General features: G+C 41.3%; 7 protein-coding genes and 1 long non-coding RNA gene across 13 annotated transcripts in view; 3 read left to right on the top strand and 5 right to left on the bottom strand.

Moving 5' to 3' along the window:
• LOC115169719 (cysteine-rich secretory protein LCCL domain-containing 1) overlaps positions 1-3,907 on the bottom strand; it is a 10,672-nt gene extending 6,765 nt beyond the window's left edge. For 2 of the 3 annotated variants that reach the window (XM_029725621.1, XM_029725623.1), the window contains exons 1-7: positions 3,636-3,862; positions 2,845-3,154; positions 1,217-1,335; positions 677-809; positions 462-577; positions 192-292; positions 1-86 (exon numbers count right to left, since the gene is read on the bottom strand). The exon at positions 1-86 is cut by the window's left edge and continues 73 nt beyond it. In XM_029725621.1, the coding sequence (XP_029581481.1) occupies positions 1-86; positions 192-292; positions 462-577; positions 677-809; positions 1,217-1,335; positions 2,845-3,102 (813 nt within the window). In that variant the 5' untranslated portion in view covers positions 3,103-3,154; positions 3,636-3,862. Of the gene's footprint in view, positions 87-191; positions 293-461; positions 578-676; positions 810-1,216; positions 1,336-2,844; positions 3,155-3,635 lie in introns of all 3 variants that reach the window. The other variant, XM_029725622.1, reaches the window with a different exon arrangement.
• An 11,365-nt stretch (positions 3,908-15,272) lies between these two features.
• LOC115169721 (junctophilin-1) lies at positions 15,273-31,853 on the top strand. 2 transcript variants are annotated; one of them, XM_029725625.1, is made up of 6 exons: positions 15,273-15,913; positions 22,017-22,779; positions 26,341-26,459; positions 30,372-31,066; positions 31,253-31,349; positions 31,533-31,853. In XM_029725625.1, exons 1-5 carry the CDS (start codon positions 15,535-15,537, stop codon positions 31,331-31,333), a joined length of 2,037 nt encoding a protein of 678 aa, XP_029581485.1. In that variant the 5' UTR covers positions 15,273-15,534; the 3' UTR covers positions 31,334-31,349; positions 31,533-31,853. The 2 variants fall into 2 exon arrangements, with proteins under 2 accessions (XP_029581485.1, XP_029581484.1); XM_029725624.1 differs by lacking the exon at positions 31,533-31,853 and having other exon boundaries at positions 30,372-31,160; positions 31,253-31,335.
• Positions 31,854-44,419: 12,566 nt separating this feature from the next.
• tmem70 (transmembrane protein 70) lies at positions 44,420-46,619 on the bottom strand. The gene is made up of 3 exons (XM_029725627.1): positions 46,298-46,619; positions 45,763-45,874; positions 44,420-45,648 (listed from the first exon to the last, which is right to left on the bottom strand). Exons 1-3 carry the CDS (start codon positions 46,478-46,480, stop codon positions 45,203-45,205), a joined length of 741 nt encoding a protein of 246 aa, XP_029581487.1. The 5' UTR covers positions 46,481-46,619; the 3' UTR covers positions 44,420-45,202.
• A 301-nt stretch (positions 46,620-46,920) lies between these two features.
• LOC115169723 (uncharacterized) lies at positions 46,921-48,013 on the top strand. The gene is made up of 2 exons (XR_003870909.1): positions 46,921-47,393; positions 47,433-48,013. It is a non-coding gene; the product is annotated as an uncharacterized LOC115169723 (long non-coding RNA).
• Positions 48,014-49,868: 1,855 nt separating this feature from the next.
• LOC115169724 (retinol dehydrogenase 10-B) lies at positions 49,869-52,528 on the bottom strand. Its single transcript, XM_029725628.1, has 6 exons — positions 52,080-52,528; positions 51,167-51,405; positions 50,863-50,961; positions 50,601-50,746; positions 50,339-50,470; positions 49,869-50,135 (listed from the first exon to the last, which is right to left on the bottom strand). The coding sequence occupies exons 1-6, from the start codon at positions 52,357-52,359 to the stop codon at positions 49,970-49,972; spliced, it is 1,062 nt and encodes a 353-aa protein (XP_029581488.1). The 5' UTR covers positions 52,360-52,528; the 3' UTR covers positions 49,869-49,969.
• A 3,600-nt stretch (positions 52,529-56,128) lies between these two features.
• On the bottom strand, positions 56,129-80,896 carry LOC115169725 (potassium voltage-gated channel subfamily B member 2-like). The gene is made up of 3 exons (XM_029725629.1): positions 80,455-80,896; positions 78,467-79,165; positions 56,129-59,296 (listed from the first exon to the last, which is right to left on the bottom strand). The coding sequence occupies exons 2-3, from the start codon at positions 79,043-79,045 to the stop codon at positions 57,440-57,442; spliced, it is 2,436 nt and encodes an 811-aa protein (XP_029581489.1). The 5' UTR covers positions 79,046-79,165; positions 80,455-80,896; the 3' UTR covers positions 56,129-57,439.
• A 12,159-nt stretch (positions 80,897-93,055) lies between these two features.
• Positions 93,056-102,750, top strand: LOC115169188 (transient receptor potential cation channel subfamily A member 1). The gene is made up of 27 exons (XM_029724674.1): positions 93,056-93,077; positions 93,319-93,473; positions 93,727-93,877; positions 94,109-94,284; positions 94,670-94,777; positions 94,945-95,053; positions 95,176-95,321; positions 95,872-96,008; positions 96,113-96,161; positions 96,257-96,356; positions 96,454-96,554; positions 96,940-97,109; positions 97,581-97,745; positions 97,930-98,044; positions 98,279-98,445; positions 98,612-98,702; positions 98,813-98,872; positions 99,008-99,106; positions 99,348-99,418; positions 99,626-99,797; positions 99,899-99,988; positions 100,265-100,434; positions 100,582-100,711; positions 100,858-101,049; positions 101,140-101,208; positions 101,779-101,883; positions 102,516-102,750. Exons 2-27 carry the CDS (start codon positions 93,402-93,404, stop codon positions 102,723-102,725), a joined length of 3,225 nt encoding a protein of 1,074 aa, XP_029580534.1. The 5' UTR covers positions 93,056-93,077; positions 93,319-93,401; the 3' UTR covers positions 102,726-102,750.
• LOC115169726 (dnaJ homolog subfamily B member 6) lies at positions 102,341-119,846 on the bottom strand. Of its 3 annotated transcripts, XM_029725630.1 has the most exons (11): positions 119,676-119,845; positions 117,150-117,245; positions 114,693-114,802; positions 111,993-112,058; positions 111,737-111,847; positions 107,331-107,474; positions 107,166-107,204; positions 106,181-106,436; positions 105,910-105,980; positions 103,727-103,912; positions 102,341-103,395 (listed from the first exon to the last, which is right to left on the bottom strand). In XM_029725630.1, the coding sequence occupies exons 2-11, from the start codon at positions 117,212-117,214 to the stop codon at positions 103,325-103,327; spliced, it is 1,119 nt and encodes a 372-aa protein (XP_029581490.1). In that variant the 5' UTR covers positions 117,215-117,245; positions 119,676-119,845; the 3' UTR covers positions 102,341-103,324. The 3 variants fall into 3 exon arrangements, with proteins under 3 accessions (XP_029581490.1, XP_029581491.1, XP_029581492.1); XM_029725631.1 differs by lacking the exon at positions 107,166-107,204 and having other exon boundaries at positions 119,676-119,844; XM_029725632.1 differs by lacking the exons at positions 102,341-103,395; positions 103,727-103,912 and having other exon boundaries at positions 105,158-105,980; positions 119,676-119,846.
• Between the last annotated feature and the right edge of the window lie 24,333 nt (positions 119,847-144,179).

Consider the following 144,179-nt stretch of genomic DNA (forward strand, 5'->3'; position numbering starts at 1 on the left):
CGACCTTGGCTCTTGGGCCCTCGGCTCTGGCTCGATGTAGTTTGTCTCCTCTAGTTCAGGGGCAGGACGTCGGTCTACTCCGTTCTCTGAAGAAGAACAAGTGTCACATCACATGTAATATACTCTGCAAAACAAAATGCATAAAAGCAACCAATTTGTTATGGCACAACTTTCTTCTGAAAGCAGCCGACCTGTATAGCAGAGATTGTCCCTACAGCCTCCACCGTAGCTGGGCGGACAGGCAGAGCACGGGCTGCCATGTTGGTATGGGGCATGCCCCCACCAGTTTCCCCTGCACACAAATGACATCATAAAACACACTGAACCTTTTAACCCAATCCTTCCCAGTTCCCATACACTACATAACGTACAGCAGTTGAAAGTAAGAATCTGAACTTAATGATTTTTTTTTTTGGGGGGGGGGGGGACATAAGAACAATTAAAAAACCTTTCAAACTTACGGCGGTGAGTAGTTGCAAACCAAGTACACAGCTTTAGTCCAAATCATGCCCCAAACGTTCATGTTGTAGCACACATTAATAGCACATCCAATATGGCTGCTTGTTGCCCAAACCATCTGCAAAGACAAACAAAGTAGCTACCTTCAGTTAGTAGTCCTCTCAGACTTCTCTGACCTTAAATAAGGTTTTATGATATTGTTATAGGAAACTCTTACCTGTGTGTAGTGAGTGCAGACAGGACCAGAGCATCTGAAGGGGCAGTGTGGGTTACACTCCTGTGGATAGGGATAGCTGTAGTCTCTCACTTCATCATACCAGGCCTGGACGTGAAATGTTGGTGGTCGGTCTCTGAGGAAAGTAGAAACGAAACAATTTAACTAACTAGGGTTTCCCAAACTTGGTCCTGGGGCCTCCCAGGGTTGCATGTTTAGTTTTTTGCCCTAGTACTACATAGCTGATTCAAATAATCAAAGCTTGATGATGAGTTGATTATTTTAATCAGCTGTGTAGTGCTAGGGCAAAAACCAAAATATGCACCCATGGGGGGCCCCGGGACTGAGTTTGGGAAACCCTAAACTAGACACAACCCACAGCAATATACAGTATCAGTACTCCCTGTACAGTCTAATCACACATTGGTTGCCTCATGAGTTTATAGGACCCCGCAACATGTTAGGAAATGGGCATACAGTATAACTGTATAATGACATAATGCATATAATCAAACTGGTCATCTCTCCAGATACTATACAGACCTTCCCCAGTGGGCACCCAGGTTTTGTCCAATCTGAGTTAGCATATGTTGTGGTCCATGCTCCCACCGGCAGGTGTGTGCCCAGTGCTCAGCACTCCTCTCCAGATCTGTATCCCAAACCTTTGAAATGCCAAAGTCAGAGTTGTTCTGATAAGATAAAGACATATCTGCAGGCACATCAGATTGGTGCTATTGATACACTTAATACTGCTAGTATTAGTATTACTCTTGAAAGACAAAACTCTTGATAAACAAAAATTGTAAATACAAATTCTAACATTCTTCACAGAAAGTCTTGGGGGGCCCTGATGGCATTTTTAGTATTACTGGTCTCTTTGCATCAACTCTCCACTGGGCACAGACGTCAATTCAACGTCTATTCCACGTTGGTTCCACGTCATTTCATTGAAATGATGTGGAAACAACATTGATTCAACCAGTGTGTGCCCAGTGGGTCTGCACTAAAGTGCAACAACCTACATGATCGAGATCTTATAACGGGTCAAGTGAAGTTAAAAACTATCATCTATTTGTGCACCACTTGTTTCTTACAAAGAACTACGTAGATATGACTTGAGGAATTCTAACGTTTCAGCCAAGTTGTAGTACAATTGTCCATTAGGTGTAGTGTTCTGCTGTTTAACTGCACTAACACCCATCAAGGTTAATTGAAAACTGTGCCAGCCGGCTGGCTGCCCTGTACAGTCCTAATGTCTTCCATGTGTAGAACATTACATTAGTGATATCTGCATTCTGCACTGCTTAGGGTGATTGCAATGGGCTTGAGGCCAATGGACATACCATAGGCCTGCAATACTATATATGCCATTTAGCAGACACTTTTATCTAAAGCGACTGACAGTCATGCGCGCATATATACACATGGGTGGTCCTGGGAATCGAACTGACCACCCTGGCAGCGCAAGCGCCATGCTCTAACAACTGAGCCACACAGGACCACAGTGTATCCACACAGGATACACATCTCCATTTATGCATGGGAAGTCATCCAAATGAACCACCATACTTCAAAGGATGATGCTCAACTGTTACACGTTTGAATCAACACAGATCCAGCTTTGTTGCCAAATGAAATGCAAAGATAAAGACTAATATTTGAAGATGTGAGTTGAAATGGTTGAGGCAGAGTGCACGATCCCAGGGGAGGTGAGAGCTGGCCGGTTACCAAGGCAGGGGGCAGAGCTTGAGGTTTGGCAGGGCCAGTAACACACTGGCTTTATTGCTTGGCTGTCGGTCAGGCTTGTTTTTAGGTTTTGATCTATTTGAGCACTCTGTGCTCTAAGAACTTGGTGTGAAACCTCTGAGTTGGCCCTGACTTTGCAGATGTGCTCTGCTGAACCCCATGGATGGTTGAATTGGTTTGAAAATGTTCCAGATTCTCAAGCCTAGATGTCTTGAGTCGTTGAGCAAGTATCATTAGCTAAGATGAAGAAGTATCAGTGCAAAATAACTAACTAACACTTGCTTCAATCTGTAGTACTGTACAATCTCCTTCTACATTCTCCAGTATGGGCAAGTCATATTCCAATTGCCTACAGTTCATCTTAGGATGACCTAAATATAACAGAAATGTGTGATGCAGACACAACAGGTCCTGGTTCAGCTTACCATATACTCCATATTTGAAGCTTGAGGATAAACTTGACCTCTCAGGTTGTTGTGCAAATCGAGTATGAGGTGCATATCACCCTCAGTGATGGCTCTCTTCCCTCGCTGTTTGGACACCCACCACTCATCATCTTTGTTCATATACTTCTCCAGTAACATCTCCAGGTGAGTAGAGTTAGGGATCACCATAGAAAGTACTGTTTGCACAAAGAATAGCAGCCCAAACCCTCGTAGCCAGTCCTGAGTTCCACACTTCATAATGACTGATCAGCCTCTCAAGCCTCCAATACAAAAATCTGTATTCTGTTGGCTAAACAAGAGACAAAATAAAATACAAGCATTCAGAGATCTGTAATCCATTGTATACTACTTGTTATTGATTAATACATTCACTTGAATGTGAGTACTGATGAATTATCACATCTTTGGCACATGGATATCATACATTAGAACTAGAACTGGTACTGTACATATATATATTTGGTGTATTTTAAGTGCATGATAGTAGGTCAATTGAACTATTCACACAATTTCTCACAAGGAAAACATGTAAGTTTTTGCCAAGCACATGCAATATTTCATGACCATGCATATTGCATGTGAAATTCTCTCACAGCCTGACAAGGCAAGTCACGTCTGATCCTGTTATAGTCTAGTAAACCCGACCCACCTTAGTAGCGTTGATACATTGTTGGAGGCAACATGTCTACCTAGACAGGCTATTCCTGTTATAATACAAAACAGTATTTTCGTGATCTCAATGACGAATATAACATTTACAAATGATTTACCTTTCACCGAACACTTGTTCAATCTGGTCAACTATCCTCAGGAAACAATGTCCAACTCCAAAAGTTTTATTGCAGCTGAATGAAAGCTACTCTTCATACATCCTAATATTTATGACATCTCTCATAACAGGAGCCAAAACTTTCGTAATAAGAAAGTTCGCCCGGGTAAAGTATCGTACATCCACCAAAAAGTCGAGAGAGTTACCTGTATAATATCTCAAAAACGAGCGCTCCCTGCATTTATATGCCAAATTTGGATTTAGCGATAGGTTACGCAGCAGACCACGCCTCCTCCACAGCGTTCGCAGGTTGAACTATTTAAAGTCCAGCCATCCCACTCAAAGTGACTGCAAGGTAAACTTTGGGCAATGACAGCCCACTCATATCTAAATTCAGTATTTCTTTAGAATAGTATTTCTGTATTTTATGTTTTTTTTTAAGATGTGATTTTTTTCAATTATCACATTTACTGTGAGTTTAATTCAGTATTTTTGGCTGAATGATCTATTACTGTATGTTCAAGTAGATTTCCAACCCGCCCCAAAATCACTGTCTATGTTCTTACAAGCCTCAATAGCTTTGTGCCTGCATCCATGACACTAAGAAAAGTTTTGCACTGTCCTTGCTCTCTTCCTGTAGGCCTACTCCCTGCCATTTTATGCAGCATGACCCCACTGAGCTCTGCAGATCAAATCAACTGTGTTCAAAACTGATAAGGCTTTTTACACTTCAGTCAGCATCAACCCAAGTTCCAGACACAAGTTATTTTCCTCAGGTGGGTATAATGAGCATTTTCACAGGAGAAAGCTGGCATCCTCTAGGTAGAGGGCAAGCTTTGCTCCCTGCTTTATGAGTGCATTCCTGGGGATCAGATTCTCAGCACCTTAGGTCATGCTGACTTCAATCCTGCATTCCTACTAAGACTTCTAGAGGAATCAACCCACATCACCAAGAAATGTCAACTCAGCTGGAAATGAAGCCAGTGCCCATCTAAGAGGTAACAAGTTGCTGTACAGTGCCATGGTTGCTTCCAAAGTTGCCTACTAGGGGAAATGAAATCGCATTGATAGTCCTGTTCAGTGATTTATAGTAGAAAGGCAGACACACCCATGCTGGGGGTCAATTAGGTTCCAGCACTGCAAGACTCAAAGTCAGTGTGGAACCGAACAGGTCCAAGAGATAATTTGCTTATGGCTGGGCCTATACAAATAATCTGTGATGAGGTTGACCAGGGACAAACTTTTTCATCATATTTAGCAGTGTACCAAACATTTCAGCAGGTAGTCGACATTGTGTCAAAGTAACTTTATCCTATGTTGTTTCCCCTATTATTCCTTTCATTCCTTGTCTTTATAGGACTTATTTATTTGCAAAATGTATATAATAACGAGTCTTCAAATAGGGACATAGTTGAATATTCACAAAGTAATATTCCAGTGCAGGCTGAGTTTACTTTGTCAGGCTCGCCCTCTGGTGGTTTTTTTCCTCACTACAACTGCTGCTAAAATCTCTGCTCATGCATTTGGACTTCACAAACACTTTCTCTAGCAAGACATCAAGTTCATGATTCTTATACACTCAGTTACAGTATATACCAGTTTTTATTCTGTAACATTTGTAAAAGGCAATTATTTGGACACAAAACTAAATGGAATTCAATGGTGTAAAAATATGTTGCATCCTGTAGGTAAAGTACATGTTATCAATGTTCTGGACAACCTTTCAGGCATACATTACCATTTAAAAGTTTGGGGTCACTTAGAAATGTCCTTGTTTTTGAAAGAAGAAAAAAAAGCACAATTCTCCATTAAAATAACATAAAATTGATCAGAAATACAGTGTAGACATTGCTAATGTTGTAAATGACTATTGTAGCTGGAAATGGCAGATTTTTTATGGAATATCTACATAGGCATACAGAGGCCCAATATCAGCAACCACCACTCATGTGTTCCAATGGCACGTTGTGCTAGCTAATCCAAGTTTATCATTTTAAAAGGTTAATTGATCATTAGAAAACCCTTTTGCAATTATGTTAGCACAACTGAAAACTGTTGTCCTGATTAAAGAAGCAATAAAACTGGCCTTCTTTAGAATAGTTGAGTATCTGGAGCATCAGCATTTGTGGGTTCGAGTACAGGCTCAAAAAGGCCAGAAACTAACTTTCGTCTGAAACTTGTCAGTCTATTCTTGTTCTGAGAAATTAAGGCTATTCCATGAGAGAAATTGCCAAGAAACTGAAGACCTCGTACAACGCTGTGTACTACTCCCTTCACAGAACAGCGCAAACTGGCTCTAACCAGAATAGAAAGAGGAGTGGGAGGCCACGGTGCACAACTGAGCAAGAGGACAAGTACATTAGAGTGTCTAGTTTGAGAAACAGATGCCTCACAAGTCCTCAACTGGCAGCTTCATTAAATAGTACCCGCAAAACACCAGTCTCAACGTCAACAGTGAAGAGGCGACTCTGGGATGCTGGCCTTCTAGGCAATAACGAGGACAGGTGAAACTGATCAGGGTGTGGCATTGTAAGAATATTGTAAGAGATTTCATTGTCTGCTTACGGTGCATTCGGAAAGTATTCAGACCCCTTTACTTTTTCCAAATTTTATTACGTTACAGTCTTATTCTAAAATTGATTAAATAAAAAAAATCCTCATCAATCTAAACACAATACCCCATAATTACAAAGCGAAAACAGGTTTTTAGAAAATTTTACAAATGTATGACAAATAAAACAGAAACACCTTATTTGGGCTCCCAAGTGGCGCAGCGGTCTAAGGCACGGCATCTCAGTGCTAGAGGCATCACTACAGACACCCTGGTTCGAATCCAGGCTGTATCACAACCGGCCGTGATTGGGAGTCCCATAGGGCGGCGCACAATTGGCCCAGGTTTGGCCAGTATAGGCCGTCATTGTAAATAAGAATTTGTTCTTAACTGACTTGTCTAGTTAAATAAAGGTTAAATATATATATTTTAAATGTACTTAAGTGTTCAGACCCTTTGCTATGAGACTCGAAATTGAGCTCAGGTACATCCTGTTTCCATTGATCATCATTGAGAGGTTTCTACAACTTCATTGGAGTCCACCTGTGGTAAATTCAATTGATTGGACATGATTTGTCTATATAAGGTCCCACAGTTGACAGTGCATGTCAGAGCAAAAATGAAGCCATGAGATCGAAGGAATTGTCCGTAGAGCTCCTAGACAAGATTGTGTCGAGACAGAAGGGTACCAAAAATATCTGCAGCATTGAATGTCCCCAAGAACACAGTGGCATCCATCATTCTGAAATGGAAGAGGTTTGGAACCACCAAGACTCTTCCTAGAGCTGGCCGCCCGGCCAAACTGACCAATCGGGGGAGAAGAGCCTTGGTCAGGGAGCTGACCAAGAACTCGATGGTCACTCTGACAGAGCTCCAGAGTTCCTCTGAAGAGATGGGAGAACCTTCCAGAAGGATGACCATATCTGCAGCACTCCACCAATCAGGCCTTTATGGTAGAGTGGCCAGACAGAAGCCACTCCTAAGTAAAAGGCACATGACAAGCCTCTTGGAGATTGCCAAAAGGCCTCTTAAGACTCTCAGACCAAGAGAAACAGGTCTGATGAAACGAAGATTGAACTCTTTGGCCTGAATGCCAAACGTCACGTATGGAGGAAACCTGGCACCATCCATACGGTGAAGCATGGTGGTAGCAGAATCATGCTGTGGGGATGTTTTCAGCGGCAGAGACTGGGAGACTAGTCAGGATCAAGGGAAAAATGAACGGTGCAAAGTAAAGAGAGATCATTGATGAAACCCTGCTCCAGAGCGCTCAGGACCTCAGACTGGAGCGAAGGTTCACCTTCCAACAGGACAACGACCCTAAGCACACAGCCAAGAAAACACAGGAGTGGTTGGGGACAAGTCTCTGGATGTCCTTGAGTGGCCCAGCCAGAGCCCGGACTTGAACCCGATCAAACATCTCTGGAGAGACATGAAAATAGCTGTGCAGCGATGCTCCCCATCCAACTTGACAGAGCTTGAGAGGATCTGCAGAGAAGAATAGGAGAAACTTCCGAAATACAGGTGTGCCAAGCTTGTAGTGTCATATTAAAGAAGACTCAAGGCTGTAATCGCTGCCAATGATGCTTCAACAAAGTACTGAGTAAAGGGTCTGAATACTAAATGGGATACTTCAGCTTTTGTTTTTTATAAATTAGCAAACATTTCTAAAACCTGTTTTTGCTTTGTCATTATGGGGTATTGTGTGTAGATTGATGAGGGAAAAAAATGATTTATCAATTTTAGAATAACGTAACGTAATAAGAGTAACGTAACAAAATTAGGAAAAAGTCAAGGCATCTGAATCCTTTCCGAATGCACTGTTTATCCCCTTTATTTATCCTATGATTCTGACTTGGTGTTGTCATGGAAATTCAGTACTGAGAGAGATTTGGTAATTTCTTCAAACAATCATCTTATTTAATATCGATTAACTATTGCAATAATGAGGCTGGACGACCCCCCACCCTTGAGTGTTGGACCGAGTAACCTAACTTTAACACAAATGCAGAGTACTATATATAGCTGACACTAACAATACTCAGTCATGGTTGGTTAACCCCCCTCATACAGACCAAGGAGCATCATAAGCCACTCTGGGTTCATCCTGTCTTATCTGCACATGGGTTGTTGTCTTAACCCCACCCTGGCTTAGTTCCCCAGATGCAAGGATGATTTTGAGACAATGAGGGATTGTTCTACTCCTAAGCTATCTCTAGTAAAACACATTCTTGTCTCTGTAATGCAGTCTTTAACTCATTTGTCAGCTCAAGCCATCTCTGGTGACCATATGCCCAGATTAGCTGCAGGGAACTAGAGTGGAGACCATAAAAACACAGACACTAACAGGACAGAAATATCCTCCTATTTGTTAAGTATTAATTGCTAACTGTTAATATCAAACAAATCAGGTAAATATGTAATTTTTCTATCACAGTGTACTGGGAGAATACTGTAAGAACGTCTCATGTTCGGAATTCTGTCGCTGTACATTTCAAAAGTGCTGAACTAATAGTTATATTGACTACATCCGTCTTAGCTCTCATTTTTAATCAAAATTACGGATTGCCTCTCATTCGCTCATCATTCCCTTATGCCATAGTTTGTACATTTGAATTGTCAGTAGAAACCAAATTTATTTAAGCAGGTCAGCTATGTTTTTTTTAAAAAGTCAGTAAATGAGGCTCAATGAACTGTTCTGCTGCCAGACAAGGCTCCGCTGATAGCCAGGTGTAGCACTCCATGGTGCTGAAAAGAAAGCTCTGCTGTTGGGACAGCTTCATATAGGCCCTAACAGTTTGTGGGCACCGTTTGTCACCGTTATAGTGCAATTCACGTATTGTTTAGTGTTGTATTGTGCAGTGGCTTTGCAGGCATGCATCTCAAAAACTATTTTTGAGTTTGTCCCACCAAGATTTACATGCTAAAATCGCCACTGTCCATGAGTCAAAGGGCCGGATTCGAGCATATGCCGACTCTGGAATATGTGTGCTGAGGTCAGTGGCTGTAAGCACTGGACCACACAGGCACTGAGTAAACCAATAACTTATAGTGCCTATTTCTTGTCTTCAACATAATAAAGCAATTCAACAAAAAAAAACTGATTTTCCCTAACAAAAAAATACATCTACTCCCATGGATGACTGTCTATTTTTGACGCATTAATTCCACGTGGTTAAAAGAGAAACAACTCAAAGGTGAACATTTTAGGCATTAATTCGATTAGTGCAATGGTTTAGGGAAGGCTTAAAACAAAATAATTAAAAAACGACGGGCATATGTATCATCAGTATTCATAGTATTCTTAGTGCTTGCGATAATATTGGAAACTGCCTTAGAGCAGTGGGAGAAGCAGCACGCTCTGGCTCCGAGCCTCCTGAGTTCGCAGCCTGAGCTTACATCAGCCATGAAAGTTAATTGCATTTCTTTTAAATCTCTATTCATTTCTTTGGCCGTAGTTTTAAATACAGTACAGTGGGGGATTTTGGAGAGACAGATATCCATATCGACAACTTGGGAGTGTTGAAGAGTTTGACAAATGTTTTGCTCTTGTTCTCATGGTTTAGTGATACAGTAATTACAGTCAAAGTAATGAAAGTTTAAGCACTGCACTACATCCTCTGCACACTCATAAGAATAGATTTATTGCTTGTTTTATCTCACCATAGTTACTTTGGTTTGGCCTGAAGCTGGACTTAGAATGCAGTGCTGTCCCAGCATAACCTCTGCATTGCTTTGTCAGTAAGGATTGTTGGCCGAGGAAGTACTCATACACTTTCTATTAAGTAGGCAGTTAGAAGACCATACAGCTAGAGTAGAAATTGCATTGCAATATGGGAGTAAAAAAATATATTTGTTGGTAGCTAACTTCACTCTAACGTTATTCCATGCATGTCATTCCTGAAGTTTTACTGAATCTAATTATGGATAAATACTATCTTTTCCATTTGGGCGACCAAATAGAGGCATGAGAATCTGGCATCCCTTTGCTCTCCAAAATCAAGCTTCCTGCCATCCAGGACCAGAGGAAGGCCCCAAAAATTGTCAAAGACTCCAGTCACACATAGACTGTTCTCTCTGCTACCATACGGCAAGTGGTACCGGAGCGCCAAGTCTAGGACCAAAAGGCTCCTTAACTGCTTCTATCCCTAAGCCATAAGACTGCTGAACAATTAATCAAATGGCCAACCGGACTATTTACATTGACCCCCCTCCCCCCTTTGTTTTCACATGGCTGCTACTCACTGTTTATTATCTATGTATAGTCACTTTACCCCTACCTACATGTACAAATTACCTCGACTAACCTGTACTTTAGTTTATTTAGTAAATAATTACTTAACTCTATTTCTTGAACTGCATTGTTGGTTAAGGGCTTGTAAGTAAGGATTTCATACTAAGGTCTACACCTGTTGTATTCGGCGCATTTGAACAAACACAATTTGATTTGATTTGAATTTGAAAAAGCGTTGGAGTCAACATGGGCCATAATCCCTATGGAACGCTTTCGACACTGTCATAAGCTTCGTCTTCTGATGAGGAGAAATCATCGGATCAATACGCAGCGTGGTAAGTGTCCATACTTATACTTTTATACGTGAACACTAAACAAAACAAGAACCCAAACGACAGTCCTGTGACGCTACAAAGCTATACAAAATAACAACCACCCACAAACACAAGAGAAAATAAACCCACTTAAATATGGCCTCCAATTAGAAGCAACGACAACCAGCTGCTTCTAATTGAAGGTCGTTCCCAAAACGAACATAGAAATAGACAAACTAGAAAACCCACATAGAAATAGAAAACATAGAACATAAACCCCGAAACACACAAAACAAACACACCCCTGCCACATCCTGACCAACTACAATAACAAAATGACCCCTTTACTGGTCAGGATGTGACAGACACCTTGTAGAGTCCATGCCCCAATGAATTGAGGCTGTTCTGAGGGCAGAAGGGGGTGCAATGGAATATTAGGAAGGTGTTCCTAATGTTTTGTACAATCAGTGTATAGGCTTATAAAGTTATGTGTCATAATAATCTGAAAAATTAGAGAGCTACAGCATAGAGACTCAGTACCTGCTCAGTCCAATTTTACATTAAATCACACAAAAACCTGTAACTATGTAGTAATAATAACAGTGTGAAATGTTGACCTGGTATCAGCTGATACTAATATGATGAGTGTCATATCTACTGCTATACATATCATTCTAAGTATATATTTTTTGTGTATATACGCCTAGATTGCATTTGGATTAGTGATACAGTGTGATTTGGGTTGTTAACTAGATAGTTTTTGATTACGGTGTGTACTTGTTTGACATTTTTGTTTAAAATCTGCTAAACATTCTGACACTCTACACCTGCTTTGTCCGTCCAGTGCTCGAGTAGCCTACGCCGCTCCAGTATGGCACCCAGGTCCCCACAGCCCACCAACACAACCAACTTGAGAAGATCCAACAACATGCAGCCAAAATCATCATGCGCCCCCCTACACCCCCTACGACTCTGCATGCAATGACTTGGGCTTGCAGTCCTTGGAGTCCCGTCGCACCCACCTCTGCAGATCCTTTGCCCAGAAGCTTGCAAAGTTCCAGGATTACAACAAATGGCTGCCTCAGACGAGAGTCCATGTCAGTGGCAGATCTGCCCGATCCAGTCACAAACTGAACCTTCCCCCTACTCTGACTGATAGGTACTACAACAGCCCTATGCCATAGTTTGTGAGACTGCTTAATGCTGCTTAACTGTAATATTGTATACCACAGCTCATATTTTTTATTTACTTACGTTGGGCTTATGTACGCTGCAATTCAGCTTTTAGCTGCAAATGTGAACAATTCCAAATAAACCTTAAATATATTTATTTAACTAGGAAAGTCAGTTAAGAACAAATTCTTATTTACAATGACAGCCAAACCTGGACGACACTGGGCCAATTGTGCGCCACCCTATGAGACTCCCAATCACAGCCAGATGTGATGCAGCCTGGATTTGAACGAGGGACTGCAGTGACACCACTTGTGCTGAGATGCAGTGCCTTAGACCGCTGCGCCGCACAGGAGTCCCAAATATAAATTGTGTATGCAACCAATACACTTTGATTTGAATTGTCAAACAACCTATACTATACACTCTTTATGCTGATGTAAGGAGTTCATTTCTATAGGTTCTTGGACCATTAATCCAACCATAAAGATAATAATAATAACATGGTTCTACCAAGCTCATATCAGTTACACAAAGTTTGTCATTTTCTCATAATCGCTCAGCTGGTGTTATTTTTGGCCAGCATGTCTTCACCTCCTGATGTAGAGAGCTGCACTCTGTACTACGGTCAGTAGGGGTCTGTAGACCCTACAAAGTAGTCTGGATTCAATTCTAGTGATGTAACTAAAGCCAAAACACCACTGAAGAAAGTGAAAATGCTTTGTTTTGCTAAATGTTTTGTAAATGTTTTGATAATTCAATAAATGTATATGTAATTGACTAGAATATTCTTTGTGATATTTTACACAGAATAATATTATATCAAATATTATTGTTGTAATATACAATACTGATTGGATCTGTAAAGCTTGTGTCTCATGCCATTTCACGTTACAGTTGAAGTCTGCATACACCTTAGCCAAATACATTTAAACTCAGTTTTTCACAATTCCTGACATTTGATCCTAGTAAAAATTCCCTGTCTTAGGTCAATTAGGATCACCACTTTATTTTAAGAATGTGAAATGTCAGAATAATAGTAGAGAGAATGATTTATTTCAGCTTTTATTTCTTTCATCACATTCCCAGTGGGTCAGAAGTTTACATACACTCAATTAGTATTTGGTAGCATTGCCTTTAAATGGTTTAACTTGGGTCAAATATTTTGGGTAGCCTTCCACAAGCTTCCCACAATAAGTTGTGTGAATTTTGGCCCATTCCTCCTGACAGAGCTGGTGTGACTGAGTCAGGTTTGTAGGCCTCCTTACTCACACACGCTTTTTCAATTCTGCCCACACATTTTCTATAGGATTGAGGTCAGGGCTTTGTGATGGCCACTCCAACACCTTGACTTTGCTGTCCTTAAGCCATCTTGCTGCAACTTTGGAAATATGCTTGGGGTCATTGTCTGTTTAGAAGACCCATTTGCGATAACTTCCTGACTGATGTCTTGAGATGTTGCTTCAATATAGCCACATCATTTTCCATCCTCATGATGCCATCTATTTTGTGAAGTGCACCAGTCCCTCCTGCAGCAAAGCACCCCCACAACATGATGCTGCCACCCCTGTGCTTCTATTTTTGTTTCATCAGACCAGAGGACATTTCTCCAAAAAGTACGATCTTTGTCCCCATGTGCAGTTGCAAACCGTAGTCTGGCTTTTTTTTATGGTGGTTTTGAAGAGGTGGCTTCTTCCTTGCTGAGCGGCCTTTCAGGTTATGTCGATATAGGACTCGTTTTACAGTAGTTCTAGATAGTTTTGTATCTGTTTCCTCCAGCATCTTCACAAGGTCCTTTGCTGTTGTTCTCGGATTGATTTGCACTTTTCGCACCAAAGTACGTTCATCTCTAGGAGACAGAACGCGTCTCCTTCTTGAGTGGTATGACAGCTGCGTGGTCCCATGGTGTTTATACTTGCATACTATTGTTTGTACAGATGAACGTGGTACCTTCAGGCATTTTGAAATTGCTCCCAAGGATAAACCAGACTTGTGGAGTTCTACAATTTTCTTTCTGAGGTCTTGGCTGATTTCTTTTGATTTCCCCATGATGTCAAGAGAAGAGGCACTGAGTTTGAAGGTAGGCCTTGAAATTCATTCACAGGTACACCTCCAATTGACTCAAATGGTGTCAATTAGCCTATCAGAGGCTTCTAAAGCCATGACATCATTTTCTGGAATTTTTCAAGCTGTTTAAAGGCACAGTCAACTTAGCGTTTGTAAACTTCTGACCCACTGGAATTGTGATACAGTGAATTATAGGTGAAATAATCTGTCTGTAAACAATTGTTGGAAAAATGACTTGTGTCATGCACAAAGTAGATGTCCTAACCGACTTGCCAAAACTATAGTTTGTTAACAAGAACTTTGTGGAGTGGTTGTAAAACGAGTTTTAATGACTCCAACCTAAGTGTATGTAAACTTCCGACTACAACTGTATATATTGTAGACTGTGGCATGGGAAAAAAGGGGATATGGTTGACATGCAAAGGGAAATGTAAGGGTTTGGTTAAGGTTAGGGTTAACCTGTCAATGGGATGCTGGTAAGAAAAGTCCCCTTAATCTCTACCCAGTGGCATATGTATGGTCCCATTTTTATTTTCTATTGAAAATCTACTGTTTTTGCAATGCAGATGAACGATGTACACACTGACACCCAGTGGTAAGACCTAGCGGCTGCCTGTTGCCATGTCCTATAGTTTCTAGGCTACAATCTCCTTCAAAAACTATAGCAGGTATTGTAACCTATTAATAGTGTATTTGAGATTTGTTTTAAATAATGACTTAGTCTATGTCTTCTTCTGACCCAGAAAGGTTAGTCCAACACCCATCAATGTCCTGATTCATGTATAATGCTGCAGGATATTAGCAGTGCTCAGTAGATGTCCCTGTTCTCTTGAAATCAGTCAGTACATGAGTTTCATCTCTGTGCTGATAAAAGTCCTAGCTATTCATTTATGTTTGCCACCACCACAACTGGCCAGTTCAACATCATTATCTGACTGTTGAGATTCATATAATCATATTGTCATATATTAATAGTCAATGAACACTGATTCCACACCCTAAACTGAATTATTATGAGTGATTCTATTGCTATGGGTTTAACACTGATAGAGTTTACACACAGAAAACCTTATGTTATTTTTGATTAGCCTACCTAAAGATACCAATACCATAAGCAATACGGACATATCAAGCAGGGTTATAATTATCATCAATTTAACTTTGAAACCAATATAAGAGCAGATATAATTTATATTTTTGAATTACATAATGTCATGGCATTTTCGTCATTACCCCCCCCCCCCAACCATTCTATCTATCTCTCTATCTCTCTGCTGTGAGAGAGGGAGGAGAGGAGATCATCATAAAATAAACCAGGAGCGATTCTGGCAGCGGTAGTGGCGCTCTCTCTCTTCTTCCCACGTACCTCTTTAGCCGACCACCACAAATACACACAGGGACAATAATTAATCTCTGCTTGCAACCACAACACCACACCACACTATCTACCGGACTCTCGCTTCAGTGCTGCTACTTTTCGTTCAAATCCGCTCTGGATTAGCGAGGGACAGCACAATATCCGGGGGCTACCACGACTCGTTCTTCTCCCCTCATAATCTGAATGACGGGCGGACGGTTCGATTTTGACGATGGTGGCACATATTGCGGTGGCTGGGAGGATGGAAAAGCCCATGGGCATGGCGTCTGTACCGGGCCCAAGGGCCAAGGCGAATACTCCGGGTCCTGGAACAATGGCTTTGAGGTAGTGGGGGTGTACACCTGGCCCAGTGGAAACGTGTATCAGGGTTACTGGGCACAGGGGAAACGACACGGATTCGGTGTGGAATCGAAGGGAAGATGGATTTATCGTGGTGAATGGACTCATGGATTTAAAGGTCGATACGGGGTTCGGCAAAGTCTCCACACGCCTGCCAGATACGATGGGACATGGAGTAACGGTCTGCAAGATGGATATGGAGTTGAAACGTATGGTGATGGAGGTAAGCGTGCTAGTAACCGTTTGTGGTTAGTAGGCTACATGTAAGGCAGTCTCACTTGTTACAGTGTAGCAGGGGGCACATGTTTCCACAAGTGTTTCGTTGTATATTTATAGTACAGTTGTAGTATAAGAGTATACTATTTCCATTAATTGCAAAAGATTAGAGTAGAGAAGCCTGCCTGAACTATAGCCAGTGCCACACCACTGAACTCTATTGATATAGAACTGTACTGTTCAGTCAGCGCTGAGCTCTTCCATAACCTAACGTTGAAGGCATACTCCCATAGAGGTCATGGCTAAAAATAGAAATATCACTCAGACACACTTGACTTTACCCAGGACAGATCTATAGACAACTATTGATCTTTGTTCATTTGTTGCACTATGGAATTTAGTGTACAGTAGTTTCTATAGAAAGTCGTTTTAGAGTTGGTTGTTGTTGTTTTCAAAGATTGTGTTGGAGGCGCAGGTGGTCATGAAGTTGTAATGTCAGGCAACCTGGTCTCAGAGCATTTCATATTATTCTGTACTTAAATCCGAGACACCCCATTTCGTATGATATGTTACGAATTACAATTTGTATTATATGTTTTGATTTGCCAAACATACAATATGTTACAAATTTGCAAAATTCATTATTATGTTATAAATTTGCTAAATGTATACGTCATGAATTCAAGCTCGGTGGCTAACGTTAGCAAGCTGGCTAACTCTAGCTAGGCTAGGGGTTAGGGGTTAGGGTTAAGGTAAAGTTTAGGATTTAAGTTAAAGGGTTAGGGTAGGATTAGCTAAAAGGGTTAAGGTTATGGGAAGGATTAGCTACATGCTAAGTAGTTGCAAAGTAGCTAAAAAGTAGTAAGTTGCTAATTAGCAAAAATTGTCCGTGATAAGATTTTAACTTGTTCACATTATACGGCCACCCATCCACCCCAAACAACCAATCACCTTACTAAGTAACCATACCAAACGTACATTATCATACTAATTTGATTGTGTTCTGGATTTACATTTACTATGTTAAGTCTAGTCTTTGAGACCAGGCTGTGCCAGGGCACACAAGCATAGACATACACACACACACTTGCATAAGTTATATCTATTCCAGAGAGAAAAATCTACTTTTTGCTGAGTCATAGCATCGATTGATAGGGTTTTATATATTGATTACAGGTGAGAGCAATAATGGATTGTAGGAAAGTCAATAGACATTAGTAGATAATTAAACACACCACAATATCTTACTTCATGCAGTGTGATAGTCAATAGATAAGATGCCATAATACACAAATAACAACATAATAATTAGATTTGCAGAAGATAATGTGGACATTGACTGCAGTCTGAGGGCTGGAATTGCAGAAGATAAAGTGAGCATTGCCTGAGGGCCAGATCCAACAAAATCTGAGCAAACGGTATTAGCCGGTTCCCCCTGAGCAAGCATGGCTTCGAGTGCTTTCTTTTGTGCTTGGGGTCGTCTAGCACTCTCATATCACTCACTGGTTCAATTTATAAAGCAAAAAAACACAGTTTGTGAATCTGACAATCTGAAGCAGTGAAAGGTTTGCCTGACGACTCAAACTGAATTATTTAGCTGCTCTATCCTTTGCTACATGCTGTACTTCATTGCGGAGAAAACTAACAGTTGTGGGCGTGGCGTAGCGTTTGGCAGGAGCAAGGAGTTAAGGTAGGCAGGCAAGTAAAAGGTACCCGAGTCATAATAGGATCAGTCAGTTTAGGAATCAGTGGGACAGTGTCACTCAACAAAATATAAATACTCGTCACTGACATGAAGCCTTTCAAAAGTGCCCAAATCTATCCTCCTAATGTGTTAAGATTGATTTTGTTCAGTAACTTAATTGTGTTTAGGCTGGTTTATTTCACATAGTAAGACAGATGGAGTTATGTTTGGCTTGACCGACAAACTTCCCAATGTCTCATGTTACATACCTCTTTAAAATAGCACATTCTTCTCTTTGGAAGCAATAATGATGGACAGAGTGGCATATCGCATTGAGTGCACACCAGAATGCAGTATGTATTTAGAAATGTAGACCCCTGTAGCTGCTGAAATGGTGGGAAGGCTTGTGATGTGTGGTTTCTTGGCATTTTGCGCTTCCCCCTTCAAACACATATCTGAATGACAAAAACACAGTTGGAGTGTCAACTGAAGTTGTGATGATGTAAGGTCAGTCAGTGTTACTGTGGGGTTCAACATTACTGTTAGAGTGTGGCAGGATTGTTTTCTTTTAGAATTAACTTCCACCTTTTCGTTGTTTGAAATGAGTGACTTTTGCCAAACAGCAGGCTTTCCAATGGATCTTGTGTGCAGGAAGCATAAGGAAAGGCAAATTAATCCCTATGCCCTATGCACTTGTGGAGATCTGAGAGAATTTGAAAGGTGTAAGCATTATGATAATAGCTCTAACTTGCCCTCTGATAGGCTAGGTGGAAGTTTCACTATATTGCTTATACCAATCAAAGTGTATCAGATCTCCACAAGTGCATAGGGTATAGGGTCTAGTGGTTAATTTGGGATTGGGCCGTAGAATGCGTGGCCATAGCCTACAGTTCCCAGGCCCTCCTTCCTGCCACAGCCTGTTTCAGGACAGGTTGTTACTGGGTGGGAGCTCATCTTTGAAAAGTAGGCAAACAGATTTGGACCACTGCACTTGTTGTAACCTCACTAGGCCCTATCTAATCATAGATAAGGATACTCCATAGTAATGCCTTCATCCTTGCCAGGGCCGGTTTCAGGTATAAGCGACATAAGCGGTCGCTTAGGGCCTCCGGCCGCTAGGGGGCCCACGACCACAAAAATTAAATGTCCCCCTTCATTTTGTTAGTCATTCTCACTCAATTATCATTTTAACATACCATAACCCACTGGCAAAAACTGTTTGAATCAATATTATTTCCACATCATTTCAACCCCGAAAAATCTATGTGATGACGTTGAATCAATGTGGAAAACTGTTTGTATTTGCAAAAAGTCATCAACATAAGGGCATTTCATATTTTTTTCACCCAACTTTTACCCTAAATCTAATGACATGGTGACATTTGTTGTTGATTACACATTGAATTCACATTAGTTGACAACTCAACAAATGTAAATAAAAACTAGACGTTGAACTGATTGTCACGTCCTGGCCAGTATAAGGGTTAATTAGTATTGTAGTTGGGTCAGGACGTGGCAGAGGGTATTTGTTTTATGTGGTTCAGGGTGGTGTGTTGGTTAAAAGGGTGTTTGAATAAGTATTCCGGGGTTTTTGGGCACTGTTTGGTTTTCATGTATTTCTATGTTTAGTCTAGTGTGTGTGGTTCTATGTTGAGTTAATTGGGGTTGGACTTCCAATTGAAGGCAGCTGTTTGGTGTTGCCTTTGATTGGAAGTCCTATATTAGTTGGGTGTGTTTGTCTTGTATTTTGGTGGGAGATTGTTCTGTGTTTAGCCTTGTGCCTTACCAGACTGTTTTTGGTGATCGTTCGTTCTTTGTTATTTTGGTGTTCATTTTGTATTTATTAAAAATCAAGATGAGCCTGCACATACCTGCTGCGTTTTGGTCCTCCTTCACCGACGACAACCGTGACAGAATCTCCCACCACCAAAGGACCAAGCAGCAGAGGAAGGAGCAGAGGGAATTTGGATTGGATACATGGAGGAAATGGAGCAAAGACCGGGAATGCTACCGAGGAACACGACTGGCGATTAAACCCGAGAGGCAACCCCAAGAAATTTTTTTGGGGGGGCATATGGGTAGTTTGGCGGGGCAAGTTTGGAGCCCCAGGCCAAATCCCCGGACTGTTTCTCGGAGGCCAGTTAATGGACAGGTCTTATGCTTCGGGGTAATGGGTGTTATGGCGAGGCCAAGTGTTTTTAGGCCAGTACGCGCTATACCAGCGCCCCGCAGTTACCATGGGGTAGTAGGCATTCAGCCAGAAAGGGCGATGCCAGGTTTAAGCTCGAGACCGCCAGTAAGCCTCCATGGTCCTATATATCCTGTTCCCGCTCCACGCACTAGCCTAGAGGTGCGTGTTCCCAAGCTGGCATATCTGGTACCAGCACCACGCACCAGGATTATAGTGCGTCAGCCCGCCAGTCAACAGTCACCAGAGCTGCCCGCCAGTCAACAGTCACCAGATCTGCCCGCCAGTCAACAGTCATCAGTGCTGCCCGCCAGTCAACAGTCACCAGATCTGCCCGCCAGTCAACAGTCGTCAGTGCTGCCCGCCAGTCAACAGTCGTCAGAGCTGCCCGCCAGTCAACAGTCGTCGGAGCTGCCCGCCAGTCAACAGTCGTCGGAGCTGCCCGCCAGTCAACAGTCGTCGGAGCTGCCCGCCAGTCAACAGTCGTCAGAGCTGCCCGCCAGTCAACAGTCGCCGGAGTGGCCAGATTGCGCTGAACTGCCGGAGTGGCCAGACTGCGCTGAACTGCCGGAGTGGCCAGACTGCGCTGAACTGCCGGAGTGGCCAGACTGCGCTGAACTGCCGGAGTGGCCAGACTGCGCTGAACTGCCGGAGTGGCCAGACTGCCCCGAGCTGCCGGACTGCCCAGACTGCCCCGAGCTGCCGGACTGCCCAGACTGTCCCGAGCTGCCGGACTGCCCAGACTGTCCCGAGCTGCCGGACTGCCCAGACTGTCCCGATCTGCCGGACTGCCCAGACTGCCCCGAGCTGCCAGACTGCCCCGAGCTGCCAGACTGGCCAGACTGCCCCGAGCTGCCAGACTGGCCAGACTGCCCCGAGCTGCCAGAGTGGCCCGACTGCCCGGAACGGCCAGAACCGGAGCCACCTCCTGATATAGGTGGGTTGGGGAGGGGGGGTGTAGCACAGTGCCGTTGTTGACGGCAGCCTCCCTCCCTTTTAGTAGAGGGGACATTTGTTTTGTTGTTTGGGGTTGTTGTTTTTTTGTTTTGTTTTTAAGGTGCTTCCGGTGTTAGCACCTTTAAGGGGGGGGGGTACTGTCACGTCCTGGCCAGTATAAGGGTTAATTAGTATTGTAGTTGGGTCAGGACGTGGCAGAGGGTATTTGTTTTATGTGGTTCAGGGTGGTGTGTTGGTTAAAAGGGTGTTTGAATAAGTATTCCGGGGTTTTTGGGCACTGTTTGGTTTTTATGTATTTCTATGTTTAGTCTAGTGTGTGTGGTTCTATGTTGAGTTAATTGGGGTTGGACTTCCAATTGAAGGCAGCTGTTTGGTGTTGCCTTTGATTGGAAGTCCTATATTAGTTGGGTGTGTTTGTCTTGTATTTTGGTGGGAGATTGTTCTGTGTTTAGCCTTGTGCCTTACCAGACTGTTTTTGTTGATCGTTCGTTCTTTGTTATTTTGGTGTTCATTTTGTATTTATTAAAAATCAAGATGAGCCTGCACATACCTGCTGCGTTTTGGTCCTCCTTCACCGACGACAACCGTGACACTGATGTCTATGCCCAGTGGGAAGTCATGTCAAATGTGTAAAATTGCATGAAATTTGCTTTAAAATGGCAAAATCGTAATTCCCAACCAAACCTCACTTAGGGCCCCCAAAAGGCTAGGGCCGGCCCTGATCCTTGCCAACTTTCCAAAACCTAAACAAACATTGGAGCACATGTCTTTACAATGAGAAGAGAAGGCCACTAACTTTAATTATGTACCAGTGGTAGCCTATGCTTTTCTAGTATGTCTACTGCCATAAAGACTGTCTGGTTTGGCATAACGCCAAGAGTATATGAATAGCAAATGATGAAGTGATAGTAAATCACGATATAAACAAATACTGAAATATGAATCTCGTCATGGACGTGGTATCTTGAATGTGGTTTGAAATACATACAGGTCTGTCTGACTGACAGCAGAATCACAGTACATGGGTGAGATTAGGTATTGTATATGATTCCAATCCATTCAATGAAAAGTTTCCAATATAATAAGGATATTAAGTACTTTTAAAGATGTTTCCACTTCAATTGCTTGAATTGACATTGGGCTAGTGTAAAGAGATTCCAATCAACTGTAATATTCAAATGTTGTACCCCAAATGGTTATTTTGTGATCATGACAAAAATGTGCGTTCAGGATTTTCTTAACCTTTGTATTAATTTTTGCAATTTGTTGTTGTCCTAACAGGTACGTACCAGGGGCAGTGGACAGGAGGAATGCGACACGGATATGGTGTGCGGCAAAGTGTACCTTACGGGATGGCTACGGTTATTCGCTCGCCTCTTCGGACCTCGCTGGCCTCGCTCCGCAGCGAACAGAGCAACGGCACCGTCCTCCATGCCAACCTCGACCTGTCAGACAGCCTTTCCGGCACCAGAGGAGGCTTTGTTCTCAACTTCCACAGCGAAGGCGAAGGTGAGAAGAAAAAGGGCCTGTTCCGAAGAGGGTCCCTGTTCGGCAGCCTCAGAAACCTCAGAAAGTCTGACTCCAGGTCGTCCATATCGAGCAAACGCAGCTCTGCCCGCAGCGATGCCGCCAGCTCCATCAGCCGAATCAGCTCCAGCGATGCCAATTCCACCATCAGCTTTGGAGATGGAGTTGATGAGTACATGCCCCTGGAGGACCATGTAGACGCCACCACCACAGAGTCCTACATGGGGGAGTGGAAGAACGACAAGCGGAACGGCTTTGGTGTCAGCGAGCGCACCAATGGGATGAAGTATGAGGGAGAGTGGATGAACAACAAACGCCATGGCTACGGATGCACAATGTTCCCAGACGGCACCAAAGAAGAGGGGAAATATAAAAACAATGTGTTGGCGCGAGGCATCAAGAAACAGCTCATTCCTCTCAAAAACACCAAAACTAAACAGAAAGTGGATCGGGCTGTGGAAGGAGCCATACGGGCAGCAGCTATTGCCAAAACAAAAGTAGAAATAGCCACTTCAAGGTAATCATTTTCTCAATGTGCATGCTTGCGTCTGAAATGACACCCTATTTCCTATGCAGTGGACTACTTTTGACCAGAGCTTTATTAAGGGCCCTGTTCAAAAGTAGTGCACTATTTTCGGAATAGGGTGCCGTTTGGGACGCAAGCCATGTTGTGGTGTTGGTGTTGGTGGTGATGATTCCTACTGCTGCGTGGGCTTCCAGGTCAGCTCTGCTGATTGGGTTAGGTTGAATGGCTGACAGGTTGGGATTCTCAACTAGGGTCAGGTTTTTATTGGTGTCACCTTATCCTACCTCTCTCCAACATTTTCCAACTTTCTCCAACACTCTCCATCTTTCACTTTCTCGCTTTCTCTCTCTCTCTCACACACACACACACACACACACACAGTAAAACATGTTTTGCACATACATGTGACACACGTAACACGTTACAGATTTAAAGTTCAGATGATGAACTTCAGCACATGGTAAATTCAGACAGTGGCCCAATGACACAATGGAACAATTTGATACACACTGTAGTGATCCAAATAGTGAGGATCAAATCAAGACAAATCATAGTACAACCATATTGTTCACATCATTGTGAGGGTGTGACCCTGCGACACATGCAATTGTGAATATTGGCAGGTGAGAGACTGTCAACAATTGCAAGAGTTCTATAAAGAATGAGGTTATTAATCAGTGTTCATAGTTGATTGAGGCACATGCTCTCGTTTAAACATATTCAAGACATAAATCTCAGAGATAGCTCAGTCTTAAAAAAGATCTCACAGACCAGAATACTCAGTGTGTATTATAAGCATGGAAATCTGGCTCGTCTGAAATACATTTGATTGCGATCAGGTGGAACACCAAAACCATACACAGCTGCTTGTTGGACGAAGTCGAGCTCTTTGCTGGAAAACTACATAGAAAATATTTTTCTCCTCGTCTTAGGCCCACATTCTGTGCCTACTGCCTTTTCAAAAGCAAGGGGTGACAATGAGTCATTTGCCAGGGCATGGAATAGCAAGGAGAAAGCTGTTGAACTTTTGAAGTGGTAGTTCTCTTAGACACCCACATCAACTTGAGCCAGCCAAGTAATATCTCTGGTTCATGTTAGAACATGTGAGATAGCTAATATGAAGTACAAAGCCATGGTCTATGAAGTCCTTATGACATGGGTTGGACTTGGAATTATTCCAAATAAAGTTCAAGTTGAATCAGAAACAAAGACTCAGAGAGAAAGAAATTCCAACCATATTGTTAGTAGCCTATCACTTCTTTCAACGCTTCATTAAACAATAATATTCATTAAACTGCACTATTGTCCTTCGAATGCAATGCACGGAGATATACTACCATGTGAAACACCCACCCCCTATCTGTTTACAGTATGAAAATAGTGCCTTCATTGCCGTATCATGCCCACCCATCCCCCTTTCCTTGTAATCTTCTTGGATGAGAATCCATCATTAGCATGTTCTTTATCCAGATTTTCTGGCATCTGTATACATTTTAATGAGGGCTCTCATATCTAGGCTCACCATCACAGGAACTCCTCCTGTCATGAAATAGAAATATGTCCCTGCAGCGGCAGAATGTCTAAAATGAATGTCTCTGCCTTTGAAGACTGTTATGCGGCTGAGTTGATAAGTGTGGTAAGAGCTTTGGAACGTGCGGACCGGGTTCGGCTTGCATCACTTTTCCCGTCATCTGGGTGGAAGCCCAGGGGAGCGAATGAGAGAGGGAGGGGGAGAGAGAGAAAGAGGGAGGGAGAGACTAAAGGAGGGCAAGCGGTTCCCAGACCAGACCGGACGGCGTGTGCTAGCTCTGCTCTCCTCACATTTAAAGCCAGCAGTCTCTAGTGTGTCAGTCAGCACTGAGCTCTGACTAAATAAGGTAAGGCAGGACTTGGCTTATCAACACCTGACAGGAATACAGCGTAGCAGCAGCAGCTGAGCTGATACTGTAGCCCTTCTCTGTCCCACCATCCACTATCATCTGGTGGATTACTCAGTCAGTCTATCTGGCTGGGAATAGGTGTTGGGTAGGTGGTTTATTGCTCATCTTCCCTCCGAGCTCTCCTAGACTTGCTAACGAGCTCCCAGTAAAGCTTCTTAAACTTGGTTCAAGTCGCCTTTTTCTAATGTGCCCTCGCTCGCTCTCTTTTCTCCCCGAGCCATGTGATTTGGTGTAGCCTATGGCCCCAGGTTTGAATGCTTTATGGAAGCCTATTTGAATATAAGTACAACTTGTTGTACTCCTCATTGTACGGTACTGTAGCTATGTAAGCCCATGGGCGGGTTAGTGCACGATGACTCAATCAAATATTTGTCAAATTCTCTCTATAACAGGTTAATGGCATGATTCATTCAACAGCACATCTGCACTATATGCATATGGAGTTCACATGGTTCACAGTGATTCACTGACTGCGAAACTGTCAGATGTCTACATGAGGCAAAGCTAATTGCACATAATAAAGACTTTCCTCAATACACAATGTAAGCTTCTGTAGTCATGTGCCCTCTAAAGTTGTTAAAATGCAACTGCATAGTCAGTAGTTGTGAAAAAAGAGAACGTCCACACTTCAAATTAAGGTTGACAAAGCATACGTTTTATTCAATTGTAGACAAGGACCACATTTTTTGCCCTTGTCAGCTTAATTGGTTTCAAACACTCATTTTTATCCACCTTCATTTGAAAAGTTAAGACTTTCTCAAAGTTGTTGAAAGGATACATTCAGTTCAAGAGACACCATGTAAATCTTCCTGTACTCCTCTGTATTCAGAGGCCCTGAATGACACTCATACAGACAGTTGTAAAACCAACTACCTCTTATTGAACTGTTTATAAAGAAACACTATTGAATTAATCTTGTACCATTGAAATATTGTACATCTTGATAAGTATAAAGAAGTATATCATGGTATTCTGTATGTTAATGCATGTAAATTGTTTGTTTTGAAAACAATTTTACTTGAGCGAAAGGAAGTAAATGCAACACAAATATCTAACTTGAAAAAAAGTTTAATCAGAAATTACAAAAATGATGGTTGTGATGAATGACACAATGCCTTCTATTGAATATCACACAGTGGATATGCATTTTACTGCTAAGAGCATGAGACTGCACGATAACCATACTATTTTATTATTTAATTCTCTACTTCTAATATTATTTAATGTTGGAAAAACCTTTGGCTCCAACGGTATTTATTGGGAACACTGTAGCACCACTGAGCTCTCCAGTCTCAACCCTATAAGACACTAAAGACAGTGTAGTGTCTATCTGGAAGGCCCAGAGCCATGTAGTGCTTCTTCGCCCTCCTAGGCCTGGCTTCAAGTAGTATTTGAAATATTTTGTATAATTTAACTGTGTCTGATTGGGCTTGTCTGGAGAAATAAAACCAATGGAACAGTCTCAAAAGTGCAAACTCTGTCGCTCTTGGACTCTCAAACAACATGCTCAAACATATGCTAAAAGTATTTAAAAGTAAACAAATTGTATTTGAACCCAGGTATGTACCCTTCCAAGTCTAACCAGCTCTAATTCTGCTTTGCCTTCATCCAGAACGGCTCACGCCAGGACTAAAGGTGATGCTGCTGACCAGGCCGGTCAGTCAGCCAGTCAGGACTCAGACATGGCCAGGGCAGTGGCCAGGGAACTGTCTCCCAACTTCCATCAGCCAGGTAAACCAACGTACCCAACCTGCCCAACCAGACCCCAGCATCTATTTATCTCACATCCCCTTGTTATCGCCTTTGTCCAATGCCTTTTGTGTCTGGGTTGTGTGTTTTTCTTTATTTTCCGTCTGGGGCAGATGTATATGCAAATGTTCCAAATGTAAATGAAAATCTGTTTAGGGAGGAATATAATTAGCATAATTTACATTGGGGTCTTTTTCATCCTCAGAAAAATACAAGGTCAGTGTTTTTTGGGATAACAAGTGTCACATATTTATGAGTACAATATTTTATATTACAGTGAATGTGTTTCTGCGGCATCGATGTACAGTCAGGTCCATAATTATTGTCACCCTTGAGCAAAAAAGACTGTAAAAAAGACTGTATTAAATAAATAATACAAATACTGAACTATGATGTACTGTATAAGAAAAAGGGAAACTTTATTATTTTATACTCATACAATTACTCAGAGAAAGAGATTGTGTTTCTAAAGTCATTTTTTAAAATCTACAAAAGATAGGGTTAACAATGTCTGTTTTCAATACTCCAGCACCCTCCCCCTGCGAGGATAACAACACTGAGCCTTTCTCTAAAATGTTTTATCAGATTGGAGAACACATTGGGAGGGATCTTAGACCATTTCTCCATACATAATCTTTCCAGATCCTTGATATCCACAAATCCACCACTGGTGTGTGTATGTCATCTGACCATAGCACCGCCTGGAGTTAAACTGCACGGCACTTGTATTGGAACTGGTGCAATGCTCAGATGACATTAAAATATAGCTCTTTGGCCACACTTACCAGTGGTGTGTTTGGTATTGAAAAACAGAAGCATATGCAGTAAAGTACCTTATACCTACGGTAAAATATGGTGCGAGATCTTTGATGTTATTGGGCTATTTTGCTGCCTCTGGTGTCGGGGCCCATGTTAAGGTCAACGGGGTCATGAACTCTACTAAGTACCAAGAAATTTTAACCAAAAACCTGGTTGCCTCTGCCAGGAGGCTGAAACTTGGCCACAAGTGGTACTTCCAGCAAGACAATAACCCCAAGCACAAATCAAAATTGTTAACTGACCACAAAATCAACATTTTGCATCTGTCTCCGGACTTGAACCCCATTGAAACCCTGTGGTTTGAAATGAAGAGGGCAGTCCATAAGAGCAGATGAAGAATGTCAAGGATCTGGAAAGATTCTGTATGGAGGAATGGTCTAAGATCCCTTCCAATGTGTTCTCCAATCTCATAAAATATTTTAGAAAAAGGCTCAGTGTAGTTATCCTCACAAGGGGAGGGTATTGAAAACAGGGATGCCAATCATTTTGACCCCTATCTTTTAAAGATTTTTTAAATGACTTGTTAAACAAAATCTATTTCTCTGAGCAATTGTAAAATAAAATAAAATAATATAATTTCTAAATGTTCATATTCATCAAGGGTGCCAATCATTTTGGATCTGGCTGAATGTCTACGTTGTACGGCACAGCATATTCTTGTACAAATAAAAATTATTTTTTCAGCTTTTTTCAGCCTGCTTAGTTTTGTAGGAGGGTGGTTCTTCAGTGTGATCAGAGACTGTAGTGTTCGTGTTACTGTCTCATGCACGTTTAACTCCTGTATGCATGTAGGTCTGTGGTCTTATGTCATCGTTGGGCATTCCTCTTTTTACCCCATGGTCTTGCTCAGGTCTGGACCATATAGGCTCTTTAAACCTTATATACTTGACCTGACACCAGGATAGTGTATATCACCGACTATTAATAATCATGTTCCATAACCAGCCAACATGTTCCATAGCCAGCCAGCTTGCAAGCTCACAGTTTACTATAGCATACTACAGTACTTACTATAGAATTCTGTAGTAAACTGTACTATACTGTTGAATACTATACTACACACTGTAGTATCCCTCGATCATGTGTAATATTTAGTATATAATTTTGTAGTATACTGTAGAATACTATAGTAAATACTACAGTATTATCCCCCTCAGAAAAAACTGTAGTAAATACTAAAGAAATATCAGCAAAAGCACTACACTGTTTTTTTACTGTAGTAAATAGTACAGTATTTCCTTTGCATATACCCTGCCCTTTCCCCTCCCCCATATCCCAATTTGTGCCACCCATAAGTGAGAAACTTACATGCCAAGTATACACCACATGGTGTGTTCTCTATGGTTATAGAAAACTCTCCGTTCAGACTCTAGTCCTACCCACCTACAAAATTTGCTCCTTTAGTATTTCTCCAGTAGGTTTCCTTCTATGTCAAAGATGATCAAACAAAAACACTTTAGTAAATACAGTAATGTCCCCCAAAACACTACAGTAAATACTAAAGTATACTACAGTCCACAAGAACACTACAGTAAATACTACAGTCCACAAAAACACAACAGTAAAAACTTTAGTATATTACAGTCAGCAAAAACACTACAGAAATTACAATATTATACACTGCTATTTTTTTACTACAGTATTTATACTATAGAATTCTGTCAAAACATTACAGTCACTACTACAGTAAAGCCAGCAAAAAACACTACAGTGAATACTATAGCATTCCTACTATAGTATTTTTTCATGTGCGCTGTTCTCTTTTATTTAAATCATTTCTGATTACTGTTTGTTAATGCCATATAAATGTCTTATTAACAATGATTTATCTTTGTGATTTGATTGGCTTTTCACGAACAACTGCTGAGGTTGTAGAGATTTAGTAAGGGATCATAGCACTTTGATGCTATTAATAGTATAATAAATATTATGAACCATGATTCCATTTGATAACACTGCTTGCATCAGAAAGGTATCAACTTTGTTGGCTTGCAAACTCCACTTGTGTCAGCTGTGTGACAGTGTTGGCCTCATCAGTGGTCAGGAGAATGTCGAGAATCCTTCCGACCTTTAATAATAAACCAACTGGGGCAGCTTTGAAACGTCATTAACCTCTGCGGGATCGGTGTCCCCCTCGTGGGACGGTTGAGCTAACATAGGCTAATGTGATTAGCACGAGGTTGTAAGTAACAAAAACATTTCCTAGGACATAGACATATCTGATATGGGCAGAAAGCTTAAATTGTTGTTAATGTAACTGCACTGTCCAATTTACTGTAGCTATTACAGTGAAAGAATACCATGCTATTGTTTGAGGAGAGTGCACAATCATGAACTTGACAATGTATTAATAAACTAATTAGGCACATTTGGACAGTCTTGATGCAACATTTTGAACAGATATGCAATGGTTCAATGGATCTGTACTTTGCACATACACTGCTGCCATCTAGTGGCCAAAATCTAAATTGCGCCTGGGCTGGAATAATACATTATGGCCTTTCCCTTGCATTTCAAAGATGATGATACAAAAAAAAAAAACACAAGAAAACGCATGTTTTTTTCTTTGTATTAGCTTTTACCAGATCTAATTTGTTATATTCTCCTACATTAATTTCACATTTCCACAAACTCCAAAGTGTATCCTTTCAAATGGTATCAAGAATATACATATCCTTGCTTCAGGTCCTGAGCTACAGACAGTTAGATTTGGGTATGTCATTCTAGGTGGAAATTGAATAAAAGGGTCAGATCCTTATTAAGGAACAAATACTCCATATGTTAAATCATGGACGCAGAAAAGGCATCCTCACCATGATATAACTCACAATTAATAAATGTGAATTTATGATTTACCAAAAGCAACACAAAATAATATTTAGGTGTATGTTTATATCCGTATCTGAAATTGGGATTCAGCCCTAAGTGCTTGTTGAGGGGGAAAAAAACGAATTTGTGTTGATTGTGATATAAACACATGGCATTAATTCAAACATTGTGATTTATTAGATCACTGTTTACATGGACTTAGTATAGCTAAAGACTGTATGATAATAATGTCCTTCCATTTTCTAGGCCCTGATTATATAAAGCAGAGGTTCAATGAACCTATTGAACCTATTGTCCAAGAGGAGAAGAAAGAGAAGTCCCCCTCAAGTAGCCCTCATTTCTACCGTAAAGGCACAACCCCAGACCACTCTCCCACTGCGACTCCACAGCCCTCTCCCCCACCAACACCCCCACCAGCGCCAGCCCCAGAGCCCAAGAAGAGCTTCTTCAGCAAGATCACCCCCAAGCCAGGGAAAGAGAACAAAACCCCTTCAGCAGAGAGCCAGGCCCCGGTCATCACAAAGGCAGTGTCTAAGACATCGTTGAAACAGGAAGTAAGACAAGAAGTGCCTCCTCAACCGAAAACTTTCAAGATGGCGGAGTCGGTCCCCGTCAGCCCTGGCAATGGACAGCTGCACACTGACACTGAGTACCACGGCTACTACATGAAGGCAGACGTGAAGATCCCCCCAGATGAACCTGAGGGAGTAGAGGAGGAGCATGTTACCCCGTCCACCTTCGCCCAGATGCCACAGCCCGCAAAACCTATGGCGCAATACAGGACACCCACCCCAAAACCTGGAGCGCCAAAGTCAGCAGCCAAAGAAAGCAAACCTGAGCTAACACTTAAGAAACAAGATTCGTATAAGCCAAAAAGCCTAGCAGAAACTAGGAAACAAGCCAGCTTGGAGATCACCACGGATTTCGTAGAGGAAGAGTCAGTAAGTAACTCATACTGTATGATGATGAAAATGGGAAAACTGAAGCAAAGAGAAAGAAAGGTGTCATTTCAGAACAACGTATGAAACATCAAAGGTAGTCTCATATTTTCTGTGATAATGCCTAGCTAACTTTCAAATGCTGTTATTGAAATGTTCTCCTGAAGCTTTGTCTTTCCTACTTCACAGGGTCCTAACTCAATACTGGTTGCCCTTGTAATGCTGTTGAATATTGGTCTAGCAATAATTTTTGTCCATTTTTTAACCTGACGGAATCTGGACTGAGGTAAGAGTCAGCTTAATAACATCTATTCAGATGTTATGAATTGTAGAGCATTGTGATACAGTAGTTTTTTCCCATTACATTTTAAAGTGCAAATTGCAAGTTTTACATGACATATTATGATACAGATAAGCCTGAATGTGATTCAACATAACTATTAACCCTCTAACTGTTTTGACCCTTCAGTGAACTCATCAAAACTAGTGGCATAGGTCCCTAACTCTCTGCATTTGCATCAACGGCCTTTACAAATGGCGCCGGTCAAGCACAGACACAGGCAAAGGAGGACTGTAAATAGAGTAAAACATTGGAGAAAGATGAGACCAGGACCATTCGGCCCAGACGCTGCCCAGTTTCGCTGGCGATGATTTGTGACTCGCTTTGGTTCTGTGAAAGCTGAAGCAAGCAGTCGTTGAGAAAGCAACCAAAAAACATTCTGCTGATCCAAGCTGTTACCAATCAAGTGCGTTGCCACTTCATACTCCCTGACAGGGGGGATGTGGAGGGGGGTGGGTGGGGGGGATTTGTTCAGAGATGCACTTTTAGTTGACAGAAGCTAACAGCTGCCTTACTATTTTACCATCTGACGTTTTAGTGGGGAGATGCAGTGCACAAGGCTGCCAGAGGAATGTGTTTCGGCAGACTTTGCTGCATTGGGAGTGCATCTTGGTGTGTCTCAGTGTTCACTATACTATTCACTTGGTCAATAAGAAATCATACATGTTTCGAAGTGGCACTCACCAGTCTTATTCCATTCCCCACTGCTAAAGCCTTGTCTAACTTCTCATGTTAGGACATGCTTGTGCATGGGGCTGTTTCAAGTGCATTTGTTTTATGTATTAGTTAGTAACTGTTAGGTTTTCATCATTTTTTTCCCTTTGTCTGTTTATCCTTAGTTATTACAAATTATTAAGATAAGATAGTATTTATTTAAGTCTAGTCCATGTATTTCTCAAACTTTTTGAAGATCCTTCAAATTAAAAGGAATTTCCATAAAGCCTATGTTACACAAAGCAGTTCAGTTGAAAGAAATTGCAACATTTAATTCCAGTTATTGTGAGGACATATTTCAAAATAGTCAAATTTGAGAGTAATTTATATGCAATTGAAGTATCTTAGCAGTATACAGGCACAGATGTTTTTGACTAACCAGCTATGGGGCGGCAGCGTAGCCTAGTGGTTAGAGCATTGGGCTAGTAACTGAAAGATTGCAAGTTTGAATCCTTGAGCTGACAAGGTACAAATCTGTCATTCTGCCCCTAAACAAGGCAGTTAACCCACTGTTCCTAGGCCGTCATTGAAAATAAGAATTTGTTCTTAACTGACTTGCCTGGTTAAATAAATAAAAATATTGGCTAGAGGCTGGCTACATATAACACAAACTTATGAGATGACATAGTTAACCAACACTGTGATAAAAAAAAATAATTTAGAGCTAAATTTGGGATATTGAATCACTTTCTGACTGATTCAATAAAACACATTTTTATTTCTATCTATCTATCTATCTATTTATCTATCTATCTATCTATCTATCTATCTATCTATCTATCTATCTATCTATCTATCTATCTATCTATCTATCTATCTATCTATCTATACAGCCAGTGATAAAGTTTGTTAACATGGCTAGTCATTCACACAGTGTACTTTATGCACACTGACCCTACAGTATATTGCACCAAATTGGTTGCTTGTAATTTGATTGATTTTAAGGCAAAGGACTGTAGTTTTGGGAGTGATTTGCACTTGCAGATAGATTTTTGCCAGTTTTTCTTGTGTAATCAAGGATCAATGTGCAAACATTTTTTAGTCTAAAGTGTTTTGTGAAATAAAGGCATAATGGTTAATTTTCAAATGGAAGCATATATGACTTTCCAATTTCTTCTTTTTTTCCCTATTTTGTAGGAAATATGGCGTCCAACATTGATTTATTGCCACTTGAATATAACATATACAGTTGACTGGCACATGAAGAGAATACATAAGAATAAAGTGATTTGTTTGGTTTGATTTTAATTAGAAAATATGCAGTTGCATCTTGTAGAATAATGTTGAGGAATTGTTCGATTTTTAAAAACTGTGTGCACGGGTTGGTTGGTTGATGCATGTCAAATTGTTTCCTTAATAGTTTGGCGTCTTTAATTTGGCCAAGCCAACACCACAGCTAGCCTACCAACACTGGACCTCATACTTACTAACTCGCATGGTTGTGAAAGCAGCCCAATGCTCCACAATAACACCTTGTTATGTGTGTTGAATGCATTCAGGTAGAGTAAATGGTTGGCTAAATGTCATAACATTACCATGACGTTCCAGTTTACTTTGGATAAGACAGTAGAGAGAGGGGTCATTGTCTTAAATATGTGAAAGTCTAATTACTGTATTCAATGTCATCAATATATTATTTTATTTTTGTTGTGACTAGTTAGCTAAGCATGCATATTCGGTTTTATTTTTTGAATAATAGATATGTTCTGTTTGCTCAGTTAAAATAGAATGAAATGTATTATATTTATAAAACTGTACATTTTGGTAAACTGTTTGATAGGTGTAGGAGATGCATTTTCACTGGTTATGGTAACATTTCCATTGCAACAATGCTGAGAGTATGGTATGAGGAGGATGTGAAGGATGCATCAGTTGGATTTCAGGGCAGTAACATTGAGATGTTTTACAGAGGTTTGGTCAGACAGACTGCCACAGAGAGTATGTGAGATTGGAAGAAGAAAGCATCAGAAGGGGAAATGGCTCCAGATATGTTTATTACTACTTTTCTGAATGTAAAGTAATAAAGAACATTTAGAGCACAGAGTTAAAGGGCAATTCCGCCACTTTTCCACCTCATATTCATGATCTCTTGCACCATACCACCCACTGGGCACAGATGTCAAGTCAACGTCTTTTCCACTTTGGTTCAACGTAATTTCATTGAAATGACATGGAAACAACATTGATTCAACCACTGTGTGCCCAGTGGGCAGTGTCTACATATATGAAAACGGTGTGTTTCTATGATCCGTGGTTAAAAAGAGGAAATACCTAAAAAGAAAATGCTTCTCTGTGACATCACAGGGTAGGACTAAAAGTAAGAAATACTGTGATTTTCAAAACTTGCAACAAGTTTGTAGCCAGAGGGAGGGTATTTTCTTGCTCCCAACGTCAACACAAATCTCATAGCGTTTGAAAATCACTGTTTTTAAAATGTCTTAACTTTTGATGTCATCAGGTGGAACTTTTTACTTCATATTTTTTTCTACAAAATATAGAAATGTGCCGTTTTCACATCTGTAGACACTGGTATTGTGCTGGAGATAATGAAAATGAGCTTGAAAAGTGGGTGGAGTTCCCCTTTAATGAGCACAGGCAAAGTTCAAAGTTGAAAGAACCACGATGAATGATCAATCATTTATTTTTCTGGTCTAAACTGTATTTGCACACAGCTATGTATAAGGCTATTTTCTACTAATTGTACCTGATGCTACATACATTTTTTTGCCCAAAATTCTGAGCTGTTATTACTGTTTAAAGGCAAAGTAACAGTCTATTTATGTATGATTGTATTTTTCTAAAATGTTCTAAACTATATTTTGGAAAACTAGCCTGTAAACTTTTGGAAAATGTAACTTACAATTTGATAGATATTTTTAATTAGTGATTTATAATATCAATTCAATATTTATGAACTGCTGCCAGGCTTACAAAGAATATAACTGAATACAAAATAAACAATATTAAGCTATATTGGACAACTTGTTTTGATATTTATGATCTTCTGACCACAATGACTTTAATGGATTTTGGGGCAGTTGTCTCTGTCCAATTTTGTGTGTGATCTTGTGTGAGTGGGGGCCAGGTTTTTTCTGTCCTTTATCAGAAGTCGGATCAGTGAAGGTAAGGAGGTTAACTGAAAAGAGACACATCAGATTTGACCATAGATCTACAGGTGTTAATATTCAAACGACAATGATATTCCAGTCAGTTGTTGACATTGTATGTTTTATATTTCTCACTCCAACACCCTGACATAACACTTTGAATTGTCTCTTGTTTTCACTCAAGCATACTGATGTAATACTTCAAATGATTAAACTTGTTATTAACACTGGTGGTCAGAGGAAATGGGTAATTCCCCTTTGCTTAAATTGATTTGCCATAGCAGCAGGCATACTATTTAAATTAAGAGCAGTCTAACCTCCCTGAGTGTGAAAATTGGCCCTTGTCTGAGGGATTTCTGCAGTTATCCTGAGACTAAAATAGTGTACAACAGCTGCTGCTGGTAGAGTGTCACATTTGAAAGCCCTAGAAGAGGTTGTGGATTTCTTTCTGTATGTACTCTGCTCACATCGCAGTGTGTATGAGTGAATGGAAGGAACGTCACTGACAAACTGTTTTTGTTCCATTCTATTTGTGTTTCCAGACAACCTCTGTAAGGGACAGTGGTTCAGAGGAAATGGCCCCAAATAATGAATGTATTGCAGCCACGGAAACTCATACTGTTCCTCTAGGGGAGAGAGCCTACCGAGAGTCCATAAGCTTTGAAACACTACAACGTTTCCCACTTAAGAATAGTATTCTATTTTCACATTTATTTCAATTATGTCTCCAATTTTCTCAACAGTTATTACGCCATTACTCCAAGCATAAGCCTGGACTGGTAGACCATACTGATATCACAACAGGAGTATTATTAAAAATACATTTGTGCATACACTAACCACAAGGAACACGTTAGAATGTGGAAACTGGAAAAAACAAGTAGGATTCTAGCTGATTCTGGCATTGCATCAATTAACTTGTGCCAGAAACAGAATTGCATATTGCACTTACACTTTGTTGGAAGGAGACCGTTTCAGACAATAAATCCTATGCAGGTGTTGTATTTTTCCCAAATGCACTTCCAACCAACAATCTCTTAATGAATCTACTCTATAGTACTGCGCTCATCGGACATTTGGTCTCGAATGGGGTCTCGTAATGTATAGTCGTAAACGTATAGTCCGTGCGCAATTTCAGATATATTTTTGTGGGAATAGACAAGGATAAACAGCGTTGGTTACAGGTGTATTGCTGGCATGTGAATGGGAGACAGTGTCAAATCCCAATCATCTCCAACTATACACACACTCATCTTTCAAGTTAATATATACCTTAAAATCATATTAAAAGTAAATAAATGAATATCAACACACACATTTCACATGTATTCATTAGTTGAAGGTGCTCGGAAAAAGTTGCATCTACTATGCCCTGATCAAAAGGGCAGCCGTTACACCTGTAATATATGTATTACAGGTGTAATAGAGCTAAATTGAAGGGGTCAGCGCTCTGAGGTCGTCCCGTCCGCCCAGTGGCACCTGCTCTTCCCCGTCAGCAGCGCAACATTGCACCCACCCAACGGCTGCCTGCGGGCTGTTTGCTGCCACTTCAAACCCAGCTAGACTGTCAAGTTCCTCACAGCCAAGGCCCACATATATAGACCACCTTGTTGGATTGCCACAACCAAGTATGTCATTCAGTTACATATGGTTTCACCTGGCAGGCAAGGTCTCTAGCATTGCAATTAAGACAACACAGGCTGAATATCATTATCATTGTTCCTAACAAGAGGAAGGAGCTGCAGCTACTGCTTAATTCAAATCATGTCATACGACAAGAGCAGAGATATGTTACATCAAAAAGGTCACAGACAATAGTGTGTCCTGGAGTTTTTTATATCTGAATATTGTTCCATCCTTTCATGTTTGGTTAGAGCAGCGCATACAGAAATCAGATCTGTATCAGGTCAGTTCCTCAATGAATGACAACACTCAGCAGCTGATAATGTCCATCCCCATGAGTCACAGCGGAGGACCAAAATGGTCGGCTGGCGGGCTTGGGTGGGGAGTTTGGGAGGAGGTAGTGTCTCAGGGCTTTCCTTTCTGGCTGATCCTCACAGGCTGAAAATACAGTGCCTTCAGAAAGTATTCACATCCCTTGACTTTTTCCACATGTTTTTTTAATGGCTACCTCATCTCTGTACCCCACACATACAATTATCTGTAAGGTCCCTCAGTCGAGCAGTGAATTTCAAACACAGATTCAACCACAAAGACCAGGGAGGTTTTCCAAAGAAGGGCACCTATTGGTAGATGGGTGAAAATAAAAAAAAAGCAGACATAGAGTATTACTTTAAGCATGGTGAAGTTATAAATTACACTTTGGATGGTGAATCAATACACCCAGCACTACAAAGATACAGGTGTCCTTCCTAACTCAGTTTTCGGAGAGGAAGGAAACCGCTCAGGGATTTCAACATGAGGCCAATGGTGACTTTCAAACAGTTACAGAGTTGAATGGCTGTGATAGGAGAAAACTGAGTATGAATCAACAACCTAGTAGTTACTCCACAATACTAACCTAATTGACAGAGTGAAAAGAAGGACACCTGTACAGAATACAAATATTCCAAAACATGCATCCTGTTTACAACAAGGCAGTAAAGTAATACTGCAAAAAATGTGGCAAAGCAATTCACTTTTTATAAAGTGTTATGTTTGGGGCAAATCTAATACAACACATTACTGGACACCACACTCCATATGTTCAAGCATAGTGGTGGCTGCATCATGTTATGGGTATGCTTTTAATCTTTAAGGACTGGGGAGTTTTTCAGGATAAAAAATAAATGGAATGGAGCAAAGCACAGGCAGAATCCTAGAGGGAAACCTGGTTCAGTCTGCTTTCCACCAGACACTGGGAGATTAATTCACATTTCAGCATGACAATAACCTAAAACACAAGGCCAACTATATACTGGAGTTGCTTACTAAGACAACATTGAATGTTCCTGAGTGGCTTAGTTACAATTCTGACTTAAATCGGTTTGAAAATCTCTGGCAAGACTTGAAAATGTCTGTTTAGCAAATCAACAGCCAACTTGACAGAGCTCGAAGAATAAAAAAATAAAAAATGTGCAAATGTCGTACAATTCAGGTGTGCAAAGCTTAGAGACTTACCCAAAAAGACTCACAGCCGTAATCGCTGCCAAAGGTGATTCTAAAATGTATTGACTCAGGGTCGAGAATACTTATGTAAATTAGACATTTCTGTATTTCATTTTCAATAAATTTGCTAAAATTTCTAAAAACATGTTTTCACTTTGTCATTATGGGGTATTGTGTGTAGATGGGTGAGAAAAAAAGGTGTGTGAATACTTTCTGAAGGCACTGTATGTCCACGATTTGTCCAAACAGTAAAAGGCCATTTTTTTATTAACAAGATGACATTTCCTGAATGACTAATTCCATAGCTACATAGTCCCATAAGATTATTTATTATTTGTTTCATGACTATGGGATACCACGCTGGCTTGTTTCTCTTTTCACTCCTTTTACTGGACTTACAGTGCACCCTAGTGGATTTAGTCATCTCAAACATTAGTGACTCAATATCCTGACACAAGTATATGACGTTTGTTGGCATGTTTGGTTAGATTTGCCAAATTAGAAACTTTGAAAACTTGAGTTACTTTGTCTTAGTTATGTCTGATCAGGAATAGCATACATTGTAATGAAGTAGTATTTAAAAAGCTTAGCTGGATGCAAACTTAACTATACCTATTTTACACTACTCTAACAAAATGATGAGAATGTCCACTAACATGCCCCCCCCCCCTTCACTTCAGCTGTGATGTTTGTGATGTCACAGATTGGGTGTTGTCTAAATTCCACAGATTGAAGAAGACCTCATAATTCCCCTGTAATGAGGCATGATAATGGGACAACACATTAACTCAGATTCTTATTAATAACATGTCTCAAAACCCTTCACAGGGAGGTGTACCGTGGGAGGGAGACTAACCATAGAGGCAAAGCTATTTATGTCTGAGAAAATATGTACAATCAGGTCAAAAATGATTGGCACCCTTGACAAAGATGAGAAAAAAAATACTGTATAAAATAAATAACACAAATACTGAGCTATATTGTATGCACATTTTTATTTAATTATGATATTTTATGGGGTTATTTTCTGCATATGCATCTATGTTTTGAGACAAAACCCACCACTGGTATGCATGGCCAAAGAGCTCTATTTTCATGTCATCCAACAAATGTAAACACCTGTAGTGTGCTAAATTGCATTCGCACTTGGATTAAAACCAGTGCTATCATCAGATGACTTGAAACACAGTTGTGGGTTTTGCGTCGAAAGAAAGATGCATATGCAGAAAATAACCCAATACCTACTGTAAAATATGGTGATGGGTCTTTAATGTTATGGGGCTATTTTGCTTCCACTGGTCCTGGGACCCTTGTTAAAGGTCAACGGTAGGGATGCACGATATATCGGTGAATATATCGGAATCGGACAATATTAGCTAAAAATGGCAACATCGACATCGACCCTATGTCTAGTTTAACGGTGATGTGCAAAACCGTAACTTATTTTGTAAATAATGTTTCTGCCACCATATCTTACGGCAAAAAATAGCTTCTGGATATCGCGACAGCGATCACTCACCTTGGATTAGACTAAGATTTTTTTCTTCAACAAGCAGGAAGCACAGGATTGACTACGAACACCCGACAAGGCCGACATCCCTGTTATTGGCAAGAGAAAGAGACAGGTACAGAGGACACAGAGCGGGGTGCCAACGAATATCCTACCAACGGGACATCAAAAACTGTAACATCTTATGTTTCAGGGAATCGTGGCTGAATGATGACATAGATATTCAGCTAGCAGGGTATATGCTGCACCGGCTAGATAGAAGAGCACACTCCGGTAAGACGAGGGGGGGCGGTCAGTGCATATTTGTAAACAACAGCAGGTGCACGAAATCTAAGGAAGTCTCTAGATTTTGCTTGCCTGATAAACTGTAGACCCCACTATTTGCCAAGAGAGTTTTCATCTATACTTTCGTGGCTGTTTATTTACCACCACAGACGGATGCTGGCACTAAGACCGCGCTCAGCTGTATAAGGAAATAAGCAAACAGGAAACCGCTCACCCAGAGGTGGCGCTCCTAGTGGCCGGGGACTTCAAAGTAGGGAAACTTAAATCAGTTTTACCTAATTTCTATCAGCATGTTAAATGTGCAACCAGAGGGAAAAAAATCTGGATCACCTGTACTCAACACAGAGAGGCGTACAAAGCTCTCCCTCACCCTCCATTTGGTAAATCTGACCACAATTCTATCCTCCTGATTCCTGCTTACAAGCAAAAATTAAATCAGGAAGCACCAGTGACTCTGTCTATAAAAAGTGGTCAGATGAAGCAGATGCTAAACTACAGGACTGTTTTGCTGTCACAAACTGGAACATGCTCCAGGATTCTTTCGATGGCATTGAGGAGTACACCACATCAGTCACTGGCTTTATCAATAAGTGCATCGAGGACGTCCCCACAGTGACTGTACGTACATACGCCAACCAGAAGCCATGGATTACAGGCAACATTCGCACTGAGCTAAAGGGTAGAGCTGCCGCTTTCAAGGTGCGGGACTCTAACCCAGAAGCTTATAAGAAATCCTGCTATGCCCTCCGACAAACCATCAAACAGGCAAAGCGCCAATACAGGGCTAAGACTGAATCATACTACACCGGCTCCGACGCTCGTCTTATGTGGCAGGGCTTGCAAACTATTACAGACTACAAAGGGAAGCACAGCCGCAAGCTGCCCAGTGACACAAGCCTACCAGACGAGCTAAATCCCTTCTATGCTCGCTTCGAGGCAAGCAACACTGAGGCATGCATGAGAGCATCAGCTGTTCCGGACGACTGTGTGATCACGCTCTCCGTAGCAGACGTGAGTAAGGCCTTTAAACAGGTCAACATTCACAAAGCCGCAGGGCCAGACGGATTACCAGGACGTGTGCTCCGGGCATGTGCTGACCAACTGGCAGGTATCTTCACTGACATTTTCAACATGTTTCAAGCAGACCACCATAGTCCCTGTGACCAAGAACACTAAGGCAACTTGCCTAAATGACTACAGACCCGTAGCACTCACAGCTGTAGCCAGGAATTGTTTTGAAAGGCTGGTAACGGCTCACATCAACACCATTATCCCAGAAACCCTAGACCCACCCCAATTTGTAAACCACCCAAACAGATCGACAGATGATGCAATCTCTATTGCACTCCACACAGCCCTTTCCCACCTGGACAAAAGGAACACCTACGTGAGAATGCTATTCATTGACTAAAGCTCAGCGTTCAACACCATAGTGCCCTCAAAGCTCAATACTAAGCTAAGGATCCTGGGACTTAACACCTCCCTCTGCAACTGGATCCTGGACTTCCTGATGGGCCGCCCCCAGGTGGTGAGGTTAGGTAGCAACACATCCGCCACGCTGATCCTCAATTCTGGAGCCCCTTAGGGGTGCGTTCTCAGTCCCCTCCTGTACTCCCTGTTCACCCACGACTGCGTGGCCAACACCATCATTAAGTTTGCAGACGACACAACAGTGGTAGGCCTGATCACCGACAACGACGAGACAGCCTATAGGGAGGAGGTCAGAGACCTGGCCGGGTGGTGCCAGAATAACAACCTATCCGTCAACGTAACCAAGACTAAGGAGATGATTGTGGACTACAGGAAAAGGAGGACCGAGCACGCTCCCATTCTCATCGTCGGGGCTGTAGTGGAGCAGGTTGAGAGCTTCATGTTCCTTGGTGTCCACATTACCAACTAACTAGAATGGTCCAAACACACCAAGACAATCGTAAAGAGGGCACGACAAAGCCTATTCCCCCTCAGGAAACTAAAAAGATTTGGCATGGGTCCTCAGATCCTCAGGTTCTACAGCTGCAACATCGAGAGCATCCTGACTGGTTGCATCACTGCCTTGTACAGCAACTGCTCAGCCTCCGAACGCAAGGCACTACAGAGGGTAGTGCGTACGGCCCAGTACATCACTGGGGCTAAGCTGCCTGCCATCCAGGACCTCTACACCAGACAGTGTCAGAGGAAAGCCCTAAACATTGTAAAAGACCCCACCCACCCCAGTCATAGACTGTTCTCTCTACTACCGCATGGCAAGCGGTACCGGAGCAAAAGACTTCTCAACAGCTTTTACCCCCAAGCCATAAGACTCCTGAACAAGTAATCAAATGACTACCCGGACTATTTGCATTGTGTCCCCCCCAACCCCTCTTTACCCTGCTGCTACTTTCTGTTTACCATATATGCATAGTCACTTTAACCATACCTACATGTACATACTACCTCAATTAGCCCGACTAACCGATGCCTGTATATAGCCTCGCTACTGTTATTATTCACTGTCTTTTTACTGTTGTTTTATATTTCCTTACTTATCTATTGTTCACCTAATACCTATTTTTTACTTAAAAATTGCTCTATTGGTTAAAGCCTGTAAGTAAGCATTTACTTAAATCTGTCTACACCTGTTGTATTCAGCGCACGTGTCAAATAAACTTTGATTTGACTGGAATTGATATCAAAGCTGACGTGCATACCTAATGACGCCGCGTAAAATTTTGCACTACACGTGTAACACAGCATTCCTAGCCTAGCCCACAATGTCTGCTATGTGGATCAAGCAGTCAACAAGTCAAGCAGTCATTTGAAAGAGTAAGAACATTTCAGCGAGACAACTCAAAGGTGAAATCCATTAAAGCCAAGATAATGGAATTCATTGCCCTTGACAATCAACCGTTCTCTGTCGTGGGTGATGTTGGCTTTCACGACTGATCGAGCACTGGTACACACTACCAAGTGCGCTATTTTTCAGATGTTGCCCTACCGGAGTTACACAGTAATAGCGTCACTGCTATTAGCTTCACGACTGACATTTGGACCAGCGATATCAGCCCCATGAGCATGCTGAGTCTGACAGCAGTGGGTCGTCGAGGATTTCGTACTGAGGAAAGTCGTATTGTATGTTCATGAATATGTTGGTTGTCATACCGCTGCTGCCATTTCAATGGCATTTGAGAACATGTTTGAAACTTGAACACACTAGCTAGCTCCATTCGAACAACTGACTGGAGAAATAAGCTCATCAACTGCTCCTGCAGCAGACGTGATACCCCTCTGTCATGGCATTGAAACGCCTGCTCCACAAAACTGCCGACACAGGCTGTGAACAAGCAAGTCGGTGGCATTCTCTCTTTACTGGGTCACCACCATGCTCGATGCCATGTACAAGGACCGCTACTTCGATGCAGACAAGAAACAGGGTTTACATGAAATGTTACATACACAGCTGGACAAGATGGAAACAGACACAGTGACAGTGCGCACCGAGGAAGAGAGGCCACGGACAGACAGAGCTGAAACTTCACTGCTTTACATGTATGATGAAATCCTGGTTGAGAATGAAACGACTGAACAACGAAACAGAACAGCAAGTGAAAGAAATAGGTTTTGATTATGCTTTACTGGTAATGGGGACATACGGAAATGACAAAATAACTTTTTGGTCAGTGTGGCATGTGTGTGTGTAACCTTTATTTAACTAGGCAACTCAGTTAAGAACAAATTCTTATTTACAATGGCGGCCTACTCTGTCCAAACCCGGATGTCGCTGGGCCAATTGTGCGCCTCCCTATGAGACTCCCAATCACAGCCGGATGTGATACATCCTGGATTCGATTCAGGGGCTGTAGTGATGCCTCTTGCACTGAGATGCAGTGCCTTAGACAGCTGCGTCCATCTGTGTGTGTGTTAACTATTTAACTGTACTAGAATGTTTAAGAGGCCGCTAACATTTTAAATATTGGTATTGTTTTTTTAGGGATTCTGCAAAGAGGTATAGAGTGTCCGTCACTCACACACAACCACCAGAAGTTAAACTAAACAGCATACCATTTCTAAAAGCTGGACTAGATGATCGATATTAATCTTAGTTTTCTGATACATACCTCCTTTGAGAATGTTACATATTTTCAGATTCCGGCAAAAGTAATCTGTCTCGGAAAATTCAACGTACTCCCAATTCTTATACCAGACACATACCCGGAAACCAACCAGCTCAACTGGAAGTTTAAATAAAGGATAGTGTGTTAGCTATGGGTTAGGTCCAAGGCTGTTTGAACTGTCAAGAATGCAACAAGACTAGAAAGTGTTTACAATGTTTATTGAAAAATAAATCAACTTAAATTCTCACATGAAATCACTGAGTAGGTAACTGCAAATACTGTCATTCCATTGTTGCAGGGTGACATTGTCAGAAAATGTATACATTGCCCCTGGTAAAAGTGTGTCAGATTAAATATAGCAAACAATTTCCAGACACCTAGTAGTTCTGGTATTACCTTACTAGATTTATCTAAATGTTATAAAAAGTTGTACCGGTACATTCTTCTCTATTTGGTCACACTAGACAAGTACATGGAAAGTGCTGTCCTACCATGCCAATGATACCAGGCTTTGATACTTTCTGAAAAGCAAAGCAATCTCTGTCCATAAGCAGCCAAATCACTTGGTAATCATGGTAATTATTGCAACTGAAATCGAAAGATACTCAATGGTTTGACTGACTGCCGGTCTCCTGTTTTCATGCAATATACAAACTGCTAGACAGTGCCCAAAACATAAGTAGGAACTTGTCATTTTTCCAACAGAATACTGGCAGTGTTTTTCTGAAGAGGCATTGTTTGAAGCAGAAAAAAAACCCCCAAAAAACTCAAACCAGTCATGTCAGGTGAAATGTACTTCTCCAGCAATGACACAATCCATTAGCTTCGTTCCAAACTTTTTTTTACCATAATACTCCTCTACATGACCTTTTCCTAGACACCAACATTTCAATGGTTCTCTTTAATATGCTATTGTGACTACACTTTCAGTTAGTCGTACACACACCAGTTTAGACTGCCATTGGCATTATCTGTAGAAATCGCTTAACTTTTATTTGGATCATCCAAGTCTTCCGTATCAAAAGAAAAGGGCTTATCGTAACCCATGAGGTGGTTATAGTCATGAGGAAGTGGGAACAGTATCGGGTTCACAAGCATCGACTTCTTGTCGGCATAGAACGTGGTGAACATTTTGCTGACACCCGGTATCTTGACCTCACTCTGACGGAACACAGTCTTTTTCTCCATCAGGAGGACGTTGTAGGTGACAGCTGTGTACGTGTCAGTGTCCTGGTTGTGGTACAGGCGAACCACATAGCCTTTGGTGATGATGTGGAGGAGGATGGGAGTCAGGAATGTAAAGAAACCGATGACACCGCAGAAGGCACCTTTCAGCACCAGACTCTGAACACCGATGCCCGTCTTCAGAAGGATGTATGGCATCACGCATAGGCTGGCCCCGCTACTGGTGTAGGAGAACATCTTCACACCTGCAACAAACAGACAGAAAATACAGCATTATTAACAAAGGTGCAATTTTTGTTTAGTTATGCAGTGATATCACCGATGTTGATGATGGTAATAATGAGATGATAAAGTAATACCTCGAACAGCGTTGCCGAGGGTCCCTGAATAGATCAGCTTCCCCTCTTCAGAGTGGCAGGTAGAGGATGTAGACAAGTTGCGGACCATCCTCTGTATAGAGGCTAACTGTACCTGGGCAGAGATGGACACAAATGTGAAACTATTTATTTCCATTCAATGTCTGCTACAATTTATAACAAATAATGTATCCATTTAAAATAACCTCCATTCAAGAATGACCTTTTAGAATGACGTCTTGAAGAAATGATTATAATATTGCATCATTCAATCATGCATAGGAGTTGTAGATATTAATTGAATACCTAATGCATTTTAAAAAGTTAACACACTGGCCTGTACAACCAGGCTAACCTGCAGAGCACGAAGTCAGACATAATGTTGTAATTGATAAATTATCGAACGCAGAGCCAATAACCAGCTAGTTAGCTAGCGAACATGACATAATTTCACATGGAAAAATTGGCTAATAGGACATATATTCATTGAATGGAAGTAGCTGATACATTTGAAAGAGAAAGGAATAGAGGCAAATACCTTGTTAGACGCATCATTGAGAAACGACCTTTTGACAGTGTGATACAATTGCTCTTGGGTCTTCAATGGCAGCCTTCTGCACGCGTGAGAAGCAGGCCTCCCATATCGGAGGGCAGAAAATTGGATACGAAACGTTTGCGAAATACCAGTACGTAATTCACGTGCAAAGTGAAGCTGAAACATTCTAAAATAATAAAGTTAAGCCGCCTTGGCTAGCTTTTTGCTAACTGAAACTAGCATACACAACAGCAGCCTACTAACCCAACCCACTTTCTTATTCTGTGGGAAAGGCTTTCCGGACACGGGACCATAGAGACCCCTAGTGGCCAGAAGGCAGCACCATTTTAATATAGTCAACTGGGTGGGACTTCCAACTTCATTGGCTAATCCCTCCTGGTGACCCTCATGTCCAACCGGGTCATGAGAAGAGATCAGGCGATCGTGAGAATAGGAAAATTGACTACTTTAAAATGGAGATGCAATAACATGCAAATTAATTACTTACAAATCATACAATGTGATTTTCTGGATTTTTGTTTTAGATTCCATCTCTCACAGTTGAAGTGTACCTATGATAAAAAATTACAGACCTCTACATGCTTTGTAAGTAGGAAAACCTGCAAAATCGGCAGTGTATCAAATACTTGTTCTCCCCACTGTATATGTACAAGTTCACAAATGTTAAAAATAAAATTTGATAATTGATCCTCAATCTTCAGCATCAACTATGCAGGCTATTTATAAGTTGCAATATTTGATTTACTATATTGTTTAATATTGAAAAGGTATCTGATTCAATAGCACAGCTCACTTATAAAATTGGTTCCCAGTTACTTAATCTCCCTACTGCTAATCAGAGCTGCGAAATGTCCTTAAGCTTTTTCTGATGAATACAACCTCAGTCAAAGTTGTTTTTGTTGACTAATTAGGACAATCAAATGAGCATGTGAGAAAACTGCAGTGGTTCATCTCACTGGAGTTCCAAGTACAGAAGCAGTTACACATGATACTTTGCATGTACAGTTAGGACATAATACAATAACAAATACAGGGACTTATCTCCAGTTCTGAAAAAATAAAAAGACTTGAAAAATAGGTGAATGACTGCCACGGTAGATTAGTCTCTGTAAAATAGGTGAATGACTGCCACGGTAGATTAGTCTCTGTAAAATAGGTGAATGACTGCCACGGTAGATTAGTCTTTGTCTATAGTTTTATGTCAAGGACTGATGAAGTCTTGAAAAGGTAATAATAGAAATAGTTATTCTGTTTAGGTTAGCGACAGTGTGGTCACATACTGCACCTGTCTGCAGATGAGTATCTCACTGTTAATTGCTTCTCTTTCGTGTCCCAAACAGATAAATTGCTTTCAGCTATGTCATAGCCTGGAAGGATCCCCAGAAATGAACACACAAGTTATGCACACAGAGGCAGCATTCTAGGAAGTGTCAACATTCAAAAACATGTGGCACTTCCGAGTGAAAGGACTCTTTCCGAAAGATTTGGTTTCTAAATTAAGACATTCTACACAAAACTCATTTATACAATGCAAAATACAAAAAAACGATTTAATGACTCAAAGGCAACCAGAATAAGGCACTGCATGAGGAATGATCAAGCCAGCCACCATGGAACAAAGCGCGGGATAGGGATACACAGTGAGTGTCTACAAAACAATGACATTTACACATTTACTGTCAATGAGTATGTTTAAAACAAATACAAAAACTGGTCTCAAGAAACCAAAAGAACCAATGTGAACCCTCAATAAAGTACACAGCATATGTAGTTTGTTCCAGAGGAACAATGTGGTAAACCTCTCCATCTGATACAGTGAGGGAAAAAAGTATTTGATCCCCTGCTGATTTTGTACATTTGCCCACTGATAAAGAAAGGATCAGTCTATCATTTTAATGGTAGGTTTATTTGAACAGTGAGAGACAGAATAACAACAAAAATATCGAGAAAAACACATGTCAAAAATGTTATAAATTGATTTGCATTTTAATGTGGGAAATAAGTATTTGACCTCCTCTCAAGCAGAAAGATTTCTGGCTCCCAGATGTCTTTTATACAGGTAACAAGCTGAGATTAGGAGCACACTCTTAAAGGGAGTGCTCCTAACCGTAGCTTGTTACCTGTAAAAAAGACACCTGTCCACAGAAGCAATCAATCAATCAGATTCCAAACTCTCCACCATGGCCAAGACCAAAGAGCTCTCCAAGGATGTCAGGGACAAGATTGTAGACCTACACAAGGCTGGAATGTGCTACAAGACCATCGCCAAGCAGCTTGGTGAGAAGGTGACAACAGTTGGTGCGATTATTCGCAAATGGAAGAAACACAAAAGAACTGTCAATATCCCTCAGCCTGGGGCTCCATGCAAGATCTCACCTCGTGGGGTTGCAATGATCATGAGAACGGTGAGGAATCAGCCCAGAACTACACGGGAGGATCTTGTCAATGATCTCAAGGCAGCTGGGACCATAGTCACCAAGAAAACAATTGGTAACACACTACATTTTACATTTTAGTCATTTAGCAGACGCTCTTATCCAGAGCGACTTACAGTAGTGAATGCATGCATTTCAATTCATTTCATACATTTTTTTTTTTTTTTTCCCCGTACTGGCCCCCCGTGGGAATCGAACCCACAACCCTGGCGTTGCAAACACCATGCTCTACCAACTGAGCCACAGGGAGCTCTAAATTTTTTTTAAATGTAACACACTACGTCGTGAAGGACTGAAATCCTGCAGCGCCCGCAAGGTCCCCCTGCTCAAGAATACATACACATGCCCGTCTGAAGTTTGCCAATGAACATCTGAATGATTCAGAGGACAACTGGTGAAAGTGTTGTGGTCAGATGAGACCAAAATGGAGCTCTTTGGCATCAACTCAACTCGCCGTGTTTGGAGGAGGAGGAATGCTGCCTATGACCCCAAGAACACCATCTCCACCGTCAAACATGGAGGTGGAAACATTATGCTTTGGGGGTGTTATTCTGCTAAGGGGACAGGACAACTTCACCGCATCATTTGACGGGGCCATGTACTGTCAAATCTTGGGTGAGAACCTCCTTCCCTCAGCCAGGGCATTGAAAATGGGTCGTGAATGGGTATTCCAGCATGACAATGACCCAAAACACACAGCCAAGGCAACAAAGGAGTGGCTCAAGAAGAAGCACATTAAGGTCCTGGAGTGGCCTAGCCAGTCTCCAGACCTTAATCCAATAGAAAATCTGTGGAGGGAGCTGAAGGTTTGAGTTGCCAAACGTCAGCCTCGAAACCTTAATGACTTGGAGAAGATCTGCAAAGAGGAGTGGGACAAAATCCCCCCTGAGATGTTTGCAAACCTGGTGGCCAACTACAAGAAACATCTGACCTCTGTGATTGCCAACAAGGGTTTTGCCACCAAGTACTAAGTCATGTTTTGCAGAGGGGGTAAAATACTCATTTCCCTCATTAAAATGCAAATCATTTTATAACATTTTTGACATGCGTTTTTCTGGATTTTTTTGTTGTTACTCTGTCTCTCACTGTTCAAATAAACCTACCATTAAAATTATAGACTGATCATTTCTTTGTAAGTGGGCAAATGTACAAAATCAGCAGGGGATCCAATACTTTTTTCCCCCACTGTAAATCTGAGTTTCAAAGGGTTTATGTAACATTATTTTTTCACTTGTGGCAGCTGCTGGATGGCAAGCTGCTGGGTGGAAGGCAGCTTGGATTCATTGTTGTTCATAGCCTCCTTCCGGTGAGCCAGGAACGGGTACATGCATTTGTCTGCTCCAAGAAACTGGTACATGCAAACGATGGCGTCAAAGGGCAAGACACTAAAATAGCCAGGGATACAGAATTTAATAAATGATCAGTAAGCGCATAAAGCTATGGCTCCCATGATATACATTTAATGGTGGCACAATCCCTGCAAGAGGGGGGGAAATCAGAGAATATACAAGGATGTCATTAAGTTCACCTAAGAGAGCTGTTTGACAAAACCTGGGTATCTCAATTATTCATGTTGTGTACTACTTACGTCTTCATGAAACTAACCATGTACATAATCCGAGGTGTACAGATCATGGGCTGGTCTGTTAGGATAGCCCTCATTGCCTGTTGCACACACTGCTCTGGCTTCAACGGAGGGAAGAGTGGGGCAATCTCTTTCCTGATGGGACAGAAGAAGTCATCAATTAGTTTGTAGTGTCTTTGCATGATTTCATATTTGATGATGTCAAGAATAAATTAGCATTGTGTTCAGATTTGAATACACTTGTTAAATGTAACACTTTACCAACCTGATTTTACACCCTTTGAACATGTCAGTATCAACTAAGAAAGGACAGACCAGTGTCATTTTTATCCCGTCTTTCTCAGCTGCTTTCAGCTCGTGGCTGAGGGACTCATGAAAACCTATAGCACCAAACTTGCTGGCACAGTAGTCCTGGTAAAAGACAGAATTTGCGATAGATCATGGTTTGACCTGAGTTTTCAGATAAAAGACTCGTATACTGTAGGAAGGTATACTGTAGCTTTATCAGTGGAGAATATACTGCTAACCTCAACACCAGCAGTGGTGAACAGACCCAGAGAGCTGGCTACCGTCACGATGTGCCCATGGTTCAGCTCAAGCATCTTGGGAACAAAAGCCTTGGTAGTCTGAAATTGAAAAACATGCCAAAAGCATTCTTACGGTAAGAATACAAACATTGCATGGCAAGTGACAATTGATATTATGGTGTAAAAATTTGTCCTAAGCAGATTTTCATATAGGTCTATCCCATCTCCTTTGGAAATACACTTCATTGCCACTGGACTAGTCCATGTGAAACTAAGTGCTCAGATTGAGTGCAATGCAACTGACCCAAAAGTGAGCATGGCAGTTGACCATCATGGTGCGCTCTAGGAGTTCATCTGGACACTCCAGCAGGTGACGTCCTGAGACCACCCCGGCATTGTTGATCAGGATATCAATGTTGCCCACATCACGTTGCACCTTATCTGCAGTCAAGTACACCTCCTCTCTCTTGCTTACATCGCACAGATAAGTGTAGACCTTGGGCTGAATCTGAGATACATCTCCCTCCTCACCATCCACTGAACCTGTAGAGCAGGGGAGATGGTCCTTGTCTGGTTTAGTGGAACACTATTTCAAGGTGCATTCTGTAACATTTGCAAACACAAACAGCACTTTATTTTGTGATATCCCTCAATCTTTAGGGTTAAAGGAATTAGAATAGAGATACATATGACCATAATATCATTTGAAACTAAATAGTGCAGGTCTACCTAAGTGTCCTATGACAACACAACAACATGAATGGATTATGTCCTAGTTTTTAGGTTGTAATGTAAAACATAATATGAATCACAGGATTCTCTTTTTTTGGATCAAGAGGTCTACATTGAAACGACCAACGCTATAAATACTGGATTGCGCCTTTAAAAAGGGCAATTTAGCAGTTTCAGTAAAAAGCTGAGGGGTGGGGCTGGATAAATGTAATCACTCAAATTCATTGAGCTAGGAATGCAAGGACCATCCATGATATCAAAATTATAGTTTTAACCATGTTTTGATTCTATACAGTGCTACTTTACATTTACTTTTGGGATTATGATCGGCACAACAGTTAAGCCCATGAAGCATGTAATTTATAAATTATATTATTCAATGGGGGGTACATATTAATTTTTACGTCCAAACATTGATGTAGCAACACATGATTTCCCCTTTAACAGTAAAGTAGTATCATTTAATAAAGCAGCAGTTTGCCAACCTTCATGGTTCCTATTGGTAATGTCGCTGTAGATTTGTCGCACCATGTCAGCTGTCTCCTCGTTACTTTCCCAATTTATGTCCCAAAGGATGACCGTAGCACCTCTTCGGGCAAACTCCTTGGCAAAGTGTCTTCCAAGACCGCTTCCTGCCCCAGTGATCACACAAACCTGACCCATTACGTTCTTCTCTTTTGGACGCACGATCCATCTCGTTCCAGCCAACACAAAAGTCCAGAGAACTTTGCACGACACCAAGCAGAATTCAACAAAGATATTCATGGTAAGCAACAAAAATAGGCCTTCAGAAAGATTTCCTGACCATGACAATTTCGAGGAAAGATGAGACAACAAACTTGACTTTGATAGCCTATTGTGCAGCTGTTGTGCTAATTATTGCTAGTTGCTACTTTGTTGCGAGTACTAATGCTTGTTCACGAGGGTCAACTTGCACAAGGCACTGCGCATGATTCTTATTTTCTTCTTCTTGGATATATATATATGTGTGTGTTTGGATGCCAACCGCCGTTAAACTCCAAGAAGAAGAAAATAAGAATCATATATATATATATATATATATATATATATATATATATATATATATATATATATATATATATATATATATACACACATACATATAATAATTTATATAATAAAATATATAAAAAATAACAATTTAAATAAAAATAAACCCCAAACAAACCCTACACTCATTAAAAACCCTCTATCCCATTCCACTACTTTGCCCCATCTACTCCTGCACCATGCCAACGGCCTGGGAGGACTGGATACCACCACTCAGCACACACTATAACTCTTCTGATGTCAAATCTCGTATACCCAAATACTTCTCTGCAACTGCCACCACAACATCTATTTTCTGTGATTTACGTTCCATTTCTGTGGTAACCACACACATATCACAAGTCCATTACAGGTTACCTTCACTGACTCATCTGCACCCAACTCCTTTCTCACCCACCCTGAAACCACAAATGAATCTGCCAAAAGCCAAGGATCCACTTTCTCCAAAAATGTCACTCCTACTAGACCAGATTTTTAACATGTCCACTGATGCCAGAGCTTTACCACACCTTCCACCTTACTTAACTCGTGCTCATTCACTTCCATTTCACCTCCAGAGCTCGGTCTGGAACACAGCTCACTCTGTTTGCACTTGACACCAATCTTCTTCAACACCCCATCTCCCTTTTTAATTGCCATATTCCTTAAATCCAACCTCTGCTTTCCTCATTCTCTTTGACCTCTTTTTTCCCCTTGATTCCTCCTCAAAAATCCACCTTTTAGTGACCCTGCCCCAATATTCCTCTTCTCCCAACTTTGCTTGCAGCACAGTGGCATCCCAACATAACTCCATCTCATAATCATAATTCTCACCTAGGAAACATGTCTTCTCCGGGCGCCAACATTTCGAGAGCATGAACAGTGGCAACACAAAGAAAAGCGACCTGAGACGGTTTTATGAATCCTCTCCCACTGCGCACTCTTGCTGACAGTTGTCTCTACCTTCTTGCCCTTTGTGCTGTTGTCTGTGCCCAATAATGTTTGTGCCTTGTTTTGTGCTGCTACCATGTTGTGTTGCTACCATGTTGTTGTCATGTTGTGTTGCTACCATGCTATATTGTCATGTGTTGCTGCCATGCTATGTTGTTGTCTTAGGTCTCTCTTTATGTAGTGTTGTGTTGTCTCTCTTGTCGTGATGTGTGTTTTGTCCTATATTTATATTTCGTTTATTTTTATTTTTAATCCCAGCCCCCCAGGCCTTTTGCCTTTTGATAGGCCGTCATTGTAAATAAGAATTTGTTCTTAATAACTGACTTGCCTAGTTAAATAAAGGTTGAATGAATAAATAAATACATCTACAAATCACCTCACTTCTTCTTCAAGTTTTTATTGGCAGATCGCAACCAACTGACATGTGCATACACTGCCATCTACTGTACTGAAGTGTGAGACCAGACACGGCATACCCACTTTAAATTCTGGTAATACAAAATTGGGAAAAAGGGCAATTACCCTGCCAACTAGTAGCCCTCTCAAAAATATTTATAATATATATATATTTTTAAACACCAGCCCATTTCACTATTTAACCCTATCTAAGCTTACTCCAGGCCAACAGTCTGGGAGGACAGAACACTACCACTCAACACCCCCTGCAAATCTTCAACAGTAAAACCTCGTAATCCCATGTACTTCTCTGCAGTTCCACCACAACCTCTATTTTCTGTGACTTACATTCCATGTCTGCAGTACAGTTGACAACCATGGCTATGAATGCTAAGAAACCCACCTCACTCAAAACATATTCCACTTTTCTTCAACCTCACTCCTCTGACTTCCAAGTGTAATGATTAAACCTATCCTTATTGTTAGAAGACTAGCGTGTGTAAATCAGCCCCGCCTCTTCCTAAAATCCTGCATGCAGGAAGTAAACAGAGAATTCTGAACCTTAGATCCAAGTGTAAGGTACATCTATTGCTGTTGCATTATCATTCAATGATCACTAAAGCACTTCCCCTAAGCATATTCCTGGGCTAATGCTTTTTATTATTTTGTGTTCATTTGACAACAGCCAGGGATTGACTGATTATCACTGAATTCAGAGCTCCCCGATGGACTTGGTTGGATGGTTCCTAGATAGGGCTACTACAGTGCCATTCCATAGAAGGGAATTTAGCACATTTGCCCCAGAAAATGTGTTTTTGTTCTCTGCTCTCATACTGTGTACGTTTGGTCTATTCACCTTATTATTGAAAATGTCCATGACATGTAAAATAAGAATCTTGATGACCCCTCTGTAAACACACAATTACAAAGGCAGGGTCACATGAGCACATTTTATTTGTCTTGCATATGGTAATCAACTTATTGGAAACAATAAGTTACTACTCATTCACTATCAAGTTATGTTGACTTACAATTAAGATGACTATGATCACATACCTTTAAAATAACCAAAGAAAATTGGGTATGGAGGGAACATCACACAAAGCAGGCAGATGAGGAATTGACCCTAGAGTTACCTACATTACGCTGTGGTTGTCAGTATTGATTTGAGGATATGAGTAGGATAGAGCTAACTGTACAAAAGAATGTAAGATAATTACAACAAAAATACAAATGAACATTGAGGTTTTACAGATGACTTGGTGAATGAGCTGGTGTTATATCAAGGAGTGTCAGTGCAGTAACTTTTCCAGTTGCCCTGACATCTCAATCATGAACTAACATAAGCCTACTGTACTGTACATTACTGACAACAGATGGTACTTTGAAAGGAGGATGTAAGCCATGATATGACAAAGCTTTCAAGTTATACAAAACTTGATAACTCAGAACAATAGCTATTTGCATATCACCACCTCATACATCTCCTTACTAGAAATACATTCTTTATAGATCTCTATGAACCAGCCAAATTATGTAGGTTTTCGCCTTCTCATAAATTTCTATTTATGAAAAGGCACACAATTCATAAATTTACCAGGAAATATTACAGTCCTGATCCATTTTATCTTAGAAAAATGGAATCAATCATACTAACAAAACAAACAAAACATAATATGGTAACATGATCTACTTTTAATAGAATATAAGCACAGTAATTGATATAGTGAATATACTGTAGTATTCAGATTGTCTGCAGATGGCCCTCCTGATTCAGTTCAGATTTATAAGTAGAGTTTTTTTAAGCTGCAACAGTTGAGATGTGCCATGCAAAACTTGAAAATGCTCAATGAATTGAATAAAGAGGTTACTTTCTTCAATATTAATAGGAATTCCAATGAGAGATATGCATGAATTCTTGGATTAATTAAAATGCCTTAAAATCCTCTGTCTTTAGAGGGCAGTGTTACACTTTCTCCCTGAGTGCTGTACTGTATTGCAGGTTTTCCCAAAATCAGTCCTAGGCCCCCCCTGGTTTTTGCCCTAGCACTACACAGCTGATTCAAATAATCAACTTGTCATCAAGCTTTGATTATTTGAATCAGCTGTGTAATGCTAGGGCAAAAACTAAAATGTGCACCCAGGGGGGGCCCTGGGACTGATTTTGGGAAACCATGCAGTATTAGACCTACTGTGACCACAATCATCCCCATACAATATAAATTAAACTTGACACATCAAACATACACATTATTTGTTCCAACTAGCATACGTACATGTACATATCCAATACATTTTTCTGCACTTCTCTAAGCAAAAGGCAGCATTACAACAACATAAATACAGTGAGGAGTGTAACAACACAGATTTCCTGTGATCATGATGGATCCGGAACTCAGCAATAATACATGTCATTTTAGTGTAGAACCTGAATAACCATTCAGTTGATATGATCCGTATCTAAGTGAATGAAGTGCTGCTGTATGATAATATGTTTTTAAAGTATAATGCCATTATCTAATCAATTTTGTCATAGTGTAAATACCAGTATATGAGGTGGCGTGCAATACTTATATGGCTTGTCCATTTCCCATTCCATCAATGCAGGGTTGCACCACAGCAATGCTAAACATAGAAATGAGGGACATAAGCTCATTCACATGAACAGAATATAACATAGTAGAATATAAAGTATTTAAAAGCAATCATAGATAGTCATGTATAGGCTATTATTAAAACTGTTTTTTCTTATTGGTCTATTTCCATACAGGCAGATGTTTAAGAATTGCTATATAATATGCTGCACTTTCGTTTTCTTTTTGCTTAGATTCATTTCTCATTTCCCTGAACTAGGAGGCCCTTGCTTGTTCCATATACAGTACATCTCTCGGTTGACTTGATTGAGAACGGTTCGAAATCTAAACAGATACAATAAAATGAGATGGAATTGAAACTTTGCTAATTAATGCAAGCCATATCAAGTAACAGAATATGATATGACATTGATACTGCTCGACCAATGATGAGGCCTTATATAAAAATCCCAAAGTCTTTCCACATTCCCCTCTTCAGTCGATGTCCTTGTCCCACCACACTTCAGAAAAAAATATTCAGCAAGCTAAAAAAAAAAAAATTGCAATGTACAGCTAGCTGCGTAAAAAGTCCAGGACCATAAAGTACAATTTGTTCATAAATGTCCTCATTCATACTAGGTTGTTTTTTTGCTCACATTGGAGCCTTATAGTAAAATTCACTGTTAAAAGTTCAATGTCTGCAGCAAGCAGCAGTTCTCATAGGTCTTCAGAAACAGTGATGTTATCAGAAAAAATAATTGTCAAGCCATGCAGACAACTTATTTTTTTAATACATTAGTGTGCTTCATCTTTTTGTTCTTCATAGACAAACAGAGAGTCTGTTTAATCTTTCCTCGACCTTCCGTCTATACTAGTCACATGCTTGTTTCACAAGATGGAGATAGACTTCCATCCAGAACTATGTGGTTTTCCTTTTGGCTGTTGCCTGCATCTCCTTCACCATTGCCACCAACAACCACTTCCTGAGTAGAGCAGTTGGTTGATTTAGGTGACAAAGGGCTGAAGACAGCGGCCCTGTCCATGTGATTTCCCCTGTGGCTTAAGCTGGAAGGCTGACCTTCGCCGTCTAAGCCCTTGGCTGCATCCTCTCCTTGGCCTGACTCTCCTGGTGCCCGTGGGCTGGTCACCGGGGCCTGGCCTGGGGGTGGGGAGGGCTGGTATCCTTGTGGAGACAGAGTAGCACAGGGAGGCGTTGATGGCATCTCTGCCTGAGATTCAATGAAATTCACTTTTAGAGCTTTCGTCTTCTGTGGGTTGCCTCTGAGAGAACTGCGGATGTTTTCGACGCTCATGTCAAAGCTTTGATTATCCTCCCCCTGTGACGCCCCCTCTGGATTGCTTGAGACAAACTCATAAAGACCCTCCTTGATGATGGTAGCCGGCGGAACTTTCTCTTTGGTTTTTGGTTCCATAGAGCTGATCTGGCTGAGGTCGAGGGGAGGAGGTGCCTTCCGTCCTGCTACGTTAGGGAGGAGGGCACTGCTTTCTGCCACACTGAACTCTGTAGTGCAGCTGGCGAAGCTGTCCACGCTGGATGGGCTCCTGAGGTCACCGCTGGCTCGTTCCCTAATTAGGGGGGGCTTTAGTCCAGAAGACACCACCCTCATTTCCATTTCCTCCTTAAGCTTCTGTCCTTGTTCATGTGGAGCTCCCAAGCCAACGTTGGCAGTGGTCGTCATCTTGTTGTACATCTCCTCCAATATCTTGGCATTCAGGTGCTGTGGGCTGATTCTTAGAGGATTGACCCTATCTGGAGATCCCAGTTGAGCAACCTCTTTATACCTTGCCTGGGAATTTGGACTAGCCTCAGAGTTGCCTTGCCTACTGCTCCACCTACTAGGTGAGAGATGGTTATCCATTGGCCGTTTCTCTTCACCTTTCTCCACCATAACGTCTGTCAGCTCCATACTGCGAGCGAATGCATCCTTCAGATTCATAGAAACAATACTGCCATTCCTCTTCGCCCGCTCCAAGGCCTCTCTCCTTTTGATGGCTTTCTCCTGTCTCTTCTGCTCCCTGTAGAACTCCGAGAAGTTGTTCACAATGATGGGGATGGGCAATGCAATGACCAACACACCTGCAATACAGCAGAGCCCACCGACTATTTTACCAAGAAGAGTTTGTGGATAAATGTCCCCATAACCTACAGTTGTCATGGTAATGGTAGCCCACCAGAATGAAGCAGGAATACTAGTGAATTTGGTGGCATCTTCGTCTTTTTCAGCAAAGAATACCAGGCTGGAGAAGATCATGATGCCCATAGCCAAGAACAATATCAACAGACCCAGTTCATTGTAACTGCGCCGAAGGGTGAACCCAAGGGACTGCAGTCCAGTGGAATGTCTGGCCAGTTTTAGAATTCTTAAGATTCTCATGATACGGAATATCTGGACCACTCGTCTGACATTCTGGAACTGCAGAACACTCTTGTTGGATTCGGTCAGGAAGAGAGTTACATAGTAGGGCAGGATAGCTAGTAAATCAATGACGTTCAGCGGGCCTTTGCTGAACTGCCACTTGTCAGGAGAAGAGAGGAAGCGGAGGAGGTACTCCATCGTGAACCAGGCGATGCACACAGCTTCAACATGCGCTAGGCTGGGATTGTCATTGACCTGTCCAAACTCATCAACGACTTGTAGCTCCGGCAAGGTATTGAGTGATAATGAGATTGTTGATAGAACGATGAAGAAGACGGAGACAAAGGCCAGGAACTGAAAGACAAAGAAACAAAACAATAGAAAATGAGTCATGATCAGATAGCTGAGACAACTCTTATTACACACAAACATCAGTGTGTGTGTGTGTGTGCGTACTGGTTACTTATTCTAGTTAACCTGGTTTCTCAGGACTAAGCCTTCCTTACTAAGATGCATGGAAAACATGAATTATGCCTTCAAGTGAACAGATAGTGAGTGAGATTGATATTTGCTCACATTTAACGTTGCCAGGAGGATCATTAAGGTGCTGTATTTGCAGCTAAACATCATCAAGCAGTAAGTCCACTGCGTACTGTGCTTAAGGTCTAATGATGTTAAGTAAATCAACTGTATTACATCTCAACTGTAATTTTTGTCTTCATTAGCTATATTGCCTAGGCCAAGGGTTGTTCTCCCCATGCAGCCCCTTAACTCTACAGTGTCTTGGTGGGGTGGTCTGACATCATAGCCCCATAAGGTGCCCTGACCTCACGAGAGAGATATCTTAGCGCATCCAACCATGAAGTAATTTTGATATTGCTGGTAAGTTACTTAGTTACTTAGAATACTTAATTACTTAGAATACTTAGTTACTTAGAATACTTAGTTACAGTATTCACTCAACACCACTTACACCAAATTTGTCTTATGTATTACACAACATCCTTTGATTAGATGGTTCTACAATATGACATGTTTATTTACTGTACAGTATAAGCCAAAGGATAAGATGATGTGAGCAATACCAGAAATGGTTGTGTAAGGCACAGATGACAGAGCAGAGGGCAATATTTCCTTACATCCATCAAAATGTGGGCGGCAGCAGAGGCTCTATTATGGATTGATAATCAATGTTTAAAGCAGATATCCTCTCAACTCTGCAGCACATTGGCCACTCCTTCCTTAACCGAAGAAACACTCAAATCAGAGATATCTGATACAGGAAACAAACAAATCACCACTTATCACATCAGTTAATTAACAGCATATAGATTTCTGTCTGCTATTTCCTCTATGTCATGGTTCTAAGAAGTCTTTGTCAACGGCCATTATGCTCAGGTTAAATTAGCGCTAACATGCACAAATACCAAAGGTTGTTGTAGGTCAAACCTGTGAAGTCTGTGTGTGTGATTGCGTGTGAATGTTCACTTCTTCATCAAGACAAGGGCACAGGTTTAGTTCCCTGTGGAAATAGACAAATTCTTATTATATCTCTCTTTGCTATCCCTGGTCGGTCCAGCTGCCCTCCTTCCCTTCCTGGGTCCCCAAGGCTGTGACGCTGTCATCGCATGGGCCTGACCTCCCTGCAATACTCTCTTAATCACGGCTATAGTGGAGAATTAACCCCAGGTTACAAAAGACTCAGACACCATAATAGATCTGCATCTCCAACTCCTGTGTAGAAATACAATCAGTTGTGATTAGCAGACAGAGCCCAAAAACTATGACATGAGAATACAGTATCTGTGGGAGATTCAATCACACAGACAGTGAAGGACAAAGAAAAAGTTGCCGGTTTAATTTCAACTCGTCTTAAAGGATTCACAGGTGTTTGAATGAGATGACTAATTCAATAAAATGACAGATCCCTCATTGCAGGCAATACAATTAGGAGTTAGCGGTAACTTTTCAACATGTGATGATTACTTTGCAAGGATACATTTGCCTACGAAGGTATATCCAAACAGGTCAGGCCATACTGTAGTATTTAGCACAGTTGATTTTCACATGACAACCTTGCTGCAGTGCTGCAGGACGTAACACGACTAATTGACATAACTGTGACCGCTCTCCACATCTCCAAGTGCTTTATGCAAACAAGATCAATTTGCATATTGTGAAATGAGCAATACTGTATGTGTGCAACAAAGATGTGAGAGTATGAGCTTAAGTCTCAATATTGGCATAGTTGCTGTATTGGCAAGCATCTGTAGTGTTTCAGTGTCATTAGTCCTTTAAAATATGAGTGCAATGAAAGTGAAGGGCAGTCTTGCCAGGGACAAGTGGGGGAGCTCAAATGACTGGCTTAGAGAGCTATTGATGAGACTCTTGGCCTTGTGAGAGATGGCTACACAGAACAATCTCTTTATGGAAGGGTTTCCCCTCATCCCATGAAGCAAATGCAAATATAGAGTTTATAACCTGCCATGGATTCTCTTATCATTTCAAACATAAATATAATATTTGTAGGCTAATACATGCTAACTTTATGTTCCTGCATACAGCCTATAGCCATACATACACATTGTATGGATCACAATGCGTTGCATTAAATCAATGATTATGCACAATCAGCTTTCTATGCACAATATCCTGTCTGCGGCTTGCATTTTTAGTGGGTGTGTTTAGAATGACAATGTTGACTCAATAAGAAGTATCAGATTATTGGTTGATTCTTCCTGTTGAGGAAAGAATGAGTAACCACTTCTAACCTCTCTCTATCCTTACTATAGATAGCCACCAAATCCTATTACAATTATCCTGAAATGTTCTCCTCACAGAGACAAGCACATGCTGAAGCTCCAATACCTATGGCCCTCTGAAGAAGGGGAGGGTTTATACAGACTTATTACACCCGCATCTATATATTAAGTGAATAAACCACAGATATGTTAAAGAATGAAAAATGTCCCGAAGAGCACCTAAGGTGATTTGCGGTGGAGAGTGGCCATAGCTGTGACAGCCTGTCGATGCCACGTGAGTCACTGACAACCACCTGGATCCATTGCCAGCTACTTCTGAGAAAGCCTCCTGCCAAGACCGAGCCAAGGACTAGCTAAGAATCTACTCTATCACACCTGAGCACTGATCCATCAGGCAAATGGACGCTCTATAATCATGATATACTGTAGAGTAGTTTGGCTTGTAAATATAAAATCCAAATTGTGCTTAAAATGAGCCACAACTGGTGGGTAAACATATCTGTTGGTTCCAGTAATAATGAACCATGATCCATACAAGTATTGGTAATGCTGATTTTTCGGAGCAATTATGTTGTTAGTAGCAATGGGTAGGCCTACTTATAGTTATAAAGTTGTCATGGCGCCTAGGGGCAGCCTAGGCAGAGGGCTAATGTACATTCTGTACATATATAATCATATTTAATGCATGCAGAGTTGGCAGTGGGACAGTTTTTCATTGCACAGGAGGATACTTCTGAACAAGGCTGTAACCAGGGTTTGAGTTTTAGTGAGGTCCAGAAGGGGGTTTTTAACATTGAAGCTAATTTACTGCATTCTATACAATTAAAACACGTTAAAAATGCTATTTGGAGAACAGCAAAAACAAGCAAAAATGACTCCAGCCATTATCACCTTGGCTGCTGTGGGTTCTTTCATCTCAGTCAATCTACAAAAGCCTATTAGTTATACAATGGTAATGTTAATCCCCTGAAAGGGGGGGAAATATGATAAATGATTCACACTGACACGTAGCATCAGCAACTGTTCAGTCAGTTGTAATGATGAATTGCTCTTTGCCTAGATATCTATTTTTTCAAATTGCATAGCGTTCACATCTGTATTTCTAGGCATTACTGATAACGCTCCGGACCCACAGACATCAATGGAGCACACAGATGATCGTATTACCACTTTCACATGAATTATTACAATATTACTTAAGAATCTGTATGAATATCAGTGATGGAATGGTAAAAAATGGTAGGTAATGGATAAGATGAACAACCACCGATATAAACAAAAACACATTACATTTTTAGAACTGTATTGTTTGCATTTTGATTACATTTTAATGTAGGCCTATAGGGAAGATAGGCCATGTGGAAATGTTCATATTGAAATGTTTATATTGAAACATATCTTATTTTTTGAGTTCCTAACAGGGGACACCACATGAGGCCCTGTCCCCAAGTTTGGGAACCATTGTACTAACCTCTCTCTCCGCTTGCTTCCTCCTTTTCTGTCTCCTATGCTTCCTCCTGCATGCATTGTAGCCTGCCTCAGCCTCACCACTGAGCACCACATCACTGTCTGTGTTTTGATACACCATCCAAAGTGTAATTAATAACTTCACCATGCGCAAATGGATATTCAATCGGTGCTTTTCTTTGCGAGGCATTGGAAAACCTCCCTGGTCTTTGTGGTTGGTGTTTGAAATTCAATGCTCGACTGAGGGACCTTTCAGATAAATTGTATGTGTGGGGTAGTCATAAAAAAATCATGTTAAACACTATTATTGCTGAGTCAATTTAACTTATTATGTGACTTGTTAAGCAAATTTTTACCCCTGAACTTATTAAGGCTTGCTGTAACAAAGAGCTTTAATTTTTAATTAATTTGATTATTTTTTCAAAAACATAATTTCACTTTGACATTTTGGGGTGTTGTGTAACCAGTAACAAAAAAAATCTAAATTTAAGCCATTTCAAATTCAGGCTGTAACACAACTAAATGTGGAAAAAGTAAAGGGGTGTGAATACTTTCTGAAGGTACTGTATCTATAAGCGACTACCAGTTGTGCACTCATTCTCCGAGAGTCGGTTTTTGTTTGTTTGGGTGATGTCTGTAGACACGGCAGGAGATGCGTGATGGTTTTAAGATTGCCTTTTGTCCGGCATCTCACAAACACACTGTCAGCAGCATCTCTAGTGTGGCTTACTTCTCCAGTGAGCCGTCTCCGAGCTGGGGTAGTTTGTTTTATGTCTCAGGCCCTCGGCCTGTGCCGCGAGAGGGCGGAGTGAGCCGTTTGAGAGAGTGGTGAATGTGCTGCTAAAAAGGAAAATCCGGGAGACAAATCCAGGGGATGCAGGAGAATATAACGAACAAACCATTCTTCATGATTCCACTATTTCGCAAAGAGGCATGCGTGATCAGCGTTCTGACCTTTGATCACAGCTGTGACCAACATTTATATATTGACCCATAATTCATTTTCTTTATTGTGTACAAGTCCGGCCCTCTGTGTCCTCATAGTTACGGCCATGCTTCTGAAATAAGGAGAGGGCTGTACTCTGTGGGGAGCTCAAACTTCATCACAGAATTGCAAGACAGAGAAGCTGCAGACGGCGGAGATGCACTGATAACATTGAGCTGCCTGCCTGTCTGCCTGCCCTTGGACATGCTGACCTGACCACCATCTCCGACCACCATCTAGCTATGAGCTTCTAGATCCTCTCATGACCGCAGCTGCCCATCCGCTGGAGGCTTCAAGAAGCACTCAAACAGATTTGATTGATCTGATCTAGCTACTGTTGTAGCCTATATTTCTGTCTAAATACTTGCTATTGTTTATTTTGCTTAACAAGCGCTTTGAGATTTTGTGAGTAAGGAAAAGTGCTATAAAAGTTTAATAAATAATAATACTAATAATACACAATCAGTAGCTACCTTCAGGTAGTATCCATCATACTTGTGCTTGGTTTGATGAATCCTAAGAGGGGGAAGTAAATATTTATGTAACAACTATTTTACCACAGTTCTAAGTAAATACCAAAGAACCCAAATAATTTGAAAGATACCAGATGTAAGAACATTTTAAACACTTTTAACTGAAACCGCTTCAAAGAAAGGTGTCTTACATTACACTACAGAGACCTAGAGAGGGAGTCTGTCATTGTGTGATGCAGAGGGATGGATAAGACAAAGCCTCTGAAAAGCCTTGGCTGTAGCCATCGCGTGATGCAGGGATTGTCTCGGGCATGTCAGGATGAACACCCAGTCAGGCCACAGTCATGGCTGCTGAGGTCAAGTCAATGGTCATGCAGCATTATGCCTATTGGCTGTGATGGCAGACCTGCTGGAGGTCTCATTGGTCAACTGTGACTTGAACTATCACCCACCCAGGTGGGTCAAAGGGCAATTGGGATCGAGTTATGTGAAAGTCCATTTTGTCAACACTAACTAAAGTGGCATAATAGCTGTCAAATGGTATGACCTTTGCACCTTGGCCTGATCTAAATCCATGCTGCTTCACATAGAAATGAGTAATAACCTTGAGTGACTTGTTGCTTTGTACATGAAGAAACAACACAAAGGAAAAGACTACGCTGAGAAGTTTGACTATTTCACAGGCAGGACACTGAGGTCAACATTCATCATTATACGCTTACAAGACTTTTCTGTGAAAACCACACTAGTGGGCCACTACCATGTGTCTTTGTATTCTCTATGAAAAAACATGGCATTTATGTCACTGTGCCTTGTTCAGCAAACACTCTATAAATTAGACCCTCACAAATAAATGTTTTAAAAGAATAAAAAAATGGCTAACTGACATTTACTCCTGAGGTGCTGACCTGTTGCACCCTCTACAACCACTGTGATTATTATTATTATTATTATTAGACCCTCCTGGTCATCTATGAATGTTTGAACATCTTGGCCATGTTCTGTTACAATCTCCACCCAGCACAGCCAGAAGAGGACTGGACATCCCTCAGAACCTGGTTCCTCTCGGTTTCTTACTGGGTTCCTGCTTTCTAGGGAGTTTTTCCTATCCACTGTGCTTCAAATCAAATCAAACTTTATTTGTCACACGTGCCGAATACAACAAGTGTAGACCTTACTTACAAGCTCTTCGCTTACTTACAAGCCCTTAACTAACAGTGCAGTTCAAGAAGAGTTAAGAAAATATTTACCACATAAACAAAAGTAAAAAAGAATAAAAAGTAACACAATAACATATCAATAATGAGGCTATATACAGGGGCTACCGGTATCGAGTCAGTGTGCGGGGGTACAGGTTAGAGGTAATTTGTATATGAAGTTAGGGGTGAAGTGATTATGCATAGATAATTAACAGCGAGTAGCAGCAGTGTACAAAACAAATGGAGGGGGGTCTGACAATTTTATGGGCTTTCCTATGACGGCGCCTATTATATAGGTCCTGGATTGCAGGATGCTTGGCACCAGTGATGTACTGGGCCGTACGCATTACCCTCTGTAGCGCCTTACGGTCAGATGTGGAGCAGTTGCCATACCAGGCGGTGATGCAACCGGTCAAGATGCTCTCAATAGTGCAGCTGTAGAACCTTTTGAGGATCTGGGGATCCATGCCAAATCTTTTCAGTCTCCTGAGAGGGAAAAGGTTTTGTCGTGCCCTCTTCACGACTGTCTTGGGGTGTTTGGACCATGATAGATCGTTGGTGATGTGTGACATTTGCTGATGTAAAAAGGGCTTTATAAATACATTTGATTGATTGATTGATTGATTGATTGCTATGTGATATACTACCAAAGCACTTAATACAGAGTAATTCACTCATGGGCCTTGCGTGCGTGTGGTGCATTTAGATATAGTCTAGGTCGACAGACATCAGTGGTGAGGTTGTGGGGGTGGAAGGAGCAGGATTAGCTTCCTCCTGACCTGATCTGTAGATCTGCAGAAACGTAATTACGTGAACAGTGATCTGGATACAGAGAAATCGCTAGCCCACGTCTTGAGAAGATTCCAGGGCAGGGCATGCGTGTGCAAACAGGGAGCGAACGCCAAAGGATCAGCAGATACTCTGCCACAAGACACCTTTGGGACTCAAGTGTAAGGGTGTTCGTTGATACGCTGTGAAACAGTCATAAAACACCTGTATTGTTCTTCTCCTGCATTACATCCTGGATGGTTTTATCCTCCAACAGTCCTGACAGACAATCTTTACCCACTAAAAGAGCACTGTCTGTTGCTACCAAATCTCTCATTAAGCACTGCAAATGACAGTCTCCTCTTTGGCCCTGGAGCTCTCAGTGGAGTTGAACAATTACCATTGAGACACATTTGCTGTGTTTTTATTGAATTTCCAAAAAGGAAATAATAAGGTGAATTATAGACAACATACAGTAAGTACATGTACAGAATATGTTACAGTACTTCTTTACTTTCTCAAATCAGATATGGTTATGGGTATCTATAACAGTTATTGTACAGTATTACCATATCCATCCGTAGTCTTGTACATGAAATACCTTTTTCACAGCAATAGCAATTTACAATGCTCCATATAGATAACATATATTTTCATTTAACACTACAGATTACATTTTTTTTGTTGTTCCCTCAGGGGACAATAAAGTAATTTGCATTTGAGGTCAAGTACATGTAGCCATGTTCTGTATTTAGAAACGATCCTTTGGATATTTTAAGATCCAACAAAGGAATCCATTCCGGAGACCCAGTCTAAGACCTTTGAGTATTATACTCTGCTAATCCACATTTTCATTAAAATATGCTGCAACACTAAAGCCCTTTATTCATACACATAAATCCCTCAAAACAAAACCAAGAGAATGATGATTGATCATGACTCAACCTGAGCATGATGTTCTATGTTTATGAGTGGCGGAGGTGTCCAATACATTAGGTGAGAGGTGGGACTGCGGGACAATGGGGCTAGTATACAGACTGAGCTGCCTCTGCTGTGTGTCTCTCTGTCCCCACCAGGCTCCATGCATGTGTGACCTGGACCGGCATGGTGCAGTCCTTGGGAACATCTGGCTACTGAGAGGTAAGCAGATTAATTGAAAGATCTGGATTTCCCTCATTAAGCCCTGGCCAGGTCCGTCCTCCCACTCAGTTACGTTTAGCGCTTGGTTTGCTGCTAAACTTCAAACAAAGGCTCCCAGGAAACGGACAGAAAAAAAATCCAGGGAAGATTGTTTGTAGAGGTTCAATCAGGCAAAACACAAGGATTTGTTCCAGGTATAATCTGTGACAGGAGTTTGGATTTATAGCAACATCTGAGAGGAAATGAACACGTGTGGAAGGCTGTGGCTTAACATCACAAATGTTATGGCTATGACATAAAAGAGAAACACCACTTGTACATTTTAATTGAAAGAAGATTTAATTTGAGTAAATCCATCAGTCAAACAGTGTTAGGGTTCCACACTCGCCTCAAACCGACCTCACCTCAAGTCCAGTAGCAATTTTGTGATCTGACTGCCAAAGGCTAAATGTAATCAACTAAACAAATTCATTGAGATGAAAGTATGCCTGTAAAATGTATGCCAGTACACAGCCAATAAAATGAATCCTATATAAAAGATTTATTCTGAGCCAATAACAAAATGGCTGACATATAGAACCTACTTCCTCTGAGGAATACAGGCCATACAGCAAAGAGCCCACAGTTTATAGATCTGATAGACAATGAGATAAAAAAGCAACAAGACAAACAACACACTGTAAAATTCCCAAGAAAAAAAAAGGAAATACCACCGCAACGCAAAGGATGTAAGGCTTGAAGGTTAGATTATTTCTGGCAAACATTATCACTGCTGCAGGCCGTCCTCGGAGGGGAAACTAACTCGGCAAGGAAACCCAAGAACGTCTTGATCAATATCAGGAGGTATTTATGGAAAAGTGACATGGGATATATTGGATTGGCTGTGTTTTTATATGGGAGATGTAGCTGGAGCCAACCCACCACATTTTTCAAGGAGCTTCTGCTGAGTAAGGGACACAGTGGAGGAGTGCCATTTCATTTTACAGGCCATTGTACAGCAATGCCAACTAGAAAATGGTTATATAGCCTTCTAAAGACCATTACTAAACCAATATCAAGCCTAATGTGTTTGCGTGTATGTATGTGTATATTTCACTATTGATTAGGGATGAACCACTGGATTGTAATTTAAACCTAAAATTTGACACTTAGAAACGTAATGACACAATTTTCAATGATCAATAGACAGTGAAACTGCATATAGACACACATTTTTGTTATCAATATAACATTGCAGTATCAAGACAGTTTGCGTAGATTTCACTGTTCATTACTATGGTGACCGACACCATGCTATTACCTCCCAAAAGAGGCTTTATTTAGACCATGTTGGCTCAGGCTACTGTTTCTGACTGTGATCCATGTAGACCATAGCCCACTGGATTGTGTTCAGTGAGTTGCTGATGGTGGGATGGTTTCTCTTTGTGTGAGGGGAAAAGGGAGAAGGCCATGATTACAGTAATTAGTCAAATAGATGCGCCTGATTGGTCATCACGACGTACAGGCCAACCACAAGCTTGGTAATTAAGGTGACATGACCATGTGACAGATTCAGACGACGTGATGATTGGGCAACCTGTAATTAAACACAGTGTGTAAACTGAACTGATATTTAACCAAATAAACTAAACCAAATGTCCAAGGTATTCTGTTTTAAGCACAAACATTGGATCCTGCAATGGCTACATGCACACCACACACTATTACATTGCATGGAGAAGAACAGACTGCCACGGCATACTTACACATGTTTTTTTTTATGTGATGTTTACATCAATCTGCTAATGCAGAGCTAATTTGCATAGGACTACTTCGTTGATTACTACCCACTCCACAAATAGACTAAGCCTACTCAACTCAGGGCAATGATTTGCAACTATAATATTTTGGTATTTTATTAGGATCCCCATTAGCTGTTGCAAAAGCAGCAGCTACTCTTCCTGGGGTCCAGACAAAACATGACATAATATATAACATGAATAGACAAGAACAGGACTACATACATTTAAAAATGGCACACATAGCCTACATATCAAGACATACACACAATATCTAGGTCAAATAGGGGAGAGGCGTTGTGCTGTGAGGTGTTGCTGAATCTGTTTTTTTAACCAGGTTTGCTGTTCATTTGAGCAATATGAGATGGAAGGGAGTTCCATGCAATAACGGCCCTATGTAATACAGTGCGCTTTCTTGAATTTGTTCTGGATTTGGGGACTGTGAAAAGACCCCTGGTGGCATGTCTGGAACAGATTACCCTGTTCGTCTCAGCCTGCCGACTGCCGTCAAATAAATCATACTACACTCACCACCCTCAAGCCATGCAATCAATTATACACTCTTAGAAAAAGGGATTATTCAGCTCTCCCCATAGAAAAACCTTTTTGGTTCCAGGTAGAACCCTTTTGGGTTAAAGGTAGAAACCTTTTGGAAGGGTTCTACATGGAACCGAAAAGGGTTCTACCTGGAACCAAAAGGGTTCTACCGGCAAACAAAAAGGTTCTACTTGGAGCCAAAAATAGTTATTTAAAGGGTTCTCCTATGGGGACAGCCGAAGAACCCTTTAAGGTTCTAGATAGCACCTTTATTTCCCTAAGAAAGAGTGTATGATTTTTAAAATAAATAAAAGTACAGATATAGGATGTTAGTTTAACCAAATTCTCACAGCAGGAAAATAATCCTGCAGCAATGGATTATAATTGTATGTATTATAATTAATGGACATTTTTGTAGAGGTTGAAACATTTTTGTTAGGACAAATGAAGTTTAAAAATGTTAAGTTGTTATTACAAACTTTAGAAGCCTTTTTAAACCTTGAATACATTACAATCCGCTGGGCACACCAAGTCATTTCAACATGGAAATTTGGGTAATATTTGGTTGAGACGTTGATCAATGAGCTTTCAACCTTAATTTATCCACTCAAAAAGAAAGCCAGAAATGTGTTGAATTCTCAATGTGTTATCACTATGCTTTCAACCATATATAGTGCCTTCAGAAAGTATTCAAACCCCTTGACTTATTCCACATTTTGTTGTGTTACAGCCTGAATTCAAAATTCATTAAAATTGTTGTTTCTCACCCATCTACCCGCAATACCCCATAATGAAAAAGTGGAACATGCTTGAAGAAATTTTTGGAAATTTACTCAAAATGAAATACAGAAATATGTCATTTACATAAGTATGCACACCTCTGAGTGAAAACATGTTAGAATCATCTTTGGCAGCAATTACAGCAGTGAGTCTCTCTGGGTAAGCCTCTAAGAGCTTTGCAGACCTGGATTGTACAATATTTGCCCGTTATTATAAAAATAAATATCCAAGCTCTGTCAAGTTGGTTGTTGATCATTGCTAGACAGCCAATTTCAAGTCTTGCCATAGATTTTCAACCCATTTACAACAAGCCCAAACTGTAACTAGGCCACTCAGGAACATTCAATGTCGTCTTCGTAAGCAACTCCAGTGTACAGTTGAAGTCGGAAGTTTACATACACTTAGGTTGGAGTCATTAAAACTTGTTTTTCAACCACTCCACAAATTTCTTGTTAACAAACTATAGTTTTGGCAAGTCGGTTAGGACATCTACTTTGTGCATGACACAAGTAATTTTTCCAACAATTGTTTATAGACAGATTATTTCACTTATCATTCACTATATCACAATTCCAGTGGGTCAGAAGTTTACATACACTAAGTTGACTGTGCCTTTAAACAGCTTGGAAAATTCCATAAAGGATGTCATGGCTTTAGAAGCTTCTGATAGGCTAATTTACATAATTTGAGTCAATTGGAGGTGTATCTGTGGATGTATTTCAAGTCCTACCTTCAAATTCTGTGCCTCTTTGCTTGACATCATGGGAAAATCAAAAGAAATCAGCCAAGACCTCAGAAAGAAAATTGTAGACCTCCACAAGTCTGGTTCATCCTTGGGAGCAATTTCCAAACACCTGAAGGTACCACGTTCATCTGTACAAACAATAGTACGCAAGTATAAACACCATGGGACTACGCAGCCGTCATACCACTCAGTAAGGAGGCGCATTCTGTCTCCTAGAGATGAACGCACTTTGGTGCGAAAAGTGCAAATCAATCACAGAACAACAGCAAAGGACCTTGTGAAGATGCTGGAGGAAACAAGTACAAAAGTATCTATATCCACAGTAAAACGAGTCCTATATCGACATAACCTGAAAGGCCGCTCAGCAAGGAAGAAACCACTGCTCCAAAACCAGCATTAAAAAAAGCCAGACTACGGTTTGCAACTGCACATGGGGACAAAGATCGTACTTTTTGGAGAAATGTCCTCTGGTCTGATGAAACAAAAAGAGAACTGTTTGGCCATAATGACCATTGTTATGTTTGGAGGAAAAAGGGGGAGGCTTGCAAGCTGAAGAACACCATCCCAACCATGAAGCATGGGGGTGGCAGCATCATGTTGTGGGGGTGCTTTGCTGCAGGAGGGACTGGTGCACTTCACAAAATAGATGGCATCATGAGGAAGGGAAATTATGTGGGTATATTGAAGCAACATCTCAAGACATCAGTCAGGAAGTTAAAGCTTGGTCGTAAATGGGTCTTCCAAATGGACAATGACCCCAAGCATACTTCCAAAGTTGTGGAAAAATGGCTTAAGGACAACAAAGTCAAGGTATTGGAGTGGCCATCACAAAGCCCTGACCTCAATCCTATAGAAAATGTGTGGGCAGAACTGAAAAAGTGGGTGCGAGGAAGGAGGCCTACAAACCTGACTCAGTTACACCAACTCTGTCAGGAGGAATGAGCCAGAATTCACCCAACTTATTGTGGGAAGCTTGTGGAAGGCTACCTGAAACGTTTGACCCAAGTTAAACAATTTAAAGGCAATGCTACCAAATACTAATTGAGTGTATGTAAACTTCTGACCCACTGGGAATGTGATGAAAGAAATAAAAGCTGAAATAAATCACTCTCTCTACTATTATTCTGACATTTCACATTCTTAAAATAAAGTGGGGATCCTAACTGACCTAAGACAGGGAATTTTTACTCAGATTAAATGTCAGGAATTGTGAAAAACTCAGTTTAAATGTATTTGGCTAATGTGTGTGTAAACTTCCGACTTCAATTGTATTTTATTTGTGATATGTTGACATAATCCTGTAGTTTAAATTTCACCCTTAAAACAACAGTTAACTTTTTTTCAAATCCAATGTCTTTTCCGTGTAGATTCCATGTCACAATACATTGACAAATAACGTTGATTCAACCAGTTTGTGCCCAGTGGGAAGTTTGCATTTTCAAATTAAGATCCTACATTTGTACATTTAAAGCACATTTATCGATCCCATTATCGTGACTTTCCAGTGTTCATTAAAGAGGATCATCTCTGACTCATTCAATCTGTACCCCTCCAAAAAGTAGGAAAATCACATTTACAGTAGGTCAAACTACTGTACAACAAATCAAGTCGCCTTTGTTTGTCATCTGAGTAATATTGAACAACCTCACCGAAGAGTGTAACTGATGATTAACATTAGCTCTAAAAAGGTCCCGATGGACCTCTGCCATAATGGAATGAATTTCTCTCAAAGTTGGTATAAATCTGGGATAAAAAGGTGAGTTGTTATTTGAAAGGTTTAACCAGCAGTTTCTAAAAAGAAAGGGGATGGCTCATGCTTAGAATTTTAACAACTGGCTACTATAGTGGAATGTGAAGGGCATTTGAAATTAAATGACTTAACACCACAATGTATACTGTATATGAAGTGACACATAGTATGAGAAGTGATGGGATTATTGCTTCCCTGGAGATAGAAAATCAGCTAGTTGTGGCTTTTAATATCAAGGTAGTTGCAGATTGAGGAGAGGGGAAGAGGGATGAGAAATAGTTATATAAATGGCGGCAAATTACCACACAGATGCCTGTGGCATTTTCCTTCGCCTCACACTGCCATGCTTGGGTACACGATCTGAAGGCAAAATGGATTATGCTGAGAGATGCAGTTTCCTTGCCAAGACTCAAAATCCCTCATCCAATATATCAATAACAGGATAACATCCTTGATGTGAATATACTCATATATACAGTAAATGCCCAAAATATCAAGAGCACTTAAGTTGGGTAATGTGACAGCAAATCAATCCATTTCCATTTGAAAATGGATAATAAAGTATTGCTCTGAGTTGACCAGGTACCCATGTACATTTTGTTGACCTTTTCTATCCAGTGTGTTAATTGAGGTGTATTGAAATATGTCTCTCATTTTAGAATGAGAGGTAGACAGCACTCAGTGGGAGATAGATTTCTGTTCAAAACAATCATGTGCAAGCAAAAACTTTGGGGTACAGTTTCACCATGTACAAAATTCCAATCTAGTCAAGGCTAAAATAACCCTGTACTGCTACAGTGCATGTCCAGATTGCAACAATAGAGCCACATGAGTTACAGGTGAAAAACCTGTACCTCTATTTGAGAACAATGCCCTATGACCCTATGACATATTCAGCTCCAGTTGAAGGTCAATTGGCATAAATAGGTGAAAGAATCAAATTTAAAAGACAACACATTAGGGAAAAACGATTATGCTATCTAAGCATTCTGTCTAACTTGCCAAAGGGACAAATTAATCTCACTCAAGCTTTTTAATCATTCGTCAAGATTAAATTGAGCGTGGTAAGGAGACATGCTCCTGCCGTCTGCACTATCTCACAGTCATTAACTCAAATTAACCAGTGGGCACTCAACCTGTATCTATTCAACAAGTACTGAACAGGAACTAATCATGAAGAGAGGAGACTGCTTTTACGTCATTTGTTAATCTTATAGCAGCAGCCAACCCAACTGCAGTAATTGCTTAACAGCTCTACCGCACACGTGACCCCCGCCCGGGCTGGTCGGCATATTGCAAACCCAGCTCGCTGTGAGCCAGACTGTGTGCAGCCTTCACAACAGTCTATTTGCAGAAGCAGCCTGGGTCAAACCCCCAAAGAAGATTAAGTCTCACTTCCATCACTCCCTACAGTACTGAGCCGCACAACCAGGCCTCAGCAAAACTAGGGACACACCCTATTATGTAGTAGGCCTACCTGTATGAGAACCTGATGGCTTTCATGGCATAGAAAAGTATGTTAAAACTGACTGATGTGTAGAATTAAGGAGGTGGTGAACAGTATGGGCAGGACACAGCAGGCTGTAAGCAGCTGATACTCACATGGAAGTTACACATGCTCTGTGTCAAGGAGTTATTCACATTTGCTAAAGTTTCCAATGTTTGTTTGTATCATTGGAAAATCACACAAAAATATCTTGAGACCCGTTGGAAAGTTGTTTCCAATCATTTCAAAATAAAACATTTTGATTCTATAGGTATACCAAATCAAATACTGTACTATAGGTAATAAACTGGAAATAATATTTTACAGTATTGAACAGTAGCCTCACAAAATTGTGAATGACACTTCTTCTGGAGTAGTAATTTGATTTGATCAAGCAAGGCCCCTTTCGGTTCCTGTCAGCAGTTGTGTGTGATGTAATGACAACAGCCCTGAGTGGATGCTGTGTCATTGTGCTGACTCACAAAATATAACTGACTGGGCGCCAACCATAACATACTGCTCTGTTGTGACAGGCTGGGTATACCCCATGGCCACTCCTCCGATATCTCGAGTTAGCGACACACACAGCCAGTGTCCTTCCCTGTGCCTTATGCTTTTCCATGTCCTTTCTCAGGCCAAAGGAGGCAACACACCCTGGCATTACCCCTGTGCTTTAAGCACTCCCTAAGCTCCATGTGCTAGTTAGTGCTACCCCCATGCTTCCTTCCACAAGCCAACAGGAGCTTAGTGTCTGTCATTGGGGGGGTAAGGGATGCCCTATCTTACTTCACTGTTCACTTAATCGTTACAAATCACCAAGCTCATTTCACAAAGACCTGTGGTCTGATGGCACTGCACCAATCTCTGGGTAGTCAGGTTTCAATGTTACAGTTGAAAAAAATACAGTACATGTATGTGAAGTGGAACATATTTCAGGTTTTGGAGCCCGTCAGCTTGAATTGCATGATGTCCATAGTGACTCAAATATTGCACAAGGACAAAATTCAATTAATAGGATTGCCCAGTCGGCAGTTGCCCATCTGATTGACAAAATCAACTCAGCATCTGTCTCCATTCCTCCATGCTTCTCCATGCAGACCTATATTAAAGTCACATGATGTGACCACTGGTACAATTACTGCCTTGCCTAGTCAAGGATCGACCCGTGATGTCACTCTGATGAATCGGATCAGGAACTGATGCCAACCCTCTGAGCAGAACCTAGACAACCACTACATAACACGTGTAACCAATGTTCATCAAACACAGTGCAGTCTGTTGAGTGTCCTGCCAGTTTACTGAAGCGGGATAATGGGGACTGACCAGTGTGTGAGTCAACAGTGGGTTCCCCTCACCATCTGTCACCTCCAGCACCTCCTCCTAAAACCTTTTCCTATTAGGCCTACTGCTATAACTCCTAACAGACACCAAGCACCTCCTCTCGAATTAGGTGACTAAATGTTATTAAAAGAAAAGAAAAACTTGTACACTGCGCTTACTTGTATCACTTGGGTTTATTAGCAGAACTAAATCTAGTCTCCCTAAAACTCCAGCATGGTTCTTCAGAAAACCTCCTGTTTATACCATTTGAGGTTGGCAGTGGACTGAACCATTAGATGCTTTAGATTTTGCCCATAGAGAGGACAAATGTGCAATTGTGGGAATACAATGCATTACACTTCCCCACTCTAGTAAAAAAAAAGATAAAAGCATGCACATTAAACCGTTACTAATGGGTCAATTGACTGCTTTTCTTGGACTGAATTCTGGGAAGCACAGTACACATGGTGTACCATTGGGAGTGTGTATGCAAGACAATAAATAAAGCTGCTGTCTGTAAAATATTATTTAACACTTTATCACATTAGACAGATTCATATAAGACCTTAGTCCTGGAGACATAGATCCAATAACTAACTTGAACATGAATACCAAACCATAATACCTAACCTTACATTACAGGCATTTGGTGAGTTCATATGATCAACTGATCAGCATATACTAAAATTAACGACACTAAACAAAAATATAAACGCAACATGTAAAGTGTTGGTCCCATGTTTCATGAGATGAAATAAAACATCCCAGAATTTTTCCATATGCACAAAAAGCCAATTTCTCTCAAATGTTGTGCACACATTTGTTTACATCCCTGTTAATTAGCATTTCTCCTTTGCCAATATAATCCATCCACCTGACAGCTGTGGCATATCAAGATGCTGATTAAACATCATGATCATTACACAGGTACACCTTGTGCTGGGGACAATAAAAGGCCACTCTAAAATGTGCAGTTTTGACACACAACACAATACCACAGAGGGAGCGGGCAATTGGCATGCTGACTACAGGAATGACAACCAGAGCTGTTGCCAGAGAATTTATTATTCATTTCTCTACCATAAGCCTCCCCCAACATGGTTTTAGAGAATTTGGCAGTACATCCAACCGGACTCACAACTGGAGACCACGTGTATGGCGTTGTGTGGCCAAGCGATTTGCTTACGACAACGTTGTGAACAGAGTGCCCCCATGGTGGCGGTGGGGTTATGGCATGGGCAGGCATAAGCTACAGACAGCAAACACAATTGCATTTTATCAATGTCCATTTGAATACACAGCGAAACCATGACTAGATCCTGAGACCCATTGCCGTATGATAATTCACTGCCCCATGTCAGAAGGATCTGAACACAATTCCTGGAAGCTGAAAATGGCCTAGTTCCCAGCATACTCACCAGACATGTCACCCATGGAACATGTTTGGGATGGTCTGGATCTACATGTACGACAGCGTCTTCCAGTTCCCGCCAATATCCAGAAACTTCTCACAGCCACTGAAGTGGAGTGGGACAACATTCCACAGGCCACAATCAACAGCCTGATCAACTCTATGCGAAGGAGATGTGTCATGCTGTATGAAGCAAATGGTGCTCACACCAGAAACTGACTGTTTTTTTTATTTCATCCCCTACCTTTTCTTTTTACAGATGCATAGCTGTACTCCCAGTCATATGAAATCCATAGATTAGAGCCTAATGAATTCATTTAAATTGGCTGATTTCCTTATATATTTTTGTTTATTATACATGTATTGGTTAAGAGTGCAAAATACTGTGCATCAATATACAGTATGTGTGATATTATTTATATACTGTATTTGTTTAATGTATCATATCAACTGTACAACACACAGAGCAGTATGCAGTGAGCACACATTAACCATAATCTTCTGGGTTCTTTCTTATCTGATTACTTCATAGGTTAAAAGAGGATTAAGCTGCTGGTGGCACAATATTCTCCTCTACTGTTTTGATTGAAAGTTGGAAGTAAAGAGATATCTAAAGACAAATTCAATGTGGGACACATGATCTGTTAATAAACTAATTGATCAAATTCCATATATCTGATATATTGAGATTCACTTCATACAGAGTTTTGCCATCAGCTAAGCTGAAGTTGAAAACGGGTTAAGGAGGTCTAGCCCCTACAGTACCCCCCTACTTTACTGCAACCAAGATCATAAATTATAAGACTACATTATGAAATTAGAGAGATTCCTGCAGCAGCTATGACACCATGGGATGGGATGGATTTGGACTGACCCATAGTCAGTAGGCCTAAACTCAACCCAGGTCAACGCTTTGGTCTTACCTTAGCAGCAAGAGAAGAGCTAGGCTTCTCGAGGAGGTCCCACAGCTTCTGTCTCTTGTCTGGACAGCAGCCTTCTTCCGGCTCCTCCCCGTCCTTTTCTCTGAGAGACTCGGCCTCCCTCCTCAACTCCTCGTTCATCTGCTCCTTCTTCTGGTGGTACCTGGCCTGGCAGCAGGATTCCAGGTAGATCTCATCTATACCCCAGTAGTCGAGCTCCTGGCCGAAGGACAGGGCGCACATCTCCTCCATCATGTGCAGCTTCCCTGTTCTGTAAAAGTTCAGAATGGAGGAGAACGCCCCTGGGTGCCTATCGAAGAAGTATTCATTATCAGTCAAGCTGTAATCGTCACAGATCTCCATTAAGGTTTCGTGGGTATTGCAGTCTCTGAGTTTACCCAGCCTGGTCCTGGGGAGACGGTCCAGGGTCCTCCATAGGACCTCGTGGACCAGCCCCCCAACATTGATGCGGACTCTTCTGGAACGAGACTTAGTACGGATGATGTCGATCGGCTCTGGTGGGAGTGAGCCTACAGGACGTGAGTTGCTTTTGGGGATCCCAAAGCTAGCTCTCTCCGCCATGATGGTCACAGTTCAGGTGTTATGCTAGGTCAGGTCAAATCCACTGACCCTTCAATTAGGATTGGGCCCAACAACTTTGAATGTGAGATAAACTTCAAACCGGTTTCCCCATGGCTTCAACTGAAAGAAAAAATGAAAAAACAGGGACACTAATTTTACCATTAGTTGAGGACAAATGTGCATCAGAATGCATTATCATTTTTGAATACGTGATTTAAAAATATCCAGATCAGTTTATAATGACTACACCTAAGCAGTGACATAATTGAGTAACTAATGCTCATCAAGCCTGGTCATGGGGACCCACAGGATGTGCATGCTCGCTGTGCCCAGTAGGCCTCAACTAATCAGCTAATCAACACGCCCTTGACTAGTTGAATCAGGTCTGTTAGTATAGCATGAAAATCCAGACTGAATTATTATCCTTAGCGTGACTCAGTCTAGATTTCCAGGCTAGTGTTATTACATGGCTGGAACAATATCCTACACACCCTGTGGTTCCCCAAGACCAGGATTGAAGAACAATATAGCCTATTAAATAAATGTCATGTGAGCTCACGGTATTGCAGAACCACCCTGAAAAGTTATTCTTTATCAAATAAAATAAAGAGTGCTCTATGCATTGAAGGCAATAGGCCTATGATTTAATTGTGTTGACTTAAGTTAACCATAAATCTCACTGCAGTAGCCTATTACACTTAGCTACACTCTTAGAAAAATGTGCTATCTAGAATTTTGAAGAACCCTTGTTGGTTCATGGTAGAAACCTTTTGCTTCCAAGTATAACCATTTTGGGATCCATGTAGAACCGTTTCCACGTAGAACCGTTTCCACAGTGTAGGCTACTGTTCATGACTTCATAATAGCCTCCAGGCTATTTATACAGGAAACTCTAGGGCACTCGTTTTAACCAACTTACTCTAGATTTAGAGGGTGTCACTTGGAGGGTAAATTTTACCCAACTCTGTCTTGATAGGTCTTGATAATAAGGCACTTTATTATAGCCTAGGGTAAATTCTAATAGAGGTCACATAGTTGTACTTTATCACCCCAAGGTTACTTATGTAATAAACAGAACACCTATTTCAAGATCAAATGGAACCATTTATGATTTGGTATCCTACCCAATATACCATATCAATTCAGTAACCTGAACTTTTCAAACATCTTATCTAGTAATCAGATCCTTACTGATCCTGTATTTCACTGTAATCAAACATCATTTATTTCACATTTAGTCTTTTATGAACGTCTTTGCATTTTACACAACCTAAATAATAGAGCAGTAGATAGGCTAAAAGATTAGATATTATTATTATTTTTAAACAACATTTCAGAAAAGAAGTGAAAAGTGAACATTTCAGAAAAAAACGGAGTCTAATATAGCCTAATAACAATCCGTGGCCTACCTTTTTGTATCACTCTTATCTTTCAAACCAAACTCCTCTCCCTCGAAGAGAATTGAAGAGGCAGGTTATCCGTGATCAGGCTACCCTCCCATCCGACTAGTACCGCAAGCCGTCTGTAACTGGAGTAGAGGATGTCTTCCACATTTTTATCTTTGTCACATTTAGAAATAAACAGAGAAATGTCGTCCTTGTAGTGAGAAAATACTACTACCAGTAGTAAAACTGCAAATGGCACCCTCCATGGGGATATGATAAAAGAGGTTGTCCTCGGATATCGAACATGTAAAAATAAACGGATGAGCGCACCATGGGCTATCTGTATGGCAAGACGCACAGGATCGAGTAATAAGGGGGAGCTTTTCTCCACCCGCTGGCTGCAACACAGCCCGGAGGTGAAAGCTAATTGGATTGAGATGTACATCACCAAGGACAGCTCCAGATCAACGAGAGCGAGCCCGGGTAGATCTACGAACTCTACTCAGTGCGAGACCTGTGTCAACGAGGGAGGTTGCATGTTGTAATCTTCTAGTGTCTAGTCAAGCGTTCAAAGTTTTTCTGAAGACTTTAATAAGAAAAAAGACAAAAAACACTGTTGCGGTTGAATGAAAATGTTAGGCTATACATTTCGACTTTTGGAATAGACTAGAACAACTTCCTTTAACCCATATAATTAAGTAGTGTTACATTAGTCAGAAATAGGCTAGTATTGCCCAGACACAGATAAAGCATCAAGTATTACAAATAAATCAGTAAAGTACATTTATATATATAAGTCGTTCTGGGAGCAAGAAGACCAGAGAAGAACCAAACCAACACTATCAGTCAGATCTCAAACATTGTGTGGGGAAAAATGCTGTTTTCATTCTAGCAGTAGCCTACTGTAGCCTTTGCTGGAAAAACTGTCGTGACTTGTCATTTGGCTTAGGGAAGCATGACCTGTCCTTATTATCTTGCCAGCAACCTGCTACAGAGGCAGCGTAGGCCAACATTGGATGCCTAAATCTAATTTGGTGTGGACCATAATGTGGCTCTCTCCTCACTATTTTGTTCCTGCTATGAGGAATTACCATCTTCAGATCATGCTTTTATAATTTATCTGCAGATAATCCATGTCTAAATCTCAAAAAGCAATAGTAACAGTATACAAATTAGGGAGCCAAATGAACGGCTCTTTCACATATGTAATTCGGTTCCCAACTTTCACCAAAAAGAGCGGATCAAAAAGAGCCGTTCGCTAAAGGGTACCCTCCCCTTCCCTGGAGGTGGCAGTGGCAGATTGCATCTGGCTGATCACCAGAAATACCCTTCTAGAATAAACCTCTAACGTGAGATATTTAGGTTCCCTGGCTGATAATGGTCATCCATGGCAGGAAAAAAAAGTTGTTCTTCTGTAGTATTATTCACTACATATTCCAAGGTACAAAGGGAGGACTAGGAGTCCCAATCTATTATTGTATTGAGGATGTGGGATGTCCCTGCCGCAGCCTGGCAATGTAACTGGTCTGGTGAGCCTGGACAGGCAACTCCAAAATACACATTATCATATCATTCATCCCAGGTGACAACAAGTCATAAAGTACTGTTTTAAGGAACAAACTGAGGGCATTGGAATTCGTCATGTTTAAACTGTAAAAATACTTTTGTTGTGGTTATTTTCAAGCACGGATGCTTTGATCCCATTATTTTAAAACGAACCTTACTTGGTTGAATTTTGCATAAAGATGTTCCATTCAGTATAATTGAGGTAAATACGTAGTTGACATTTTCATGGAGCCAAGAAGATCCTGTTCGCCCATGAGGACATTGATGACTTCATAATGGAGAAGAGAAATAGCTGTTTCAAAAGTGACCACAAGAGGGGGTAGGTTGCTTATTCAGAGAACAAAATATGTTCCACACAGTATAACCTTTTAAACCACTACTGTTCTCTGTAAGAACATTATTTCGCATTGACAAAGTTTGACATTCAATCCAGTGGCGTACTTACATTACCACTAAACAAATCTGTCTGATTTTCCATTGACTCTTGTCTTACCCCAGTAAAATTAATATGAAATGATAGTAGAAAATTCCACTAAATTAAATGCCTTACATTATTATTTCATTAAATACCTCATAGTATCATACATTTTAAAGCAATGTTTCATGACATTTATGACTAAGAACTCTGTACAGATGTAGGTTCTTAATTTGATCACCCTGTTGTAGGAGAACATGTAGTGTATTTGAGGTTTAAAAGCCTTCTGAAGTTTGTAATTTCCACTTAGAAATTTCAGACTTTATTTTCCATTGCGAAAAATGTATCAACCCATAGAAATGTCCATTAATTATAATCCACATCATAATTCACATTCCCTGTTGCTGCAGGATTATTTTCCTGCTGTAGAAAACTGGTTCAAATTAAGATCCTACATGTGAATGTGTTGGGACATTTAAAACTCAACTATATTGGCAATCAATCAAACATAGTAACACATTTCCAATTAAAAACACAATAAACTAGATGATGGCCAGGGACCATGCTAACCAAACAAATATTGACTGTGATTGGACTCAATAATAGAGGTCCCTATCTTTATTGAACATATTCTTGAACATATAAATGGTTCATTGCCCAGGTTCCCACAGAGAATTGTTCCAAGAGAAAACATGAACGTCTTATGAAAGCCATCTTATAAAATAATAAAAAAACAACCATGAAGCCCGAAAAAGAAAGGAAATTCACGAGAACCAAAATGTGTACTTCAACCATGCTCTACCAAGGTTTTCCAGCACACAGCTTTGACCTACTACAGTAGCTATGTTAGTCTATTTGTATTTCCAACAATGTGTAGGCAGGTTGCTTAGGATTCAAACCTTCTCAAACAGCCTAATTCATATGCTCCCATAATAATATGATTTGTACCTCATACAAAATCTTTCCACCCCACACTAAGACATTACCCCATTTTCAAGCTTTTTCTTATTATTATATGAAAGCAAGCTTTGTTTTTATACTTACAACGCCATCAGGCTTGATTGAGTGAGCTGTATTGTCCTGTAGTAATGTGGTACCTGCCTGTAATTCCTTAAACCTTTATTTTAACAATACATGTAATTGAAAGCTAAACATTTTTCATAACATCTTTTTTTCGTCAGCAGGAACCCAACATAACAGGCGGTGGTGTGTTTGACACAGTCACACATATAGATATCGAGGTCTATAGGGTCTGTCTGCATTCCTGATTTCTGTAACAGTTAGCTTACCTATGTAATATTGACATACTGTAACCACTTGTTTTTCAAACATGGTCCTGTTTTATCAAATGGACAATTCATTACCTCTGTAAAATGACTATGTAGCTTAAAGTTGTGTATTGTCTTTATTTTTGCAATAAAGATGACGCTACAATAATACACATTCTAGAACAAAACAAAAAACATCAGCAGCAGACCTGTCGGCGAAAACAGCACGTTGATGAGAAGTCGAAGGAGAATAGCAAGAACCGTGCAAACTAACAGGCGGGCCACAAACAGGCAAATAACAGGGCATTGCAACAGTGGTGTTCAGAACAGCATCTCGGAATGCACAACTCGTCGGTCCTTGTCACTGATGGGCTATTATAGCAGACAACCACGCCGGGTTCCACTCCTATCAGCTAAAAACAAGAAGAAGTTGCTCCAGTGGGCATGTGATCACCAACACTGGAAAATTGAGGATGGGAAAATACTAAATTGGTGTACCTAATAAACTAGCCACTGTGTACTTCACCCATGCTCTATCAAAGTTTTCCAGCACACAGTGTTGAAGTACTACAGTAGCTATGTTTGTCTATTGTACTTCAATGGACGTTACAGTGTCATGCAATTAAAATTATATACATAATATATATATATATATATATAATACATAGAGTTGAAGTCGGATGTTTACATACACCTTAGCCAAATACATTAAAAGTTTTTCACAATTCCTGACATTTAATCAGAGTAAAAATTCCCTGTCTTAGGTCAGTTAGGATCACCACCTTATTTTAAGAATATGAAATGTCAGAATAATAGTAGAGAAAATTATTTATTTCAGCTTTCATTTCTTTCATCACATTCCCAGTGGGTGAAAAGTTTACATACACTCAATTAGTATTTGGTAGCATTGCCTTTAAATTGTTTAACCTCTTGCGTATATCCTACCACTGGGGGCGCCACAGCGCATTTTGGAAAAAATTAGTTCCCATTTTCAACGGCCTACTAATCAAACTCAGAAGCTAGGACATGCATATACTTATTTTATATGGATAGAAAACACCCTAAAGTTTCTGAAACTGTTTGAATGGTGTCTGTGAGTATAACAGAACTCGTATGGCAGTCAAAACCCCGAGACCGATTGAACCAGGAAGTGGGATTCTGAATTGTGTACTCGACTTCACAGCCTTCCCTGTAATTCACAACGTGAAAAAATGATAATTGAGCACTTTCCAGTGCATCCACTAGATGTCCCCAGTCTTTACAAAGTGTTTTGAAGCTTCTGCTGTCGAAACTCAGTGCAGGAGACGATGTGGCAATTGGTCACAGTAGGAGGGCCATCAGCATTGTGACGTCGGCGGCCGTGTCTGCCCCCACCTTTGGAAACGTTTTGAAACACAATGAAATCGTCCCACTCGAATCTGATTGGCTCTCTTGTTGAAACAGGCCCTGAAGATTAATGTTATACAATGTTTGACATGTTTGAACGAACCTAACGAAGGGAAAATAGTCATTTTTCGTTAGCCAAGTGCCGCGCACGGATCAACATTTGGTTACAGCCTTAGGACGCGCTAACAACAGCAAGCTAATGGAACATAAAGGATGGACTTTTTCGACCGAAAATACATTTGTCGTGGACCTGGGATTCCGGTAAGTGCTTTCTGATGAAGACAACTAAAGGTGAGGGATTATTGGCAATATTATACAAGATCAGATGTGATGTGCGATTGTTCCAAGATGGCGACGAGCTAGGCTTTCTAGCTCATTTTCTGGGTATCGCATCCCCTTTTATCTCAAAGTGTGATTACCCTGTAAAGTTAATTTAAAATCTGTTATGACGGGTGTTTTCAAGAGATATTCATCTATAAATCTTAGATTGACAATATAAAAAAAAAATCGTTTTCGAATAGTAATTTATAAAATTGTAGCACTGTTTCCCGGGACGCATTTTATGAAAAAATAGTTAGTCAACGTCAGGTGCCGATGTAAAATGCTGTTTTTATATAGAAATATGACCTTTATTGAACAAAAGATTGCATGCTGTGTGTAACATGATGTCCTAGGTGTGTCATCTGATGAAGTTTGTAAAAGGTTAGTGCTGCATTTAGCTGTTTTTTGGTTATATGTGATGCATGTGCCTGGTCGGAAAATTCATATGATGCTACTTTTACCATGTACTCCTCTAACATAATCTAATATTGTGCTTTTCCTGTAAAACCTTTTTGAAATCGGACAACGAGGGTCGATTCAAGAGAGGTGTATCTATAAAACGATATGAGACAGTCCTATATTTGAAAAAAAAAATATTGAATTTCGTTATGCTAATGTCGCTAGGAGTTTTTCACTGGAAAATGATCCCGCTAACGGGATGAGAGTCTCAAGATTAACTTGGGTCAAACGTTTCGGGTAGCCTTCCACAAGCTTCCCACAATAAGTTGGGTGAATTTTGGCCCATTCCTCCTGACAGAGTTGGTGTAACTGAGTCAGGTTTGTAGGCCTCCTTACTCGCACATGCTTTTTCAGTTCTGCCTACAAATTTTCTGTAGGATTGAGGTCAGGGCTTTGTGATGGCCACTCCAATACCTTGACTTTGTTGTCCTTAAGCCATTTTGCCACAACTTTGGAAGTACTGTATGCTTGGGGTCATTGTCCATTTGGAAGACCCATTTGCGACCAAACTGTAACTTCCCGACTGATGTCTTGAGATGTTGCTTCAATATATCCACATAATTTCCCTTCCTCATGATGCCATCTATTTTGAGAAGTGCACCAGTCCCTCCTGCAGCAAAGCACCCCACAACATGATGCTGCCACCCCCGTGCTTCACGGTTGGGACGGTGTTCTTCGGCTTGCAAGCCTCCCCCTTTTTCCTCCAAACATAATCATGGTCATTATGGCCAAACAGTTCTATTTTTGTTTCATCAGACCAGAGGACATTTCTCCAAAAAATACCATCTTTGTCCCCGTTTGCAGTTGCAAACCGTAGTCTGGCTTCTTCCTTGCTGAGCGGCCTTTAAGGTTATGTCAATTTAGGACTCGTTTTACTGTGGATATAGATACTTTTATTCTTGTTTCCTCCAGCATCTTCACAAGGTCCTGCACTTTTCGCACCAAAGTACGTTCATCTCTAGGAGACAGAACACGTCTCCTTCCTGAGCAGTATGACAGCTGTGTGGTCCCATGGTGTTTATACTTGCGTACTATTGTTTGTACAGATGAACGGGGTACCTTCAGGTGTTTGGAAATTGCTCCCAAGGATGAACCAGACTTGTTGAGGTCATGATGTCAAGCAAAGAGGCACTGTGTTTGAAGGTAGGCCTTGCAATACATCCACAGGTACACCTCCAATTGACTCAAATGATGTCAATTAGCCTATCAGAAGCTTCTAAAGCCATGGCATCATTTTCTGGAATTTTCCAAGCTGTTTAAAGGCACAGTCAACTTAGTGTATGTAAACCTCTGACCCACTGGAATTGTGATATAGTGAATTATAAGTGAAATAATCTGTCTGTAAGCAATTGTTGGTAAAATTACTTGTGTCATCCACAAAGTAGATGTCCTAACCGACTTGCCAAAACTATAGTTTGTTAACAAGAAATGTGTGGAGTGGTTTAAAAACGAGTTTTAATGACTCCAACCCAAGTGTGTATACTTCCGACTTCAACTGTATTGACAGGTCCGTGCCTTTCTAAATCATGTCCAATCAACTGAATTTACCACAGGTGGACAATCAATAGTTAGAAACATCTTGTCACGCCCTGACTGTAGAGAGACGTTTTATTTCCTCTATTTTGGTTAGGTCAAGGTGTGATGTGGGGTGGGCATTCTATGTTCTGTATTTCTTTGTTTGGCCGAGTATGGTTCCTAATCAGAGGCAGCTGTCTATCGTTGTCTCTGATTGGGAATCATACCTAGGCAGCCTTTCCCCACCTGTGTTTGTGGGTAATTATTTCTGTGAGTGTTTTGTGTTCGCCACAGTTGCGTCACGTTTCTTTCTGTTTACCTGTTTATTGTTTTGTTCGGTTTTTCTTCAAATAAAGAATGTAGAATTACCGGCACGCTGCGCCTTGGCTGATTTATGACAGGGAGTTTGAGGACAGTGAACGTGACAGAATTACCCACCACAAGAAAGCCTAACAGTGTGCGCTTACTGGGAAGACAAGCTGGACCGGGGAGAATCAACAATGACGGAAACACGAGAGGCAGCCCCAAAATATTTTTTTTGGGGGGGCACACTGGGAAATTGGCTAAGTCAGGGTGGAGACCTGAGCCAACTCCCCGTGCTTACCGTGGGGAGCGAGTGACTGAGCAAGCACCGTGTTATGCGGTGATGCGCACTGTGTCGCCAGTGCGCATTCACAGCCCGGTGCGCTCTGTGCCAGCGCCCTGCACTTGCCGGACTAAACTGAGCATCCAGCCAGGACGGGTTGTGCCAGCCATATGCTCCAGACCTCCAGTGCGCCTCCACGGCCCAGCATATCCTGCGCCAGTTCTACGCACTGTGTTGCAAGTGCGCCTTCACAGCCCAGTTCGTCCTGTGCCAGCGAACTGCACTTGCCGAGCTAAAGTAAGCATCCAGCCAGGACGGGTTGTGCCAGCCCTAAGCTCCAGACCTCCAGTGCGCCTCCACGGCCCAGTATACCCTGTGCCTGCTCTGCGCACACGGTCTCCAGTGCGTCTCCCCAGTCCGGTGAGACCGGTTCCAGCTCGGAGCCTCCAGTGACGTCCCCCAGTCTTCAGCGGCGGTCTGCAGTTTGGAGTCTTCAGCGACGGTCTGCAGTCCGGAGTCTTCAGCGACGGTCTGCAGTCCGGAGTCTTCAGCGACGGTCTGCAGTCCGGAGTCTTCAGCGACGGTCTGCAGTCCGGAGTCTTCAGCGACGGTCTGCAGTCCCGAGTCTTCAGCGACGGTCTGCAGTCCCGAGTCTTCAGCGGCGGTCTGCAGTCAGCAGTCTCCAGCGGCGGTCTGCAGTCCGGAGTCTCCAGCGGCGGTCTGCAGTCCTGAGCCTCCAGCGGCGGTCTGCAGTCCGGAGTCTCCAGCGGCGGTCTGCAGTCCGGAGTCTCCAGCGGCAGTCAGGAGTCTCCAGCGGCGGTCTGCAGTCCGGAGTCTCCAGCGGCGGTCTGCAGTCCGGAGTCTCCAGCGGCGGTCTGCAGTCCTGAGCCTCCAGCGGCGGTCTGCAGTCCGGAGCCTCCAGCGGCGGTCTGCAGTCCGGAGCCTCCAGCGGCGGTCTGCAGTCCGGAGTCTCCAGCGGCGGTCTGCAGTCCGGAGTCTCCAGCGGCGGTCTGCAGTCTGGAGTCTCCAGCGGCGGTCTGCAGTCCGGAGTCTCCAGCGGCGGTCTGCAGTCCTGAGCCTCCAGCGGCGGTCTGCAGTCCGGAGTCTCCAGCGACGGTCTGCAGTCCGGAGTCTCCAGCGGCGGTCTGCAGTCCGGAGTCTCCAGCGGCGGTCTGCAGTCCTGAGCCTCCAGCGGCGGTCTGCAGTCAGGAGTCTCCAGCGGCGGTCTGCAGTCAGGAGTCTCCAGCGGCGGTCTGCAGTCCGGAGTCTCCAGCGGCGGTCTGCAGTCCGGAGTCTCCAGCGGCGGTCTGCAGTCCTGAGCCTCCAGCGGCGGTCTGCAGTCCAGAGCCTCCGGCGATGATCCACGGTCCGGTTCCTCCTCCGACGATCCACGGTCCGGTAATACAAAAGCGGAGGGATCAGCGGGTGGAGCGGGGTTTTTCTTCAAATCAAGAATGTGGAATTACCGGCACGCTGCGCCTTGGCTGATTTATGACAGGGAGTTTGAGGACAGTAAATGTGACACATCTCAAGGATGGTCAATGGAAACAGGATTCATCTGAGCTCACTTTCGAGTCTCATATCAAACGGTCTGAATACTTATGTAAATAAGGTATTTCTGTCTTTTTATTTTTTTATACATTTGCAAAAATTTCTTAAAACCTGTTTTTGCTATGTCATTATGGGGTATTTTGTGCAGATTGTTGAGGACATTTTTTATTTAATCCATTTTAGAATAAGGCTGTAATGTAACAAAATGTGGAAAACGGCAAGGGGTCTGAATGCAATGTATCTGATCCAAAATCTTGTTTAGGATTAACACCTGACCCAACCAGAGACTTAACTGGCTTGAGTACTCCCACAAGAAGAAATTACTTTTTCGATCTCAAATTTTTCTGTTTCAACTTAGGACACTGAGTGACAATGTAACCTTTCTCACGGCAGTAATGACAAACTGGCGGATACTAAAAACCTGCTTTCTGCTTTTCTTTATCTTTGGGCACTTTAGAAATGGACTGAAACCTTGCAGTAAGAGGAGACTTCTCTGTATTGCTTTTCGCGTATAGATAACGACTGGGTGCTTTGTTTGTAAAGGTAGTTTTATGTGTCAACACAAACTGATCTGCAAGAACTGCAGCTTTCTCAAGAGTGAGATCCTTGTGCTCATAAATGTAGGTAGCAACCCTTTCGTGAAGACAATTCTTGAACTGCTCGAGAAGTATGAAAGTCTTTAAATCCTCAATCCTCAAGGTCCTTGACCTCTTGAGAACCACACCCCCGACCAAAAAGACATGCTTGTTCCCTTGCGAACTCAACATGGCTTCGTGATTCTGTCTTTCGTAATTCACAGAACTGTTGTCTGTATGCTTCTGTGACCAATTCGTATGCCCAAAGGATAGAAGCTTTAACAGTGTCATAATCTGAACTCTGGTCAAGATATAAAGCAACGTACACTTTCTGAGCTTTTCCAACAAGAACACTTTGGAGGAACAGTGACCAAATATCTCCAACCATTTTAGGGATGTGGAAATCCAGTCAAACAGAGTAAAATATACAGCCACCTCATTTTTGTTGAAAGTCTGTTCCTGCCAAGATCAAACTCTGTTGAGGGTGCAGAAGGGCCTGACTGGATTCAGAGTGCTTCCAGATCTATCTCCCTTTGTCGTGCTTCCAACTCCATCTCTTTTAATGAAATGGCATGTGCACGGTCTTCTTGTTCTTGTTCTAGTCTAGCTGCACGTTCTCGTTCTTTGGCTGCATGCTCAACTCTAATTTCTGTTGCTCCAATCTCTCCTCACGTTCTCTTTCCCTTTCCTTGTGCTCAAGCTTCAATTTCTGTTGATCCAATCCCTCCTCACATTCTCGTTCCTTGTCCTCAAGCTCTAATTTATGTTGATCCAATCCCTCCTCACATTCTCATTCCTTATGCTCTAGCTCTAATTTCTGTTTCTCCAACTTTGCCTTTAGTTTTAACTCTCACAGTTGCACGTACACAGGACTCACCTTACTACCCGTAGGACCCTTTTCATCAACTACTCTCTACGGAAGGATGACCTCTTCCACCAAAGCAGTACCGATCAACTCTCACTACTGCTTTTGGATTGCCAGATGCCACCTTGATGTCATAATGCTTTGAAGTGACAAGCAGTTCAAGCAGTTCATCTAGCATCTCCCATGTAGAGCTTTACACAAATGCTTCCAACTTGAAGTCCATGGGTTTATTTTATTAGCCTGCGTGTTTATGCAACTTTCAAAATGATGCCACCTGTCACGACTTCCGCCGAAGTCGGTTCCTCTCCTTGTTCGGGCAGCGCTCGGCGGTCGGCGGTCGGCGTTGCCGGTCTTCTAGCCATCATCGATCCACTTTTAATTTTTCATTTGTTTTGTCTTGTCTTCTCACACACCTGGTCTCAATTTCCCTCATTACATGTTCTGTATTTAACCCTCTGTTCCCCCCATGTCTTTGTGCGGAATTGTTTATTGTAAGTGCATGTGCACATTTTCTCTGGTGCGCGATGGGTTTTGTGCCCATTTGTTTGTGGTTCTGGTTACCGGTGGTTTTAATAATAAAACTGCTCCGTTGATTACCAAGTTTTGCTCTCTTGCGCCTGACTTCCCTGCCACCAGTTACGCACTCCCTTACACCTCCAATCTTATATCCCCTCAAGGTGGATGTCATTGACAGAAACTCTATCCAAAAGTGTACTTTGAACACTCATATCTGTGCACAGCACCGCTTCAGAGTAGGTGACATACTCATGGGAAACAAGATCCCCGACGAGCCCCCATTTTGTTACGTTCCCTAGCAAGATAATCTAAAATGGCACTCAAACAGAAGAGAGAACGAACCAACAACCAAAACAAAACCAGTGGGATTTTAGGAGGGGTTCTGAAAGACACTCATGGGGGTGTCCACTGAAAGTTGACTAGCAACAACAACTGGACCATAAGACACCCACCATGAGCGCCCACTAAATTTGCCCAAGAAGAGGCAAACAAAAGAAAATCCCACACCAAACTTAAAGACAGGAAGAAAATCAAGAAGGTGACGCAAAAGGAAATCATATAAAGAATTGTCAAAAACAAAAAATCGTAAGCGCCAACTGAAGGTGTTAAGCCTCCGCATCTATCAAGACAACTGGAGCACTGGGCCAGCCACTCTTAAATAGCCCACTAATGCAATAGCAACCAGCACAGGTGTAACACACACTGACTAATGAGGTGACACCAATCGGTGTGCCCTACCTGCTAACGAGCTATACATGCTAAAGTCCAACCTCAAAATATAAATGGAAAAACCAAAGCCATTAAAATCTTCTCAAATGACAGAAAGTGGCAACTGAAAAGGAGAAACGTTTACAACCTGTGCAACTTTTTGCGTGTATTTGTACTGTATGGATGGCGTGCATCTGATGGATAGGGGGCACGATTTCTTCCTTGAGAATTTTAGAGCTGGTCTCGCCATCATTCTCTCTTCCGTAGTAGCAAGACGTGCACACTAGTACTAGTAGACGTCACACTCCCTGTACCTTGCCACTCAACAAAGCCCAACGAACCTAAAGGCTCTTTAAGTTGTTGTTTTTTTACGCTGTGTTAAGTTTTGAAACAACTAGGATCACAGAGCTAAATTAGCACATTTCTAAAATCCATGTAGATTGGATATCAGCTTTGATAGAAAATGATGTCATTTCTTGGTTTTAAGCATTCTTTATGGTAATGGTATGAAATTATAAGATGATGTGAAAACGTAAGTGAATAGGACCATTCCATTGTGGTCATTACACAATTAGGAACAAAGAAAGAATAATTTAATTTATTTGAGTTTACTACTGGAAAATCATAGGACCATAGTGCTGAAATGAGCCTGTGATTCTCATATGTTTACACTAAATAACAAAGTTACCCCTCATTTTCAACTAATGTTGTTTTTCAGGAAGGACTGTTTTTCCAATTAACTCGCAATGGACCAGATGCATTTACATTAGGATAATAACCCTCTCCAGTGTCAGTCCAAAGTCTGACCAACCAGAGGCAATGTCATTCGATCTGTTTGCCAAATGTCTCTATATAAACCCCCTCTCTAATAACAGCAGACACTAGAAAGCTCATCTCACACCCAGAGAACATAAAGGTAAGAACATCATGTATTATATCTTATTGGTTGCTCTCATTGGTATAATAAAATAAACATACTATAATATTTTCCAGCAGGTTATGCAGCCTGCTGGATGTGTTTATTTGCAATACTGTATGTTTTTTATGTATACTCCGTGCTTATACATTGACAGATATTTAATATGCATGTTGAAATTGAAATTCTCTGCTCTTACCGATTGTAGAACATACTATTAATCTATGCATTCTGTCACAAGCCAAACCACATGAAGTGTTCAAGTCCTTGTGGAAATGTGGACGTGAATAGAAAAGCTTGACGAGCCCCTTAAAGACAGGCCTGATGCAGGACAAGACGTATCAGTCTGTGATGTACGGAGATGATGCTACACAGATTTCTGAGCAAATTTTTGAGGTACGTAAAAAACTGACTCAATTATAGGCAATGTACATTTTATACCATCATTTGTTTATAGAATATGAAGGCTATCATTTAAAAAAATATATAAATATTTATTGTACTGTACGTTTTTGATTAAACTAATATTTTATTCTGGGTTTAGAGCAGATTCAAAGTTATGAATAATCTGACTAAGAATTCAGTTTGTAGATGTGGTAGTGTAGACCATATCATAATAGAGTACTCTTCTGTACTGATGTTGCCACAGTGGGCTCTACAAGGTGACTCGGCAGCGTTGGAAAAGCACTCAGCCCACCTGGGTGTCCGTGACCATGCCAATGCTAGCCCTCTGCACTATGCCGCCTCACACGGGCACATTAGCGCCATACAGCTCATTGTGCACTTGACTGGTCCAGATGGTAAGACTTACATATTTACTTATGTATTTATGTTAATATAATTATTATATTAATAAAACTTGAAACAATTTTTTATATTTTTTATTTATGCAGTGGTACCACGGGTCATAGGGAATATCTTCCTTATTGTCCCCACATTATCCCCAAAATCTTTATTTTTTTTAGCATTTTATCAATCATATATTATTGAGGTATTGAAAAGAAAAATCTCTATCTGTGACCTTGGTGAAGAACTGAGTGCCAGTGATGAGGAGGGCAACACGTCATTACACTGGGCTGTGCAGAGGACCCAGAGAGAGAGCTGTGCTTGCCTTCTGGACCTGGGAGCCAACCCAAACATCCTCAACCTCAGCCTCATGTCTCCCCTACACATGGCTGTCAGCCTCGGACACAACACTCTCATCGAGGTCCGTCCCCCACCTGACCCCCCCCATTCACCTCTACTCTAGTACACCACAATTATAACACACCTCTATCCTTTAATACACCTCTATTATACTTCTAGCTAGCTCACCTCTATGTAGGATGCTATTATTTATTCAGTCTAATAACATATATTATATGACATTAGGGGTGGCAGTTAGTCTAGTTTTTAGAGCGTTGTGCCAGTAACAGAAAGGTCGCTGGTTCGAATCCCAGGGCCGACAAGGTGAAAAATCTGTCATTGTGCCCTTGAGCAAGGCACTTAACCCTAATTGCTCCTGTAAGTTGCTCTGGATAAATGACTAAAATGTAAGAAGAAAAGTCTAATGTATATGATACTATATTATTTGTAATTGTGTTTTTCCACAGCTTTTACTGTCTCACAGCAACACGGATGTCAACCTGGAGGGAGACCTGGGGAACACACCTGTAATGTTGGCCTGCTGTGTTGATAACCATGAAGCTCTCCATCTACTTGTGTGTGAATATTGAATATATGGCCACTGTATAATTTTCTAATTGTTTGTTCTTGCATGTTTGAACAAGGAGACGTGTGTGATTAATTGTTCATTATTGGTGTCCTACATTACTTTTTTTGTAATGTAACTCCTACTAACTGCACTAATTTCACCTGCTGTTCTCAGTTTAAATACGGAGCCAGACTATGTCAACAGAACAAGCTGGGGCATTATCCCATTCACGCAGCAGCCTTTGCAGGGGCCAAAAAATCAATGCAGGTGGTTCTTCAGAAAGGTAAATAAGAAACATATGTCTCCGAGCCCCAACGTCCCTCCTACTGTACATATTGTTTTATATTTTGGTGATCAAACAATATTCATCAGATAATTCTTACTCACTCATTTTCTCTGCTGAAGGTGAGGAAATGGGTTACTTAATTGAAACGCACATCAACTATGTGGACAAATCCTTCAGTACTCCTCTTCATCTGGCCGTCCGCGGAGGCAACCTGGAGGTGATCAAACTCTGCATAGAACAGGGAGCTAAAATAGACCAACAACAGGTATTTCAACTGGTGATGATGAAGTTAAGAAGCTTTTGATATGTAAATAATCATTCAAACTGCACCTATAAATATCATATACCGTACACTCATGTGTCTGGATTTCAAAATCAAACACAAAAATAACTTTGGTTCTTCTTCAGAACCATAGACAAAAGCACATATATTTAGAAGGCTTCTGAGTAGTAAAAAATACAAATTAGAACCTTAATGATAATGTACTTCTAATAGGAAACAATGTAAATATCACAGGCATTCATTTGAAAGGTTCTTAGAACTGAGATTCATACAATGTGGTACGGTAAGTAACAATAGGTTATTATGCATCCATAATCATCCACCCATAATTAGTACATTATCAGTTCATGTTACTCCCACGAGACATTGGAAGATGACCACTAAATCTAATCTGTAATCTGTAATATCCTGACATCATTTCAAATTGGTCTGATTGATTGTAATTTCTTTCTTTTTTTATTTAACCTTTATTTAACTAGGCGAGTCAATTAAGAACAAATTCTCTGTCATGTCTTTGTGCTTCGCTTTACAGTGTGACAAATCCACAGCCCTCCACTTTGCCTGCACCCAGGGAGCAACCGAGGCCGTCAAACTCATGCTATCAGCACATGATAGCGTCTGTGATGTCATCAATCTCACAGATGGCGCTTGCCAAACCCCACTGCATAAGTAAAATACTGTAGTGTACACCGTATGTATTTTCATTGGACAATGTTTTGGGGTAAAAATGATATCACGCTTTCTTACTTTTTTACCATGTTTTTCACCAACAGGACAACAATATTTGACCATGCTGAATTGGCTGAATACCTCATTTCAAAGGTAAACAGAACATGAAAAGAACCACCTGAAAGAGAACAGAATGAATATTTCCTGTGTTTCATAATCTTATCATATTCATATTTCTTCTTTGACAGGGCGGAGACATTAATGCCATTGACTGTAAGGGTCATACCCCACTGCTTTTGGCAACAAGTTGTAGCGCATGGAAAACAGTGAGCCTTCTTCTCACACATGGTAAGTTTCTCAAAGGAAGGCGTACGGTATGTCTCCCACATTTAGTTTACACTATTGTATGGTTTGTGATAATCATGTTCATGATCTCCTATTTTAGGGGCTAATTTGAAAATAAAAGACAAACATGGCTGCAATTTCCTTCACCTTGCCATCTTGCAGCCTAAAGGTCTGACAAACCTTCCTCCAGAATTCTTAAAGGTAATATTCTATCATTCATCGACCTGACAGAACTTTTAATAACAATGATGAAGCCTCCAAAATGACCACAAGGTCCATGTTCATTTTTAAGGCATAGTCATAAGTTCTCAATATTGCAAAGATGAGCTCATATTTTTCTATTCTTGTGGGGATCTTGTAGGAAGATTTAGTGCATTACTGCCACCTATTGTAGAGAAGCTTAAACAAACGCAACACTGTTAGGCTTTGTATTGAAGGTAAAATATTGAGACCATGTATTTTCTAGTAACAAGTAGAATCAAACAATCACTATTTACAAATCATTGTTCGGTCTAGAGGACAGTTTACACTTGGTTTGTTAAACTCCTGAGGTGACAAAGTTCTCATATCATCTGTTCCTACACAGTGCAGCAGTGTGAGAGAGCTCCTGGGTGCAGAGGACAATGAGGGTTGTACTCCCATGCACTATGCCTGCAGACTGGGCATTCCAGAGTCAGTGAAGAACATGCTCAGACTCAACGTCTCACTGGACCAGAAGTCTAAGCAGAAGAAATCTGCACTGCATTTCGCAGCCGAGTGAGTTACTTCTGAATAAATTCAACCCTCTAAACCTGTAATACATGACTGACCAGTTGAATTACCTTTAAAGCAGCAATCAGCAGTAAAAACGCTAACAAAGCAGCCTCTCCATCCCTGGCTTGGTAAAAAGCTGAGGGATGGGGCTGGAGAAATGTAATCGCTCTCAAATTCATAGACCGAGGAATGGATGCAAGGATTGACCATCTATGATATCAACATTATAGTTTTAACCATGTTTTGGGTCTATATAGTGTTTGTTTACATTTTCTTTGTTTACAAACATTGGAGTAAAACAAGCTTATATTTTGCATTCTGATGGGGTACGACAGTTGACCTAAGCTCATAAGTTATATTTTTCAAGAATCAGTGGGTACATATCATGAATGTATAAGTCCAAGAATGGATGTATATATATTATAGAATATTTGTCTTTGCTAACATTTTCATGAGCAATCTTTTCTATTCCAGGTATGGGAGGATAAACACCTGCCACAGACTTCTGGAGAGCATGACCAACACCAGACTGCTGAATGAGGGAGATGAGAGGGGAATGACCCCCCTCCACCTGGCGTCCCGTGGCGGCCATGTTATAGTGGTGGACCTGCTGCTGCGGAAAGGAGCGCTGTTCCACAGGTACAGTACTTCAGACCTGCTACACACACACACCATTATTACCCTCATCAGCACCTGTAGAGGTCCCCAACCTCAATTACACTACGGTCTGTTGAGTGAAAACCAGGGTCTCTATCTTTTTACTACTTTTCCCATTTTTGAATCAGCTGCGGTAGTAATGAATGTTTACTGTATGCCATTGCAGTGATTATAAAGGTTGGACATGTCTACATCACGCTGCAGCAGAGGGATATACCCAGACCATGATCATACTCCTGGCATCAAATATCAAACTGCTGGACAAAACAGATGAAGACAGGGTTTAGTTTCTCTCATTTTCTACATTCCCTTACCCTGAGTTGTGCTCATCCTTGTCTTTTTCCTTTTTATTTTGCTTAAGGGTTGTAAGATGTCTATGTTGAAATACAGAGGAAGTATTCCACTTATATAGATATCATTCTTCTTTGTAAAAAAGTTAATCTAAATGTTATAGTTGCAGGTACATACAATCCTCTGTTCTAATTTCAAAGTGCTATGTTTTACTGTTGGTGCAGAACACAGCGTTACATCTGGCTGCCAGAGAGGGCCATGCGGCTGCAGTGACACTGCTCCTGGGCAGAGGGGCCCAGATAACGCTCAACAAGAGTGATGCCTCCTTCCTCCACGAAGCTGTTCTCAACGGCAGGAAAGAAACAGCCATCGCTGTCATCCACAATGAGAGGTTGGTCCAATGTTGTAAAATACAGTGGATACTTATTCTCGTAACTACTTACAGTATGTGCCGTTATGATGCTTTGACAGTACAGTGATGTGTTTGACGATTGGTATTGAGTTGAATTGCATGACAATGTCATGTTGACATGTACAATATAACCTGCTTGTTTCAGATGTGCTGAGGCTATGCTATTGTTCGAAGTGAAGTCATCTAAGCGATGCGTTGTCATGGACATGATAGAGTTCCTGCCAGAGTCATTCAAGGTTAGTTGTATCCAACAAACTATGCATGAAGGAAATTATCATAAAGGAAATGGATACAAATCTCTCCCATTTCCCAGTCAATGTTGCAACAGTGCAGTGTTTTTCAACAGCATCTTTTGGACACTTGTGTAAAGGAGTCAGATGATGACATTAATAGTAACAACTACTCTGTAAGTCTGTTCTATCTATTCTACATCTGATATTACTTATTTAAAACTCAGATTCATTATTGCTTAATCAAATTCAAAAAAAAATTCCAGTTAGGGTGTGTTGTAATGTAATACTTTTTTTTTTATATACAACAGATCGAGTACACTTTTGGATGGCTACAAGCTCCCATGCATGTCATTAAGCTTGCAAAAGCAGACAAAAGCTTCGACTTCCAGCCTCTCACTGCTCTGAACGTGAGTATCCACTGTAATACTGTAGACTGAACTTCACAGTTTTCAAACATGGTATTTTGCTCCAGAGTTAAGGGCAAGGAAGTTACCCCAACTAACATTTTAAAACAAAACAGTACCGTATCAGGAACAGGTCATGGGTGTATTTGTCATTCCCACAACACAACATTGCTGGATAAAGGAAAGGAAAACATAATTATCTGATGTGTTGTCAAAGTCTGTGTATTGTTTTTTCTTTTACTAGTACATGGTGAAATTTAACCGCATTGAGCTTTTGACCCATCCTGTCTGCAAGAAGTATCTGGAAATGAAATGGTGAGTGACAATTCTAGACTGGATATACCTGTATATAATGTATGAACGTTAGCATCTTACTACTGTCTCCAACAATGTAAATATTGGCACCATCAAATTAAAGGTTGTGTATGCCATGCTACCGAATATAGTAGGTCATATTCAAAATATAAGTTAATGCATAGTCACCTGCGAATACTCACCATATAGTTTATTTGATCTGTTTAGGAATGCCTATGGTATGAAAGCGCACCTGCTAAATCTGGCCATCTACTCACTTGGTCTGGGGCCTCTGACACACATCATTCATACTCTGAAGCCTATCCTCAACACCAATGTCACCAATACCACGTCACCATCATCATCGTCCGTCAACATGGTGACCACATCCCTTGACGAGGTGCAGTTTAAGATCTGATTACATCCACAACAAGACATTAGACGTATTTTGAAGTGTGTGTCTCACATGCCAGTTCAATAATAACTTCTTCATCTTGACAGCAATGCTTCATAATCACCACATGCATGTTCCTGATTCTTGCCATGAGTCTGTACGCAGTTGGCAAGGAGCTTGTGCAGATAGTTCAGCAGGTAATCATAGACATCTAATGCTGTTCTAAATACTGTAGCCCTAAGCCATGATATGTGATTTATCTGGTAGTGCGATTCAACATGATGTCAAATATATTGTAGCGATTTGAACCCAACCCCTGGCAACCTTGTCAAGGGGTTTGGATATCTTTGCTTAATGGCTTAAGGTGTTGGGTTGACAGTTGCTGGACCGGGGTTCGAGTCCCAGTCAGTGCTACCCCCTGGAATTTGCAACAATATTGAAAAATACATTCATGTAATTTGTTTCTATTCAAGGGTTCAAAGTACTTCTATGATGTGACCAATGCATTGGACTGGGGTGCTGCCATCAGTTCTCTGTTGTTTGTGATCCCTTTACTGATGGACCTGAAGGACACATGGCATTGGGAGGCTGGGGTAGTGGCAGTTCTTCTATCCTGGATCAACTTTCTCCTCTATTTCCAACGGTATGGAGACTGAAAGTTATTTTTGCCATAAAATAGTGTAGGTTTACTGAGACCCATCTTTGAAGTAACATTTATATAAATTGATGAAATAAATGTTTTTGATCAACAAAAGCAATTTTAACAAATACAATTACTCTTGGTCCACAGGTTTGAACGTGTTGGGATCTACGTGGTGATGTTTTTAGAGATTGCAAAAACTCTTATAAGCATCATTGTACTCTTCTTCTTCCTGCTGCTGGCCTTTGCCTTGGCGTTCTATGCCCTGATGCTAGATCATGTATGTTTACAGGACCATATAGATATACAAATGTGATGATTGAACATTGTATTGTGTCTGTGAAAATCTGTTTAAAATGGCAGATAACTTGTATCTGTACTTGTATAACACATTCCTACAATTACTTTATACATTGTTGTTCCCAGAAACATTTTGAAAATAGAGCTACCATACCGCTAGTAATCATGCAAACATTTGTCATGATGGTTGGAGAACTCAACTACCAAGAAAATGTCCTGAAGCCATTTCTGGGAGGGATTCTGCCGTTCCCATATTTGACCTACTGCATTTTTGTTATGTTCACCTTTGCTGTGCCCATTCTCCTCATTAACCTAATGGTAAGTCCTGAAATCCTACATGAAGCCATTTCCCTATACTCCATTTATAAACAACTGATGCTTCATTACAACTACATGACTGTGTGACAGATTGGCTTGGCTGTTGGTGACATAGCAGAGGTACAGGCGAATGCTGAGCTGAAGCAAATTGGAATGCAGGTGTGTTTTGATTTCTTTGTTGTGCTTTTTCAAACTCATAAAGCATTTTCAAATCTTTACTGGTGATTGACTGGCAGGATCTTAAAGTAAGACATACAGTGCGTGAAAAAATATTTCCACCCTTTCTGATTTTCTCTATTTTCAAATATTTTTTTATACTGAATATTATCCAATCTTCAACCAAAAGCTAATATTAGACAAAGGGAAGCTGAGGTTACAAATAACAAAAAAAAAGTATACTTATTTTCTTTATTTAATTAACAAAGTTATGCAACACCAAATTCCACTGTGTGAAAAAGTAATTGCTCCCTTACACTCAATACCTGGTTGTGCCACCTTTAGCTGCAATGACTACAACCAAATACTTCCTGTAGTTGTTAATCAGTCTCTCATATCGCTGTGGAGGAATTTTGACCCACTCTTGCATGCAGAACTCCTTTAACTCAGTGACATTTGTGGGTTTTCAAGCATGAACTGCTCGTTTCAAGTCCTGACACATAAATAGAGAAAATCAGAAAGGGAGCAAATACTTTTTCACGGGACTGTATATTATAAATCATTATTCAATAGATTGAGCTTCACACTAGTCTGGAAGAGAAGATGCCGTACTGGTTAATGAAGAGGATTGATCGGACCTCGCTCACTGAGTACCCTAACAGAGCCTGTGATGGAAAGGTATGTCCCTTCTACAAGTGGTCATTTTTTTCAAGAATATGTTGCTGTCATTTGAATGTTTGTATAAAATTGAAGGGCTTTCAAACTAAAGAACAGAACAAATATTTTGAGATCTTCTCAAAGGACTTTCTTTAGTTTATATATTGATGATCTATAACATTTTTGAATCACTTAGTTTAAAGGATTGTTTAATCAACTAATATTCCACATGGAAATATTCATGGAGAGACATGGAGGTTTCCCAAGCCCATCATTTGGTATTTGGTATGGGAGGCGCTTGGTAAACGACATAGTCATGAATAGTTTGAATCTCCTTTAACAGAGAGAAATGTTATTTTCAATGCTGGGTATGGCGCATGAGAGAACCACTCTCAACCTCACCTCCCATCCACCTACACATATGGAACAGGAAATCAGTAAACAGAAGTACAGGTAAGTACTTAGTTCACACCAGTTGTTTGTTTGACCTTATTTAAATACAACAGCAGAGCAATACACTACAAGTATTAACATTCAAATGTTTATCTGCATTTAGTTTATCAGTATTAAAACATGTATGAGTATGTAGTGCATTCTGTAAATGTTTTATTAAGTGCGTCCACTCTACACTCTTTTTGAGACTATTCAAATAGATCATGTATTCATTCTCCAGGTTGAAGGAAATGTCTAATATTATTGAGAAGCAGCACAACCTTCTGAAGCTGATCGTTCAGAAGATGGAGATCAGTTCAGAGGCAGAAGAGCACGACGGTCCTCAGCTGTTCCAGGGCTACAGGGACAAGACCCTCCCCTGTCAGAGCAAATGGAACCCTCTGCTGAGGGCACTGGCAGCCAGGAAGTAACATCTATCACATATATTATCATGGGCTGTTTCCTACTAAATGCACTGTACACAAAACCAGGGGTCGGATTAAGAAGGAATGTCGGGGTATGGTATCACCATTGTTAACAAAAGAAGACTTGGTGCATCCTCCTTGATTTTGACTATTATTAATACACATACCCCCCCCACACACAACTACCACCACCCTTAAAACGTATCACAATTTGACCCCTGCACATCACCCATCCAATATTGCAGTTAAACTAATTGACATAGTGTTCCTTTAGTAATGCACATTACAGTATGTAAGGAAACACAAGTGTCACGATTTAAAATAATTTCAATTGTAATTTGCATGGTTTTCTGAATCATTTGGTCAAATATTACCACATGGGGATGTTTGCTCTTGGTATTTTCGAATGGTCATAAGATAGGATATATACTAGAAAAGAAGTCAGGATTATGCATTTATAGTATGTGTGCATGCTTGATAAAGAGCTTTGATCACCCCATATTTAAGTGTCCTTCAAACAATATTACTTGTTAAGGGTGTATTAATGACATGTTGTTTATGTAGCTGACTAGAAGGACAAGGATCTGATGTGTATACTGAATCCATTATGTTTTTCTCTTTTTGGCATCCTCTGTGGGCTCGGGCATGGGTTTCTTCCTCTTGTTTTCACTGTGTCCTGGAGAGAAATACATTTTAAAAAAGGACAGCTTATTTAAATGTCAATCCAATGAGTCCAGGACCCGTATTCACAAAGCGTCTCAGAGTAGATGTGCTGATCTAGGATCAGGTCTCTCCTTGTCTTATTCATCATGATTTAAAAGGCAAAAGGCTTTGTGAACACAGGCCCAGAACTACAGTATGAAAACTATTGATAACACATTATTCCACTTTGTTTGAGAATTGAATGCCTACACACGTTCTCCAATCAATGAATCTTGTAAGTAAAACAATAGCCCACTGTACTATTATGGTAATGTTTGGGGTCATGTATTAAAACGGGTTCTAACCTGAAGCAGGGCTCCTTCCCTCCTCTCTGTCTGGATTGGGACTGTGGGAGGAAGTCTGGGAGGAAGTCTTTACATGATGATGAGGAGGACGGGAAACAGGGGACCGGGAGGCGTGTGCACTAGAGGAGTGTGCAGTAACAGTTTGTCTGCACTCCTCCTGTTGGACTGCGGCATTAGGCTTTGTCCCTGGAGAGAGGAATGGGGGTGTTGTAAGTACCAGTTACCTCCTACAGTACATACAGTCTTCAATAGGAAACCCTTCAATGGATTTCCATGCATGGATCAGGACAGACATGAAAATTAATGAACCGAAACAGGTGCAACCATCGATGGATAATGTTGAACTGGACAGTTAATTGAAAAATGCATAAAAAGGGACAGTGGCGGAGACGTTGTAAAATGCTGCAAAATCTTGAACAGGCCGTATTGTAGTGAACGTTGTGGCTTATTCAATAAACTGCATTATTTTGGGGCATGGAAACACAGGAGATACATGCTGTATCGTGTGTGTAAGAGGTAGTGCATCAGCAGTTTTTCTCTTGTATTGTAATGTCAGTCACTCAATTCAGCTTAAAAAGTAAAAAAAATAAAATTGGGTGAATTAGTCTAGCCAGCTATCTACAGCTTGAAGTAATCATGTCCAAATTACTGACCAGGCACACCCAGGACATGCGCCCAGGGGCCCTGACCTCCAGGCGGCCCCACTCTCACTCAAGATATCATATGAACATGGCATAAGTCATGGCAAAATGTGTAGAATTGCAGGAAATTTGCTTGAATTATTTGTGTGAAAATTATCTTTAAAACTGCAACATTGTCTCTGTACCCTGTAGGAAAATGTGTAGAATTGCAGTAAATGTACTTAGAAAAATAACTAATAATAATTCTCTCCGCCGTCAACAGGGGGACCAAGAAAACGTTTTTAGCCGCAAGGTGGGGGGCACCTAAACCAAATCTCGTTTGGGCCCCCAAAAAGCTAGGGCTGGCCCTGGCCTGAAATGTAAAAATGGGGAGTTGATAATCTCACAGAGATACATGTGAATGAGGCTAAACAATAAATGCATGGAACTTTGTCAAGTTGCCTTTACCCAAACTACAATACGTTGATTATGGTCCTAGTAGCTCTCATGCTACTTTATTATGGACTCAGCTGACCCATTGATATCATGCACATGGAAATAATATCCCCCACCGATTATGCCTTCACACCACAAAGATAAGTAAATGACAAGACTAAGCCATTTCAAGCAAAATACTAAAGAGAGAACACACGTAGAAAGATCTCTAGAAGATAGAAAGCACGTTCATGCAGTTAGTACAGTAGCATGCACTCACACAGTGACCTATCCTCCGTAATTAAAGCAGCATTTAGCAACTCATGACGATGAATTGCTTGTTCTGTTAAAAGAAAGCGCACACCACGCCAACCAAGACTGTTCGTCCCATCCCCAAAAAGGATGAAATTCATATTTATTGATTTTAAATTGTTTTACAAAGTACACAAAATTCGTTGTATATTCATATATAATTTATATAATGAATCATTAATTTGTGCATGGTTATGCAATAATAACATTAAGACTGAGGAACATTTATTGGCATACATGCTGAAATGAACAAAAAAAACAAAATACACTAGAACAAATAAAATAGCATATTAACACTTTCTACACGCATTTTACAAAAGAAATGTTACTAACAAAGGTTAGACAAGCAATCAGGTCGTAAACAGGGTTTTAAAGCAAGGGTTAGGTTTTCCAGTTCAACACTCATATTAATGTCCAGACGAAAAAGCCAAGTCATGCTTTATCTAAATGCACAATGCGTTCCTTGTCCAAAACACTATCGAAGGCAATAAGCCCATGGAGACTGCAATAGAGCGAAGAAGTGCATACAGAAAGACAGTACAAACAAAAGTTGTCCGGTCCTAACTTACCCAAACGCAAGTAAAAACACACCATCCTAAGCCAAATTGTTGACAGCTCCAATTCATAAATACATTAACAAAATGAATAGAACATTTTATTTTCCTAACGGACACCTTGACCTACAAATGCTAACAAGGGAAAAACAAAAAGTACATACATCCAAACAATGGTATAACATTGTTTTTTAAGCTCAAGTTTGTGCTGGCAATGCTCCAGGAGATTACTTGTTATCCAGTCGCAGTAGTTGTTCCTTACCATTGATGGTTAGAGATCTTAACTGTCCGTCTTCTTCCACCTCTACTCGTTCCTGTCCATTCTCCACAATTCTAAAGTATGGGGGAATTTAAGATACATTTTAGTCTTCCTTTTCTAAATCAATGCACTTCTAAAAGAACCAATGGTAAAGGATACACTTTATCATCAGATGCCATCTACTGTTCTTTCCCCCCTTGAAACTATCACAATTAAAGACAAAAAAAGATCAACTTCACTGTGTGGTTAGAGAGCTCCTACTAATCTAAAGTACCTTTTTGTTGTGATTTTCCTGCCGTTGATGAATTTGGTGGAGGTTGACACAGAGCGGAAGTTGCCCATCCCACCACCTCCACCTCCACCCCCACCCCCACCGCCAAAGGAGGTAGAGAAGGCGGTGAAGCCGCCGTGGCCGCCGCCTCCTCCCAGATGACCCATGTGGCCCATCTGACCCATGTGGCCCATCTGACCCATGTGACCCATCTGACCCATGTGACCCATCTGACCCATGTGTCCAAAAGAGGTAAAGCCTGTCAGAGAACAGAGAGATGGCATTCACTCATGGATCCAGAACAAACATATCTAAATGCTCTGGATTGATAGCTGTAGGGGAGAGAGGGGTAAGTTGTGCCAAATAATTAGTGGAGACACCCCTTGTTTCTAGGAAATCATACAGAAAAATGAACCATGTGACCACATATTTAGGAAATGGTCATCATGAGTCTGAAGGAAGAAACCACATGAAAAAAAGTGGTAAGCAAGTTAGGTCCAAAAAGTAGATTTTCAAAAGTCAAATAAATGTAGTGTGTTGTAGGTTTCATGATGTTTTTATCTAAACCAAAGTAGATAATTTTAAGACCGTTTTACACATCAGCATGAAAGTGCATCTTTGTAGCTGTGTGGGGTAATATAGTCAAAATAGTTACTTTGGGGTAAATGATTCCATTTGGCCAGGGCCAAGTTGAGCCAATGGCTAATCGATATACTCCATACAAAATGATGATTGGTCAGTTTTATGTATAATATGCACAGTATTTTGAAGACACGTCACATTCGTGTGATTAGTGGGTGAAACTGGGGAGAAAATATATATAAATTCCTTCCTCAGTTGGGTTTGTTCTTAACTGACTTGCCTAGTTAAATAAAAATTAAATAATGTCCTGAAATATATGTAGATATCTTTGTTAGAAATAATACAATATTTCTCTTGATGTAGTGATACCGAATGAAAAAAAAAAAAAAAAAATGGCTTAACATACCCGACTCGCCCCTAGACAGTTTGACAGTACAGACAGGACCTGGTATTTCCCAAGAAAATACAGTGTGAACTGGTAATTAGTTACATGTAATAATATAACAATTAAAATGTTTGTTTCTTTGGAATATATATATATATTTTTTAAGAGGGACCAGTGCTTCCTGACCTGGTTCAAATGCTGTAAAACCTGCACCGAAGGGTGGGAAGCCTCCGAATCCCCCGAAGAAGGGACCCCCCGTCCGACTCCTGCTCACCCCCCTGTGGTGCCTCCGCCCTCCACCAAAAAACTCATCCCCAAACGGATCCCCTCCTGCATGAGAAGAAAAGAAAAACCGAGAAGAGAAGAAAGACTTCAGTTTCCGGATGACAACTCAAGCTATAAACAATGAGAAATAGACTGCAAGCTTTCAGCTATAGGTCAGCAGGTAGGTCGCTAGTTCGAATAATTGATAGAACAAGGTGAAAAACTGCCGATGTGCCCAAGGCACTTAACCCTAATTGCGCCAGGGTTGACGTTGCTAATGGCTGACCGTGAACCTAATTTCTGAGGGTGTCCAAGGGGGAGTTGGGATATGCAAAAAAACACATTTCCATTTCAGGACAAATATACAGTGCCTTCAGAATGTATTCATACCACTTGACTTATTCTACATTTTGTTTTTTTACAGCCGGAACTCAAAATGAATTAAATTGTTTATTTTTATTTTTATACACAATACCCGATAATGACAAAATTAAAACATGTTTTTAGAATTTGTTACAAATGTATTGAAAATGAAATACAGAAATATCTGATTTATACAAGCATTCCCACCCCTTAGTCAATACATGTTAGAATCACCTTCGGCAGCAAGTCTTTCTGGATAAATCTCTAAGAACTTTGCACACCTGAATTGCACAATATTTTTAACTCGGCCACTTGGGAACATTCACTGTCTTCTTGGTAAGCAACTCCAGTGCATATTTTGCCTTGTGTTTAAAAGGTTATTGTCCTGCTGAAAGGTGAATTTCTGTCCCAGTGTCTGTTGGTAAGCAGACTGATCCAGGTTTTCCTCTAGGACTTCGCACGTGCTTAGCTCTATTCTGTAACTTTTTATCCCAAACAACTCCCTCATCCTTGCCGATGACAAGCACACCCATAACATGATGTAGCCACCACCATGCTTGAAAATATGAAGAATGGTATTTAGTGATGTGTTGTATTTACCCCAAACATAAGTTAATTTCTTGGCCACATTTTTTACAGGTTAACTTTAGTGCCTTATTGCAAACAGGATGCCTGTTGATGAATATTTTTATTCCGTACAGGCTTCCTTATTTTCACTCTGTCACCTTCTCCGCTATGCAATCTGGTTTCAGAGCTGGTCATGGGTGCACCTCAGCCACGCTCAAGGTCCTAAACGATATCTTAACCGCCATCGATAAGAAACAGTACTGTGCAGCCGTATTCATTGATCTGGCCAAGGCTTTCGACTCTGTCAATCGCCACATCCTCATCGGCAGACTCAACATCCTTGGTTTCTCAAATGATTGCCTCGACTGGTTCACCAACTACTTCTCCGACAGAGTTCAGTGTGTAAAATCTGAGGGCCTGTTGTCTGGGCCTCTGGCAGTCTCTATGGGGGTGCCACAGGGTTCAATTCTTGGGCCGACTCTCTTCTCTGTGTATATCAATGATGTCGCTCTTACAGCTGGTGAGTCTCTGATCCACCTCTACGCAGACGACACCATTCTGTGTACTTCTGGCCCATCTTTGGACACTGTGTTAACAACCCTCCAGACGAGCTTCAATGCCATACAACTCTTCTTCCCTGGCCTACAACTGCTCTTAAATACAAGTAAAACTAAATACATGCTCTTCAACCGATCGCTGCCTGCACCTGCCCGCCCGTCCAGCATCACTACTCTGGACGGTTCTGACTTAGAATATGTGGACAACTACAAATACCTTGGTGTCTGGTTAGATTGTAAACTCTCCTTCCAGACTCCCATAAAACATCTCCAATCCAAAGTTAAATCTAGAATTGGCTTCCTATTTCGCAACAAAGCATCCTTCACTCATGCTGCCAAACATACCCTCGTAAAACTGACCATCTTACTGATCCTCAACTTTGGCGATGTCATTTACAAAATAGCCTCCAACACCCTACTCAACAAATTGGATGCAGTCTATCACAGTGCCATCCGTTTTGTCACCAAAGCCCCATATACTACCCACCACTGCGACCTGTACGCTCTCGTTGGCTGCCCCTCGCTTCATACTCGTCGCCAAACCCACTGGCTCCAGGTCATCTACAAGACCCTGCTAGGTAAAGTCCCGCCTTATCTCTGCTCGCTGGTCACCATAGCTGCACCCACCCGTAGCATGCGTTCCAGCAGGTATATCTCACTTGTCACCCCCAAAGCCAATTCCTCCTTTGGCCACCTCTCCTTCCAGTTCTCTGCTGCCAATGACTGGAACAAACTACAAAAATCTCTGAAACTGGAAACACTTATCTCCCTCACTAGCTTTAAGCACCAGCTGTCAGAGCAGCTCACAGATCACTGCACCTGTACATAGCCCATCTATAAATAGCCCAAACAACTACCTCTTCCCCTACTGTATTTATTTATTTATTTAGCTCCTTTGCACCCCAGTATTTATATTTTGCACACTCATCTACTGTCAAATCTACCATTCCAGTGTTTTAATTGCTATATTGTATTTACTTCATGTGTAACTCTGTGTTGTTATGTGTCGAACTGCTTTGCTTTATCTTGGCCAGGTCGCAGTTGTAAATGAGAACTTGTTCTCAACTTGCCTACCTGGTTAAATAAAGGTGAAATAAAATAAAATGTAGGTTAGTATTGTGAAGTAACTACAATGTTGTTGACCCATCCTCAGTTCTCTCCTATCACAGCCATTAAACTCTGTTTTAAAGTCACTATTGGACTTCTCTCCAGCAACTGAGTTAGGAAGGATGCCTGTATCTTTGCAGACACTGGGTGTATTGATACACCATCCAAAGTGTAATTAATAATTTCACTCAAAGGGATGTTCAATGTCTGCTTTTATTTTTTTACCCATCTACAAATAGGTGCCCTTCTTTGCGAGGCATTGGAAGGTAGCCACTGGCATGTTTTATCATCGGACCCAGCTGAATTTAAGAATCCACCACTTATTGTATATAGGAGAGGTCGCAATTTACGCAATAAATTAAATTGGTCCATGCCAACTGCCAGCCCAAAAAATTAAATTATTAAAAAATAAATAATCAGCCAGTCTTTTTTATGCCCTCTTCCGAATGGTAGCTAGAAATACAGAGGTTGTGCACAGTGCAACAATATGATGAAGTGTGAATATTTCTGCCACCCACATACAGGAAAACGGTGCCAAATAAATGACATTATTACATGCCCCACCACCCATGTTATCCCAATTATTAAATGTCCATGTGGGCTGTGCTATGTAGGTAAAACTTCTCATTCTCACAGAGAATCTGTGAACATAAAAGTTCAATTAGGAGAAACGACAGGGATTATCCAGTCGCAGTACATTTGAATTACCCAAAACATGACATTTCTACCTTTAGATTTTGTGACATAGAGAAAGTTAAGATATCAGACAGAGTATTATTTATATCACCTCCCCTAAGCAAAAGAATGGTTGAGATTTTCACCCTCCAGACACTATTTCCTAAAGGTCTTAATGATGAAATGCCTATGTATGTTGTGTTGTAAATGTGAACATGAATTATGCCCCTATCAAGAGCAGTGTGCGGGTTTCTTCTATTTTCTCACTTTATTCAACTGTTACCGTGCACCTGCAACAAAGATGGGTCAGGTCAGATGTGCGAGTGCCTTTTGAAGGTAGTCGTTCGAACATCATTTTAAACATTAGTATTGCACAGTTTGAGTCCATGCAACTTGTGTGACTTGTTAAGCACATGTATACTGCTGAACTTATTTAGACTTGCCATAACAAAGGGGTTGAATACATATTGACTCCAGACATATGAGCTTTTAATATTTCATTAATTTGTAAAAAATTCTAAAAACATAATTCCACTTTGACATTATGGGGAATTGTGTGAAGGCCAGTGACACAAAATCCCAATTCAATCAATTTTAAATTCAGGCTGTAACACAACAAAATGTGGTGGAAACAGTCAAAGGGTGTGAATAATTTCTGAAGGCACTGTAAGCAGGACATAAATAAGTACCCAGCAAATTATTTGCATTATTATATAAATAGATCTAATAATTGAAAGTGAATGTAATGCAATTTACTAACCGTAAAACTCCAATTTAGTAGATGCTCTGAACTAAATTATTAATATTACCAGTTGCTAGAATAAGCCTTCTATGTCTATAGTAACCAACCAACATGGTCCTCATAAAGGACGACTGGCTCCCTCTTTCCTCTCCGTCCTTCCTTCTCTGGCTGCCTCTCATCTCTGTCCTTCATTCTCTTTGCTCGCCTATTTCCTACTGATTGTCCCTCACTTCCGTCTGCAGCTCGCTCTGACAACAATATATATATTTTTACAATGTCTTACCAATACTCAAAAAACAATACTCAGAAATGCTCACCAAAGAAATCAGCAAAAGGATCTCGACCCCCAAAGAACTCCCTGAAGACGTCTTCTGGATTGCGGAACGTGAACCCTTCGTTGAAGTGATCACCATTGTGGTAATGTCCAACTAAATGAAAACAAAGGATAAATATGGTTAGTGGAAATAATAAGTGTTACGATTGCTTATTACAGATTTACAAAATTAACACTTCCACAAAATAAATGCACACATTTGAGATATCCGCCAAGAGCCTAATAAAGAAAGGACTCACCACCTCCTCCATTGTTTGTTGTTAGACCTTCTTTACCATAGCGATCATACATGTTCCTCTTGTTGGCTACAACAGAATATGAAAAAAACCGTCAACTCCCATCAAAACAAAGTGAAATTACTCAAACAGCATGATAACAAGTGAAAAACACTATGTTTGCCAAGCGTTCAGGTGGAAATCATTCTGGGGCAGTACCTGCAGATCAGCGTACATCTCTTATGGGATTATTAGCGGGAATTTCAAAAGGAATCAAATGCAATCTTTTTCAACCTCAACTACGAACATTGCATTAACACATAGTTCAACAATAGCACAACTGTTGTGGGTGCTGCTATGGTATGTGAACAAACAGCTTCCTTGACAAGAAAAATATATATTTTGGTTAGATGGACCTTAAAATGTCATGGATGCCGATATCAGTGCATTACTCATAAATACTGAACCAAAATGTTTTAAATGCAACATAAAGATTTTACCGAGTTACAGTTCATAAGGAAATCAGTCAATTGAAATAAATTCATTAGACCCTAATCTATGGATTTCACATTAATGGGAATACAGATATGCATCTGTTGGTCACAGATACACCACATTACTAAAAGTATGTGGACACCTGCTCGGCCAACATCTCACTCCAAAATCATGGGCATTAATATGGAGTTGATCCCCCCCTTTGCTGCTATAACATCCTCCATTCTTCTGGGAAGGCTTTCCGCTAGATGTTGGAACATTGCTGCGGGGACTTGCTTCCATTCAGCCACAAGAGCATTAGTGACGTCGGGCACTGATGTTGGGCGATTAGGCCTGGCTCGCAGTCTGCCTTCCAATTCATCCCAAAGGTGTTTGATGGGGTTGAGGTCAGAGCCCTTAGCAGGCTAGTCAAGTTCTTCCACACCGATCTCAACAAACCATTTCTGTATGGACCCCTCTGAAAAAGGAAAGGGCCTTCCCCAAACGGTTGCCACAAAGTTGGAAGCACAGAATCGTCTAGAATGTCATTGTATGCTGTAGGGTTAAGATTTCCCTTCACTAGAACTAAGGGGCCTAGCCCGAACCATGAAAAAAATCCCCAGACCATTATTCCTCCTCTACAAAACTTTACAGTTGGCATTATGCATTGGGGCAGGTAGCGTTCCCCTGGCATCCGCCAAACCCAGATTTGTCCGTCGGACTGTCACATGGAGAAGCGTGATTCATCACTACAGAAAACGCATTTCCACTGCTCCAGAGTCCAATGGAGGCGAGATTTACACCACTCCAGCCAACGCTTGGCATTGTGCATGGTGATCTTAGGCTTGTGTGCAGCTGCTTGGCCATGGAAACCCATTTCATGAAGCTCCCAACGAACAGTTCTTGTGCTGACGTTGCTTCCAGAAGCAGTTTGGAACTGGGTAGTGAGTGTTGCAACTAAGGACAGACAATTTTTAGATGCTACGCACTTCAGCACTCGGCGGTCCTGTTATGTGAGCTTGTGTGGCCTACCACTTCGCGGCTGAGCCGTTGTTGCTCCAAGCCGTTTCCACTTCACAATAACAGCACTTACATTATACAGTTTTACAAACTGACTTGTTAGAAAGGTGGCATCATATGACAGCGCCACATTGAAAGTCACTGAGTTCTTCAGTAAGGCCATTCTACAGCCAATGTTTGTCTATGGAGACTGCATGGCGGTGCCCTCAATTTTATACACCTGTCAGTAATGGGTGTGGCGGAAATAGCCGAATCCACTAATTTGAAGGGGTGTTCACAGACTTTTGTATATATAGTGTACATTTAAAAATATATATTTAAGTTTGAGCGTGGATCAGAAAACCAGTCTATCTGGTGTGACCACCATTTGCCTCATGCATCGCAACACATCTCCTTCGCATAGTATGCAGGCCAAGGAACAACTGTGACATTTTCAGCTTCCAGGAATTGTGTACAGATCCTTGCGACATGGGGCCCTGCATTATCATGCTGAAACATGGTGACGACAGCGGAATGGCACGACAATGGGCCTAAGGATCTCGTCACAGTATCTCTGTGCATTCAAATTGCCATCGACAAAATGCAATTGTGTTCATTGTCCGTAGCTTATGCCTGCCCATACCATAGCCCCACCGACACCATGTGGCACTCTGTTTACAACATTGACATCACCAAACCGCATGCCCAAACGACGCTGGCGTGGTTACATGTGGTCTGCGGTTGAAAGGCTGGATAGATGTACTGCCAAATGCTCTAAAACGACGTTGGAGATGGATTATGGTAGAGACATTTTCTGGCAACAGCTCTGGTGGACATTCCTGCAATCAGAATGTCAATTTCACACTCAAAACTTGAGACATTTGTGGCCTTGTGTTATGTGACAAAACTGCACATTTTAGAGTGGCCTTTTATTGTCCCCGGCACAAGGTGCACCTGTGTAATGATCATGCTGTTTAATCAGCTTCTTGATATGCCACACCTGTCAGGTAGATGGATTATCTTGGCAAATGAGAAATGCTGACTAACAGGGAGGTAAACAAATGTGTGCACAAAATATGAGAAATATATGAGAAATATGTTTTTGTGCATATGGAATATTTCTGGGATCTTTTATTTCAGCTCATGAAACATGGGACCAACACTTTATATGTTACGTTTATATTTTTGCTCAGTGTATCATAAATACTGTTTTCTCTCGACTTCAAATACCTTTCAAAATGTATGACTTACCATCTGACAGAACTTCATAGGCCTCAGAAAGTTCCTTGAACTTTTTCTCTGCCTCTTCCTTATTTTCTGGGTTTTTATCTGGATGCCATTTCAGTGCCAATTTTCTGTACCTGAAAGTTTAGAAATACATTAGACAGCAACTCAAGGGGCCTGTTTCATACAAACAGTTCATTATCCCAGTATAGATCACACATTTAAAATATCAGAAAAACCCATCTACATCTAGTGCCAGTCTATTGCGGATCAATTCCCAAAACATTTATGAAAAATAAGAATAGAATAGCAGAATGCAATTTCCAAACGTGGTTGTGCATCAACAATTTCTCTTATGTCAGTCACTCATTTAGTTACCTGACGACAAACAGAATTATTCCACTGCTCTGTTCACTACAAACTGTACTTCAGTCAGACTGCCATTGTTGAAGTCGTTTGTGGTGAGGTCAAAATGAGGGGTGTGATACAAAAAAAGTCATCAGCAATTGGATCATCTCTATCCAATCAGTCTCAACGCCAATGATACATTTTCAAAATGCTGCTTCACCCAAGTGTGTTCTGGCTCTGGCCCAACCCATTGGTTTCTGGGACCAACCAGAATGGTTAGAATGTGTTTGAGTTCTAGAAATTCTTGGGGAGGCACTCAGATCCAGACTGATTGCGGAGAACAAACTAACATTGGCGTAGCGTATGGCCCGGAGAAAGGAGTTTGTGTAGCCAGGCAACCCAATTAGCCCATGTCAGCTAAAATGATTTAGATTAATTTATCAATCTAGCCAGCTATCTAAACTTGTAGTAATCATGATTAAATTATAGACTGGTGGGTCTCCATTGATTTTGTTGCTCGCACTCAGATATCATATTAACATACCATGAGTCATGGCAAAATATCCCTTAGGGCCCCCTCTGACTGCATGTGTGGGTATGGATGTGGGTACACAGACCTGCAAACCACTGCAGCCCCTCATGAGTTCAGATCAAAGTTGACCCTCCCTGATCTATTGGAATACATACAGTGCCTTCAGCAAGTATTTATACCCATTGGCTTATTCCACGTTTCGCTGTGTTACAGACTGAATTTAAAAAATGAATTCTCTCACCCATCTACACACAATACCCCATAATGAAAAAGGAAAACATGTTTAGACATTTTAGCAAAATGTATTGAAAATTAAATATCTCATTTACATAAGTGCTCACACCCCTAAGAGAATACATGTTAGAATCACCTTTGGCAATGATTACTGCTGTGAGTGTGTCTGGGTAAATCTAAGAGCTTTGCACACCTGGATTGTACAATATTTGCACATTATTTGTTTTATTCTTCAAGCTCTGAAGTTGGTTGTTGATCATTGCTAGACATCCATTTTCAAGTCTTGCCATAGATTTCCAAGACGATTTAAGTCCAAGTTTCATCTAGGCCACTCAGGAACATTCAACGTCTGCTTGGTAAGCAACTCCAGTGTATATTTGGCCCTGTGTTTTAGGTTACTGTCCTGGTGAAAGGTGAATGTCTCCTAGAGTCTGTTGGAAAGCAGACTGAACCAGGTTTTCATCTACAATGTTGCCTGTGCTTAGCTCTATTCAATTTATTTTAATACTCCCTAGCCATTGCCGATGACAAGTATACCCATAACATGACGCAACCACCGCCATGCTTGAACATATAAAGAGGGGTACTCAGTGATGTGTTGTGTTTTCCCCAAACATAATGCTTTGTATTCAGGACATAAAGTTAATTTCTTTGCCACATTTTTTGCAGTATTACTTTAGTGCCTTATTGCAAACAGGACGCATGTTTTGTAATATTTTTATTCTGTACAGGCTTCCTTCTTTTCACTCTGTCATTTAGGTTAGTATTGTGGAATAACTTCAATGTTGTTGATCCATCCTCAGTGTTCTATCACAGCCATTAGTTTTGAAGTCACCATTGGCCTCATGGTGAAATCCCTGAGCGGTTTCCTTCCTCTCCAGCAACTGAGTTAGAAAGTACACCTGTATCTTTGTAGTGACTGGGTGTATTGAAACACCATCCAAAGTGTAATTAATAACTTCACCATGCTCAAAGGGATATTCAATGTCTGCTTTTTTTTACCAATAGGTGCCGTTTGACATTGGAAAACCTCCCTGGTCTTTGTGGTTGAATCTGTGTTTGGAATTCACGGCTCGACTGAAGGACCTTACAGATCATTGTTTTGCACACAGAGTTAGTTAGTCCGTGCAACGTATTATGTGACTTGTTAAGCACATTTTTACTCCTGAACATATTTAGCCTTGCCATAACAAAGGGGTGGAATACTTATTGACTCAAGACATTTTAGCTTTTCATTTAATTCATTTGTACAAATGTATAAAAACATAATTCCACTTGGACATTATGTGATAATGTGTGTATACCAGTGATACAAAATCTCAATTAAATCCATTTCTACACTGTATACAGCACTTGACAATAATACTTACGCTTTTTTAATGTCTTCCTGAGATGCATTTCTTTGGACACCTAAAATGTGATAATATTCCACCATGGTTTTGTAGAACTTTTTCCAACTTTTCAACCTGTGTAAAGAGAAAACAGTAAAGTATAAGACGCAGGACTGCACATCGTAAACTAGTTGAGTTTCTCAAATCCACGATATATACATCTCGGTGGAGTTGGGTTGCGACGACTGTGGGCGAGCGTACCGCCGATTAGATTGAGTCGCTGTCAGTGGTTGCATTTGACAAATGTTTTAGTAAAAAGCAATCATTTCAGAAATCAAAGAAAAGCACGCAGCTCGAGTGGAAAAACAAGAGGTACACGGTAAGGGTGTAAGATGTTTATTTTTACAAGTTATGACTGACAGCGACTCGATCTAGTTGTCTCCGCTCAACTCCATTGATGTGATCAGTGGTGTGTATTCATGGATGCCAATGAAAGCCAGGTTTCCCCAAATATTTCAATAAATACATTAAAATTATACCATAATTATATTTCATCCCTCTGTGTTTTCAAAATGTTCTGTCAATTTGCAAGAGGCTGAAACTCACCGGAGAAATCATCCAAGCTAGGGAAACAGCGCCCTCTCTCAGTATGTGTAGCCCATGTATCCATGTATTCTAATCCATCCATAAATGAGTATGCTGTGCCACTGGCCTGAGACGATTGAAGTTCAATATGAAGCCTAGAAGTCTCACATTAACTAACTAGCTAGCCCATGAAAGGAAGTCAGGCTAGCAAGCATTTCAGCTAGTTAGTCTATGACAACAAAAAGTACAAGTGTACTGTATGACAGAGTCATAGACCGTTTTGCCAACATGAGAGAGAAGGATGGCATTGGCATTCAACTAGTCTACAAGTAGGGTGAGTCAACATTTGTTTTAATTGCACGCACACACACGCGCACACACACGCACGATATTTAGCATCATTGATTGGACTAAATTGTTTATGGTATCTTTAAATTAGCTTAATAAACTAAAAACAAGGCATATATAGTCTTGTTGATTTGATGTTTAAATGATTAAGTGTAAATGGTGCTGGAATAGCAGAGGCAGTGCTCCTGTTGTCTTAGTGCTGACTTACAGTAACTCGATGGTTCTAAATCACTAGTTGTTTAGTAAACTGTTGAAAACATTAACTTGCTTGACCATGCTGCAGGTGATATAACTGTTTGTATGCAATATTTGCTTTGTGGACTTCACCGAACAGATGTTGCTCTCTGGTTTTGTGATGAAACAAACGTATGTTTGTAGTTGAATTTATTCCACCACTGTGTGACTTGTCTTTTTGTTGTCACTGCCTTATTGTATATCATGATGGTGTATGAACTAATGGGTTATAAAGCAAACAATGCAATTATCACAACATAGGTTGTAATATGGCTTTTTTACTGGCTTTGCTTGCTCAGTGAATTTACCCACGCACCTGTACTGGATGTGATGTGCATCATGGAGTTGAGAAAAACTTGGCTAATCTTATACAAACTACGGTGCAAATGGCCAATTATTTCCCCAGGAATCAGGGAACAAAATATCCAAGATAACAATGGAAGTACCGAAGCACCTTGAATATAGGCTAATCTTGGACTCCAATTACTTTATCCTCCCAAGACAGGACTGGCAGTTGTCTAGTAACTAATTCGTATGTCTGAATGACAGATGGAGGGTTACGGTGCCATAAGGTCAACGCTTTATCATCCAAAGAGGTCACATTCTGGCGCAGTGTTGATTTTAACCCCTAGTACAACTTCACAATAAACATGCCTGACAACCCCCCCCCCCCCCCCCCCCAAGTATACTGAAACTCCAGGTCTGTACTAACATGTACGAGTAGTGGGAAATAACGCGTTGTGCTACGCCTGCTAGCCAGGTATGTGTCAGCTAGCTAGCTACTGTTTAGTTATGTACCTATTTTTTTCACTTCAAAATAAATGTACCGTTATAGAACTTGGTACAGTCTCATATTTTTCTCTTTCCACCATATCTAGCTAATGCGTTTGTGCTGCTCATTATGCCAACGTTAGCTCGATAGCATAACCAGGGGTGTATTCATTACACCAATAGTTGTAAAACGTTGTCTGTTGCAAAACGTTTTACAACAAAACTTTTTGCAACGAAGACGAGTTTCTATTGGACAAATTCCATTTCGTTCCGCTTGCTCTGTTTCCGTTTGGTTCCTAAACGGTTTCCGTTGCAAGACGTAATGAATACACCCCCCAGTTTTGTTCGCCGTCCTGACTGTGTACCTCCTAGCAAGAAACATTATCTAGCAACTCAACACTAATAACACCAAAGCGAAAGACCATACTGAGTGTTCTAGCCAACATCTACATTTTGCTGTAACTTGCGTTGCTGTCAAATTGATCATTATGACTAGATAGGTAATGCTAACTAACAGGCCAACAAGCTACTGTAGCTAACGTTAATGTTTTTGTGATGATGGTGATGCCCAGCAATCAAATTCAAAGTAATGTGTCACTTGTAAAACAAAAGACGAAGTCAAGTTACCTTGCTCTTCAGCGTCCCAGTTTTATTTTATAGACCGCTAAGTTCCCAGTGCTGATTTATAATCGATTTCCACTTAGGGTTATTCCAGAAAATGCTATTTGCTCCAGAGAAATTTCAGCAGCCTTGGGTTGTTTGTGGATTTGACGTAACATCCGGTTAACGACTGCTCTTCTTCTTTGGTGTTTGGTGACGACGGCCAGACTATCAGTTGGCGCAACCTCGCCCCCTCATCTTTTTTTCATGAGGGGAATAACCAACGATGTACACTAGTATATACTGTAGACGGGTTGATTGTTTAGTAACAAAACCGACGCGTGCACAAATATGGAGGCAAAACAGATGGGTTTGGCTTAGATTGTTAACAACATGTAAACTATTCTTCGTCTCCAATGTTTATTGAAAACATAAATACCTTTGAACAATGAGCACTTGTTGTCTCTCAAATACACAATTACAGTTGTTAGTTAGCTAGCGAATTTTAAACCATATTATCAATGACATGAAGAAAAACAAGACATGGTATCAATAACAAGATTAAACTAGCTGAAACGAGTCACGCACGATTCACCACTTGGCAGATTTTGTCATTGTTGGTAGCTATCTGGCCATCCAAATTCACAATAACTCATGGATTTCTGCCCCATTGAAGCATATGCATCGTTTTCGTGACGTTGTCATCTATACCTCATTGAAATAAACATGGCAAATTCTGTGAAATAACAGTGAAATAATAGAAGATGAAACCTTATTTGCCTTGTTTTTTTTACATGCATTTATTTGTCTATCTTCTTTGATTAACAAGTGTGAAAAGGAAGGGGGGAGTATTTTGCCACTAGAAACACTGTTTAGCCCAAATACATCCTTGACGTCTCTGGGAAATTCTCATTACTTCTCACCAATATTTTCTGTCTCTATACAATGAGCACCAAAAGTATTGGGAATGTGACACATTTTTTGTTATTTTGGCTCTGTACTCCAGCATTTTGTATTTGAAATTATACAATGACGATGAGGTTAAAGTGCAAACTGTCGGCTTTAATTCGAGGATATTTTCATTGATATCGGGTGAATCGTTTATAATTACAGCTATTTTTGTACACAGTCCCCCCATTTTAAGGGACCAAAAGTGGGACAAATTCACTTATGTGTATTAAAGTTGAAGTAGTCAAAAGTGTAGTATTTGGTCCCATATTCCTAGCACGCAATGATTGCATCAAGCTTGTGACTCAACAAACTTGTTGGATGCATTTGCTCTTTGTTCAAATAAAATTTTATTGGTCACATACACATGCTTAGCAGATGCTATTGCGGGTGTAGCGAAATTCTTGTGTTTCTAGCTCCAACAGTGCAGTAATATCTAACAATCTCACAAAAATACACACAATACACACAAATCTAAAGTAAAGGAATGGAATAAAGAATATACACAGCTCAAAAAATAAAGGGAACACTAAAATAACACATCCTAGATCTGAATGAATGAAATAATCTTATTAAATACTTTTTTCTTTACATGGTTGAATGTGCTGACAACAAAATCACACAAAAATAATCAATGGAAATCCAATTTATCAACCCACGGAGGTCTGGATTTGGAGTCACACTCAAAATGAACGTGGAAAACCACACTACAGGCTGATCCAACTTTGATGTAATGTCCTTAAAACAAGTCAAAATGAGGCTCAGTAGTGTGTGTGGCCTCCGCGTGCCTGTATGACCTCCCTACAACGCCTGGGCATGCTCCTGATGAGGCAGCGGATGGTCTCCTGAGGGATCTCCTCTCAGACCTGGACTAAAGTATCCGCCAACTCCTGGACAGTCTGTGGTGCAACATGGCGTTGGTGGATGGAGCGAGACATGATGTCCCAGATGTGCTCAATTGGATTCAGGTCTGGGGAACGGGCGGGCCAGTCCACAGCATCAATGCCTTCCTCTTGCAGGAACTGCTGACACTCCAGCCACATGAGGTCTAGCATTGTCTTGCATTAGGAGGAACCCAGGGCCAACCGCACCAGCATATGGTCTCACAAGGGGTCTGAGGATCTCATCTCGGTACCTAATGGCAGTCAGGCTACCTCTGGCGAGCACATGGAGGGCTGTGCGCCCCCCCAAAGAAATGCCACCCCACACCATGACTGACCCACCGCCAAACCGGTCATGCTGGAGGATGTTGCAGGCAGCAGAACGTTCTCCACGGCGTCTCCAGACACTGTCACGTCTGTCACATGTGCTCAGTGTGAACCTGCTTTCATCTGTGAAGAGCACAGGGCACCAGTGGTGAATTTGCCAATCTTGGTGTTCTCTGGCAAATGCCAAACGTCCTGCACGGTGTTGGGCTGTAAGCACAACCCCCACCTGTGGACGTCGGGCCCTCATACCACCCTCATGGAGTCTGTTTCTGACCGTTTGAGCAGACACATGCACATTTGTGGCCTGCTGGAGGTCATTTTGCAGGGCTCTGGCAGTGCTCCTCCTGCTCCTCCTTGCACAAAGGCGGAGGTAACGGTCCTGCTGCTGAGTTGTTGCCCTCCTACGGCCTCCTCCATGTCTCCTGATGTACTGGCCTGTCTCCTGGTAGCGCCTCCATGCTCTGGACACTACGCTGACAGATACAGCAAACCTTCTTGCCACAGCTCGCATTGATGTGCCATCCTGGATGAGCTGCACTACCTGAGCCACTTGTGTGGGTTGTAGACTCCGTCTCATGCTACCACTAGAGTGAAAGCACCGCCAGCATTCAAAAGTGACCAAAACATCAGCCAGGAAGCATAGGAACTGAGAAGTGGTCTATGGTCCCCACCTGCAGAACCACTCCTTTATTGGGGGTGTCTTGCTCATTGCCTATAATTTCCACCTGTTGTCTATTTCATTTGCACAACAGCATGTGAAATTTATTGTCAATCAGTGTTGCTTCCTAAGTGGACAGTTTGATTTCACAGAAGTGTGATTGACTTGGAGTTACATTGTGTTGTTTAAGTGTTCCCTTTATTTTTTTGAGCAGTATATATATATTTGGACGAGCAATGCGGAGCGGCATAGACTAAAATACAATATAATATAATAGAATACAGTATATACATATGAGATGAGTAATGCAAAATATGTAAACATTATTAAAGTGACTAGTGTTCCATTATTAAAGTGGCCAGTGATTTCAAGTCTATGTATATAGCGTAGCAGCCTCTAAGGTGCTAGTGATGACTATTTAACAGTCTGATGGCCTTGAGATAGAAGCTGTTTTTCAGTCTCTCGGTCTCAGCTTTGTTGCACCTGTACTGACCTCGCCTTCTGGATGATAGCGGGGTGAACAGGCAGTGGCTCGGGTAGTTGTTGTCCTTGATGATCTTTTTGGCCTTCCTGTGACATCGGGTGCTGTAGGTGTCCTGGAGGGCAGGTAGTTTGCCCCCGGTGATGCGTTGGGCAGACTGCACCACCCTCTGGAGAGCCCTGCTGTTGCAGGCGCTGCAGTTGCCGTACCAGGCGGTGATACAGCCCGACTGGATGCTCTGGTTGTGTTTCAGATTATTTTGTGCCCATTACAGATAGCCCTGAAGGAATCGTGAATAATGATGAGTGAGAAAGTTACAGACGCACAAATATCATACCCCCAAGACATGCTAACCTCTCACCATTACAATAACAGGGGAAGTTAGCAGTTTGTGGCGAGGATGATATTTATTCCTCGTAATTTTCTCTCTCATCATTATACACGATTCATTCAGAACTATCCGTAATCATGATAGCATCCACATTAATGTAGAATTGTTTAGAAGTGTTCCATTATTATTCACAGTAAATGTGTCACTTTTGGAGCTCACTGTAACTCTCCTTGTTATTCACACTCAGCATCATTTTCTTCTTGAAAATCAATAATAGATGAACCAAGAAAATGATGATCACCCCCGAACCTTAAAAAGTCCACTCCTTCGTTCCCTCCCTCAGCTCCTCAAGTAAGGTTCTATGTCTATTTTTATCTCTAGTCATTAAATAACAGCTCATAAGAATGAAGAGTCAGAGTCAGTCTGAATAATCGATTCTGCCATCCTCAGTCGCCCACAGTCTTATAAATAGAGTCAGGCCTGGTGCTGCATTAGTGGGAGAGGGACTGATTGGACTACATTTTCTGTGTGAAAAAAAAGAGCTTAGACCTCTTGTAAAAAAAAATACTCCTGATTACCTTGGTTGGCTGAAACAGTGGGCTGCAAGCAACTCGGACCAAGACCTACTGTATACTGATTACATTACCTTGCCAATGATTACACTTTAGAAATAGATTTCACTGAAAATAACCCCTCTACGAATTTAAAGAGAGATAAGTAAATAACTCAGCAACACACATCTAAAATATATTCTAGGCCTGCATCTTACATAAACCAAGTGAAAATGGTGGATGTATTATAATACAAATGATTTGTCAGTGTTTTTTTCCCCATTCAACAATTTGTGAATAAAGGTTTGTGTTAACCGATTCATAATTCCCTCTTCATTCAGTGTTTTGGAAAGCGAGAGAGAGCATAAAGGAGAAGATGAGACTGGAGTGAGAGTTATAGGCTTTTTATAGACACTGCCTTGAATGAATTACTTCCAATGAGCAGCAGAGTCAGATTAGAGTCTTGTAACAGGGCTTCCAATTAAGCCTGACAGACTGCACTGGGGAAAGCAAATGGCATCGAAGCAATACCCTCTCCAGATTAAAGGAATAGAATTTCACATTGTGACACTGTGCATTGCATTACATTGCACATACAAAGTACATTGTTATATACCAGATATAGGATTGTAAAGCATGTGATCCTTTAAGCGTCAACATTGTATCAGCGGCTTCATGAGTAACCTGAACCAAATTGTTGCAAATTGTCATTCTCTCACACTGATGCTGACATTGTAATTGTCTATATGTCTCAGACTTTGGGTAAGAACTAGGTGATTTCTTTCAACTTATTTGGGAGAGGGGAGGAGCTGCTGCTAATGCTGTAGGTGGTGGTATGGAGCTTTAGGCCTAGCTAGTATTGATTGATCCCTCTTCATATTGTACCTTTGGGAGATTGAGAGAGGTGCAGAGGCACTTAGGATATTAAACAAGTTGCAAACTTTAGTGGGACAAACCTTTTAGTGATGTCATTAATTAAACTGGCATTGTGTACATGGGCACTGGCTGGCAGCGGAGGCAGACAGCGGGGGCATGCAGTGTAGCTGGCAGGCTCACTCTCAGAGAACAACCCGTGCCAATTAATGATGCAATGGTGCTAAATTCCCATAGATGCAAACTTTTCATGAGAGTCTTTCTCAAAAGACGCCATTACTGTAGACCTTGACTGTTTTTTTTAATAGCATGAGGTCCAAGTGAGTAACCATTCTGCTACACTAACACATTTTTCACATTTGGCCATAACCTTTCACAAGCTCATGAATATGCTGGGAAAGCTATACATCACTTCCTCTTCCGAAGACTTTTCCCGCCTTTGAGCACCATAGCAAAACCCGCTCCAGAGTCACACTAACATATCTTACATCAAATGTAGGCATGGATGTTGCCTGGGGGCATCATGTTAACATGATCATTATCCATATCCGGCTTGAAGGACCATGAAAAAGAGTGTATATCGCGTGGCATACCGACCAGAAGTTTTACCAATGTTTTTACTCAATATAGTAATTTAAATGTCATTTTCTCTCAATATATGATTCTTGCCCTCAAAGTAATGGAAACTGGAACCTGTTCCTTCTCCAAGACAATGAACAATCAATATAGCTTCTAGGAAACATGGTATCTGAAACATTCAATCATAGTTTCTGCCATTACAGCAGCCAACAGCTCCTGTATTTGTCCAAGCCTACATTATGAACAGAATAAATGATTTCTTTTAGCACATGAAATGCTCACAACCATAAATGTTTTATGTGCTATTAATGGCTGTTTCAAAATCTATTAACACCCATTCCTGGGAGGTTTATTTGTCATAAAACCTAGATCAATATTTTACAATTAAATACGTTTTTTTGCCACGGTATCATTTTCTAATGGATTTTCCATCTTTTTTCCTCCAGGTTAACGAAATGTTGCATTACCAACCCATTTTTTTACTGTGAAGAATGTTAGGTACTTTATTCCTGATGTACAGTATAAGGAATAAAATCACTATTTAAACTCAAGCAATTGTTTAATTCTGTACACAGGAATCAATTACTTGATTTAGTCCAATGGCTTCATATGCACACTTGCACACTTCCTTAATTCTCTTCTCACTTTGTGCCTACCATCCTGTCATGCTTTCATACATCACACACTGTTGTTTGCCAGTTCGCTTCAGCTTCTTGTCAATGGTAAATCAAGCAAGAAACCTGACAGTCTGAAAAAAGCTCTAAGAGCAGGATTATAGCATTTTCAACATGTCTCAATTAAATAGGCTATCAACACAATACACTAACATTTTATGTGGACTTAGTACAAGTATCTTGTGTGCAGTACTGAGAACATACTGGCTCATGTCAGATTTATAGTCACTTAAAACTACTATGGTATTTTTTCTACGAGTTCATTTGATTTACCTGTCCTATAGCAAGGTGACTGTTGAGCGACCACCTGTCTCAGACCAGATAATTGCAGAGAGACATACATGGGCGTGTGAGTTTGATGGTCTACGATGTGCAACGTTATGAGGCACTTCAAATTAATGATATATCACATCAGTTGTGCTGTCCTTGAGCTGCTTACAGTGGGTAATCATTACAATCCATTAAAAAGGAAATACAATGTCTGTAATAGAGTACTATGACTGATTAAATGGATGTTCTATGTATGGTTATCTCTTGCAATAAAAATAAATAAATATCAAGAACAAACATAGGCCCACACATACTTTAAGGTGGACCTTGCTGCTCTCGATTCCAAGTGGTCTTGACTTTTTAATAAAACATGTCATGGTACAGATGTAGTAACCTAATTTGATCACTCTTTTGTTGCTGAGAATTTGGAGGAAATTCTGATGAGCTTCGTGATTTACATAAATTCAGTGAAAACCCAAAATAACACACAATTTATATTAACCGTATTGTACTTTTCATGTAGCCTACTTTTGGCCAGCTAATACCCTAACCATCAATCAAGCAACATGATGGACTAAACGTTCAAATCCTGTTGCTACAGGATTATTTTTCTGTGACAATATAGGTCAAATTAAGATCCTACATCTGTATGTATATTTTAATAATTGCTAGTCGTAGCTTCTTTATTGTCTGCCAAGGACACCAAGGGCTCCTAAGATGTATATATTTTTAACTATAGTAAATACTACAGTATTTCTTTAACATATACCCTGCCCATTTCCATCCCCCATATCCCAATTTGTGCGACCCGTAAGTGAGAAGCATACATGCCACGTATAGACCATATATTGTTTTCTCTACAGGTTATAGTATACTGTATACTGTAATATTTACTAAAGTATCTTAGTTCTAATATCTTTGACATAGTAGTGGGGGACTTTCTCCTTGAGGAAACCTACTCGAGAAATACTAAAAGAGCACATTTTCCATAACCTGTGGAGAGAGAGAGTTCTGCTCTTTTCTATAACCTGTAGGGAACATACAAACACAATATATGTTCTATACATGTAGGTTTCTCACATCATTTGATGGAGTCTTGGTTGCTATAATGGATAGAAAATCATGTCATCGATCTTAAAGGTAGCTAGGCTCAATGAAATGACGTCGCCACGAGCAGCACCATAGATATTGAGATGAGCGAGATGCAAGCCCGAGTTCCCGAGTTGGAATTCCGAGTTGGATGACCGTTCAAATACATTTTTTCCCAGTCAGAGCTCTTTTCCAGAGTTCCCACTTGTTTTTGAATGCATTGAAGACGGAAGTCTGAGATTTCCCAGTTCCGAGTTCCCAGTTGTTTTGAACACAGCATCAGCTACCGTTCACCAGCGCAATCAGAGACCCCTGTCCAATCCATTAACTTTTTCCGTCACCTTTATTTTTTTCATACAATTGTTTTAAAAAACACTTTTCTCCCCAATTTCGTGATATCCAATTGGTAGTTAGTCTTGTCCCATCGCTGCAACTCCCCTACGGACTCGGGAGAGGCGAAGGTTGAGAGCCATGCGTCCTCCGAAACACGACCCTGCCAAGCCGCACTGCTTCTTGACACACTGCTTGCTTAACCCGGAAGCCAGCCACACCAATGTGTTGGAGGAAACACCGTCCAGCTGGCGACCGAAGTCAGCTTGCAGGCGCCTGGCCCGCCACAAGGAGTTGCTAGAGCACGACAGGACAAGGAAATCCCGGCCAGCCAAACCCTCCCCTAACCCGGACAATGCTTGGCCAATTGTGCACCGCATCATGGGTCTCCCGGTCACGGCCGTCTGTGACACAGCCTGGGATCGAACCCGGGTCTGTAGTGACGCCTCAAGCACTGCAAGCATGGATACCAGACTTAGAGGAGTTATAACTCAATTCTAGTATGTTGTCTAAAAAATCTATTGACATTCAGAATTGACTTTTGTAGAACATCCAGCCTGTATTGTAGTTTCATGACGAGAGACAAATCTTCAAAGGCACAATATTTATTTATTCGGGGGGGTACATGCATCCACATATGATGCTTCCCACTATATGATTGATATTGTGGCAGATGGTGAGGGGAGTGGTGATTGAAGGGAGATACCTTGCAGCCCGCTTGCTCCACACCCGAGCCTTATATGGACTTCCTGCCAAAACGAGGCAAGCCTGTGGATCATTAAGCCAGCATTGGTGAAACAGCTGGTGGAGGCGAACATAGCTTTGCAGGCTATGCATCGGGAGCTGCTGGAGGAACAGCGGCAGCAGACCGCTCTCCTGCGGGCTGAACTCAGCCAGCTGACAGCCACCAAGGCCGGTGTGGCCGCAGGCGCAGCAGTCTCTCGTCCCAAGCCCAGTAGGTTTATGCTGAGGCTGACGACATCGAGGCTTTCCTCCAAGCCTTCGAGAGGACGGCGGCTAGGGAGAAAAGGCCCCATGAGCAATGAGCCAGCCTGCTAGGAACCCTCCTGTCAGGCGTGGCACAGAAGACCTATCAGGATCTGACGGCTGACCAGGCAACGCATTATGAGGGGCTGAAAAAGGAAATCCTTCGCCGGTATGGTTACACCCTGAATAGCAGGGCACAAAGATTCCATGATTGGGCGTATAATGCTACAGCATTCCCCTGCCTATGCCGGTCCTTATCGGGAGGGATTTCCTGATGTTCCACCAACTGTGGACCAGTATGTCCAGAGACATGGGGAACTGAAGGAACCAGAAGGGAGGAGGAAGCCGAAGAGGTGAGAGGGATGCCAGAAAGAGGGATGCCTGGATGTGTGGATTCCAGGAAGTGGACCCCCAGGTATCAACAGAACCCCTTTCAGAGGGTGACTCGGGTGAAGCAAGACTGGAGGAAGGTGTGGCGAGTCTGGAAGACATGTTCCCGATGGACCATGAGGTGGCGCCAGAGCCCGCCTCTCTAGTGGGCCGGTCCGGCACGGCCCAATTGGAGGATCCCAACCTGGCCACCTCTCTCCAGCAGGACGGAAAGCCCATGGAGGGGGTAAGTCAGATCACCGACCCTCATTTTTCTATGAAGAAGAAATTGCTGTATCAGGTTGTGAAGAAGAATGACAAATGTATGGAGTTGTTGTTGGTGACCCGTCCCTTTGAACAATCTGTCCTGCAGTTGGCACACTCCCACCTTCTTGGGGCTCACCTAGGGGTGGAGAAGACCTTAGACCGGATCAAGGCACGATTTTACTGGACGGGTGTGAAGAGAGCAGTGCAGGATTACTGCCGCAGTTGCCCAGAGTGCCAGCAGGTGGCGCCAAAACCACACTTTCGCAGCCCCTTAATTCCCCTACCCATTATTTCAGTCCCTTTCAGCAGGATCGCAATGGACCTGGTGGGACGTCTACCCAGGAGCCACCGAGGGCACCAATACATCCTGGTGATTATGGATTATGCCACCAGGTACCCGGAATCCATTCCCCTGCGCACCATGGCCACCAAGGGAATCGCACGTGAGTTAGTCATGCTGTTGTCCCGAGTAGTAATCCCCGACGAGATATTAACCAACCAGGGAACCCCATTCATGTCACGAATCATGAAGGATCTCTGCAAACTAATGAAAATAACCCAGTTGCGCACCTCAGTGTATCACCCGCAAACCGATCGGTTGGTGGAGAGATTCAATCGAACCCTGAAGCAGATGCTCCAGAAGGTGATGGAGGCAAACAGAATGAATTGGGACCAGCTGCTACCCTATCTGATGTTCTCAATCCGAGAAGTGCCCCAAGCTTCAACCGGGTTCTCTCCCTTTGAACTCCTGTATGGAAGAAGACCCCAAGGACTGCTGGACGTGGCTAAAGAAACCTGTGAACAGCAACCGTCGCCCCATCGAACCGTGGTGGAACATGTGGAAGACATGAGAGACCGGATAGCAACCCTGTGGCCCCTGGTACGGGAACACATGCTGGAGGCCAAAGCGTGGGTGTACAACAGAGGGGCACAATGAAGAGACTTCCAGCCAGGAGACAAAGTGTTGGTGTTGGTCCCTACCTCAGAATGTATGTTTTTGGCCTGATGGAACGGGCCAAACGAAGTCCTTGAGAAGGTGGGTGAAGTTAACTATAGGGTCAGACAGCCGGGCCGTAAGCATCTGACCCAGATTTACCAAGTGAATTTGTTAAGAAATGGAATGCACGTGATGTACTCTACTCTTTTTCCATGAAGAAGGCTACCACAGAGATCAAGCCAGCGGAGGTGCCCCAGGGGAGCAGCTGAGCTAAGCACAGAAGCAGTAGCTGACAGAGTTGGTCGGCCGGAACCAGGATGTGTTCTCCAGTGAACCAGGACACACCGATCTGGTAGAGCACAGCATCATTACCGAACCCAGGAAAAAGATGAAGTTGAGACCCTATCGCATACCGGAAGCAAGGAGAGAGACCGTCAGGACCGAGGTAAAAATGATGTTGGAAGCTGATATTATCGATGAGTTGAATAGTGAGTGGTGCAGCCCCATAGCGTTGGTGCCGAAACCAGACGGCACCATTCGCTTCTGTAATGATTTTATAAAGGTAAATGAAATCTCAAAGTTCGGCGGCCAGGGACCGCCCGATTTATCAGCATGCTTGACCTGACGAAGGGTTATTGGCAGGTGCCCTTAGCTCCCGAGGCACGGGAGAAAACTGCTTTTGCCACCCCTGACGGGCTGTTCCACTACAAGAAGCTGCCCTTTGGGTTGCACAAGGCCCCGGCCACCTTCCAGAAGTTGATGGACCGGATTCTCTTTCCCCGTCGTGAGTACGTGGCGGTCTACCTCGATGATATTGTGATCCATTGGAGCGAGTGGGAGACACATCTAAACCAGGTGAACGCGGTATTGCAGGCCTTATCGGGCGCGGGACTAACAGCTAACCCAAGGAAATGTTGGCTCGGCCTGCGGGAGGCTGAGTACCTGGGGTACACGATCAGGAGGGGATGTGTCAAACCCCAGGTGAAGAAAGTGGAGGTGATTCGGGACTGGCCCCACCCCCTCACCAAGAAGCAGGTACGCACGTTTGAGGGGTTGACTAGTTACTACCAGAGATTTGTTCCCCACTTTGCCTCCCTAGCCAGCCCCCTGACAGATCTGACCACGTGCCATCTGCCCGCCCAGGTGACGTGGACCGAAGAGACAGAGAAAGCCTTCCAGGACCTAAAGGGAGCACTGTGTTCTGGACCCGTGCTGGTGACCCTGGACTTCTCCAAACCACTAGTGGTACAGACTGATGCGTCCGAAACAGGGGTGGGTGCCGTCCTATCACAGCTACAAGAAGTTGAGGAACACCCAGTCATGTACATTAGCCGGAAGCTGTTGCTGCGGGAACAAAGATATTCCACTGTGGAGAAAGAATGTCAAGCAATAAAGTGGGCACTGGAGATGCTGAAATATTACTTATTGGGATGGCACTTCACCCTCGTAACGGACCATGCACCACTGGTTTGGATGTCATGGAATAAGGACAGTAACGCCTGGGTCACCCGCTGGTTCCTATCCTTACAGCCCTTTGCTTTCTCTGTCATCCACAGATCAGGTGCAGCCCATGGAAAGACCGATGCCCTCTCCAGGAGGGATGCTCTAGGGAGCTGGACCGCCCCTCCCTCCAATTTTGCACGGCCAATTTTTCAGTTTTTTATTTGTTAAAAAAGTTTGAAATATCCAATAAATTTCGTTCCACTTCATGATTGTGTCCCACTTGTTGTTGATTCTTCACAAAAAATTACAGTTTTATATCTTTATGTTTGAAGCCTGAAATGTGGCATAAGGTCGAAAAGTTCAAGGGGGCCGAATACTTTCGCAAGGCACTGTATATATATATGTATATATATATATATATATATATATATATATATATATATGTATATATATATATATATATATATATATATATATATATATATATATACACAGTATCTCACAAAAGTGAGTACACCCCTAAGTGAAAATATCCAAATTGGGCCCAAAGTGTCAATATTTTGTGTGGCCACCATCATTTTCCAGCACTGCCTTAATCCTCTTGGGCATGGAGTTCACCAGAGCTTCACAGGTTGCCACTGGAGTCCTCTTCCACTCCTCCATGACGACATCACGGAGCTGGTGGATGGTAGAGACCTTGCACTCCTCCACCTTTCATTTGAGGATGCCCCATAGATGCTCAATAGGGTTTAGGTCTGGAGACATGCTTGGCCAGTCTATCACCTTTACCCTCAGCTTCTTTAGCAAGGCAGTGGTCGTCTTGGAGGTGTGTTTAGAGTCGTTATCATGTTGGAATACTGCCCTGAGGCCCAGTCTCCGAAGGGAGGGGATCATGCTCTGCTTCAGTATGTCACAGTACATGTTGGCATTCATGGTTCCCTCCATGAACTGTAGCTCCCCAGTGCCGGCAGCACTCATGCAGCCCCAGACCATGACACTCCCACCACCATGCTTGACTGTAGGCAAGACACACTTGTCTTTGTACTCCTCACCTGGTTGCCGCCACATACGCTTGACACTATCTGAACCAAACAAGTTTATCTTGGTCTCATCAGACCACAGGACATGGTTCCAGTAATCCATGTCCTTAGTCTGCTTGTCTTCAGCAAACTGTTTGCGGGCTTTCTTGTGCATCATTTTTAGAAGAGGCTTCCTTCTGGGACGACAGCCATGCAGACCAATTTGATGCAGTGTGTGGCATATGGTCTGAGCACTGACAGGCTGACCCCCCACCCCTTCAACCTCTGCAGCAATGCTGGCAGCACTCATACGTCTATTTCCCAAAGACAACCTCTGGATATGACGCTGAGCACGTGCACTCTGTTTCTTTGGTCGGCCATGGCGAGGCCTGTTCTGAGTGGAACCTGTCCTGTTAAACCGCTGTATGGTCTTGGCCACCGTGCTGCAGCTCAGTTTCAGGGTCTTGGCAATCTTCTTATAGCCCAGACCATCTGTATGTAGAGCAACAATTCTTTTTTTCAGATCCTCAGAGAGTTCTTTGCCATGAGGTGCCATGTTGAACTTCCAGTGACCAGTCAGTATGAGGGAGTGTGAGAGCGATGACACCAAATTTAACACACCTGCTCCCCATTCACACCTGAGACCTTGTAACACTAACGAGTCACATGACACCGGGGAGTGAAAATGGCTAATTGGGCCCAATTTGGACATTTTCACTTAGGGGTGTACTCACTTTTGTTGCCAGTGGTTTAGACATTAATGGCTGTGTGTTGAGTTATTTTGAGGGGACAGCTAATTTACACTGTTATACAAGCTGTACACTCACTATTTTACATTATAGCAAAGTGCCATTTCTTCAGTGTTGTCACATGAAAAGATATACTAAAATATTTACAAAAATGTGAGGGGTGTACTCACTTTTGTGAGATACTGTATATATATATATAGCACATTTCTTACAACAAATGCTTTTCAAGGTGTTCAAAGTCATGCATTGAAAGGCATGTGGCACTTAACATCCTTCAACATCCTTCATCCTTCAACACCATGGCAAGGATAGTTGGTTAGCTAGCATGTCATCACTTATAAAAGTCTGACTACACGAATGGTGAGCTAATGTTAACTAGCTAGGTAGCTAAATATCGCCTGGTGGGCTAGCTAGTTATGCACCTTGGTTGGCTAGTTAACGTTTTTCTTTGAGGCGATGTTACCATGTTTTGTAAAATCTCAGGAGTAACATAGCTAGAGAAAAAAAACGTAATTAAAAACAAATCGTATATTTTGGTTTTACTTCATTCACTACCCAGTAGGCAAAAGAACGCTGGAAATACATCTAAAATACCAGTTAGGTTCATTTTAGGTTCTGAATGAAAGGTGAAAGGACGTATTTTCCAGATGCTTAAATACATATTTTCCAGACATAGAAAATACATATTTTCGGGACATTGAAAATATGTATTTTCCAGACGTTGAATTTAGATTCATTACTGGTTCTGAATGAAAGAAAATATGTATTTTCCGGGCTTTGAAAAGACGTTGTTTCCAGACGCACCTTTGGCAGCGATTACAGCCTCAAGTCTTCTTGAGTATGACGCTACAAGCTTGGCACATCTGTATTTGGGGAGTTTCTCCCATTCTTCTCTGCAGCTCTGTTTGGTTGGATGGGGAGCATCACTGCACAGCTATTATTTTCAGGTCGGGTTCAAGTCCTGGCTCTGGCTGAGACTTGTCCTGAAGCCACTCCTGCGTTGTCTTGGCTGTGTGATTAGGGTTGTTGTCCTGTTGGAAGGTGATCCTTCGCCCCAGTCTGAGGTTGTGAGTGCTCTGGAGCAGGTTTTTATCAAGTATCTCTCCGTATTTTGCCCTGTTCATCTTTCCCTCGATCCTGCCTAGTCTCCCAGTCCCTGCCGCTGAAAAACATCCCCACAGCATGATGCTGCCACCACCATGCTTCACCATAGGGATGGTGCCAAGTTTCCTCCAGATGTGACGCTTGGCATTCAGGACAAAGAGTTCAATCTTGGTTTCAACAGACCAGAGAATCTTGTTTTCATGGTCAGAGTCCTTTAGGTGTCTTTTGGCAAACTCCAAGCAGGCTGTCATGTGCCTTTTACTGAGGAGTGGCTTCCGTCTGGCCACTCTACCGTAAAGGCCTGATTGGTGGAATTCTGCAGAGATGGTTGTCCTTCTGGAAGGTTCTCCCATCTCCACAGAGGAACTCTGGAGCTCTGTCAGAGTGACCATCGGGTTCTTGGTCACCTCCCTGGCCAAGGCCCTCCTCCCCCGACTGCTCAGTTTGACCCAGGCAGCCAGCAATAGGAAGAGTCTTCGGTGGTTCCAAGCTTCTTCCGTTTAGGAATGATGGAGGCCACTGTGTTCTTGGGGACCTTCAATGCTGGAGAATATTTTTAGTACCCTTCCCCAGATCTGTGCCTCGACACAATCCTGTTCCGGAGCTCTATGGACAATTCTTTCAACCTCATGGCTTGGTTTTTGCTCTGGCATGCGTTGCCAACTGTGGGACCTTTTAAAGACAGGTGTGTGCCTTTCCAAATCATGTCCAAACAATTGAATGTACCACGGGTGGACTCCAATCAAGTTGTAGAAACATCTCAAGGATGATCAATGAAAACAGGATGCACCTGAGCATAATTTCGAGTCACATAGCAAAGGGTCTGTATACTTATGTAAATAAGGTATTTCTGTTTGTTATTCTTAATACATTTGCCAAAAATTTAAAAAAAAAAAACGTTTTTGCTTTGCTATTATGGGGTATTGTGTTTAGATACATTTTTTGAAAATCAATTTTAGTGTAAGGCTTTAACGTTAACATTTTGGGAAAATGTCAAGGCGTCTGAACACTTTCCGAATGCAATATATATACTGAATGTAGAAAACATTATGAACTCTCTTTCCATGACATAGACTGACCAGGTGAATCCAGGTGAAAGATGTGATCCATTATTGATGTCACTTGTTAAATCCACTTCAATCAGTGCATGGATTGTTAAGCCTTTAGACAATTGAGACATGGATTGTGTATGTGTGCCATTCAGAGGGTGAATGGGCAAGACAAAATATTGAAGTGCCTTTGAACGGGGTATGGTGGTAGGTGCCAGGCCAAATGGTTTGTGTCAAGAACTGCAACGCTGTTGGGTATTTTATGCTTATCCCGTGTGTATCATGAATTGTCCACCACCCAAATGACATCCAACTTGACACAACTGTGGGAAGCATTGGAGTCAACATGGGCCAGCATCCCTGTGGAACACTTTCGACACCTTGTAGTGTCAATATCCCGACAAATTGAGGCTGTCCTGTGAGCAAAAGTTGGGTACAACTCAATATAAGGAGGGTGTTCTGAATGTTTTGTACACTCAGTGTATTCTCAATGAAGTAAACGTCATATAACAAATTATTTTTCAATCCATTTAATATAGGAGACAGGAGCCAAAGATTGCAACATATATTATGTATTATTGCTTCCATCTGTCACAAACTTATGTTTTGTTATTAAAAAAAATGAAATTACAGCTTTAAAACTGTCAGTGAGGATGTTCAAAGTAGTCCAACCTGCAGAATAAACCAACAGAGCACTTCAACAACAATCACATTCTCAGTATCGGTTACATAAATATTTTTTACTTGCTATGACTGTGATATGTTGTTATTTATCTACCTTAGTTGAATGCACTGACTCTAAGTCGCTCTGGTCAAGAGCGTCTGCTGTATGACCAAAATGTAAATGGATATTATTCTAATGAGCTCCACCCCCAAACAAGTACACATTTGGTCTTCCGGACCTGACCAAATATGAACAAATAATAGGCGTATAGGCAATGTTTCAGAAGCTTGAACAGCACTGTACAGTACGGCACAGTTCAGCACAGTAGAGTACAGTGTGGCACAGGGCAGTAGAGTTTTATTCAGCAAAGTAGGGTACAGTAAAGTTTAATTCAATAAAGTACAGTACAACTTCATTCAGTAGAGAAGAGTGCAGTACAGTAGAGTAGAGTACAGCAGAGTACAATAGAGTGCAGTACAGTTTAATTCAGTAGAGTACAGTTTAGTTCAGTAGAGTTGAGTACATTAGAGTAAAGTAGGGTACAATACAGTACAGTATACTGTACTATACTCTACTGTGCTCTACTGTACTGTACTGAACTATACTTTACTGTAGTGAACTCTACTTTGCTCTACTGTATTGTACTGTACTTTTCTTTACTGTACTGTAATACAGGGGCTCCCAAAATGTTTCACTCAGGCCCCCCTTCCAGCATTGGGGAACATCCTTCTTGTGTCCTGTTCATAACACAAACTGTTCACACCCACTTGTCGGCAGAGAGAACATTTTGCAGTTTTAAAGCTCATTTTGTAAATGAGTTTTACTCTTTTTTTTTTTTTACAATTTTCTACTTTGTAGAATAATAGTGAAGACATCAAAACTGAAATAACACATATGGAATCATGTAGCAACCAAAAAAGTGTTAAACAAATCAAAATATGTTTTATATTTGAGATTCTTCAAAGTAGCCACCCTTTGCCTTGATGACAGCTTTGCACACTCTGTCTATACAAATATGATTCAATTGACGCTTTATTGGTAGAACTTATCGATTTCAACACTGGTTGGTGATGTCAACGTGAAAGGTTATGAGATTCATATGCTGATCCATTGAATGGTGGCTGGGAAAAAGATTATGAAATAGAAATTAATCTCATTTGTGGCAAGAATTAGCACAAATTCCTGTGCACATTTCCCATAAAATCCTCTTTTGTTAGTCGTTCAGTGCAGAGTTGCAGACACTCCGTGTTGTTCTCTCTAATGGGCCATTTAAAGGGCCCTAATGTCACGCTGATGAGAAAGTGCTTTTGACCGAAACAGGATAACATATTTTATCTGAATGTTTGTAAAATAGCGTTGTTGTTTTTTTCTCGTAATGTCATTGCCTAGTAGTTGCTTGCATTGGAACGAGGATTAGAGTCATTTTATACTCTAGCTCCATGTTAGAAAACTCTACACAAACACAATTTCAACCACATTTCTAGTGATATCCAATTCCCAACAGTTAACTCAGATGTTTCCTTAATGTTAGATTGATTACTTATTTAGTGTAGATGCTATGTGGTTATCACATTTACCAGTAAGTTGTTAAAGATTTTTCCAAATGCAAGTACATTGCTTATCCAACAAACCCTGTTGTGGATTTGCAAAATGATTGCCTTAATTAGCTTGTAACTGTTGCAAAAGGCTTGTCTGGAACCTGGAACCTATGGTGACCTTTTCTCCCCTTCAGCACTAGAGAATGTGTCCGACTTAACTAGATATCTACTGTAAAGCGAAAGGAAAATGTCCCCATGAATGAGCTTTGTGTGGAGGATTTATTATAACAATCTTCACTTTCCTCCTATTTCTATTCTTCCTAAAAGACAAGGATCCGAGCATAATACATTACTTGTTAAAAAGAACCGCATACATGCGGCTAGCACAATACGTTTCTAATACAATACATCTACAATTACGTCATGGAAGGGCCATGACCACAGGTGTCAGTCAGAAAGGAGAAATGGTTTGCTGAAGGGTTTTTTCTGTCTAAATTGTTTTACTTTGGTGGAAGTGTTATATTTCTTCACACTGTTCTGGCTCCTGCTCTAGAACACGAGACAAGACTCAACAGAGGAATAAGGTGTGGAATACTTGATATACTATAGCTGAGCAAAAATCCTGTGGCTGTGAGTTTTGGGTGTGTGAGTTTGAGGAACTTGTGTCAACATTGGCACATTTTAATAGGTTGCTCATCATTATGGTTATTGTCAAGCTTAGTAGGGCCTTTTCAATGATTTTGTATACTTACGGATGGGGTGGAGGTAGGTCTAAGTGGTGATAAATCTGAACAATTTAGATTTTGATATTGACCCTGATAATCAAATCAAATAAGTTTATTTGTCACGTGCGCCGAATACAACAGGTATTCACCTTACAGTGAAATGCTTACTTACAGGCTCTAACCAATAGTGCGAAAAAAAAGGTGTGTGTGTGTGGGGGGGGTAAGTAAAGAAATAAAACAACAGTAAAAAGACATTTGAAAATAAGAATAGCAAGGCTATAAACAGACACCGATTAGTCAGGCTTATTGAGGTAGTATGTACATGTAGATATGGTTAAAGTGACTATGCATATATGATGAACAGAGAGTAGCAGTAGCGTAAAGAGGGGTTGGCGGGTGTTGAGCAATACACTTTATGTAAAAACAAATATCAAACACTGAACATGTTTCATACATTCGTACAGGCCAACTGAACATACACTTTTCTTTCTGCCGTATCTGTGGTTCAGGTGGGAGGCATCTTTCAGAGGAAGGTTAATCTTCACAGTTAATCTTCATTATTCTTGGCTTTATTGATTATGTCTATCCTGCCCACCTCACAATGGTCTTTTCCTTCACCTTGTGGAATTGCCAGCCACTTTTCTTCCCGGCAAAGAGTGGTTGCTATAGCAATAGACTGTTCGATCTAACCACAGATCCAAGTTTTGATTGATGAAAATAGTACCTCAGTGTCTCTCCTCTCTTAACTGCAGTTGGCTTGGACGAATGGTTCTAAAGATTCACTTGCTCGTAAAAGGACAATATGAGGATGAAATGAGAAAGGAGTAGCTTGAGAGAGTATAGAAGTAGTTGATCTGCATCCAGAATACCTAAGGACTACTGACTTGCCTAGTTAAATAAAGGTTAAATAAAATAAAGAAATAAAATCAAATTGAGACATGAGTGGTAAGGATCTCTTTACAAATAACACCGTACAAAGCAATGTCCAAAATGACCCTACCTGTAAGTGAATAATGCCTAAAAAACAAGCAGAATGGTGTGTCACTCAGAGGTTACCATTCATTCGGAACAATATTATTATCCTGCTAAGTAATGAGATTGTGAAATAATGGACACCATAGGCCACCCCAGACATCACATCAGACCCAGGTTGCATCCCAAATGGAACCCTATTCATTTTATAGTGCTCTACTATGGAATAGGGTGCCATTTAGGACCCCCAGAACAGAACAGATGTAGACTGACCTCTGGAAGACTATTCTCTCAAGTTGTTCCACTAATTGAAAAGAACGTCTGGGATTTCTAGTTGACACAAATGACTCTAAGCCTCTTTACTGCCTAGGAAAAAGACCCAGCATGTTTGCAACAGCTTAACCTTTCTGTCTCCCTGTGGGTAATTTAGCACTTAAGTGCAAATTAGAGACAATAGTCAACTATTTATGGAGAAATGGTTGATTAGATGTTTGAGGCTGGAGATGCCAGTGTCAATCTACTAACGCAGAATAATGTATTAAGGTTATTGAGGATATTCAAGCACTTGCACTTTCATTTGGATACAGGATTATGGTAAGTGAAGGAAGGAAAAAAACAATATGGAAACAGCTTAACATTTTTGACCTGCTAATAAGGGTTACGGACACTGTGGAATTCTACCCTTAACTAAAAGAAAACATAAAGTAGTTTCAAAACATGATTAGATGATTTCTGATGAATTACCATGACATTTCAAGGATAGGCCTACTTTTTTAATTTCACAGTTTGTTGTGGCTGTTGGACATTATTGTTCTGTCTGTGGTCCTACATGCTGCGCATTCGTTCTGTTAAACTGGAGGTGCTCATTTTCATCCTGGTCCATGATGGATACATGTGACCAGCAGCAATGGAAAGGAGCACTGCATACACAGATATGTCACTTTTGTAAATCTACAACTGGGTTTGTTGGATAAGCAGTGTACTGTTCACAGGACTGGACGATTATATAGTAGTTCCATTTGGGTTGTAGTCTGTTCCTAAATTGTATTTTCACCCAGTTGGAGCTGCTTTGTACAAGGCCAGCTATGGAGAGCCCACATCTAAGTGAGTCTTTGTATGTCTCTTCTGCCAAAAAAACCAACTACGGTACAGACAAACCTACTGTTGTAGACCTACGGTATGCCAATCACAGTTTTTCATTTTACTTTTTTTTCTATAGACATTAGGCCGGCCCATGGTCACATTGAAAATGTAATCCAATCTTTAGAGCAACATGCATATGGGGATTATATACAGTATTTTCTTATGTTTGTAGTATTCTGTTTTGTTATATGAAGCTAAACTTAATTGGTAGGTTGAAAGAATACTGTGTCCTGAGGTACCCTAGGACTTGAGGGGAAGTCTAGTTTGCCGCAAACAGCCTTTAAATCACACACTTACTCAAGAAATGTTCAATCTGCAAATTGGCCTCTCTCTTTTATTTATTTATCCATCTTTAATCGAGAGTAGTATTCTGTCTGAGCATTGGGGGTGATGTCATTTGTTTTTTAAGAGTGCCAGTGGCGAAGAGTATGGCTTACCTCATGCTAAAAGACTAATTCAAGGTAGACATGGTAGGTTTTTGAGCTCGAATGACTAAGCAAACTGTCTGTGTAAGTCTGATGTCATGGTACAAGGGAAAGGTTTCCAACCATTATATTGATTCCATAGGCACAATCCAACCTAGAATACTTGAGATCCTTACACTCAATTCTTACATGTATTTTATTTTCTTCGACCTTTGTCCCATGTGTTTTTATGTACCACCACCAGTATACTAAAGAGACTGTCCTCATTTGAAAATGTTACTGATTGAGTACTTGAGTCCTTCTAAGACTCTTAACATAGTTTGAGGATCAGGATTAGGATCAATGTTTTTTTTAATCTGAACATTTTAACAATTCATTCCTGAATTCTGCCTCTTGATGACTCAAATGATGTCCTTTACAAATGAATAAAACATAAACACCATATAATTGAGAGATGGCCTACTGAGATATTACAGCTTGTTATATACTCTGTGTTTCGATAATGCAAAGCTTCTCTGCTATTGGATATTTTTTTCCTATTAATTAACATATCTAGGCCATATGGTTAAAAAATCACAACATGGACTTAAAATTAACCTTACAAATAGCAATGTTGGGCGATTTGGAAAGCCATAGTCAGTCAATAAATAATATAATAATACTCGTAAGAAAAGTGTTCATCTTTAGCTCACGATCTGTGGATACTATACGATTAGAAAGGTACAAAAATTATGTAAAACATCACAGCACAATTGAAAAATATATGGCATATGGAAACCAAACGAGGGTGGTCTATGGTGATAGGTGGGATGGGCTGAGAGTGCCTGAGGGTTGGGATTAAAGAGTTTATGTTTGGTAATGTATTGTTATAATGTGACTGCTTAATATAAAAGTACCATGTACATTTGAAGTCGGAAGTTTACATACACTTAGGTTGGAGTCATTAAAATTAGTTTTTCAACCACTCCACAAATTTCTTGTTAACAAACTATAGTTTTGGCAAGTCAGTTAAGACATCTACTTTGTGCATGACACAAGTCATTTTTCCAACAATTGTTTACAGACAGATTATTTCACTTATAATTCACTGTATCACAATTCCAGTGGGTCAGACGTTTACATACTGACTGTGCCTTTAAACAGCTTGGATAATTCCAGAAAAGATGTCATGGCTTTAGAAGCTTCTGTTAGGCTAATTGACATGATTTGAGTCAATTGGAGGTGTACCTGTGAATGAATTTCAAGGCCTACCTTCAAACTCAGTGCCTCTTTGCTTGACATCATGGGAAAATCAAAAGAAATCAACCAAGACCTTAGAAAAACATTTGTGGACCTCCACAAGTCTGGTTCATCCTTGGGAGCAATTTCCAAACACCTGAAGGTACCACGTTCATCTGTACAAACAATAGTATGCAAGTATAAACACCACATGGGACCATGCAGCCGTCATACCGTTCAGGAAGGAGACGCGTTCTGTCTCCTAGAGATGAACATACTTTGGTGCGAAAAGTGCAAATCAATCCCAGAACAACAGCAAAGGACCTTGTGAAGATGCTGGAGGAAACAGGTACAAAAGTGTCTATATCCATAGTAAAACGAGTCCTATATCAACATAACCTGAAAGGCCGCTCAGCAAGGAAGAAGCCACTGCTCCAAAACCACCATAAAAAAACAGACTATGGTTTGCAACTGCACATGGGGACAAAGATCGTACTTTTTGGAGAAATGTCCTCTGGTCTGGTAAAACAAAAATAGAACTGTTAGGCCATAATGACTTTCGTTATGTTTGGATGAAAAAGGGGGAGGCTTGCAAGCCAAAGAACACCATCCCAACCGTGAAGTACAGGGGTGGCAGCATCATGTTGTGGGGGTGCTTTGCTGCAGGAGGGACTGGAGCACTTCACAAAATAGATGGCATCATGAGGATGGAAAATTATGTGGATATATTGAAGCAACATCTCAAGACATCAGTCAGGAAGTTAAAGCTTGGTTGCAAATGGATCTTTCAAATGGACAATGACCCCAAGCATACTTCCAAAGTTGTGGCAAAATGGCTTAAGGACAACAAAGTCAAGGTGTTGGAGTGGCCATCACAAAGCCCTGACCTCAATCCCATACCTGACTGAGTTACACCAGCTCTGTTAGGAGGAATGGGCCAAAATTCCCCCAACTTATTGTGGGAAGCGTGTGGAAGGCTACCCGAAACGTTTGACCCAAGTTAAACAATTTAAAGGCAATGCTACCAAATACTAAATGAGTGTATGTAAACTTCTGACCTGCTGGGAATGTGATGAAAGAAATAAAAGCTGAAATAAATAATTCTCTGTACTATTATTCTGACATTTCACATTCTTAAAATAAAGTGGGGATCCTAACTGACCTAAGAAAGGGAAATTTTACTATGATTAAATGTCAGGAATTGTGAAAAACTGAGTTTAAATGTATTTGGCTAAGGTGTATATAAACTTCCGATGTCACGTCCTGACCAGCAGAGGGAGGTATGGTATCAGTTTTGGGTCAGGATGTGGCAGGTTTTTTGTATGTTAAGGGGTTTGTGTTGGTGATTAGACTCCCAATTGAAGGCAGGTGTGTTGAGTTGCCTTTGATTGGGAGTCCTATATAGTGGTGTGTGTTTTTCTTTGGGGTTGTGGGTAGTTGTTTTGCACTGCGTTTTGTATAGCCTGCAAAACTGTTGCTGTCGTGAGTATCATTTATTGTTTTGTTTTTTCACTGTGGATGCTTTGCGTGTGTCTCATAAAAAAAAAAGAAAACGTAAAAAAAAAAGAAAATGAGTATCCACAACTCTGCTGCATTTTGGTCCTCTCTTCAACACCACGACATAACCTGTGACAGAACTACCCACCACCAAAGGACCAAGCAGCGGAGAAGAGGACAGAGGCAAGTGAGGGAGGAATGTTGGAAGCAGCGCGCTCGGGAGGTGATGGATTCCTGGTCGCTGGATGTATTGATGGAAAGGATTGACTGGACATGGGAGCAGTTGCGGGTCCACTGTGACAACCTGCCTGGGAGGCAGGTAGAACCCGAGAGGCAGCCCCAAGAATTTTTTAGGGGGGGGCACAAGGGCTATTTGGCGGGGCGAGATTGGAGCCCCAGGCCAGCTCCCCGTACCCTTGTAGGGCAGACTGGA

The sequence above is a fragment of the Salmo trutta genome, chromosome 31 (genome assembly GCF_901001165.1).
Source record: "Salmo trutta chromosome 31, fSalTru1.1, whole genome shotgun sequence".
NCBI classification, from domain to species: Eukaryota; Metazoa; Chordata; class Actinopteri; order Salmoniformes; family Salmonidae; genus Salmo; species Salmo trutta.

What these genes read in the sequence shown, in the direction of transcription:
- LOC115169721 (XM_029725624.1), top strand. Translation starts at nt 15,535, where the DNA reads ATGACGGGCGGACGGTTCGATTTTGACGATGGTGGCACATATTGCGGT. An exon ending in TGAAACGTATGGTGATGGAG is followed by an intron (nt 15,914 to 22,016) that starts GTAAGCGTGCTA and finishes TTGTCCTAACAG; the next exon opens with GTACGTACCAGGGGCAGTGG. An exon ending in GTAGAAATAGCCACTTCAAG is followed by an intron (nt 22,780 to 26,340) that starts GTAATCATTTTC and finishes GCCTTCATCCAG; the next exon opens with AACGGCTCACGCCAGGACTA.
- tmem70 (XM_029725627.1), bottom strand. Translation starts at nt 46,480, where the DNA reads ATGTTTCAGCTTCACTTTGCACGTGAATTACGTACTGGTATTTCGCAA. An exon ending in TCAATGATGCGTCTAACAAG is followed by an intron (nt 45,875 to 46,297) that starts GTATTTGCCTCT and finishes ATCTCTGCCCAG; the next exon opens with GTACAGTTAGCCTCTATACA. An exon ending in CCTCGGCAACGCTGTTCGAG is followed by an intron (nt 45,649 to 45,762) that starts GTATTACTTTAT and finishes TGTTTGTTGCAG; the next exon opens with GTGTGAAGATGTTCTCCTAC.
- LOC115169724 (XM_029725628.1), bottom strand. Translation starts at nt 52,359, where the DNA reads ATGAATATCTTTGTTGAATTCTGCTTGGTGTCGTGCAAAGTTCTCTGG. An exon ending in TACCAATAGGAACCATGAAG is followed by an intron (nt 51,406 to 52,079) that starts GTTGGCAAACTG and finishes CCTGCTCTACAG; the next exon opens with GTTCAGTGGATGGTGAGGAG. An exon ending in TTCAAAGGGTGTAAAATCAG is followed by an intron (nt 50,471 to 50,600) that starts GTTGGTAAAGTG and finishes CTGTCCCATCAG; the next exon opens with GAAAGAGATTGCCCCACTCT.
- LOC115169725 (XM_029725629.1), bottom strand. Translation starts at nt 79,045, where the DNA reads ATGGCGGAGAGAGCTAGCTTTGGGATCCCCAAAAGCAACTCACGTCCT. An exon ending in GCTCTTCTCTTGCTGCTAAG is followed by an intron (nt 59,297 to 78,466) that starts GTAAGACCAAAG and finishes TTTGTCTTTCAG; the next exon opens with TTCCTGGCCTTTGTCTCCGT.
- LOC115169188 (XM_029724674.1), top strand. Translation starts at nt 93,402, where the DNA reads ATGCAGGACAAGACGTATCAGTCTGTGATGTACGGAGATGATGCTACA. An exon ending in GCAGGTGGTTCTTCAGAAAG is followed by an intron (nt 95,054 to 95,175) that starts GTAAATAAGAAA and finishes TCTCTGCTGAAG; the next exon opens with GTGAGGAAATGGGTTACTTA. An exon ending in TGCCAAACCCCACTGCATAA is followed by an intron (nt 96,009 to 96,112) that starts GTAAAATACTGT and finishes TTTCACCAACAG; the next exon opens with GACAACAATATTTGACCATG.
- LOC115169726 (XM_029725630.1), bottom strand. Translation starts at nt 117,214, where the DNA reads ATGGTGGAATATTATCACATTTTAGGTGTCCAAAGAAATGCATCTCAG. An exon ending in TTTTACAGCATTTGAACCAG is followed by an intron (nt 107,205 to 107,330) that starts GTCAGGAAGCAC and finishes GGGAAATACCAG; the next exon opens with GTCCTGTCTGTACTGTCAAA. An exon ending in GGGAAGGAGCCCTGCTTCAG is followed by an intron (nt 103,396 to 103,726) that starts GTTAGAACCCGT and finishes ATTTCTCTCCAG; the next exon opens with GACACAGTGAAAACAAGAGG.